Genomic DNA, 106,724 nt, shown 5'->3' with positions numbered 1-106,724 from the left:
AGATTTTGAAGATTTGTTGGATCAGGTGTGGTATATTAAGGAAGCTCTTTTAACTACACATTTAATATAAAACTCAATTAGGGCTAGATGATACATAAATAAATAATAATCATTTTAACCTTCGTCTTCCCACGTCGGTAAAATTACGTGGAGTCCCATGTGGGGTCCATTTGTACCCCATAGAAAAAATGCGTACCTATATTTAATTTTTATTATAAGAAAATGAAATAGCATCTTCTTCTTCTTCTTAAGGTGCCTATCCGTTCCGGATGTTGGCGACCAGCATGGCTATCCTAACTTTGCTTGCTGCTATTCTGAATAGTCCGGTTGTCGATGTATTAAACCACTTTCTCAGGTTTTGAAGCCAAGATATTCTTCTTCTCCCTGGTCCTCTCTTTCCAAATACCTTGCCTTGAAGAATGAGTTGCAACAAGCCATATCTCTGTTCATTCCTCATAACATGGCCAAGATATTCTAGTTTGCGCTCTTTGATTATGTTAATAATCTCGCATTCCTTGCCTATTCTACGTAGAACCTCAATATTAGTCACACGATCCACCCACGAAATTCTCAAAATGCGCCTGTAACACCACATCTCAAATGCCTCGAGTTTTCTCAAAGAAGCCTCGGAAAGTGTCCAGGCCTCTACTCCGTATAATTACGTAGAAAATACATAGCATCTGATGATAGAGATTTTGGTAGCAAGAGGTAAATCGTGGCTTCTGAAAAGAGACTTCATCATTATCATCAGCATCTTAATTAACACATTTTTATTACACCAAAAAAACTTCGGACCTAAAACTAGTCTGAAGTTTCTTGGCATAGGGTGCAAATTACTTTCTTGACATGGTGTTTTGCACATACAAAATTTTTACACTGCTCACAAAATTGCCTTGATTTACGATCTTCATTTCGACTACATAAGTAGCAACAACGTCCACTTGAAGATCTTTCACAGGCTGCTTCCATTTGCATCTTCACCGGCGCCAACTCAGGAACGACATCTTGCATGTATTGCTTCAACGTCTTACTTAATCGTACTCCCTCATTATATCGTCTGATAATATTTTCTTTTACTAAAGCTTCTCCTAGATTTAGTAAAAAATTACGTCTATCGTCTTTTTCTCTAGCTAGATGAATCCGGGTACTTGATAGACCATAAGATGTAAGCATTCAGGCCAGAAATATCCAATATTTGGCCAAACACTGCAATTGGCCATCGGTTGCATATCCTACGAGCAGAGTATTGCTTTACCATCTTATCTGTGGTATCTACTGCACCTTTTGTATGATTATAGTGCAGTATAATATCTGGCTTGTTATTTAATGTTTCATCGGCAACAGCATCATCATGATGTTCAGTGGATAATAAAATATCCGATTTGCCTTCGTTGGTAACATAAGAAACCATAGTATGGTCTTGCGTAAAAGCAAACATGCTAGAATGAACAGGCTTGAACGATTTGGGTAGCAACTCGTTGGGAATACATGCTTTATTTTTCCGCAGACTACCACATAGGCTTAGTCCTTTTTTTATAGTTTTTCGGCCAGTGGTAAGCTTGTAAAAAGATTATCTGTAGTTATGCCATACCCAGAGCCAAGTGGTTCAATAAGGTCAAGGACAACTCTTTCACCTTGATTTTTTCGCGTGCTGCGTTATTCTTTTTTCCAAGATAAACATGTAAATTCATACTGTAAGCATTTTCACTGCCTGCCGTCGCTCAAATTTTTAAGCCATATTAATCAGGCTTGCTTTTCACCTAAAAACAAAAAAAATGTATTATTAAATGCTTTTCTTTAGTTCAATTGTTTGGGTCCAATTTTTAGACGTTAATTTGACTGCCTTTTCTTCAATGCAAATGAATGAAAATTTGCAGACATATGCATTCGCGGGAACAATACACGAATAGTCAATAAATTTTTTTTATGTTTATTAGATAATTGTTTAAATAAAAAAAAACGATTTTAATGGAAAATGCATAAATTCTCTTGTTTTTTACAATGAAAAATTTGAAACTTTTACAGATTATAGCTAATTATATGAGCTATACATAATTTCACTTTTTACGTTAATTGTTTACGTTATGCCCCATAAATAAACAATAAAGTTTCAAATTTTTTACCGATTACGACTACTTTTATGTTTATGCATCAAACAGTATAAATCAAATAAAAAGGGGACATAGGTTTTTAAGATACAGTGTTTGAACTGCATTTGAGATAGTTGACCAATATAAAAGTTCCAGACATTAAAACCAGAAATCATAGCAACATTAACATTGGCATGTAGAAAATATCTTTGAACTAGAACCTCCTACTTCTATCTCTCTTTTTAGGGGTTTACTAAAATAGCGAGCCCAGCCGAATGAGCCGAAAGTAGATAATCGGACTTAAGGGTCCGCACCGCGCCAAGGAATAGAACCGAACCGAACCCACTACCTACATGCACAGACAAGGCGATTGCAGATACGCGGTACGAATCGGTTATTATTTTTATAAGTTTTTGGATATGTTTTTAAAACATGTAATTTTTAACCTAAAATATTTATTTTAATATTTATAGTCCTAAGTATTTCATTATACATAATATTATGTATATTGTTCTAAAGCTATTTTTTTGTGGCGTTTGTGTAATTTATTATTCTAAATGGGAAATAAGCCACAATTTAACTTAAAAAATGATTTTGTTAACGTTTCGACCTCCACTTCGGACGTCGTTGTCAAAATACAAAGTATTAATAAATTAAACAAAAAAAATGTTGTTGCTTAGTAAAAAAAATTCTTCTAATAATATAATTTATTCTAACTCATTCATATCGGCAATTATAAGATTTTTTTTACTGAACAACAACATTTTTGTTTAATTTATTAATATTTTGTATTTGACAACGACGTTCAAAATAAAAGTTAATAAAATATTTTTTTAAGTTAAATTGTGGCTTATTTCGCTTTTAGAATAATAAATTACATAACGCCACAAAGAAATAGCTTCAGACAATATTTTAGGTGAAAAAATATGTTCTAAATAGGTACGTATCCATAAACTTACAAAAATAATAATCTATTCGTATCGCGTATGCAATGCATAAAAAGCTAGAAGGATCTGCAAATTCTGCAATCGCCTTCTGCATATAGTCAGGTCGGTTCGGTTCTATTCCTTGGCGCGATCGCGATGCGGACCCTTAAATAGGAACCGGTCCTATAATAATCCTAACCGATCCATAACCGATCGTAATTTTTATCTGTGATTGTGATTTAACAGAGCAACAAAATAGTGGTATTTTAAACTCCTAATTAAAAATGTTAAAAAAAATAAAACAGGTGTTGTTATTTTGTCTTAGTCATGGTTATAAAATTAGGTCTGTTAGAATGAGAAACAATTTTATTCAAAAAGTAGTTTTTGTAATGAAAATAATATTGCATTAATAAATAATTTGATGTTTTTTTCATTGTCTTAATTGTTATTAGAAAATCTAAGAAGAGCATAGGCGCCAAATTTCCGGCCAATGCTTTCTCAATGCATTCATTTTTTTCGAATTTTAAGAAAATAATAAGTATTTTTGAAAAATATAAACGCGGAATGAAAGATTACATTATTATCGAGGGCCGAAAGTCCATTAGAATAAAAAAAAGTGTCATTTGAATGAGATATTTGAAATTAAAAATCACACTCAATTTTCTCTTCTTTTTACCGCTGTAACTTATTAAAATACACATTATAGAAGTTTTCAGGGACTTTCGGGACTCGGTAATTATGTAATTTTTTATTCTGCGTTTAAATTTTTCAAAAATACTTACTAGTTTTTTTAGGATTCGAAAGAAATAAATGCATTTAAAAAGCATTGGCCTGAAATTTTGCGCCTACCCTTTTAAAAACTAAATACAAAGTAAACTTTAAATACCAGTATTTGCTACAAATACTTATTAGTTACTATTTGTTACTTTTAAATTAAAATTTCAGAATAGCAGCCTTTTAACCTTTTTATAATTAACTCGAGTTCTTCAATCAGAAATAATTAGACCAGCTTTGGAAATAACCGTTCGCAAGGCACTGATGTTCCAATGACACTAAGACGTTCTTGAGCTACTTGTGCATGATAAGGAAACATATATTTATTTTCTCTCCACCATTTTAACGAATTTTCATTTCGCGGCAACCGATCGCATTCCCTAAATCTTTGAATTTCTATTATTGTCCTGCTTGTCGTAGTGCCTCGTGGCTGATCCTGCGATCCCATAATATCATCCGGATCTGCAGATTTTTCTCATGTTCTAAAAAATTTGCGTCGTAAATACTTATAATATTTTGTTCCATTCCAAGTTTTTGTGCAATAAGAGCGATTCTATTTTCTGTGCTATTTCCGCATTTGTTGGATCCTTAAAAGGAATTAGTCGAAACCTTATTTTGCCAAGAAAAGTTGAAATCGACAGTTTATCGACAGTTTAATAAAATTTCACTCATACATTGTTGAACTAGTGTTTACGTACCTACATATTTGTTATGCTTAAAATAGCCTTAACAATTTCTTCTAGCTGAATAAATTTTTCCAACATATAAAATGTCGAATTACAACGTGTGGAAATATCTTGCAGTAATTTGAGAGGATTCCCGTTTCCTGGATTTTTGAAAATCTAAAAGTTTAGCAGTTGCTTGTAGAACTCTTTTTAAAGTGGCTAATGGTATTTTTTATCTTGGTTAAATTTTTATTGATTTTCTTATATCACTTTTGATAACAACATCTGAGGTAGAAGTCGAAACGTCAATAAAATCATTTTTTTTTAAGTTAAATTGTGGCTGATTTCCTCATCCTTTAAGCCATCGTTCACAATAAAGTTTATTTATTGTGTGTACAAAGCATCCAAAATGTTTCATTTTCACATCATTTTGTGTACCATCTTTAACATTTTGTGCATTATAGAAAAAAATAATGTTTTGTTTTCTACGTTCTCTAAGTTTTATAAGACAGCTTTATCTTACAAATATTGCATGATGCATAATTATCATCCACTTATATAAAAACGTTCCATAAACTACTAAATTTTTTTATTTTTGTTTGGCACTAATGGCATGGTATGCGTTCTAATAGCAAACCCAATTTTATAATAGTGACCTAAACAAAATAATAACACGTGTAGAATTTTACGATGGTCCATAGTGGTAACACTTTTTATTAGGAGTTTAACATACGAATATTTCGTTGCTCTGTTAAATCACAATTGAATCGGTCATTGCGAAAACAATCTAAGACCATATTTTGGGTAAAATGACGACGCTTTTCAACGCCATTAAATTTACATTTAAATATATAAACATTTAAACTTTTTTTGCCTTTCAGAAAGATTCATTTATAACCCATAATACTTATATATAAAATATAGTATTATCTCGGAATATCCAACTATTAATGAAAATATTTTTACGTTTCCTTAAAAGTTTACACATTGTAAGATGTATTGTTTTCACAATGACTGATTCAGTTACAGACAAAAATCACAATGAATAAAATATCACGTAATTTAGCCCACCTCTAGACTCGTTCGGCTGATTTAAAACAGACTGAAATGGTAAATGTAGGCGGGCTTTTGCATTTACGTAGCTTAGTTCAGAATCCAGCAGTCGACTGAGGTATTGTACTTGTATAATATAATAATTATTTGAAAATATTTTGTTGGCCAACCGCCTAGAGCCGAAATACATGTATTGGCTATGGTCCCTTTAAAGATCGCTGGACCTGATATGTTTTATACATATTATATTTTAATAAACATGACGATATAATTTAATGTTTGAAAAGTGTAAGACTAAAAAGTAAAAAATAAAAAAAATATGAAAATATTTTTTAAGAAATACTTTTCTTTAGTTACGAGCGACTAAAATTAAAAATATTATAAAAAAATCAATTAAAAAGCAAAAAATAAAAAAAATTCAAACTTGAAGATTTATTCGAAAAAAAAAACTGTTAGACAGATTAAATATACAAAAATCTCACACATTCGTTAAAAAGTCGAAAAAATCTAACACATTCGTTAAAGAAAAACGTGGGGCGAGAGTTTGAATTTTTTTTTTATTTTTTGCTTTTTGGTTGATTTTTTTATATCCTAAATTTTAGTCACCCGTAAATAAAGAAAAGCAAGGCCGGCGATAACGGGACTGCAAGGGATGCACTGCAGACGGGCGCCCCTGTTTGGGGGCGCCAAAATGAGCTTTTTTTCTGCTAGTGCTATACAAAATACTAATTTAAAAGAAACCAAAGGGCGCCTATGCTAGTTTTGCAGGCGGGCGCCTCATACCCTAGCGCCGGTTCTGAAGAAAAGCGTTTCTTAAAAGTTTTTTTTTCATATTTTTTTATTTTGTGTTAATCTGCTTAAAGATTATTAAAATTCTAAATTCGTTACCTATTGTTAAAATTAGATAACGATAACGAGTTCAGAAGTTTTTAATGTGGTCTTAGTTCAGGTATAATTTACGAGTAGGTAAACTTCTAACCTAACCTAACCTTTGTTGCCTTACTTAGCAAACCCGATTAATTACTTTTCGTTTAATGTTTTCAGGTGCTGTTTAACTTTGATGTCGCATTTTGAAGCTACTCTATCTACGTGAGCATGTTTTCTTAGATGAATGGTGTATATTCATTTTTGTCATTAAATTGCGCTCTGTAAAGGAAATAGATTCACTCTCCTTCTGAAAGTAAAATCTTAATTTGCAACATGTTTTTATAATTTTTAATAATGTTTCTGTGAACTATTATATACATAAGATATTTTCGTCCTTGATACCTTGCTATTATTGTATCTACCACTCTAGATACATATTTTACACATTCACATATCTACCTCAAGTCTTTATTTATTTAGTACATACATGAGTTCTTTACAAGTACAATAGGTACTATAAACATATCCTATTTAATCACACCTACTTAACTTTATTTATATACTCGTAACACATTTACTGACAAACTAAACATCAACATCCAGATTACACAGTAGTACTTGATTGCATCTGGTGCATTGTTGGCTTTTCGCATGTCTATATAAAAACAATGAATCAGAACGTTCGCCAAGTCTTGTGCGTATATGGTTTAATTTAAAGGCAGACACATATTTGTCTGACTGACCCGATGCAACGCGACGCAATGCAGCCCGATGCGATGGATATCTGGCATACAGTTTTACATCTAAGTGGTTATATTTACCGCACGCTGTACTATGGCATCCTACCCGATGCAGCCCGACGTAATTATAACCATTTACATGTAAAACTTTATGCCAGATATCTATCGCATCAGGCTGAATTACGTCGCGTTGCATCGGGTCAGTCAGACAAATATGTGTCTGGGTCAAAACGGCAAACAGGTGTATGTTCTCAAAAAAACATTTGATAGTGTGTAAAAAAATTTTTATTATTAGCTAAGTACTTTCAACACATAACGTGCCATCATTAGAGCTTCGTCCTATTATAAAACCTTCATAGAAGAGCAATTGCTAAACGACACAATAAAAAACATGGATACTGGGCAAAAGCCACAGATATCGGGTATAACAACCCCTTAAAATGAATAAATCACATCTAAATTCTTTTTTAAATTAAAAAGAAAAAAATGGTTTGACCACCAAAATGGGCTCAAAATGGTTTGACTCACCCATGTTGTCTTTTTAATTAAAAAAAAAATAAATAAAAAAGAACCTAGATGTGATTTATTTATTTTAAGGGGTTGTTGTACCCGATATCTGTGGCTTTTGCCCAGTATCCATGTTTTTTATTGTGTCGTTTAGCAATTGCTCTTCTATGAAGGTTTTATAATAGGACGAAGCTCTGATGATGGCACGTTATGTGTTGAAAGTACTTAGCTGATAATAAAATTTTTTTTACACACTATCAAAAGTTTTTTGAGAACATACACCTGTTTGCCGTTTTGACCTATTTAGAAGTGTGTACAACAAGTCTTGCAGTCTTTTCCAATTTCCAATTAAATATGTGTCTGCCTTTAATCTCGAGAACCTTTCATCCTGGTGTAGGATTGAAGATTTGATGGAAGTGACACTATTCTCATGTTCGCATCCACGTTGCTGTTCATCTTGTTCATCTTGACCTATACCGTTAAAGTCTCTGAAAGGTATATTCACTTCTTCAATTAACTATAGCGTGTCATATAAAATGTCAATGACGTCATAACTTCGACAATTATAAGAGAAAAATACATTAGGATAATACGTCCAGTTCAGAATTACAATGATTCATTATTTGTTTTAATAAGTTTGAATATTTCTCAGCGGAGGAACCGCGGACGTTCGGATACAATTAGCATCTCTTTGTAAAGACAATGACGCCGACTTTGCAAAGTAACAAGACACTTACTCAACACATGACACTGGGTACCTGACTGCAAATTTCACCGTACCTACCATGCCAATGGCCATTAGTTGTCGAGGCATTAGCTAAATAAAAAAAGTTTGACTATTTAATACGTTATAGTCTAATTTACTTCATATTACTTTTATATTATTATGAATAGGTATATACATAACATCATTATCTTTTGTATTTTTCAATTATTTGCCGCTTATATTGGGAGCTGACATCCGCTTTTAAAAATAGCTGCTGACATCCGAGTACCGAAACCGAGTACCTTAGCTAGTCTCTACCTCTCTAATCAACCCTAAATATCCATCCTTGGATATAGGTCTCCTCTTTCTTCCTCTGAGCCTCTCTATCTTGGACATTTTGCATCCATTTTGACCGTGTTTTTTTTCAGGGCATCTTTTTCGTTTGTGGTTTCACGGTATCCAATGTATAATCATCTTAGTCCATCTTTCATCCTTCTGATTTAGGGTATGTCCTGCGAACTTCCTGCGATTACTGATTTCTAATTTCGATCTCAATTGACTAGTTCGAACTTCTAGTTCCACTTTCCCTATCCCATTGCGCAATACCCAATACACGCCTATGCCGCTTATTTATCGATTGATTATATTATTATCGATATCGATAGTATCGATATGGATAATATTAATATCAATTCGAGTGGAATATCGCAAACTAAAATGCAATTTAATTTATAGGGGAGTGCATTTAGATTTTCACTTCGGAAAAAATCAAACAAGATAAAACTTTTTGTAATTTCATTAAGAAATGTTTAATAAACAACAGATCAAAAAGTTCTACTCGAGAAGTGGGTGCTTCATTTTTTATTAAACAAATGAACAGCGAAGTTAGATGTTTTTTTAAATAACTACAAAAATATAATTTTAGAAAAAAACTGACTTGACCATTGAAAAATTCAGAAAATTTTACAAAAAAAACCTTATATAAAGATTTTTCTAAAATTAAATCTCTAGCTTCTGTAATTTTTTATTTATAACGCTAAAGTTACCCTTCTCACACACATTGGCGCACTGTAAACTAGCGTTGGAAGAATTGCACGGTTGAGTTTTTTTAATGTAATTCTTTAACTAAGGGATCAAAAGAAATTTTACAAATTGGACATGAAAGAAGATGAAATAAGCTATCTTATGGTTGTAATATAAAGAAATAAAATCTATGGACATAAGTACGGTATGGGCGGAAAGTAGGCCTTACATGAATTTTGTTTAAAAATGATTTAAAAATGTGTAACTAATACAATTTTACTTATAAAACTCTCAAATTTGCACAACTTACCTCTAAATCATCTTACTAAACGATGTTTTATTCAAAAAAAATCTCAAAAATTTAATTCAAATAATACGATGTCTCAAAAAATGTAATTTTTGAAAACTTCGTAGTTTTACAGAATTCCCACCAATTTAAGACGGTATTACTCAAGTTTGAATAAATCTAATAAAATTTTTTTGCTATTTTTTTTAAGCTTGGGATGTAATCTTTAAAAATTACTTAATTATTTTAGTTTAAAAATGAAATAAACAATTTCTTTTTGAGAAAAGTAAGAAAGATAACAAAAATGTAATACAAAAACCGAAAATTACCAGCTGAAAAAATGTATATACAGAGTGATCAAAACTTTTTTCTGTAAAACTTACCTAAAATACATTTAATAATAAGCTTCAACAATAATAAATGTTCAACAAAAAATTTTTTTTTTAGCTCTTATGCAGTATGTCTGCGTAAATTGGAACCTATTGATAACTTTTTTAATATCAGTTTTACGAAAAAAAGTTATTCTTTATAAAATACTCTGCATCGTATATAACATAAGATGCAACCATCAAATATCAAATTTTGATAATTTTGTACGAGATATGTAAAAAAATATGAATTTCACTCAGGAGTAAAGTACCTTTATATTTCACAATATCGAAAATTTTTATAAAGAAAAGTTGTTTGGAATTAAAAACTATGTTAAAATATGTAATCATATCCTTCTAATCGAAAATTTGTTTTTTTTTTAAATATTCTTTCTAATACATTTTAATTTTTAATATTATTGTGAAAATTATTTGTTTATCTTTTTTTTAAGAATGAAATTTCATATTTGTTTGATTGGATTCTACTTGTTTTTCATTTAAACATCCGCCATTTTGGATCCGCCATTTTGAAATTTAAATTTTTAATCTTTAATTCAGATTCAACAACCTGTTAAAAATAAAGACAATAAATGTTTTAGAAAAATGTTCTTTTTTATGTTCTTTTTAGAAAATCCGCATTTTGGATCCGCCATTTTATAGTTTATAATGTTAACATTTAAGTTAGGTTTATCAAAGCTCTCAAAAATAAATATATGTAGAAATAAATACATTTTGTAAATAAATTATGATTTTACAACTATTTTTTAAGTTATCCGCCATTTTGGATCTGCCATTTTATAATTTAAATTATCAAAATTTGATTCAGGTTCAGCAACCTCTCAAAAATATCCACATATATGTAAACAAACAAGTTTTATAAAAAAAATTCGGATCTTACAGCTACTTTTTAACTATTTTTAGGAAAAAATCAGCCATTTTGAATCCGCCATTTTGAATTTGCAAATTGTAATGTCAGATTCGGGTTCAGCATAATCAAAACTAAAATAAAAACATTGTTTATCAAAGTAAAATGATGAATTCAACGATATTTTTAAAATTATTTATACAAAACAATAATTGTTATTGTTTAAACAATTAATAAACAATTAGCGGCGAAATTTGTGAGTAGAACTTTTTACTTTAACATATTTATAAACTAACAAAAAAAGTTTTAGAAAAATATAACCTTGTTTGATTTTTTCCGAAACATTGTATCTTTTCGTTCTAATTGCACTCCCCTATTATCTAAAGTTGTAACCTATTGGGTATTGGATATTAATTAAAAAAATCGAAAACCTGTTTTTGCAATAACCGGTTTTTTAACCGGTTATAACAGTTAGGTTAAACCGTAATTAAACAAACTGGAATAACCGAAAAACAGTGTTTTGTCAACAACCGCCATCCCTAGCATCTGCACTGAGAATAGAACTAAATACAGGGTGTTTCATTAATAATTGTCCATATAGTAAATGGAGAAACCTTAGGACAAAATACGAAGATTTAACCCAAAACACTTAAATAAAACGTGGTTCTTACTGAGTTACAGGGTGTTTTATCTAAAAATTTAAAAACTATTTTTGCTCAATATTTTAAAACTATTCCACGTATCCTTTTCATACTTGGCAAAAAGTGCGAATACTATACACCCTACTAAATTATGATAAACAAACGTTTCTAGCTACTACCAGAGGCGTACGACAGGGGATAGTGGCTGGTTGACCCTTCCCAAATTCTACGCCACTGACGAAATTGATATTTTAGTGTAATTTTTTGATTTTTCAATACGTTTTATGTAAATAATATACTCTTCATTCGTAACGATAAAGTCATTAGTTTTCGAGATATTTGAAGTTAAATATAAAACGGCACAGTTATTTTGATTAATTTATGATATGATTCATATGATTGAAATTTAAAAATGATTTGTACCCAGTACTTTAAAACTATTTGGCGTATCTTTATCATACTTGGTAGAAAGTGTAGTTACTGTACACCCTACTAAATTAAAATAAATAAACGTTTCTAGCTACTACCAGAGGCGTACGACAGGGGATAGTGGCTGGTTGACCCTTCCCAAATTCTACGCCACTGACGAAATTGATATTTTAGTGTAATTTTTTGATTTTTCAATACGTTTTATGTAAATAATATACTCTTCATTCGTAACGATAAAATGATTAATTTTCGAGATATTTGAAACTAAAAATGAAGCGGCCCAATACATTAATCAAAATAACCGTGTCGTTTCATTTTTAACTTCAAATATCTCGAAAACTAATGACTTTATAGTTAAGAATGGAGAGTATATTATTTTCATGGAAAGTATTGGAGAATCCAAAAATTGAACTAGAATAGCAATTCCGTCAGTGGCGTAGAATTCGGAAAGGGTCAACCATTCACTTTCCCCCGTCGTACGCCTCTGGTAATAGACAGAAACGTTTGTTTAACATATTTTAGTAGTTAGCACAGTACCTATACTTCCTGCCAAATACGAAAAGGATACGTCGAATAGTTTTAAAATGCTGAGCAAAAATAATTTTTAAATTTTTAGATAAAACACCCTGTAACTCAGTAAGGGATCACATTTTATTTAAGTGTTTTAGGTTAAATCTTTGTATTTTGTGCTAAGGTTTCTCCAGTTACTATATGGACAATTATTAATGAAACACCCTGTATAAATGCTCAAAAGATCAAATATATGTGTTGTCCTAGGTCTTAGGTTTAGCAATCAAACAACCAGAATAATAATAATTGACGATTTAGAACTGGAAGATGTAGACACCTTCGTATATCTAGGCTCGCTGTTGACTAAAGATAATCAGCTAATAAATTAAAAAAGAACAATGCTTGGTAATAAGTGTTACTATAGTAGACATATGACATCAAAATAACCGGAAAAATTAAAGTGACCGTCTATAAAACACTAATAACACCAGTGTTAACATATGGAGCAGAAACGAGCTCACTTACACATAATAACCAAGAATTGCTTAAACGTTTCAAGCTAAAAATCCTAAGAAAATTACATGGGGGAATAAAAGATCAAGGCTTATGACACAGGCAATAGAACATTAACTTGAATAGAAGTTTTGTGGTCACGCGTATGACATTAGGCAGGAGGTCATGTATGTCATTGTATTGTTTTTACTATATGATGCCACATGACACCTCGCACGCCACAATTGGACTAATAACGGCTGATATATAGTATACCGGCCCTTTGTACACACTGCTATGTGTGTTTTTCTTGTTTATTATTGCATTGTATTTGCTACATGCTGTCACATGACACCTCACACGTCAAAATCGGACCACTAGCACCTGAGATTCAGCATAACGTCCCTTTGTACTCGTCACCATGTTTGTTTTTTTTTTCCATAATATAGTCCGTCTAGAAAGTATCCGGAGAAAAGAAAGCAGAAATATAATTTTACGGTATTTATTTCTATCACTTGAAATATAAAATTTCAACATATAATTCATCTCATTTACTTATACAACCTCCATTTAAACCTAAACACTTAACTAAACGTCCAGGTACACCCGAAACTAGGTCAAGGCCATAATTTTCGGTAATGGTGATCCAGGCCTGTAAAACTTACCGAATCAAACCTTTATCTTGTGGCGCTGCTCGTTCCACTTCAATCTTCATCAGTCCCTGGACTGGGGCTAAGATCTGGAGATGCTGCTGGCCACGGAATTGTTGCCAGTTCGTGTTCTTGCATCCAAGCTTGAGTATAAGTAGAAGTATGGCATCTTGCATTATCTTGCTGAAAACGCCACCCCTCTGGATATAAAACATGAGCCGTTTCAAGAAGAAAACCATTTAGGATGTCACAATATTTCGCACTATCAACACTACCATTAACTATACAGAGAGGTGTAGCACCACGCTGAGATATTGCTCCCCAAACCATTATTTTAGTGGAAAATTTGTAAATTTGCACGGTAACATTTTCTCTTGATAGGACTTTTAGATGATTTGCACCAAGGTGGAAACAACTTTCATCAGATATAAAGACATTATTAAAATTATCTTCTCGAAAAAGTTGACAAAAATCTATTCTTCGTTGACTTTACAGAGGTGTCATTGAAGGGATTTTTTTTTGGATTCCTTGATATGTAGCCTTGCTTTTTTAGTGACATGCGGACAATTTCTAGGCACACTTTTATTCTTCGTTGAGTTCCAAATCTGTTCGCTAATTTTCGAAACCCTACGCGGATTTTGTTGTCCTAAAGCCACTAAAGCATTTAAATTATTGTTTCCGCGAATCTTACACGGTCTACCCGAAACTGGTCTATGTCTCATATCTATGCCATTTTTTATCCTCTTTATTGTCTCATACACTGCACTTTTTCCGAGTTCAGTCAATTGCACTAATTTTTTAACTTTTCGGACACCCTTTCTGTACAAATATTCCACCACTTTTCTTTTTTCTACTTGCGACATTATTTCACAAATCTTAAGTCTGTTTACAAACAACAATATTTGACAGATGGTGTTATCATGCTATTTTGTCCATATCCTACTATCGGCATAACCTAGTTGATGCATTACTTTTGTCTTAAAATGTTACAAAAAGGAAATCTATTAAAATTAGGAAAAATATAAAATTCCGGATACTTTCTAGACGGACTATATAATAATCGTGATACCATCTCCTTTCCTTAGATACCTCATACGTCATGATTTGTCTAGCGCCTAGCCATTCCCGAGTTGTACGACTTTTCGACCCATTTGTTATTTTGAACATTGGGATTTGGTGGAGGCGCGCATGTTAATTCTTATGGGAAAATCGTCTAAATTGCAGTTTTTGGGTCGGAGTGAGATTGCTTACCCTTCTTCGTGAAGTTTTAGAGAACGTGACGATGTAAAATTCATTAAGGTACGTTTAGTGCACGTTTTAGATGGATAGTTCATGTAATCAGATCAGACAAGATAGATTAGAGAGAAAATTGTAACAGTCAGAATGGTTCTTTACCGAAGAGGGCCGATAGGACAACGAACTAGAGGAAGGCCGAGACTTAGGTATCAAGATGACCAAGAAGATTATTTAACATCTATTGGAGTTAGAGCATGGACAGGAGTTGCCAGAGACAGGGGCGAATGGAGGATTGTTCTGAAGAAGGCTTTGAATCATAAAGTGTTATAATGCCACTAATGCTAGTTTGATATAAAGAACCCACGAACAAGTACCAGAGAAATCAAAAAAGAATAAAAAAAGAAAGTATAAATATTTGATTGACAGGAAAATTGTTTACGAAACAGTAATACTGTAAATTGTAATTTTTGTACGTGACTCTCATTCAGTACGTTTTGAGTAGGTACTTTTAATACGTAACCCAAATACATAATTCTTTTTTTCCAAGTGTAGCTATCTTTATTTATTTTGGTTTTTAAGATTTTTTAATTGTATTACAAATCTTCTGATTTATTTAATTTGATGGTGACTGATTAGGGGACTATTAATGACACTTGTAATTAATTAAATGAGAATTTTAGGATTAAGAGATATGTAATTTAAAATTTTTCTCACGTGAATTGTAATATGAATTTCTAATTGTTCTAATTCGATACATTTAATTTTGACCAGGTGTATACCAGACAAATACTTACGATTCTTCTATCGTCATTTGCCAATGTAAATAAACAAGTGGACCATATTTATTCCCTTCGAAGATTTCAAGACGTAATTCGAAATGTAAAACCTTAGGCAAATTTTTACGATATACAAAGTGAAAAAATGATACAGACTATTTATCGCCTTCTTGGCCATTGTTTTATCCACTATAATTAGTCAATTATTCTAAAAAAATACCATTCGGATAAAAACAAACTCTTTTTGTTTATTTACCCATGGTAGAATTAACATCGTTGATGATCTTGACTTTATACAGGTTTGTACTGTTTATTCATGGCACAAATTTCACCCAGACTGCGACGGATTATTCTTGGTATATTTTCTTATTAGCAATTTTTAAAAATCTCGAAAACCGTACATTTACAATCTACTCTTTAAAATAATTAAAAAAAAAGGGATGTGTGTGTACTTTGTATGCACGTAAGAAGTTATACTTCTATTATATGATTTCAACGAAATAAATAAATATACTTTAAACAGTTTATTTTTATTTTATTTAAATATTCAACTAATTTTAATGCTTACCACTTTTCAAAAATAAAAAAAATATGAATGGTCCGGATTTGAACCCAAGACCTCTCGATCTCTAACCCAATGCTATACCAATAACGCTACGAGATCTATGTTTAGATAGTCTCGGACATAATGACAATTCACGGTAACAAACAGACGAAGTGAAGTATAATAAATATAAAATGTTTTAATAATACTTATCTTACTCCCGAGGAAGACAAATCCAAAGACACAAAAATTATAATAAATATATTTACTACAAACACTAATATATTCTTTTCACCCCTATTTTTTGCACTGATATATTTATACATAACTTGAAAGATTTAGCAACTAACGCCATACTGTCTGTGTGCGCATGCGCGCAGAATAATAAAAATTCACTCCCAATCGCGCCTAAATAAGAATAACTTCAAAAATGTATTGTATTATTCCAAAATAATAATATGAAAATAAAATAGGAAGTGGTTGAATGCTCGAATATATGAATTTTACGAAATAAACGGCATATATCGATCACTGAGTTTTATTTAATCTTGCCCAAGTATACTTTCGCTCCTAGAGCACCTTCAGGGACATTTCGTCAAAAAAGAGAACATTTTTCTGTTTTTCCTTCGTGTAGTGTACGTTAGTATTTGTTATACAGTAGAACCCCGCAAATCCGAACCCCGCTAATCCGAACGTTCGGCAAATGCGAACAAACGGGAAGTGAAAAAAAATTAAAAATTCAATACAAAAATTTAAAAAATGTTTACTATACAGACTAAAAACATAACCATACGTCGATTCTCTTGTAGTTAATTTGAGTCCATAAATATTGTCCACACTCGTGCGAAAACGTTTGCAACCCTAAGGAGGATTCGTAAAGAAGTCGGTCACTTTTTTCTGACGCATGAAATAGCGAATTGACGCAGCGATGTTAAACCATTACGCATAAACATAATCGACCGGTAATGCAGCAGAGTTCTGCTCCACGTAACGTAGAGCCACACCCAGAGCTTTAGTGGCATCTGCGTATGACACTCGATATGGCAGGGAAACTTCTTCCTCGCTTTCTTTATCTTCAATGGGGTTGTCTTGAGGTTGAACCAAGCCTACAATGTTTTCATCCATAAATTCTTGGTGCCCATTATCCTTAGCTTCAATCCATTCTGTAATTGCACTTTATTCTTCGTTTTCTCAACCTATTGTACGACTACTAGGAGGTCATCTTGTATTGGAGTGTGGAAAAATGGAACTTTTTCAAATTGTAAATCTAGCCAGCGCGTTAGCGACTAAACACAAATAATAACACTGGCTCTGCATCCGTGATATCAATCTGAGATGGGTAGAAGAGGAACAGAGTGAGACCAGTGACTTAAAAATCAACGACAACGAAAGCTTTGAATTATTAGTTAGTGCAAAAAATCGAAAAAATCGCGATTTTTGCACTAAATTGTTAATAATTAAAAAAACGGAAGCGAACTCTAGGCAGGAAACAGGTAGGTTTTCTTCCTATAGGTCTACAATAACTAAAAAAAGTATTCAGCTACCTGGATCTTTGAGTGTCCCGAGAAAATCCTTATTACCTTGGACTATGTATATTTTAGTTTACCAAGATTTCAAAAATTTTGTTTAATTTTCTCAGAATATGATAAAGAAATTTCCGTTGAAGTGTTGAGTTTCTTGATTTCTTTCTTTTTTAAACACCGGTTTATAGCGTCCTGTGTAGGGATGGGAAAAACCTACTGGTTATAACCTAAAACCGGTTTTTTTACTCCGCAATAATCGGTTTTTCCGGTTGTTTTTTTTTGTCCCCGTTTTAACCGGTTTTTTATTTTTAAACTAATAACCGGTGAAAAACCGGATAAGTTTCTTCAGGAAAAGCATTGAATTCAGAGAAAAAATGGGGCAGTTGTTTTATATATAGGGTGTCCCAAAAGTAGCGGAACGGTCGAATATTTCGCAAAATAAACATCGGATCGAAAAACTGAAAAATACGTATTCAATGATTTTCAAAAATCTATCCAATGACACCAAACACCAACCCCACTACTCCCCCTGGAGGTTAGGTGGGGGGTAATTTTAAAATCTCAAATGGAAACCCCCAGTTTTTTTGGCATATTTCGATTTGTTACGTAAAAGTAAGCAACTTTTATTCAAGACATTTTTTCGAACTGTGGATAGATGGCGCTATAATAGGGAAAAACAATTTATCCTGATACCATAGGTAAATTATAGAAATGGTCTAATATCTCGAGAAATACACTTCCGAATGAGAAACCAAAAAACAGGTTTTTAGTATTTTTCGAAAACTTATCGAAAAACACCAAACATGACCCTCCAACCCATTCCCTGGAAATGGGGTTGAGGGTAACTTTAAAATCTTAAATAGCAACCCCCACTTTTTATTGCAGATTCGAATTAGTCATGAAAAATTAAGCAAAATTTATTCGAAATATTTTTAAAATTGCTGATAGATGGCGCTAATAAAATGTATTTTTCCAATTAAAGCGCCATCTATCAACAATTCTAAAAAATGTTTCGAATAAATGTTGCTTAATTTTTTATGACGAATTCGAATCTGCAATAAAAAGTGGGGGTTGCTATTTAAGATTTTAAAGTTACCCCCACCCCGTCTCCAGGGGGTGGGTTGGAGGGTCATGTTTGGTGTTTATCGATAGGTTTTCGAAAAATATTAAAAACTTGTTTTTTGGTTTCTCATTTGGAAGTGTATTTCTCGAGATATTAGACCGTTTCTATAATTTACCTATGGTATCAGGATAAATCGTTTTTCCCAATTTTAGCGCCATCTATCCACAGTTCGAAAAAATGTCTTGAATAAAAGGTGCTTACTTTTACGTAACGAAGCCAAATCTGCAAAAAAACTGGGGGTTTCCATTTGAGATTTTAAAGTTACCCCCCCCCCCCCCTCCACCTCCAGGTGGTGTAGTGGGGGTTGGTGTTTGGCGTCGTTAGATAGATTTTTGAAAATTATTGAATACGTATTTTTCAGTTTTTCGATCCGATGTTTAGTTCCCGAAATATTTGACCGTTCCGCTACTTTTGGACACCTTGTATTATGAGGTAAATAATATATCACATTATATAGGTCCTTATATATTTACAGAGAAACGTCTATAAGCTGTATAAAAGCATCTATAAGCTAGATAGCTAGTTATATTATTCTTCAAACCTAGTATTGACTAGACACTACTAGACGATACACAAGGATTTGACGAGTATAGATCGACTGTCTTTTCATCAGTGTGCCAATATTGTAGATTACTGTAAATATCGAGCACAAAACCCATGATATTTTCAAGATAAAAATAAACATAAGGTCCAGTCTACGTCTACCAAAACCTAGTACAATGAGTGATGAACTGCAGCTACCTCGGCACCATAATGGATGAAGAATGGACCAACAACCAGGATATAAGAGCGCTACCAGAAAAGCTAGATCCACCTTCAACCGGATGAGGGCCTCCTTCCAGAGCCACAACCTAGCTCTTGGTATAGGAGGCACTATTAACGAAGATATGTGCAGAAAATTGAAAGCATTTGAGATGTTGCTATATCGGAAAATACTTAAGATCTCGTGGACTAATGAGTCGTAAATGAGGAGGTCCTCAGAAGATTGAAGAATAACCGAGACCACCATCAAATCTCGAAACCTACAATATTTCGAACACATTATTAGAAATGAATATGCCCTGCTACAAGTCATCCTGAACCGTTTATATATACATAGATTGATTATCTTGGTATCGATATATTCCTTCAATAGAATCGATATTGATAATATTGATATCGATTCTAACGGAGTATCGCAAACTAAATTGCATATAAAGTAGTATTGTAAACTAATATTGGGTATTGACTGTTAATTAAAAAAACCGAACACCGGTTTTTGGAAAAACCGGTTTTTTGACCGGTTATAACCGCCAGTTTAAACCGTAAATAAAAAACCGGTATAACCTAAAACCAGTGTTTTGTCAACAACCGCCATCCCTAGTCCTGTGCCTTCCAATTCCTATTTCTCAGCCGCATCGATTTTTCCAATCTCCTGGTCGTATGGGATTTTGGATTCCTCGTATCCAACAAAGTTGTTTTTCCTGGATAACTTCCCTGGAATTTCCTGAAATTTAGAGAAACTAAAGACGTGAAGTATCCTAGTACTAAATGGGACTCTTGCTTTAAATCGGTAGGACACACCGTTTTCAAGAAAAATCGATTTGAAAATTTTTTGTTTTTTGAATTTCCAAAAAATATTTCAAAAAAACCCATTTGTAAAAACAAAAACTGGTACGTTTATTTATATTCCAGATATGAATCGATTTCATTAATTGCGAATTTCTAGTACCGGTTATACGCGTCCGTTTTGCGTAGGTCAAAGGTTATTTTATCGCATAACTATTTTGTCTTCAATTTTTAAGAATTTTTGACTTTAGATTATTAAATTATGAGGTATTTTAGTACTAAAAGTTACTCTTGCTTTAAGTTGGTAAAATACACCGTTTTTTTGAAAAAAATTTTCAATTTTTTTTCAAATCGGTTTTTCTAGAAAACAGTGTGTCCTACTGACTTAAATCAAGAGTACCTACCTTTTCAAATAGAATACCTCACAATTTAATAATCTAGTATTAAAAATGCTCAAAAGTTAAAGACAAAAAAGTTATGCGATAAAATAATCGTTGCCCTACCCAAAACGGACGCCTATGACCGGTACTAGAAATTTGCAATAGATGGAATCGATTTATCTCTGGAAGATAAATATGTGTACCAATTTTCGTTTATCTAAATAGAAGCATTCTGGAGATATTTAAGAAGAATTAGTTACCAGACGCCATCTTCAAATAGCTCTAGTTCCCTTAAGAAGCATTTTCGGACTAAATGAATTGGGTTAAAATGTCGTAAAATTGTATGAGCAATCTCCTGTCTTCGTTTGTCGGTAGAGTTTCTCGACACCCTGTATAAACACAATGATAGTAGACAACTGTAAATTCAAATTCAAATAATTTAAACTTTTAGAATTTGATCTTCGATTATTCCTTCTTCCTATATAAAAAGAACTTTAGACGGACATCCCTGCGAACGTTACTGGCTTCGGGCTTTCCCACAACAAATGACTAAGGTTTCAATGACTTAAAAAACTCTTACGAAAACAATTTTTTTTAAATATTTATGTAGAATGTATAAAAAATAAAAAATATAAATATTGTCACATTATTATTTACTATATGTAATTTTATCTACTCTATCTCATATTATTATGTATAAGTTTTTAGTTTGTGAAAACTGTCATTATAGATAGCAGTGCGTGAAGGATTTAAAGCGTGCGTGAAGTAACAATGTATTTTAAATGGGATTTACTTTTTCGCACTGTTTTTTGGCACACTTATTTTATAATCAAATATCCTTAACTTTCGCGTTGTCATGGTGATGACATGTGAGCAATAAATTACAACACAAGTTTTGACAGTTTTGTGGTTTGAAAGAAGTTAGAATTTTTAAATATCAAAGTACTAAAAATTGTAGAATAGAAATGAATTTCAGTGACGAAGAGTTACAGTTTTTTATTTGTTTATCGTAGATAAAATATTATATGAAACTGTACGTGAAGTAATTTTTGCGAACTTACGCGATGCATAGCACTCGCTCCCCTGTCGCTCGTGCTCTAAACATCGCGTGCGTTCGCAAAAAGCATACTTCACGAACTGTTTCATAAATAACTATTAATACTAGTGTAATTATATTAAATTATTACTTTTATTAAACACTTTCAACTTTACTGTATATTAACTCTAAACTTTTTTTAATACTTCCATCTAGAAGGCACTGTATTTCACTAACACTCTTTCCTGTTGTTTCAGGTACAAACTTGAAAACGTAGGCAGCAGCCATCACACAGCAAATGCCAAAGACTCCAAAAGATGCAGATTGTCCCATCATCTTAGTCACCGCTCCAAAATAGTTGGTTAAGAAAAATCCAAGTATCCAACAAAATGATGCTGTAGCCGAAGATGCTATGGATTTTACGTTTCCTGGAAAGATCTCTCCCATGACTGCCCAAGGTAAGGGTCCAAAACCCAAACAGTATGTTATAATAAATACTACGATGCTCAAAATTGGTAGCCAACCTAAATTGGATAGATCAGCGTCTTGAACATTTTTCAAATAAAAAAAGAAAGCTAGGATACTATGTGCTATAGCCATTCCTAATCCTGAGATCATGAGTAGAAGTCGTTTTCCGCATCTATCTACAAGAAGAGGGGTGACAGCACTTGCGAGTACCTGAACGATACCCACTATAATGGTACACACTTCAGGTGCTATGGGAACTCCAGCGTCAGCGAAGATACTTTGTGCGTAGAAAAGTACAACTGTAATTCCAGATAATTGTTGTGCTCCAATTAAAGTTAAAGATATGGTCAAACCCTTTCTAAGTCCTTGTGATTTGAAGATTAGTTGAAAAGTGCCTTTACTTTTCAAATCGTCTTCTAGTTGTGAGTTAATTGCTTCAGCTTCTTTTTTGGCAAATGATAGTTCCCGACCTCTAAATTTCATAAGAGCCTGTACAGCATCAGACATTCTTCTCTTTTGCAGTAGAAAGTAGGGGCTATCTGGTATAAACACTGAGAATAAAATGATAAACATGGTTGGAGGAATTATAAGTATAGCGTTGAATATTTTAATGGACAGAAATGGTCCAAGTGCATAGGAAAATAATAATCCTACTACACAAAAAAGTTGCATCAAAGAACCTAATACTCCTCTAGATCCATCATCAGATATTTCTCCAATGTACATAGGAAGTACTGTAAAGATAATACCGACTCCCAAACCACATAAAAATCTCGAAATGTAAAAGAAATATACGGAATTAGCAACAACGTTTAGAATAAATGCTAGAAGAAAAGGTACGTTTCCAACCAGAATAGTCCACTTTCTACCAATTGAATCAGCTAGAATGCCTGCACCAATTGGTCCAACTGCAGCCGCTAATGGTAAAAATGCACCAATCCATCCTTCTTCCGAAGCTGTTATGATACTATCCAGTGGCGTTGTGGTTACATTTTTCAGTTGTGGAATTTCTGGCGAAGTCCATCCAAAGGCGATTCCACAAATAAATGATGCTATATTTGCTGGAAATAAAAAGAAATAATTATAATCCAATAATTCACATATTAAATATAAATTTTAATCTTTTAAAATGACTATAATATCGACGGCTGAAAGGCAAAAATGACCAAGCGACATTTGGCTAACTTTACACTGCATAGAACGGTTTAAAGGTTGAAATTTTGAAAAAAATTCATAAAACATGATTTAGTGGTTTTATTCTCATAATTCCAACGAACTTTAAATGCAGTTTAGATACGTTATAAATAAACCGGGAGATATTAACAGAAGTTCAACCACGATTTTCTAAGTCCTGCCCTTTGCAATACTGGAAGGTTAGAGAAGGTACTTACAATTTGTGGAAAAATCCACGGGTTTCCTGTGACATTTTCCTGTGAAAATTAGTTTTTCCATGAAAAAAAAAATTGGGAGTTGCGATGAATTTTTAAGTCCTGCCATATCCATAGAATAACAGGATACTATCTATTTTATGAAGAAAATTTTTTGGGCAGGACGGTTGCAAAAGGACTAAGGGAGTATACAGATATACAAACATGTAATGAAAATAATGAAATTTTCATAATTTTCTAAGTCCTGCCAACTTAATAAATTAATCATATTTATTTGAAAATGACCAAAAAAATGTTGGCATGACGTCACCTAATGTTTAACTGCACTTGTTTCTTGGAAAATTGTGTATAAAATTTTCACTCTGGTTCCGTGATTTTCTAAGTCATAAAATAAATTTTGTTATAAAATAAATAATTTCAGTAGACATTATTCAAAATGGCAGGATGTTTAGTTACACCTTTTTTACTATATATAGTTAAAAAATTTGTAAGAAAATTCGTGGAAAATTACACGATTTTCTAAGTCATGCCATTTCGCACATATCTCAAGAAGGTTAATATAAATCTATTTTCAAAGAGGCAGGATGGTTGTATAGTTATTTCGTATAAAAAATTAAATAGTGTATCTGTAAAATTATTTCAGGGTGTTATACAAACATATTCATATCACCACAATTTTCTGAGTCATACCATGTCGAGTATGCTTAAAAAACACTAATCTAAAACCGTTTACAACTTGGCAGGATAACCGCAAAGATGAATAATATAAAAAATTAATTTGTATATCATTGTGATTTTATCAATTGTGAATTTCTAGTACTGGTCATAGGCATCCGTCTTTGGGTAGATCAACGGATATTTTATCTCATAACTTATTGGTCTTTAAATTTTTAGACATTTTTGAGAGTAGAATATTAAATTATGAGGTATTCTAGTACTAAAAGTTACTCTTGCTTTAAGTCGGCAAATACACCGTTTTTTTTAATTTTTTTAAATTTTTTTCAAATTCAACAAACGAAAAATTTTAAAATGGATTTTTCCAGAAAACCTTGCATCCTACTGACTTAAAGCAGGAGTACCTTTTAGTACTAGAATACCTCACAATTTAATAATCTAGTGTCAAAAATACCTAAAAGGGAAAGACAAAAAAGATTCCTATGACCGGTACTAGAGATTCGCAATTGATGGAATCTATTTATCTCTGGAAGAAAAAAAGGCGGACCAGTTTTGTCTTTCGAATTGGAAGCGTTCTGGAGATATAAAAAACTAATTACAACGCGCCATCTGTAAAGAGCTTTAGCTCCCTTAGGCAGGCCGCACGTCAAAGAAACATGAAACGTAAATCACGTTTCATGGAAATAAAACACTACTAAACAAATAGACGTGTCGGGCCATTTTATCCCGCCTTCTTACTTGTTCGAACACAAAATACACACGCGTGTAACAGGCGCTAAGTTGCCGCACTCAACTGGTTTTCCTGATATTGTAGGATTGTAGATATTGTCCTGATATTGTTTCCTATATTTGATAGCAAAATGTACTAACACTAACAACACCAGAATAAATCGATTTTTAAATACAGCATCTATCTACTTGCAACTTTTTGCATTGTGTTCAGGATAACATCAGGAAAATATGTATATAAAAATGGGTGGAAATTGAATTTTAGTGCATAACATGCATCCAAAAGTGCATAAATCTGTCAAAATAAGTGTATTAAGGGCAACATTTTGTTATTTGGGAGGTTTATGGAGTTACGAATACGCAAGCAGAACCGACCTCCGAATCACCTATTGCCCAGAGTTGCTGCTAAGGCACGTCATCTGGAGTTTCGTGGGATATCGGCAATAAATTAAAGAAAACAGATTATTCGAGGGTTTTTGGGATGGCCGAACACGAATATGACATTACAACCGACCCTCGGAGCACCTGGTGCCCAGGGTGACTGATCTCGAATTTAGAGAGTTTTTGGAGGTCGATTCTGATGGCATATTCATGTTCAGCAACCACAAAACTCCTCCTCGAGTAATCTACTTGCATCACTTTAATGTCTGAAAGCCTCGAAATTTAAGAATATGGCGTGTATATTAGTCACCCCGAGCACTAGGCAAAGATCTGTTCTAATGTGACATTCTTGTTCAGAAACCCCAAAAACCACCTAGTAATCTGTCTGTATCAATTTACTGCCGAAATTAATATATAAATATGGTAGAGAAAATGCTTAACAATTAAAAAGGTACCAAAAAATATCATTTTATTATAATACTAAAATACAGGGTGTCCCATTTAAGAAAACTCAGAAAATACTCATTCCGAGTTTCAACCAACCCCGTATTGGGACCGTGCAAGTTCGGAAAAGCGACACCTGGTTTCTTCGCTCTGCACTTTTATTCGTACTTTTAATTATATTGGCCAATCATATGGTCCTGGTTGCTGGATAATTGTCAAGGCCGTAGTCCAAAAAAATAATAAGAAGAAAAAATAAGATTCAGGTTATGTTATTAAAACGTAAACAATTGTATGTAGTAAATAAAATAAGTTATTAAAATGCAGTAATGCAAGCAAAATACAATTAATTATATTTACCTTTATATAATAATTGCGTATCATATCAATATTGTGGAGCAATATATAATTTTTCTTCTTCATTGACAGTAGATATGAAATATACGTCAATTTGACAATTTCAATTGACAATGAATTATTTAAGAAAGTTACAATATTTCTCCGCTATTCTCGCACGATCGTTTCTCGTATCGCCTCCAAGTACTTGCACACCGCGAATACTAAAATTAAACATTTTGGTATACTATTAATAACTGACAATAGTAGACTATATTAAAAATCGTTTAAACATAAATTAATAGAAGTTTGGATATCAAATCACTAACAATATGTATAGGGTGTGAATGTTCCTACAAAATTAACAAAAAAACGTAATTATATTTTAAACTACCTCGTATAATATTTCAAAACACTATATTTTATTAAAGAGAACATCGAGTAGAATCCAAAAATGTAAAAATATACAGGGTATTCCATTAAAAAAAAACATAAATTTGTGTCACACTGTGAAAACCGGTAGCCCTGTATATTAGAAAATTCTGTTAAATCATAGTCCTATCTGTGGCCCATGTTTTACCTAAATAACTTTTTTCGTATATCTTACGACAAACGAGTAATTGGACTTTGTCACAATAATGCCCCACCCTGTATACAAAATAACCATAAAACCATCCTGCCTCTTTGTAAATAGACTTATATTAAGATTCTTGAAACATGTGCAAAATGGCATGACTCAGAAAATCGTTGACTTTTTCACGAATTTTCTTACAAATCTAGGACTCCTGTCGTCTTACAAGAACCGTTTAACCTTCCTGCCTGAGTACCGAAAAGGTATTGATTGTATTTGGGTATTATAACTTTTTAAAGGCAGGACTAAGAAAATCACGGAATCAGGGTGAAAATTTTCCGCAGAATTTTCCAAGGGACAAGTATACTTAAACATTAGGAGACGTCATGCCAATATTTTTTTTGATCATTTTGAAATAAATATGTTTAGTTTATTTAGTTGGCAGGACCTAGAAAATCATGAAAATTTTATTATTTTCCTTACATGTTTGTATACATATATACTCCGTTACCCCGTTTGCAACCCTCCTGCCCCAAAAATTGGCTTCATAAAATCGATAGTATCCTGTCTATCTACGGATATGGCAGGACTTAGAAATTCATCGCAAAACCCTATTTTTATTTTTTGGGAAAATCTAATTTTTACAGGAAAATGTCACAGGAAATTTGTGGATGTTTCCACAGATTGTAAGTACATCGTCTACCCTTTCAGTATTGCAAAAGGCAGGACTTAGAAAATCGTGGCTGAACTTCTGTATAATATCTCCCAGTCTAAAACTACCAATTGTAGATTATGTATTTTTTAAAAGTTTATGAAATAGTGTTGGTTAGTAATATTTTCTGCTAAGTCGCTACCAGGAAAAAGTTACCTACCGACAATATTATTTTACCTTCAACTGGGAAAAATACTGAAGGTGATTGATTTTTATTATCGGAACTGGTAAAAGTGTCTAAACCTGATACATTTTTGACTATATTTTAAGAAATATAACATATGCTAAAATCATTCATGTTTTGTAACAGGTAAAATGGTTGAACTAGAAAACTAAAAAATATGATATACTTAAGTACAGTAATTATCATATTAATTACAGGCTTTATTTTAAATCGTGTCATCTTTATCTATCTCCGTCCCACCTTGACTTTACAGTATAAGGAACATAGGCAATTCATTTCTTATGAAAGTTTTAAGCGCGGTGATGCCGATTTTATCAAAAAGACTTTGTAATCGAACATTAGAGAGATTAAATTAAAAGTGTTTTAGAAAGGCAATCTACAATTTTAGGATTCATATGCGTTTAAGTTTATTTGATATACTATAGTTATTACGCATATGAATCCTAAAATTGTAGATTGCCTTTGTAAAACAGTTTTAATTTAATCTCTCCAATGTTTGATTACAAATTATTTTTGATTAAATTGGCATCACTGCGCTAAAAACTCTCATAAGACTGAATTGCCTATGTTCCCTATACTGTAAAGTCAAGGTGGAACGGAGTATAGACGATATGCATGATTAGTGAAATGTATAAATTTCTTATTTGAAATATGTACCTATTGATTTCTTGGCATACTGCTACACTTGCAAATGTTAAGATATATCTAAGTACCTACCAGTGACAGTAGTAGAACTATAGCTACTTACCAAAAGTAAAATTTTTGGCAGATTACGCTTACCAAAGCTAGGTTTAGGATGTTATGTATGCGTTTTCTACTATCCATTATATCAATAAAACAATACGATTAAGTTGATCCAATAATGAGTTATAATAATAAGTAATACCCAATACTAAAAAATATAGATTTCAACAATTCCACAATTCGGAGCACATTGACCGATATTCTGTTAACTATAAATCAAACTATGATTTGGAGCCCTTCCAAACGGCGGAACAGGGTACGAGCAATAATAACTGATAAGCCTCCTTTTAAAATTTCTTTTGTAAAGAAATAGGGTAGGTACCTATTAGGCTATTGATTATATTCAAAATAAGATAGCTAAAAGGAACTACAACGTTAACGGGGTTTTATTATTTCATACGGTCAATGGACATCTATATATATGAAAAAACCGCGGAGTGCTACCATTTAAAGGGGTGCGTTTTTGAGAAATGGGTGAATTAGTCCCTGGGCACAGGTTACATTAGGGTGAGTTCTATGCACTTTTGGTACAAACATATCTACATAAAAATTGTTCCTGGTTAAATTTACTATTTAAATATCACTTTTTAAAGTTAATAATACTTTTTTTTACAAAAATATATTCAAAAGAAAAAGCACAAAGAAACCCAAAAGAATTAAATTTTGTTTTTTGTCCCATAACTTTTGTCCACGAGGATATAGGTATAGATATTGCTTTATAGAAAAAAAAACCTACATATTTCTTCTTTAAAATGTTGTTTAGAAGAAGTAATTGGGATTTATAGTTTTCGAGATATGATTTTTCAAAGTTCGCCACTCACAGCAATTTTGGGCAATTTTCCTTGTTATTTCGCAAATATTGTTCTGTAGCTTTTTTCTACGTAACTTTAGGTATATGCAATGGTACACGTAATAGGAATAGAAATCAATTACCTTTAAAATGGTCTACTGTGTAACGTACGACTTTTTATAAAGAGATTATGGTTTTTCAAGGTTTTATACTTTTAACGATTTTTTATAATATAATATAAAAATAAAAAAATATTATTATATAATATATTATATATTATATATTATATAATATTATATTATATAATATATACTATACAGTGGAACCCCGATAAGTCGGCCCCCGATAACCCGGAACTCCGGCTAACCCGGACTGATTTTTATCAGACAAACATTTCAACAATAAAAATGTATTGCTGTTACAAAATCTCGTGAACCTAATTCATTCATTCGGTGACGTCAATATACGAACGAAACGATTGAATCCGACATTACTGAAAATATCAGGGTGCAGATGGGACCCTGTCGCGCAATTCGCAGCAAATAAAATAGTCTATGTTTTTTGCTTCATTTTATTTCGGTTATACATACTCATTTTCAAGGTTCACGAGGTTTTGTACCAACTCTATGTAATATAATATTTGAGAGATAATGGAACCGGATTGAACTACATTTACCATAATAAAAATGACTCATGGCACACCACATTCATTGTGGTGTTATCGAAAACAGGCACCTGTATTATCATTTATTTATTTGAAACTTTCTTAGCATTGTTTAGAAAAGACGATTAAAATTCTTTTTTTAACAATGGTCTTAGTTATCATTGTTATTAAATAACATAACATCAGAGACGGTATTGTTTGTAGTAAAGTCGTATTGTTCGCTTCGGTTTTGTAATCGTTCGTAAATTTATTCAGATTTTGTGTTTGCGTGTCTTTTGTCTATAAGGGCAACAAAACGTAAAAATGTTGTAGTGACAATGGAAAAGAAACTAGAAGCATTAAGTAGAATTGATAAAGGTGAATCTTGCAGCATTAAATTATGGTGTCGGTACATCTACAGTATCGGATTGGAAGAAAAATAGAACTAAAATCGAAGAATTTTTTTTTCAAAATGATAACAAAAGACAGTTTGGACAATCGGTGCAAAGCTAATAAAGCTAAGAATGAGACATTTGACGACGCTTTGTATGTGTGGTTTTGTGTGGAATGCGAACGTGGTTTACCAGTGTCTGTGTGACAATTATAACGGAGTTTATCTGTAAGCATACCATATTTTATTAATTTTTACCATTTTCTCCGGCTAACCCGGATTTTCGATAACCCGGATCGGCCGCGGTCCCAATTAATCCGAGTTAACGGGGTTCCACTGTATATAATATAATATTATATTATATATTATATATTAAGTATATAATACCTAATATAAAAAAATATTTTTTTTTACATTTTTTACGATTATTTTTGAAATGTCCCATTATAACTTCTTTTTTCTTGTACATGAATATACTATATATTGCTCAATAAAGAGCAATATCTATATTTAAATATTTAATGGAAACCGAGTGATTCTTTGATATTTTTTTACCTGTATTATTTAAAATTATTTCTTTTACAAAAATTACATAAACATTAGTCTTAGAAAACATCACTTTAGTTAAAATTATTTAAACGTTGACATTTAAAATTTTTTCAAAATCAAAGTCATCTCTTCCTTAGCATTAGCTGCAATATCTTCCTCTGACACCTCAGTTATCTTAGAGTTCCCACAATTAGTACCCATGCACATGCACCCTTTGCAGAATATTGAACAACTAATTCCTATCTTCCTACAACCGCAATTTTTTGTACATCCTTTGGTACATTTACATGCTATTTTTTCAAGCAAAGCTTGTGGTGCAGGAACTTTGAGAGTAAATATTGGAATTAATCCATATTTTGAAGTTTGCCCGTCCGAGTCAAGTGGATCCAAAGAATTACCTATAAAAAATAAGATTCAATCATAACACACAATCACATAAAAAAGTTATAATGAGGAATTTAAAAATTAATCCTAAAATCAAAAATCGTTGCAAGTACTTATTACATTTTGAAAAAGCATATCTTATTCAAAAATAATCCTAGAATTTTTTATAATACACCATTTTAAAGTAAACAGAATAAGCTTTATTTTTTTTGTTATATAATATATACCTAAATGTAGAGAAACAAGTTATAATGGGAAATTTAAAAAATAATCGTAAAAAATATAAAAACTCGTTAAAAGTATAAAGTCTTGAAAAAGATAACCTCTTTAAAAGAAGTCGTACAACATTATACAGTAGAACAATTTAAAGGTAATTGATTTTTATTCCTCTTACATGTACCATTGCATATGCCTAAAGTTACGTAGAAAAAAGTTACAGAACAATATTTGCGAAATAACAAGGAAAATTGCCCAAAATTGCTGTGAGTGGCGAACTTTGAAAAATCATATTTCGAAAACTGTAAATCCTAATGACCACTACTAAACATTATTTTAAATACAAAATATGTAAGTTTTTTTTTCTGTGAAGCAATGTCTATACCTATATCCCCGTGGACAAAAGTTATGGGACAAAAAACAAAATTTCTTTCTTTTGGGTTTCTTTGTGCTTTTTCTTTTGAATATATTTTTGTAAAAAAAGTATCTTTGACTTTAAAAAGTTATATTTAGATAGGAAATTTAACCAGGAACAATTTTTATGTAGACGTGTTTGTACCAAAAGTGCATAGAACTCACCCTAATGTAACCTGTGCCCAGGGACTAATTCACCCATTTCTCAAAAACGCACCCCTTTAAATGGTAGCACTCCGCGGTTTTTTCATATATAGAGATTCACTGACCATATGAAATAATAAAACCCCGTTAACGTTGTAGTTCCTTTCTATAGTACATAATCAATAGCCTATATGTATATTATTATCTAAGCAACAAAAACATTAAAAAAAGGCAAGTAAATTATTACCAAGCGACAAATTCCACCTATTTTAGGTAAAAAGAAAGAACTATTTATCTTGTTTAAGAAAGTTACTCGTACATCTAGATATAATTAACTAAACAAAAAATGGTATTTAATTACTGTGCGAAAAAAAGTAATAAATGATAAAAATAACTATTTTGGATAGGGTAAAATTTCTTAAGCATTTTAAAAATTCTAGATAGTGTTTGTAAAAAATCAATACATTTTCAAACATTTAAAATACAATTTAACAAAAACTTACTAACCGTAAAGGATTAAAATGGAATAGGTACCAAATGAAAGTTGTTCTTAAATTTACAAGATTCTAGTCGCGGTCGACGAAAATTATTGTTAAAAATGTCAATTATTTTAAATTACCAAGCGACAAAAAATTCATTGTAGCCACATGAGGATACAACCAATCGACGCAGAAAAAATTTCTGATTTCAGTAATATAACTCAATACTTAGCGCCCAAATTGGCGTTTGGTAACTTTTGCCTTTGAACCGCGCCGATATGTATATGTTACGGTCAATGATGTAAATTGGACATTGACGTTAATGGCCGGGCATTGTTGTGAATGTCCATTTTATTTGGTTATTAACGACAATGCTCGGCCATTAACGACAATAACCTTAAATATTGGCCAATGTTGTAAAAACTTAACGTAAAATTAGATTTTTCATCAATAACCGGTCAATAACGACAGTGGCCAGAAGCAAATGGCCAATGTTGATAAATCGATGCCTCAGAAGCCAATCGGTGTGTCAATAAGTGTTTAAAATGAGATACTAAGATGTTTCTGAAAGTAGTTGCAGAAATATAAGAAGTAGTTATTAAAAACAAATAAAACGTCTTTATTTATCATAATATGGGTAACATATTCATAAATACAAACAAGGAAATAATAATATTTTTATATACTTCTTCTTCTTCTTCATGTACCATGTCCTTTCAGAACGTTGGTTACCATCATAGCTATCTTAATTTTATTCACTCCCACCCTAAATAGCATGCTTGTATCAACACCATACCAATCTCGCAAGTTCTTCAACCATGGGGTTCTTCTTCGTCCTGGACTGCGTTTGCCTGCTATTTTTCCTTGCATGATATTTTGTAGCAACCCATTTTTATATACAGTATGGTGCAAATGAAAGGAATAAATTAGTTATTTCGTAAACCGGCGACTTTAAGGAAAAATCCCGAAACAGGTCGATTTTTATTTTTAAATTATGATATTTTGGCATATATGGCATACTAGTGACGTCATCCATCTGGGTTTGACGACGTAATCTATGATTTTTTTAAATGACAATAGGGGTCGTGTGCTACCTCATTTGAAAGGTTATTCAATTCCCTATTTAGTAACATAAACACTTACATAATTAATTATAAAGGGTGTCCAAAAACATTTTTTTAAATTAAATTATTTAACAAAAAAAACAAGAATGTATGTAATTCATTTAATTCAAAATACATTTTACTGCTCTCATGAATCAGAAAAAAATGTTTATTTCACAAATAAACAATGATTTTTCGCTTAAATTTATGTTTAAACTTCCAAGAGGCAGGTGGCTGGCGGGAGCTAGCTTGATAATTGAATTTCATTCTATAGTGCTTTGTTGATTTTTTAGCATCCGGTGTTCTCAAAATATTTTTCGCTTCTTTAATTTCACTTATTCGGCTATTGTATTCCTCACAGTTTAAAAATGATTTATTGTCATCACGTTTTGACTTGACTATTAAGTTTATATAATTATTTAAACAAGTGCACACATGGTTGATATCCATGATAATACTTATTAAATAAATTTACGAGTAATTTCAGCACGAAAACAATACACAATATACACACATGAAGTCAACAATAGTAAACCTACACGACATAACCTATCTTTTAGTCAAAATTTCAACATTGACCGATTAACAACGGGCATTGTCGACATTGGCCGGGAAATGATAGAAATATTATCAAGAATTTAAAATTATCATTAATGTCCAGTTTCTATGGACAACAACGTTAATGTTCGGCCATTGTCGACAATGACCAATTCAACCGACCATTGTCGATATTGGCCGGCCAATAACGTTATTGGCCGGATTTACGTCATTGTCCGTAACATATACATAAACTAAAATGATTAACTATTTAGATGGGAAATAAGCCACAATTAAATTGAAAAAATTATTTTATTAACGTTTCGAAGCCCAAATCGGGTTTCGTTGTCGAAATACAAAATACTACTAAATTAAACAAAAATGTTGTTGCCAAGTAAAAAAACTCTTCTAATTATTTATTTAACCTGACTCATTTATATTGGCAATTCAGACGTACATATATTATACATTTTAAAGTAGAAGACTTTAAAATGATATCGCCAATATTTATGAGTTGGATTCCTGGGACAACTTTACTAAAAAATAGTTCATTCGATTACATGAAATCAATCCCAGCTCAAGAATATCCGTCACAAAAAAATTATAGCATGTGATCTGTCTTTAAAAAGACAACCAAATGTAACGATGACAGTTAAATTCTCGCGTTAGAGATTCCATAGTAAATCACGAGGGAAAACCAGGAAAAAACCTCGTGATACTATCCCGACATCGTAGGTAAGTATTTGGTCTTACATTTAATTTACTTTCAAAAAATAATACCAAATTCTGACTTTATTATGTTTAAATTAACTATAAATAATATTAATAATATATAGGTATACAATAAGTAATACTAAAATATAAAATTTGTACTAACTCGATATGTTATATATATTAGTAAGTCAATAACATATCGAGTTAGTACAAATTTTATATTTTAGAATTACCTATTGTATACCTATGTATTATTAATATTATTAAACATATTAAAGTCAGAATTTGGTATTATTTTTGAAAGTAAATTGTATCTTCCAAACATATCTTGAAAAAGCACAAAAAATCATCAAGCCTAATATTCTTTATCCATCTGAGATTCTAGCCTAATTTCCTCTATCCAGATTTTTTGTGTCCATTTTAGTTTATGTTGTTCTGAAGCTATTTCCTTGTGGCATTTTTTATGATTAACTATTTAGATGGGAAATAAGCCACAATTAAATTAAAAAAATAATTTTATTAATGTTTTGAAGCCCAAATCGGATTTCGTTGTCAAAATACAAAATACTACTAAATTAAACAAAAATATTGTTGCTAAGTAAAAAAATTCTTCTAATAATTTATTTAATCTGACTCATTTATATTTTAAAGTAGAAGACTTTAAAATGATATCGCCAATTTTTATGAGTTGCGTCCCTGGGACGACTTTACTAAAAGATAGTTCATTCGATTACATGAAATCAATCCCAACTCAAGAATATCCGTCACAAAAAAATGATAGCATGGGATCTGTCTTTAAAAAGACAACCAAATGCAACGATGACAGTAAAATTCTCGCATTAGAGATTCCATAGTAAATCACGAGGGAAAACCAGGAAAAAACCTCGTGATACTATCCCGACATCGTAAGTATTTGGTCTTACATTTAATTTACTTTTAAAAAATAATACCAAATTCTGACTTTAATATGTTTAAATTACCTATAAATAATATTAATAATACATAGGTATACAATAAGTATTACTAAAATATAAAATTTATACTAACTCGATATGTTATTGACTTACTAATGATTTCATGTAATCGAATGAACTATCTTTTAGTAAAGTCGTCCCAGGAATCTAACTCATAAATATTGGCGATATCATTTTAAAGTCTTCTACTTTAAAATGTATAATATATGTACGTCTGAATTGCCAATATAAATGAGTCAGATTAAATAAATTATTAGAACAATTTTTTTACTTAGCAACAATATTTTTGTTTAATTTAGTTAGTAAGTTAGTAAGTAGTATTTTGTATTTTGACAACGAAACCCGATTTGGGCTTCGAAACGTTAATAAAATTATTTTTTCAATTTAATTGTGGCTTATTTCCCATCTAAATAGTTAATCATAAAAATGCCACAAGGAAATAGCTTCAGAACAACATAAACTAAAATGGACACAAAAAAACTGGATAGAGGAAATTAGGCTAGAATCTTAGATGGATAGAGAATATTTTCAAGATATGTTTGGAAGATACAATTAATCAAGAATTGACTAATTATGAACCAACACATCAAGTTATTTAGGCAGTAGGTAAAATTGGGAACTTTTAAGCCCTATAGGCACGTAACATAAGTATGAAATTTACGCATTATAGTCCAAGTAATGAAGCTTAAAATATGGCAAAACCTCACAATTTTTACAGAATGGATCGATTTGCTTGAAAATTTGAGAATAAGTAGTGGATAGTCCAAGGATCAAAATCTAGATAATGCAAAAAGGCGCTTTTACCATTGGGGTGGTTACCACCCCATCTCGAGGGTGGAAATTTTTTATTATATTTTGACGGCAAAAGTAGTTCATTCTAAGCAAAAAACGTTCTATATATTTTGTTTTATAAAATTAATAGTTTTCGATTTATTCGCCATCGAAAGTGTTAGTTTATTATCGAAAAAATCAATGTTTTTAATAAGTTTTCTGCTAATAACTGCAAAAGTTTTCGTTTTATTAAAACAACTATACTTAACAAAAATGTACCTTTTAAAAAAATTAACAAAACCGTTTTTTTTTAACTTTGTGTAAGACTAATAGTAATCGAGCTACACTTTATTATATCTAGATTTTCTTCGTCAAATGCTAAATATTGTAGTTTCAAAGTCAAAAGACGAGAAAACTATGCATTTTCGAGGATAATTTGTTCAAACTAATTTAAAGTATTTAAAAACATCTATCTCCAGAAATAAAAAAGTCTCTAGCTCAAAAATTAAGTGACTTATAATGAAAAGAATGTCAGTCCCTATTTTTTTCAGCGCAAAAGTGATTGGAAGCAACCTCCTAATCACCCCCCTAATTTGTAAATAATGTAAAAACCTATAAAATTCTTTTTTACCAAACTTTCTAAGATAAAAAATAAAAAAGTTACGGTTAAAAAATCAATATATTTTTTTGAAAAAAAAAAAGGAGAAATCCAATTGGAAGTATAATAATGTAAGTTAGCGATGTTGTTAGTCATTGGCCTTATTCATTCTTCTTTATTTATGTAATATATTCTAGAAGTTTGACTGATTTAGAATGATTAGTTTTTGAAACGAATAACAATTTTTGTAGTTTGGTAAAAAATGCCATTTTCTTCAGATTAGAAATATTAGCATCAGAGATACGAAATAGCTATTTGTATAACAAGGGAGGAAAGTGCTACTTTTCCTCCCGAGAATGAAGTTTACTGCCCGACGCGTAGCGGAGGGCAGTAATCATTCAAGGGAGGAAAAGGCACTTTACTCCCATGTTATACATATGGTTTTTCCACCTTCCTCAAATAACAAGTCATTTTTTCATTTTTACTTAATTTATTTATGTAACTAACCAACAAAACTTATTAGAACTAAAACTAACAAGTACGTACAATATAACTGTCAACTGTCAAATATAAGTCAAATTAATAATGTAAACATTGTTAAATCAAAATAACAATTTACTGTTTTTTACCATTCTGCAAAATACAGAGTGTTTTATAAATAAACGTTAAAATGTATAGAAACTTACGTAATAGAAAATAGATATTGTACAGGGCGTCAATAAGTTACATTTCATGAATGAAATACCATGACGTCACTTTTACTTTTCCTCCCTAGGGAGGAAAAATATTTTCCTCCCTAGGGAGGAAAAGTACAACTTTGCTCCCTACAATCAGGTCCGGAAAAGTATACTTTCGGTAGAGGTAGGTGGAAAAAATGTTTCAATATGAAATTGTAGGTTATTCAATTCTAAAGAACTTGGTTTGAAAAGTGTTTTTCCACCTACCTCTACCGAAAGTATACTTTTCCGGACCTGATTGTAGGAAGCAAAGTTGTACTTTTCCTCCCTAGCGAGGAAAATACTTTTCCTTCCTATGGAGGAAAAATAAAAGTGACGTCATGGTATTTCATTCATGAAATATAACTTATTGACGCCCTGTACAATATCTATTTTCTATTACGTAAGTATCTATACATTTTAAAATTTGTTTATAAAACACCCTGTATTTTGCAGAACGGTAAAAAACAGTAAATTGTTATTTTGATTAACAATGTTTACATTAATAATTTGACTTATATTTGGCAGTTGACAGTTATATTGTACCTACTTGTTAGATTTAGTTTTAATAAATTGTGTTGGTTAGTTACATAAATAAATTAAGTAAGAATGAAAAAATTACTTTTTATTAATTTGAGGAAGGTGGAAAAATCATATGTATAACATGGGAGTAAAGTGCCTTTTCCTCCCTTAAATGATTACTGCTCTCCGCTACGCGTCGGGCAGTAAACTTCATTCTCGGGAGGAAAAGTAGCACTTTCCTCCTTTGTTATACAAATAGCTATTTCTACGGCAAAAATTGAGTGAATCGTAAATGAGTATTATCGAAAAACATTGATTTATTCGATATAAAACTAACACTTTGGATAACGAATAAATCGAAAACTATTAATTTTATCAAAAAAATGTATAGAACATTTTTTGCTTAAAATTAATATTTTTATCATTTTTGCGGTCAAAATATAATAAAAAATTTCCACCTTCGAGATGGGGTGGCCCCTATGGTAAAAGCGCCTTTTGGCATCATATAAATTTTGATTCTTGGACTATCCACTACTTATTCTCCAATTTTCAAGCAAATCGATCCATTCTGTAAAAATTGCGAGGTGAAAAGCTTCGGTTCCTGGACTATTACGTTTTGAGAAATTATTTACCATGAAATTATCATGGGATTTTGATGTGTGATTTAATATCTAACTATGAATTAATATTCAATAAAAAATATTCAAAATGTCGAACAAAATGAAGAAATTTACAGAATATAAATATTTATCCCTGTGATGGATGATCTTTCACATAAAGAAGAGTTATTAAAAATAAAAAAGGCGATAGATAACACGAAAATTTAAATTATAAATGTCGGATATTATTACTTCTATTATCAAAAGAAAAGAAAATAGAAAAAGCATATATACACAACATAAACACAGGAAAAAATTAGAGGTAATAAGAAATATTATAGATAACTTAAAAATAGTATATTGTACAACAAGAGAGAAAAAAGACATATTTCTCACGAGTGCAGAAGTTTGTTGGCACGAGCCGAGGCACGCGGCGAGTGCCGCAAATCAAGCGAGGGAGAAATATGTCGTTTTCTCACGTGTTGTACACTGTACTTTTTCTATGGATGCGTTTTTGTCAAGAGTTCAAGCTTCAAAATTAAATAATTTAGGTGCTTTTATGTAGATTATATACCAAAATTGAAATAAAATACATATTATACACATATGTAGGTATTTAATATTCTTAATGATTATTTATAATTATTTATACACTTTTATTTATTTAAAATTATAGTTACCAGTTATATTTGAACAGTTTTGAATTTTTGAAAGGTAATTCCTGGTAAGTTTTGATTTGACACATTTTATTTGACAAACATATTTGTGTTTGTATTGTGCATGTTACCATGGAAACCGCGATTCTACGTATGGAACCCGTGAGAAAAAATATTTCTCACTGCAATGGCCGACTTTTCTCACAGCCTGAGAAATTGTTCGTTTTGAATGTATGTAAGTAGTGAGAGAAGTTGCACATTGTATAGCATCCATAGAAAAAATAAATATTTTAATATAATCATGTATATCGCAAAAAACATAACTATTATTTGCATTAGGTATATAGGGTACACTTTTAAGAGATCTAATTATTAAAAATTGTATAATATATCTTGTATAATATGTATAATATTTACCTGCTGAAGCAGCAGCATATAAGAAAAAACTGCTTGGGATTGAAATCACCATCTTTACTTGTAGATGTTACTTAGGTTAATACTTTTTTTTATTTTACTCAGCCTCACTTATATAATATTTTATATCTAACAGCTCTGTCAACTTAAAGAATTTTTTGACGTGAGCGAAACGTGTTGTGTACTTTACATATTATGTAACCCAAAATTTATTTTACTGCCAGTGTAGTTAAAAGATTTATCTCTATTTATTTTGGTTTTTTAACGTTTTTAATGGACTCATACACGTGTTAGACCTGGATCCCGCGTAGCAAAAAAAAAGTTGATTAATAACAAGCTGAAAATTTATTAATAGCTTAACGGTGTCTTGTCGGACAAACTTTGATGTACGGGAACACTGTAACAGGGGAAGTTTTAATTGTGGAACAGTCTAAAAATTTGGAAAACGTCCCATGTATTTTGTCGAAATAGGTCCAGATGCGGTCGTTGTATATGCGGTCAAGGTAATTTTCATTGCAAAAGCGGTCAATCCAAAATATTTTGGCAGGTAACGTTTTACTTGCGATCAGACATTTTACTTAAAAGCTAGAAATGTAAGAAGGTCGTAAATTAGTAACCACCCGAGTTATTAGCAGGCCCGGTCGACTCTATTGAAATATTTTAATCCGCTTATCTATATTTCGAACAATAGGTCATGAAAACAGTAATGACTAAACCACAATAATCCCCTCATTACGGATTTTTGGAAAGTTTGTATTTGCCTAATTATAAAGGTTGGGGGGAGAGTTACCAAAATCTAAATATAAACACAAATGCATATTATTTGTATATTGTTAGTTTGAGAGATTGTTTAGTGCAGGACGTAATCACTTTTAATAATGGAAAATTTTGAAGTGATTGAAACCACCAAGGGAAAACCTTCTGCTCTTCACGCTGGATATCAGTATCGAAAATATAGGAAGAATAAGGAAGATGTTGTAACTTGGGTATGTGTAAAAGAACGTCACCACAACTGTAAAGGGAGGATGAAGACAAAACTGAAGGAATTACTCGAAGTCAACCAACACACTGGTGTCCCCGATGTAGCTCTCTTAGAAGTAAAAAAGGCTACGTACATTTCAAAAAAGAGAGCTCGAGAAGAAGACACCCAACCCCAGACATTTACAGGGAAGAATTCGAAAATCTATTTACAAAAGGACTCGATTTTGTAAGTGAAATTCCTTTGTATGCCTCAGGTAGGTCTACACTTTGTCGTTCAAGACATTTACAAACTGGTGTCGGACCAGAACCAGCGTCGTCTATTGAAATAGATATCCCACTGGAAATGTTGACATTAGAAGATGGTCAGAGTTTTTTGTGTTTTGACGACACTAAAGAAGGAGAAAGAATTTTATGTTTTTCGACTTCGAAAGCAAAGAAAACGTTAGCAACAAAAACAGATTTTTTTGTCGACGGTACATTTAAGAGCTCCTCCAAACAGTTTACACAAATATATACCATGCATGTTGTTATGGGCAGCACTGACGACGAAACAAGAATTGTTCCTGTGTTGTATGCGCTTCTACCAAACAAAAAAATGAAAACGTATAGAAGGCTGTTTACAATACTGACAAAAAAAAACTAGGCGGATGGAAACCAACAACAGTGACGCTTGATTTTAAAGATACTGTTATTTAAGCTCTCAAAACTGTTTTCTCAGATGTTAGACTGCATGGATGCAACTACCATTTTAATCAGTCGCTTTGGAGGAACATTCAGTCGATCGGACTGACAACACAATACATTAACGACGATAACGTTAGACTTCATTTAAGAATGTGTTCTGCATTGGCATACTTACCTTTGGAGAAAATAGAAGACGGGTGGCTAATTATTCAATCTGATTCTTCGGAAGATGAAAATTTGACAAAATTTTATGATTACTTCGTTAACGAATGGCTAGAAAATCCAGTGATTAGCATGAATATGTTGAACTGCCATGGCCTCCGACACCGAACAAATAATGCCGTGGAAGGATGGCACAAAGGGTTAAACAGAATGTTAAAGAAACCTCATCCAAACATATACATTCTCATAAAAAATTTAAGAAAAGAAGCAGACTATTTCGATTTCATATTAAATAGAATGGACCTAAACCTAGAAAATAAGAAACGAAACAAAATGTATATTCAACTGGATAATAGGATAAAGAGTGCAACAGAACTATTGCAGCGCTCTTGTGATATAAAAACATTTTTGGTGTCAGTGGCAAATATTCAAAAATTTCACTAAAAAAAAACATTAAAATAAAAAAAATTACAAAAAAAACAAAGATAAAAAAACAAAAAAAAAGATAAAAAAAAAACAAAAAAAAATTAAACATGCCTATGATTCATCATAGCCAATCCTAAGCCTGGATAAAATGTGAAGGATTTTATTAAATGTTTGTACTTAACTAATACACATTAAATATAAAAAGACATGAAAGCATCTTAGGGAAGGAACTCTCATTTTTCAATTTATAATACTTTTTAACATTTGACACAAACAGTAAGGTAGCCAATTTATATAGAAATAATCAACAATTCGCTAATATTCTATTTATGTGACAATAAGGTTTATTAAATCAACTATCTTCATTTTTTTTATTAGTGCAAATAATCTCACTAAACTCTCAAAAGAAGAAAGTTTTTTTTATATCAAAATACTTTTTGCCGTAATAAAATTATAAGCATTTTCTCCTCTTATCAACGTCTATGGTAAATATTATTTAAATCTTACAAAAATTTGGTTATAGAATTATTCATGTGATAGTGGTAGAAAAAGGTAAAAATATTATTTGTTTATTAGGCAATGACCGCACATGCAACGATAAAATCAACATATTTTTGTATGACCGCAAATGCAACGATAATAGCCGTGATCGCAAATGCTACGACCGCATCTGCAACAACACCATTTTGTCGGACAGAACTTCCAATTGATTTGTTACCCTTTCATTAAACTCTCATGCAAAAATCAGGCTGCCATTACTAACCAACATGATTCCTGTCATTTGATATGTTCTTTGTGTTCCACTCATTAAAAATGCCCAGTTGGTGATACACACCCGTCTGATTTTTGCATGAGAGTTTAATGAAATGGTAACAAATCAATTGGAAGTTCTGTCCGACAAAATACATGGAACGTTTTCGTAGTCTGACGTTGCAAATTTTTAGCCTGTTCCACAATTAAAACTTTCCCTGTTCCAGTGTTCCCGTGCATCAATGTTTGTCCGACTAGACACCGTTAAGCTATTAACAAATTTTCAGCTTGCTATTAATCAACTTTTTTTGGTACGCGGGATCCAGGTCTATGTGGAAGATTTATTAAGTTCACAAAGTCTAATTAGGGAGCTTTTTTTAATAACAAATGTAAGCAATTACTAAATTCAACATTTATGTATTGTAAGATTTTAACAATTTTTGCACCATTTTTTCGGAATATGATAAGAAAATTTTCATTGAAGTGTTGATTTGATTGATTTCTTACTTTTTGGGTAATTATAATATATCTTTACAGAAGTTTGCATTTTCTCTCTGCGTTTTCTTACCGGACTCTTTTCAGCCATTCTGTTGATTCAAAATTTTGAGTCCGCTTTTCTGACACATTAATTCCATCATCATTTTTTATTCATCATGGCTTACGCACTCCTGGCGGAGTGTTTGCCGCCCAGAGCCGGATTTAAAGCAGTGGGGCCCCTGGACAGAATTAGTGTGGGGCCCTACCTCCTACCATTGTTGTTAAAACTACGGTATACCGTCAACTACAGAGTTTTCCCATTTAGAATTTAAAAAATGTTGATCTACCTTTATAAATATATTTTTAAATAATAAAAAATAAAAGAACTGTATCTTGTGACAGTAGAATATTAAAAATAAACGTACTATACCCTATTCCACGAATATACGCCTGTGTTGGATTATTTCGACAACGAATATTTTATTGTGCAAAATATGAAGAACGAAAATAAATTGCAAATTACATTACTGTTTAATGGAATAATTATTTGAGCCATTAACTTTCGTACTTCTTATGTTGCACACTGAAATATTCTTTGTCGCGATAATCCAAAACAGGCGTATGTTGGTGGAATGAACCATAATAATAATGTATATGGTCAAAGTCCGAGTACCTACTTTTCGAGATTTTTTAATTAAAAATGTTTATTTGCTTTAAGACACAGTGTTCAATGATCATTAAAGAGATATGATTCAAACGCTCTTAGCCCATAATAGACCGAAGTCGATTTTTAATTAAATTAAGTTTTAACAATGATCTCTCCCCAATGTAATTAGTTAGCATCAGAACTAAATACATATTAGTATGGTATAACTAGACCCAAACCCAGACATCCAAAGTGAAAGTTATCCTCCAACACCAAATTGTTCTATATGGTCCACATAATGTTCAGAAAAAAGTCACACCATTTTGAGCATCGGGTTTGGGGGGAGAGGGGAGAGAAATTGGTAAATTCGTAGTTTTTACGTTTTACGTCAATATTTCTAAAACTATGCATTTTAGCATGAACAACCTTCTATACAAAAATGTTCTACATTAAATTTGAAATAAAAATGCCCTATGCATAATCTTTCTAAAATGAACGGTACCAAAGTTACGGAGATAGTATATTATAATTGGTCCAAAAAAAGGCCTAACCCAGACATCCAAAGTAAAAGTTTTCCTCCAACACAAAATTGTTCTATATGGTCCACATATTGTTCAGTAAAAAGTTACACCAATTTGAGCGTCCGGTATGGTGGGGGGGGGGGGGGAAGGGAGATGGGGGAGAAGTCGGTAAAGTAGTAGTTTTACGTTTTTCGTCAATATTTCTAAAACTATGCTTTAGCGTAAATAATGTTCAATACTCAAATTTTCTACATAAAATTTAAAATAAAAAAGGTCCAATACATAATTGTTATACAATCAACGGTTCCAGAGTTACGGAGGGTGAAAAGAGGAGGTTCTCGATACTTTTTATATTATTTGGGCAATTTATAATATTATTAGGGATGAAAGAAATTTTTTTGTAAATAAAGTTTTCTATTTCAGTGGCCGATGGTATGTTAGTGATAAGCCTTTGAAGAAACGTCAACCTCACCACCCAAAATCATCATCAATTGTCCAAATAATATAAAAAGTATCGAAAACCTCCACTTTTCACCCTCCGTAACTCTGGAACCGTTGATTTTATAACAATTATGTATAGGACCTTTTTTGTTTTAAATTTTATGTAGAACATTTTTGTATAGATCATTGTTTACGCTAAAGCATAGTTTTAGAACTATTGACGAAAAACGTAAAAAAACTACTAATTTACCGACTTCTCTCCCATCTACCCCCCAAACCGGACGCTCAAAATGATGTAACTTTTAACTGAACAATATGTGGACCATATAGAACAATTTGGTGTTGGAGGAAAACTTTTACTTTGGATATCTGGGTTATGCGTTTTTTTGGACCCATTACACTATACTACCTCCGTAACTTTGGAACCGTTGATTTTAGAAGGATTATGCATAGGACCTTTTTTATTTCAAATTTATTGTAGAACATTTTTGTATAGAAGGTGCTTCATGCTAAACCGCATAGTTTTAGAAATATTGACGAAAGACTTAAAAAACTACGAATTTACCGATTTCTCCCCCTCTCTCCTCCAAACCCGACGCTCAAAATGGTGTGACTTTTTTCTGAACATTATGTGGACCATATATGGTTCTTTTCATGAGGATTTTTCAGTGCGTCACAAATGATAGAAAAAAGGTAAGTCCGTGATAATATACATTTATAACATTTATTCTAACATGAGATTTTAGTTAAATCTGACAGTTGTCTTTATTTGCAATTGGGCATAAAAACAAATCAACTGTCTTTATTGCATTTATAAAATGGTATTTTCTTTGATTTGTATAGTCTTATAAATTGTACAGATTATATTCGTAGATATATTATATAATTAGTAAATAATTTTTTTCTATTATAGCGCCATCTATCGACAACTAGAATAATCACTGAACTAGAATAATTACCAAAGTAATCACCGACGTGCCTTTTTTCCCTCATATACAATTTAATGCGTTAGAAAGAAATCGAAAATCTGTGACGCACTGAAAAATGCTCATGAGAAAAAGCATAGAACAGTTTGGTGTTGGAGTGTAACTTTCACTTTGGATGTCTGGGTTATGCCACTATTTGGATCAATTTTATCATACTAATATTAACGAAGTGTCACCTCAACGTTTGGAAACGCATCTTTCACATTTTTTTCTTTTGGCAGTCGGTACCGTTGAAGTTTTTTGCTGTGATGAGCCGATTTCCTCTTTAAATGAATTAAAAAATTCTATTTAAAAATTGTACCAGTTCGACACCTAGGTTTTCATCTCAATATCATTGCTATAAAAGTCGGTAAGCTTCAGTGAGTCAGTTTCAACTTCATTTTGAGTTAAACTTTCCAAATTATGTAAAAACCCAAAATTGGAATGAATGGATTCATATGCAGAAAGCCTCTGACTTAAAGTGATCTATAATCTACTGATCTATAATAGTACAATTTTGAGTCCTAAATTTCTCTGATGTTGTCATTTCAGTCTCTGGAGATGTTTTATAATTCAGTGGAGTCAGTCGAATATTCCTTAAAATAATATAAATTGATGAAGTGATCTAAGTGCCTCCACTCCTGAATTAAGGTAAATATTTGGATCTTGAAGAATACGACTTTTGCTGATTGTCCTCTCTGAAATTTCAAACTATTGCAAATATTGCTGTTTCCAGTAAACAAGTTTTAAATATTTGCGCATTGTCTTCTGAAATTTTGGATAATGTTCCTTTAATCCGATTATAACCTTTAAGAAATCAAGGAATGCTATGGCAGCAGGACAACACTCAGCTGCACCTTTTGCAACTAAATTTAGAGAGTAGGTGGGCGGCACACGGAATCCACAACGCCTAGATATTATGTTCTCTAATCTTAGCCTGAACACCATTGTATTTTTCGCTCATAACTGACGCGTTGTCGTAGGACTCTCCCCAGCAGTTTTTAAAATCACCATCATCTTTTTGCAAGTATGTCATTAGAGAATTAAATATATATATATATATATATATATTATATATATATATATATATATATATATATATATATATATATATATATATATATATATATATATATATATATATATATTCGGAAAGGTTTCCGCGGTTAATACAATGAAACTTAAAGCTAAAATCAATATCAACAAAAGAATTAATATTAAAATTAAACTCACCAGGCTTCCGGGTTGAACCGCGTCGTTGGTTTCTAGGCCGAGCTTTCGACGTCCTCTCTGACGTCATCTTCAGGGCTTCCGGGGTCTCAGTCTCCTGAGGCTCCAGACACTACACTCACTACTCACTACTTCACTACTCACTGCAATACTGTTGTTGCTGACGCTGGGGCGGTCATTTATACCGTGGACTGATGTGACTGACGTGGCTGTCGATGACGTGGCGGAGTGGGAATTAGCGCGAAGACTATTTGGAGTGGCGCGAAGATTTTTGACGGCTGGAATTGTATTTGTAGATGGAGCGGACGATGTTTTCTTTAGGAGGGGTCTCCAAGTCGAAGGTACACGGATGCCGTCATCTCTTTTATTGAGACAACTTGGCCGTTTTTCGATTTCTATGGCTTCTCGGATAATCCTTTGTTTATAGAAGCGGATGGGGGCTATGGTTCTGGAGTTTTCAAAGTCAATTTTGTGACCTGTATGAAGATGGTGTTGGCCTAGGGCTGAAACTGAATCGGAATTGCGAACAGATATGGAATGTTCATAAATCCTATTTTGGATTCTACGATTGGTTTGTCCTATGTAAGATCGGGGGCAGTCTGCACAAGGAATTTCATAAACTCCGTGTTGTTCATTTGGAATGTTGTCTTTGACGGATCGGACAAGAGATGAAAGTTTTTGTTGGGGGGTAAATACTGTTTTTATTCCTCGTGGTTTAAGAATTCTGTCGATTTTGTCAGTAACACCTTTGATATAGGGAAGAAAAGCTTTCGTATGATCAGGATCTAACTCTTTGGGTTGTGATTGAGCGGGAGATTGAAGTTTATGGATGCTCCTATCGATGTGATTTTCGCGGTAACCGTTTTGGATGAGGGCTTGTTTTAAAGAAGAGAGTTCAGTAGATCTACTTGAATCATCGGAAAGACGGATTGATCTGGAGACAAGAGTATTAATGACTGAATTAATTTGAGAAGGTGGGTGATGAGAGTTGCCATGCAAGTAGCGGTTGGTATGGGTGGGTTTTCGATAAACAGAGTGATGAAAACCTTGTGATTGGTTCTTCTTAATAAGAACGTCGAGAAACGGTAAGGATGAGTTAGTCTCCATCTCCATCGTGAACTGGATACTGGGATGTATACCATTCAGATGGGTCTGAAAAGACGCTAAAGCATCCCTGCCGTGGGGCCAAATGACGAATGTATCGTCAACATATCGTAGCCAACATGTGGGTTTGAGCGTAGATGTGGATAGTGCTCGGGTCTCAAAATCTTCCATAAAGATATTAGCAATTACTGGAGAGAGTGGTGAGCCCATTGGGGCACCATTTATTTGTCTGTAGAATTGATTTTGGAAGATGAAATAAGTGTTGGACATGCAATGTTTACATTGCATGTCCAACACTTATTTCATCTTCCAAAATCAATTCTACAGACAAATAAATGGTGCCCCAATGGGCTCACCACTCTCTCCAGTAATTGCTAATATCTTTATGGAAGATTTTGAGACCCGAGCACTATCCACATCTACGCTCAAACCCACATGTTGGCTACGATATGTTGACGATACATTCGTCATTTGGCCCCACGGCAGGGATGCTTTAGCGTCTTTTCAGACCCATCTGAATGGTATACATCCCAGTATCCAGTTCACGATGGAGATGGAGACTAACTCATCCTTACCGTTTCTCGACGTTCTTATTAAGAAGAACCAATCACAAGGTTTTCATCACTCTGTTTATCGAAAACCCACCCATACCAACCGCTACTTGCATGGCAACTCTCATCACCCACCTTCTCAAATTAATTCAGTCATTAATACTCTTGTCTCCAGATCAATCCGTCTTTCCGATGATGCAAGTAGATCTACTGAACTCTCTTCTTTAAAACAAGCCCTCATCCAAAACAGTTACCGCGAAAATCACATCGATAGGAGCATCCATAAACTTCAATCTCCCGCTCAATCACAACCCAAAGAGTTAGATCCTGATCATACGAAAGCTTTTCTTCCCTATATCAAAGGTGTTACTGACAAAATCGACAGAATTCTTAAACCACGAGGAATAAAAACAGTATTTACCCCCCAACAAAAACTTTCATCTCTTGTCCGATCCGTCAAAGACAACATTCCAAATGAACAACACGGAGTTTATGAAATTCCTTGTGCAGACTGCCCCCGATCTTACATAGGACAAACCAATCGTAGAATCCAAAATAGGATTTATGAACATTCCATATCTGTTCGCAATTCCGATTCAGTTTCAGCCCTAGGCCAACACCATCTTCATACAGGTCACAAAATTGACTTTGAAAACTCCAGAACCATAGCCCCCATCCGCTTCTATAAACAAAGGATTATCCGAGAAGCCATAGAAATCGAAAAACGGCCAAGTTGTCTCAATAAAAGAGATGACGGCATCCGTTTACCTTCGACTTGGAGACCCCTCCTAAAGAAAACATCGTCCGCTCCATCTACAAATACAATTCCAGCCGTCAAAAATCTTCGCGCCACTCCAAATAGTCTTCGCGCTAATTCCCACTCCGCCACGTCATCGACAGCCACGTCAGTCACATCAGTCCACGGTATAAATGACCGCCCCAGCGTCAGCAACAACAGTATTGCAGTGAGTAGTGAAGTAGTGAGTAGTGAGTGTAGTGTCTGGAGCCTCAGGAGACTGAGACCCCGGAAGCCCTGAAGATGACGTCAGAGAGGACGTCGAAAGCTCGGCCTAGAAACAAACGACGCGGTTCAACCCGGAAGCCTGGTGAGTTTAATTTTAATATTAATTCTTTTGTTGATATTGATTTTAGCTTTAAGTTTCATATATATATATATATATATATATATATATATATATATATATATATATATATATATATATATATATATATATATATATATATATATATATATATATATATATGTAAAATATTATACGGGAAATAAATATTCTACCTTCGTCTGTGCTGCCATCTTGGGAACGTTTTCGCTGTCTACAGCTCATCAGCCAAGCTCTCAGAACAGACGAAGATGTAGAATATTTCCTCCGTATACCCGAGGCCGTAAGACAGCCATGCAGTCCTTATGGGACTAGCGCAATCTGAGTTAGTTAGAAGCAACCTACCTTGCTCGTTTCGGTACGAAACCGATCTGTGCTTCTACTTTGAGGCCACGAGATGTCACCTGGTATTTATTGAAAAATACCTACGGCGTCAAACAAGCAGGAAATAATCGCAACTTTCTACTTTTTAAAAGTATGAAAATAATATGTAAAATATTATACGGGAAATAAATATTCTACCTTCGTCTGTGCTGCCATCTTGGGAACGTTTTCGCTGTCTACAGCTCATCAGCCAAGCTCTCAGAACAGACGAAGATGTAGAATATTTCCTTCGTATACTCGAGGCCGTAAGACAGCCATGCAGTCCTTATGGGACTAGCGCAATCTGAGTTAGTTAGAAGCAACCTACCTTGCTCGTTTCGGTACGAAACCGATCTGTGCCTCTACTTTGAGGCCACGAGATGTCACCTGGTATTTATTGAAAAATATCTACGGCGTCAAACAAGCAGGAAATAATCGCAACTTTCTACTTTTTAAAAGTATGAAAATAATATGTAAAATATTATACGGGAAATAAATATTCTACCTTCGTCTGTGCTGCCATCTTGGGAACGTTTTCGCTGTCTACAGCTCATCAGCCAAGCTCTCAGAACAGACGAAGATGTAGAATATTTCCTCCAAGTAGAAAGTTGCGATTATTTCCTGCTTGTTTGACGCCGTAGGTATTTTTCAATAAATACCAGGTGACATCTCGTGGCCTCAAAGTAGAGGCACAGATCGGGTTCGTACCGAAAAGAGCAAGGTAGGTTGCTTCTAACTAACTCAGATTGCGCTAGTCCCATAAGGACTGCATGGCTGTCTTACGGCCTCGGGTATACGGAGGAAATATTCTACATCTTCGTCTGTTCTGAGAGCTTGGCTGATGAGCTGTAGACAGCTAAAACGTTCCCAAGATGGCAGCACAGACGAAGGTAGAATATTTATTTCCCGTATAATATTTTACATATTATTTTCATACTTTTAAAAAGTAGAAAGTTGCGATTATTTCCTGCTTGTTTGACGCCGTAGGTATTTTTCAATAAATACCAGGTGACATCTCGTGGCCTCAAAGTAGAGGCACAGATCGGTTTCGTACCGAAACGAGCAAGGTAGGTTGCTTCTAACTAACTCAGATTGCGCTAGTCCCATAAGGACTGCATGGCTGTCTTACGGCCTCGGGTATACGGAGGAAATATTCTACATCTTCGTCTGTTCTGAGAGCTTGGCTGATGAGCTGTAGACAGCGAAAACGTTCCCAAGATGGCAGCACAGACGAAGGTAGAATATTTATTTCCCGTATAATATTTTACATATTATTTTCATACTTTTAAAAAGTAGAAAGTTGCGATTATTTCCTGCTTGTTTGACGCCGTAGGTATTTTTCAATAAATACCAGGTGACATCTCGTGGCCTCAAAGTAGAGGCACAGATCGGTTTCGTACCGAAACGAGCAAGGTAGGTTGCTTCTAACTAACTCAGATTGCGCTAGTCCCATAAGGACTGCATGGCTGTCTTACGGCCTCGGGTATACGGAGGAAATATTCTACATCTTCGTCTGTTCTGAGAGCTTGGCTGATGAGCTGTAGACAGCGAAAACGTTCCCAAGTTGGCAGCACAGACGAAGGTAGAATATTTATTTCCCGTATAATATTTTACATATTATTTTCATACTTTTAAAAAGTAGAAAGTTGCGATTATTTCCTGCTTGTTTGACGCCGTAGGTATTTTTCAATAAATACCAGGTGACATCTCGTGGCCTCAAAGTAGAGGCACAGATCGGTTTTGTACCGAAACGAGCAAGGTAGGTTGCTTCTAACTAACTCATATATATAAATATATATATATATATATATATATATATATATATATATATATATATATATATATATATATATATATATATATATATATATATATATCTTCTGCTTTATGATCGTGATTTGACAAAAATATGAGAAAACTTTCAACAGGAGTGAAACCTTCCATGTAACGAAATATCACAGTTAATTGATTGACAAAAATAATTCTATGTGAATAATGTGCTGATTTTTTTACGTTTGGAGCTTTGTGGGGGACCCCATAATGTGGGGCCCCGGGCAGCTGCCCAGCCTGCCCCCTTTAAATCCGGCCCTGTTGCCGCCTCTTTGGGCTCTCTGATTCATTTGTTGCGGTGAATCAGTCCGCTGTTGTCTTTTTATTATTATAGCAGCGTGTTGTGTGACTTGGCCCTGTCTACAATGTTCCTCCATTCTTTCCGGTCCTTACTTCCCTCCTTCCAATTGTAGATTCTTAGCTTCTTTATGCCTCCTAAGACGTGATCTCTTCATCTTTTTTTGTGTCTTTCCTTTGGTCTGTTTGTTGTTGGTTTCCAGCCGGTTATTCGCTTTAGCGTAGAATCTGGGTTAGCTCTTTCTGTGTGTCCCAGCCACCTGAGCTTTGCGCCTTAGCGAACTTGATTATGTTCACCCTGGATAGCTTCTTTAATTTCTTCATTGGTTAACCTTCTAAATTCGCCCGGTCCGCACACCTATCCTCACCGGTCCCATTATTCGTCGAATTATCTTTCTCTCTAAGATTTCTAACTTCATTTCATCTTTTTGTGTTAAGCACATCGTCTCTGCACCATAGGTGATAATGATAACTGTCCTCATTATTGGCTTACTAATGTGTTATTCTTTTATTAATTTTGGTAGTTCCAGTAGGTTTTATTACCTAGTAGGATGCGTTAATTTATTTCATCCGTTCTATCATTTCTGCCATTCACCTTGGTACATGCACCAAGCTTTACTTCTTTCTTGATATTCGCACTCTCTCTTGAATACTTGAGGTATTTCGTTTTGCTCTGGTTCATTACTAGCCCTTTCTTCTTTGCTTCTTTATCTAGTATTAATATTATCTTCTGCATGGTTTTTCAGTCTCTAGTAACCAGTGCAATATCGTCTGCGTACGCTATCAGTTGGACTGAAGATTCGATAATAATTTCCATAATTTTGGCTGTTCTTACTCCACCCTCTCTGCTGATGTTAAATAATAGTGTTGATAAGAAATCTCCCTGTCTGACGCCTACCACCATTTGTACTTTATCTGAGGGGACTTTCCTTGTTAGGATTCGTGCGTTGGATCCCTCCATCATCATTTTCGTGCGCCCAGGGCCTATTTTACCACTAGGCCCGCGAGGCACCTGCCTCGGGCCCGCATTTTAAAGGGGCCCAGGAAGAAGGCCAAAAATTTTTTTTTATTGCAATAATAAAATAAATTTTTAAAATTGTTCATTTACGAACAGGAAATGATAAGTGATAACTCCACTGTTGATTTTCAAGCGAATTCAACTGTCACAAGTGACAAGTACATCTGTGCCATCTCCTATAAAAAACGGTAATGTCAATAACTCTTTTCCTAGCGGTATACAGGAATGGCCAAAACATTTAAATCTGGAACTTTAACAATATTTTATAAATAATCGACCGAATCAATATAATATTGATAAAATTAGTGAATGTGTTACACAACTGGATAATAATAAAAGCACATGTTTAAAAAGTGCGATTTTTTATAAAATAAAAGCTAATGGGGAAAAATGCTTCGCGAGTGATTAGTGTACAATCTTAAATGTAGCCGTATTTATTGTTACGTTTGTAAACTGATTTCCAAGAAAATTATTGTTCTTCTAACTTTCGATGGGTATACCTAATGACTGGAAAATATCATAGACCAGGGCGCATCTGTAAAAATATTAGTACATTTGGACGTTGAGAGGTGACTCAAATTTTTTTGCAGAAATTGCTTGAAAATATATATATAATAATAATATTTGAGTTATCCTACCTCGCAGAAAGGTCTGGAACATTATTTAAATAATCAAAATGTCAAAAAATGAAGGAAAAGTCGACTTTTTTCTTCGTTTTTCGATTATAACTTTAAAAGTATTCATTTCCGAGAAAAGTTGTTCTAACATAAAAGTTGCGTAATTAAATTTCCTACAATATAGAATTGGTCAAAAATTTAAAAAATAGTCACCCTTGTTGCAAAATAGAAATATTTGCGAAAAAACCATACAAAAACAAGTATTCGCATTTTACGTTTTTCAACCATTTATGCTACACTTAGGACCTTCATATTTCACCCAGAAAAACTGTATGATACAGTAAAACAATACTGTAAATTTCATTAAGATCGGTTCAACAGATTTTGCAAAATAAATTTTGCAATCCAGCTTTTGCAAAAAAATTCATTTTTTCAAAACAGGACTGAAAATAAAGCAGATAGCAAGTTGAATTTTTTTTTGAAATTTGAAAACCAATACAAAAATTGAATTTTTCCTTCATATTTTGACATTTTGATTATTTAAACAATGTTCCGGACCATTTTAAGTGGGAGGATAACTCAAATATTATTATTTGAGTTAATTTCAAGCAATTTCTGCAAAAAAATTTGAGTCACCTCTCAACTTCCATCTTAAAACAGATGCGTCCTGGACTATCAATTAACAGTTAGTTGTTATTCAATATGAGTGATTCCCGGAACATATTTCATCAATTGGTACGTTAGTCAAGAGAAATAGTACAGCAGGGTAAATTGTAACATTAACAGAAAAAAGTTATTTAGAAGAAAAGGAACATTAGAGAAACGTTCTTCGACGAATAATAGCAACCATTAAATGTTTGTCCAAGAATAAGAAATATTTCCTTTTATGGTTCAACTACCAAATTATTTACAAAAGGAAATGACATGTACATATACAGTCAGGCACGGCCCTAGGGATTTTGCCGCCCTGGGCGAGATCGGCGACCGCCTCCCTCCCCCCTTGGTATACCCAAAAACTCAAAATTTAACCATGGCTCTTAATTTGCTGAAATCTATCACTTAATGACTTAATGCATTAACGGTTGTGTCTATAATTTTTAAATAGAAGTCAACTTTATATCGTGTCTCTGGATCTAGGTCCATACTTTCATCTTCAGCCTCGTGGCCAAATTGTCTTTTCACTTTCTAGTAATAGCCTAATAGTAATAGCCTCTTTCTGGCTATTACTGTGCCTCCTTTTCGGGTTCTCAATTTCTAACTTTGATGAGCTCTTTTGCGTCTGTCAAATAGCCCTGGAATTTTAAATCACTTTTGAGAGACTTTCTGAGAGGATTTCCGATTTTTCTAATAAACTGATAGCTTGATACGCTCTCACATCAATACTCTGCATACGCGACTACGTTGATGTGAAGTAAAATGTCATGCCATATTACCACAGAGCAAAGAAAAGTAAAATCACGGATTTGATTTGCCAAACAGCTTGCGTCATGAGCAACCATTTTATCGTTGTTTTATTCACAGTGATTTCTACAAGAGCATCGTAAATTTCTTCAATTTGGTATCTAATGGGAGTAATTACATCAATTATTCAACTTTCCCATCTAGTTTCGGACAAAGGTTTCAATATTAGGCTAGAAATATGATTTATCAGCATAGTCCAACGATGAATAGATGCTAAGAAAAAGTTGTAAATTTTTGTCACTAAGGAAAACAAAGAAACTTTAAACTGTGAGGCTTTAGCAGCACCGTTCACGACTAAGTTAAGTGAATGGCTAGAACATGGGACAAAAAATGCTCTAGGATTCATTTTAAAAATTCTGTTTTAAATTCCCAAGTTCTTCTCTTCCATGTTTGCCCCATTATCATACCCTTGTCCTCTCATATCTTCCAAAGGTATTCCCAGTTCATTCTGGGACTCTGTAACTCCCAAGCCGGTGGTTTCCACTACAGGCACAAATCCAAGAAAATGTTCTTTAATTTTAACACTCTGTGAACAAGAACCTAAGTCGACAAAATGTATAACAATAGTCATCTGTTCCACCCCAGCAATATCAGATATACAATCTAAAATTATGCTATGATACTTTGCTGATTTCAAAAAGTTTAAAATTTTATTTTTGATTTGGTCATGGAGGAGCTGAATAATTTCGTTTTGAATACGTGTTCCTAAGTAGTGATGCTGCTTGTTACTCCCATTAGTTATACTCCTAATGTGTTCTCGTAAAACAGAATCAAAATTTTTAAAGAGCTCAAAAAGCTTAAAAAAATTACCATTGTTTTGATAAAAATATCTATCAAAATCGCCCCTCAATGGAAGACACTGTTGTGCTAAGAACTGTATTATTGATATAAGTCGTTCTTTACATTTTTCCAGTGACCAGTTTGTGAATTTAGAACTTTTTGTGTTTCTTCATCTATGATTTTGTCCGATTCTTGTCTAATTGCTAGTTCTACCCACTGTCGCTGTGACTGTAGATGAGCTGGAGACAGCGTGGCTGGACAAAGCTTCAGCTATATGTTTCTAATTATTATATCCATTTTCAGTAAAGTTATTTTTAAGTGAATTTAGTTTAGTTCTGATGCTACTATTCTTATGCGATGAAGAAGAAGGCGGTGTTGTCGGTTTTCCGTCGAATGAACCTTGCAATTGTTATTGTTTCACTTACTTAATTCTCGTTTTTACAGTTGCATTTTTGCCGCTCTTGTTCATAATATTGATTTTTTTATAATATTAAAAACATAAGTTATTATTTCTTCAAGTTCAAAAATTGGCTGTTCTCTAAAATTTGCCGCCCCTGAATTTTCCGCCCTGGGCGGCCGCCCAGTTCGCCCACGCCTGGGGCCGGGCCTGTATACAGTGTGTCGCATTTAAGATGACGGCAGCCCTATATTTTGGCTATCAAAATAAATACAGATTTGAAGTTTTGCACAGTCATACTGGTTGAATGTTCACATTTTTTAAGATACTTAGGTGAAATTTAAATTTTATTAGCAACCTACTGCGAATCCAGAAACAGGGTAAATTTTCTATATTTTGCTTCGCGTTAGAGATATCGGGAAAAGTTATTTGAAAAAGTGGTTCCAAATATTATTCTAACCCCATATACAGGGTGTAACAAAAATACAGGTCATAAATTTAATCACATATTCTGGGACCAAAAATAGTTCGATTCAACCTAACTTACCTTAGTACAAATGTGCACATAAAAAAAGTTACAGCCCTTTGAAGTTACAAAATGAAAATCGATTTTTTCCAATATATCGAAAACCATTGGAGATTTTTTATTGAAGATGCACATGTGGCATTCTTATGGTAGTAGTATGTTAAGAAAAAATTATAGTGAAATTTAGACACCCTATAAAAAATTTATGGGGGTTTTGTTCCTTTAAACCCTCCCAAACTTCTGTGTAAGTTCCAATTTAATTTTGTTATGAAGCTATTTTCTTGTGGCATTTTTATGATTAACTATTTAGATGGGAAATAAGCCACAATTAAATTGAAAAAATAATTTTTTAAAAATGTTTTAACGCAATGTTTTAAAAATTTTGTTGCCGCTTAGTACTTTTTCGAAAAGTCAGTTTTTATAGAGATATTTTGCATATTTGTCAAATCCACCACATATTTGTATATGGCTAAGTACGATTATGGAGACTTGATAATAATAGGAAAATTTATTTATGATTTACATTTTTAGGTATATTTTGAACCATATTAAAAAAGAAGCCATATGTCGATAAAAGGTGCCTTATCGAAAAAATACAAAGAAGCAAAAAAGTTTTAAAAACACTGCGTTTAACTAATGGTATCGCAGTAACAGTTTAATTGGAACGTACACAACCATTTGGGGGGGTTTAAAGGAACAAAACCCCCATAAAATCTTTATGTAAACATATTAGAAAAGAAGCCGCAACTCGATAAAAACTGCCTTGTCGAAAAAATACTAAGAGCCAAAAAAGTTTTAAAAATATTTAATATAACTAATGGTATCACAATAATAATTTAATTGGAACGTACACAAAAGTTTGGGGGGGTTTAACGGATCAAAACCCCAAAAAATTTTTATGGGCGCACAAATTTCACTATAATTCTTCTTTAAGATGTTCCTGCCATAAAAATACCACATGTCCATTTTCAATAAAAAATCTCTAATAGTTTTCGATATATTCGAAAAAATCGATTTTTATTTTGTAACTTTAAAGGGCTGTAACTTTTTTTATGTGCACATTTGTACTAAGGTAAGTTAGGTTCATTCGAACTATTTTTGGTCCCAGAATAGGTGATTTAATTTATGACCTGTATTTTTGTTACACCCTGTATATAGGTACCAAACTTCATCAATAAGCTAAAATTTTTTATGGGTGCACAAATTTCACTATAATTCTTCTTTAAGATGTTCCTGCCATAAAAATACCACATGTCCATTTTCAATAAAAAATCTCTAATAGTTTTCGATATATTCGAAAAAATCGATTTTTATTTTGTAACTTCAAAGGGCTGTAACTTTTTTATGTGCACATTTGTACTAAGGTAAGTTAGGTTCATTCGAACTATTTTTGGTCCCAGAATAGGTGATTTAATTTATGACCTGTATTTTTGTTACACCCTGTATATAGGTACAAATTTCATCAATAGGCTAAAATTTTTTAAAATTTCCAAATAAATCAATACTAGTTTCAGTCACGTTTACTTTGAAAAGCATAATTACCAAAAATTTCGTATATTTACCTGCTGAAGAAGCAGCATATAAGAAAAAACTGCTTGGGATTGAAGTCACCATCTTTACTTGTAGGTTTGGTGTGACTGACTTACGATAATATTTTTTTTATATCTCTGACTATTATATTATATTACGTATCCTTGTAGGGACTGTGGACATAATGGTAGGGGAGCTTAAGCGCTGATTTTTGCAGTTACTCGAGCGCGTCAGACTATTACATGGGGAGAAACCTTGTACCCTGAAATTACCATATATTGGCTCTTAATGCAGGGGAGTTCGTTAAGGGGGGACCGAAAAAAAAATCTATCCTTAGAAAAACTCGAAATCGTCAGATTAAGATAAGGTAAGTTAAGAACATGCAAAACAGTGTATATTTCAAAAATCTGGCGATTTGAGCGGGGCGTAAGGAAATGGCTGAGTCCCAAAGTTTCACAAGAAAAAAGCGAATATTTTGCGAAATAAATGACACATCGAAAAACTAAAAAATACGTGCTCAACCTTTTTCAAAAATCTATCGAATGATACTAAACACGACTTCCCACGGAGAGGGGTGGGGGGTAAATTTAAAATTTTAAATACGAATTTCGCGATATTTCACGAAATAAATATCAGATCGAAAAACTTAAAAATACACTTATTCAATATTTTTGAAAAATCTATCGAATGGCACCAAACACGACCCCACACGGAGGTGAGGTGAGGGGTTACTTTAAAATCTTAAACGGGAGATCCCATTTTTTTATTGCAGATTTGGATTCCTTACGTAAAAATAAATAACTTTTATTCGAGATATTTTTTCGAATTATGGACAGATAGCGCTATAATCTAAAAAAAAACGATTGTTGGAAATGGCAAATTAAATTAAAAATGGAAAGTCCCCACTAAAATGGAAAAATTTACTTAACTTTTTTTGGTTTTAGGACCTACTCTTCACAACCCAAAATAGGTTCCCATAACGCTCGAGTGACTGCACATTTAGCATACTTTGCTCCCCTACCATAATTTTTTACGTCAGCAGTACGTTTTGTGTACCTTAAATTAATATGTAATTCAACATGTCTCTTATTCAACGTGTAGCTAAAAAATTTATCTCTGTTTATTTTGGTTTGTTAACTTTTTTAATGGTATTACATGTGTCTAAAAATTTGTTGAATCAGACGCTGGGCTGTCTGATTAGGGGGCTTTCTTTAATCACAAATGTAATCGACTATCTTTTTAATTAAATATTTATGTTTATTTTAATTTATCGAGATTTTTAAACATTTTTTGTTAATTTCTTCAGAATATGTCAAGGAAATTTCGATTTAAGCCTATTTCTTCTTATTTAGAAGATGTGGAATCGCTACAACTAGGATACAGACTCGGTCAGTAGTCAGTATAGTGTGCTATGCGGATGATGCAGCCCTGATTGCAGATAATGAGGATGACCTACAAAGACAAATTTATCGATTCTATCAATCATGTCGACAACTCAACATGAATATATCCACGCAGAAAACAAAATGCATTACCATTAACCAGTTCAAAAATCTAGGTGTAGATTTATCAGACACTAAGAGAAATAGCAGGGAAGACAAGAAGGGATATAATACGAAACAACATCATCAGGGAGCAATGTAGCGTACAAGATGTAGTAAGATGGGATAGCGAAAGACGAAGAAAATGGTTCAGTTATGTAAAAAGAATGGAAGAGCACAGACTACCAAGAATTGCGCTAGACGGATAACTAGCTGGCAAAGGTCCACCGAGGATACCACCAAAAATATGGAGAGATAGCTGGCAGTCTACCTCTTAAGAAATACTTCAACGTCGGAATTAACAGATCGACAGATCTATAATAATTATAACAAGAAGAAGCTGGAAGAAGCAACATCTGACCTTAAAAATTGGTTTGTCATTTTCTTATGTAACCGTTCGCACTTAATATAAATTCGTAATGATGTGAATTAATTAACATAAGAAAATTTTGCTTTTATATTTTTAAAAATTGTTACAATAGGATCATAAATAAAAAAATATTTTACTCACAATCGGTTAGTAATTTATGGATTTCTAACCTTTGAAGTAATCAGGAAGCGACTTATTACTTACTTTACTTTCCCAGCTAGCCGGGAAAGTACTTTCCCGGCTAGCATCTGTCACTTTTTTACCTGCAAATGTCAATGTCATTTTTGATTAAAAGATGGTTTAGAAGGAATAGAATCCACTCAACACTTATTTAATTAAGAAACAACAACAACAATAACAAAAAGAAAACTATTTGGAATTATAAATATTAATAGTTACATTGGAATTATGATTACTATTAACGGTTAAAGTAAGACCGTGTTACCTAGCAACGATCTCACAGGTTACTTAAAATAATTCATCTTATCACATAATGAAAATGGATACAGATATTTGAAACGAAATTATTATTGGTAGATTGTGATTATTAGAAATCCATAAACTACTAACCGATTGTGAGTAAAATAGTATACAAACCTCGCGGGAACTCATTCTAGCCTCGCGTCTGTAGTTTACCTCGGTGCTTCGCACCTCGGTAAACTACCTTGCCGCTCGGCTGAAATAGAGTACTTTCCCGCTAGGTATGTAATATACTATAATGAAAACTGGTTAATATTTCAACACCGGTTGCATAAGTAATGAGGGAAATGGTTTTGTAATTGCTATATGTGGTTTGTGATCTTTTTTATGGATAGGGATAGAGGTTGATTCGCACCATTCATCAGGAAATTTACCTGTAATCAATATCATGAATTATATCCAGTATTATATGTATCTCTAAGAGACTAGAAGACATGTTGAAAGATGAGAGAGTGTTATCAAATCAACAATATGGATTTCGAATAGTCAGATCGACAGTCGATGCCGCTACCAGGGACGCGGCTAAGGCAAGCAAGAAAAGATGGTTGGTTCTTGTTCTGTTGGACATGAAAAAATGCTTTTAACTCAGCTAACTGGGGCCTCATAGTAGATCGAATCATTGAATTTGGGCCTCCAGAGTATGTGTCCAACACAATAAAGGACCATCTATCTGAAAGATCCGTATGCATATCAAAGAAGGAAATGAAAGAAATGACTGCTGGAGTACCCCAGAAGTCAGTCCTAGGACCCTTACTATAGAACATACTATATAACGGGGTAGGTACTAGAAATACACAGGAAGAGAGGAGTGAGAGCGATAGCATACGCAGACGATCTAGCCTTACTGGTCGAAGACGATACGAAATTGGGGAATATCAGAAAAAGTAAATGAAGCTATACGAACGACCGCAGTGTGGATAAAAAAAGAACGACCTAAGACTAGCAGTAGAGAAGACAAAAGCAATAATCTTGAGGGGACCAAGAAAGAGAAACGAGATAATTTTTAAATATAAAGGCTCCGAAATAAGACCCCAAAGGACATTTAGGTACCTGGGAATAACGTTAGATGCCAGACTCTTTTTCAGACATAATGTGCAAGAAGCATGTCGGAAGGCGGAAAAGAGGACCTTAACACTAAACAAATTAATGCCTAACATCGGGGGGCCCGGATCCCAAAATAGAACCGTAGTGGTTCAATCCATATTATCTATAATACTATACGAGGCCCCAGTGTGTCACGACGTCTTTCGGATGAAAAAAATACAAATATATGCTTCTCAGGACCCAAAGAAAACCCCCGATCAGAGTGTGCATTGCATACAGAACTGTATCAACCATTGCCTTACAGGTGGTGGCTGGTTCTGTACCGGTGCATATCCTGGCCAGGAAGAGAGTCCGAATGTACCGGAGAAGCAACGGTGCGATAGGTTCAGGGCCATAGGAAAGAGCTACAAGTCTAGAGATGTGGCAGAGGGAATGGACAGATAAAGTCGGAAAGGCGGACTGGACGAGATCCTTGATCACGGACTCAGAGAGGTGGTACGGGTGTCGGCATCGACGCGTCAACTATTACTTCACACAGTTTTTCACGGGGAATGGATCGTTCAGGAAATATACCCATCGTATAGGGAAAATAGGGAAAACCGAGAAGGATCTATGTCCTGATTGTGGGGTGGTGGATGGCGCGCAGCATGTCGTGTTCGTATGCCCTGCATATCACGCGGGGCGTACCGAGCTGTGGCTGGGACTGGGATCAACTCTAGGCGAGCCTGGCGAGCTAATCGATAAAGCTATAGACATCAAGCGAGACTTCGACCTGACCATTGCTTTTGTCACAAAGACAATAAAGCATAAAGGAGAAAAAGAGAGGCGACTGCAGGCGGGATGACTATTTATTTTATAACGGTGTCATAGAAGGCAGCCAGCGGAGGAAGGACACTTTACATCTAAACTTCGCTGTTTGCCTATTTTTTCGTTTTTTCTCGTTTCTTCTTTTTCCTATTTTATCTGGTTTTACTTATGTATTTATTAATTTTATGGTGCTTCATTTATTTATTTTAATTATTTATTAATTTAATCAATATTATTTCTACAATTTTTTTATGGTTTATTTTTTAACAAATTTTATTCATTTATTTATTTATTTATTTGGTGCACATCGTAACAGATAGCCAGTATGGGGAAGACTCTCTACATCTGGTTAATGCCGACTGTCTTGGGTACTGTTTTTGTTCTGTCTATTTTCTGTTTCTTTTGTTATTTCTTTGTTTGTTCTGTCCTGGGGCAGCTAATGAAGGAGGGCATTTTACATCCAACCTCGGTGACTGCCTCCCTTTTTAACCTGGAGTAAATGGGTATGAGTGCGAGTGTGAATTGATGAATGTGCGAATGATTGCTGTTACTCGTAATTGCCAACTGGTTCTGTTTTGCTAGTTCTATTGTAAATGCACAATGGTCGACCCACCCGCACATGGGTTGCGCGTGGACGGTCGCATCACCGACCGGTCTGGCGCTTGGCTTGTGCGGGGAAGGGGGAGCGGGAGGCCATCCAATCCATGGAATGCACGCGAAGAGTGCCAGAGGGGAGTTAGGAGGAAGGTCGACGGGCCAGACATGCTCGCTAAGAGCGATTCCAGACTCGTCGGCTGGAGAAAGAGGGGGTGGGTTTAGTCGGTAGGCGACCCGTCAAGATGAAGTAGGACGGACTGAGTCCGACACGCCTGGGACACCTTCCCAGACGGTCCCGCGAAGATTTCCACCTCTTAAAAAAATGTATTACATCTATGCCAATCTCGCACATTATTTTTAGAGTCTCAGATAGCATGCCATCTATCCCTGGATTTTTTTGTTTCTTAGTTGGTTGAGAGTTCGATGTTGGAGTAGAACTAATTCATGCAGTAAAATCTATGTACTGGAAGAGTTGGAACATTGTGCGAGTATTAAACTGTGAATCAAACAAATTTGCTACTACACAAGGAGTAAGGCAAGGTGGAGTTTTGAGCCCACTGCTATTCATTATATATATGAATGAAGTAATAGAAAAATGCAGTAGAGGGTCCCGAAAATTAGATTTAGGTTACCATCGATTAAAAAGTATAACTCTAAGTGAATGTGTATTTGCAGATGACATTGCATTGATAGCAAGTTCAAAGAAATCTTTACAAGACAATCTAAATTTATGGACAAGAGAACTTGCAGATAAAGGAATGAAAATAAATTTAGCAAAGACCAAAACTCTACTTATATCCAAGACACCGAGAGAAATCCATATAAACTTGGACGGAAATTTAGTAGAACAAGTGGAGGATTTTGAATATTTAGGAACTAAAAAAGATGGAAAAGGAAAAATGGAAAAAGAGCTAAACAACAGAATTGCTAAAACATCACGACTATATCACTCCCTGAATTTAGGTTTCATTAGCAAAAGAAAAATTAGTAAGAAGACAAAAGTGTCTGTATATAAGACAATATACCTCCCTATTTTGCTATATGGAAGTGAAACATGGACGCTAACTGAACGGGAGAATAGCAAGATACAATCTTCCGAAATGAAGTATTTACGAAGAGTAGGAGTTACGCTAATGGACAAGGTAAAAAATGAAAAGATAAGAAACAACCTAGATGTTGAGAGTGCCAACAAAGCAATAGAAAGATCACAACTAAGATGGTTTGGTCATTTAAATAGGTTAGATCCACATGGACAAGTCAAGGTAGTTTGGGAAGCAAAGGGAATTGGTACAAGGAGAAGAGGAAGACCGAGTCAACAATGGAACGATGCTGTGGGAAAATCACTACAAAGCAGAAACCTCACATGGGAGAAAGCCAAGAGAAGGACATCCAACAGAAAACTTTGGAGAGGGATGATTAGGAAGTAAAAACAGATTTCTCGACACCTCACGGTAGAAGAGAACCGGATTATATAGGTACCTATAGAAATATAGTTGGTTGAAAGTATTATTTACTTCTGCTAAGGTCAGATATTTAACTTAAAATACCTGCGTATGTTACCATTAATATTAAAAGGGTATTGTTAACCGTAATGCTAAGTAATTTCATAGCGCGTTTTCTTTGATTATAAGCTAGCATGTTCTAACTATACTAAATATACGGGGAGAAATAGGAATGCATAAGCTACTCTAGTCACTAAGAAACCATCAAATAAGTCAAGAAAAGGAAAGAAGGAATGTATGCAACAACTAGTAAAGGTCTAAAACTGTTTTCTTGCGTCATGTTAAATTTAGTATTGTGTTATGGGATTGAGCCACAATTGTTGATGTAATGAAAGTTACATTTCTTAAATGAAACTATTGTTTCACGTTTCGATTTCCATTTCGGAAATCGTCCTCAGAAGATTAAAATCAAAATTAGGTCTGAAAAGTTCTGCGAAAATCTTCACAACCTCATCTTTTTAGGTTAGGTTAGTTAGGTTAGCTAATTTTCCGAGGACGATTTCCGGAGTGAAAATCGAAAGCTCAAACAATAGTTCATTTAAGAAATGTAATTTTCATTAGTTACACCAACAATTGTGGCTCAATACCATAAACACAATACTAAACTAATAAAGTAAGTTAAATAAAACAAATCGAGATTCACAGAAATTTTTTATTAAAATATATAAAAGATATAAATATATAATATACACATAAATTATAATTGTTTTAAAGCTTATTTTAAGATTGTATAATAATTTACAAATATGTATTTTCTCTATAAGAGATAACAAGATGACGAATTACGGGTAATCAAAAATATTTAGGAAGAGTCTCCATTTTTACTACCCCCAAGGATAATTTGAATCTCTTGACAACTTTTTCCTGAGGTCTCAGGAATACATTTAAAAACATATATAGCTGCTGTAACGCAACATATACTAAAGAATCCGAATGTTCCGGAAGTACCTACAAGTATGACCAAAGCGCTGAAGTATTTCGTAACAATGAATCCCAATATCCAGCAAAACGAGGCTGATGCTGAAGAAGCGACAGATTTGACGTTACCTGGGAAAATTTCTCCAAGAACTGCCCAAGGTAGAGGTCCAAACCCTAAACAGTAGGTAATAATATATACGATTACTCCTACAATGGGCAGCCATGCCAGGTTGGAAATATCCTTTTGACAGTCATCTTTCATGTAGAAAAAGTAAGCAAGGACGCTGTGAGATAGAGCCATTCCTAAACCAGAAAGCATTAAAAGAAAACGTTTTCCGCATCTATCGACAAGCAGTGGAGTAGCAGCACTCGCCACTATCTGGACAATTCCAACAATAATAGTGCAGATTTCAGGTGCAAAGGAAACTCCTGCATCCGTAAATATATTTTGTGTATAGAAGAGGACAATGTTAATTCCTGATAGTTGTTGAGCCGCTAGTAAACTAAAAGCAATAATTAAAGCTTTCCTCAGTCCTAACGAGTTTAAAATTGTTTTTAAACCACCTTTATTTTCTAAGTCGTCTTCTACTTGCAACTTTACTGTTTCTGCTTCTATCTCTGCAATTTTTCTTTCCATTCCTCTAAATTTTGAAAGAGCTGTAATCGCTTCTTCCATTTTTCCACTTTGGATAAGATAATACGGACTTTCTGGTATGAAAAAGAAGAAGAGAACCATAAATATAACGGGAATACATACAAGAATGATATTAAACATTTTTATAGAGATAAAGGGTCCCAAAGCGTATGAGAAAAGCAGTCCAAGAACAGCAAAAAGTTGCAAGAAGGAACCCAAAGTCCCCCTAGATTCATTATCTGATATTTCTCCTATGTACATGGGCATTGCTGTGAATATAATACCTGTACCAAATCCACACATAAATCTTGACAAATAGAATAAGAAAACGGAGTGCGCTAAAACATTTAACGCAAAGGCTGCCAGAAAAGGTACCGCCCCTATGAGGATAGTCTTCTTTCTTCCAATTAAATTAGCAAGAATGCCTCCTCCAATTGGACCGATTGCAGCTGCTAGTGGCAGAAAGGAACCAATCCATCCTTCTTCAGAAACTGATAGTTCGTGGTCTAATGGACTGGCAGTTATATTTTTCAGTAATGGAATTTCTGGTGATGTCCAACCCAAAGCAGTACCGCAAATGAATGTGGCGATATTGGCTGAAAAAAAAAAAACAAAAATAAAATTACTATTTTATTATAGTTATTAAGGTACCAAGGGTATTATAAAGGATAATAACGCTTGAGGTCAATGGGCCGAGGGCTTGGTCAATGAGAGTAAATGGGTCAATGGCCCGCGGTTAATGGGACCGAGGGTCTTCGGCCCGAGGTATATACGTTGACCGAAAGCGTTATTATTATAATACCCGTGGTGCCTTCAATGTTTAATGTCCCACTAAATTATTCTTTATATGCAAAAAATTTGAACGAATTTTGAATTAATTAGTTTTCAAATAAGTACATTTACCAGAAATATTCGTAACGTAATTGTGGTAACCATAGTTTTACTTAGAGTTTCATTTGTCAACTTGACAGTATTTAACTCGTTATTTAAATTCAATAGGTCCTAGGGCGTTATTTTTCAATATTACGCCCTTGGGCGTTATGTCGTACTTAATAGACTTCGAAATAATGTCATTATTTGTCAAATAATAGACCAGTCGGATATTAACTATATTTTACAAAAAACCAATCATTAAGCCTAATATTGCAAATAGATTAATAATTATTGCTATGTGGAACTCTAAATTCAAGATATCCCGAAGGAACAATATATCGTCGGCCTAATATGAAAAATGCATAAGTCCAAAATATTCAGTTTTAGACTTTTGATGGCAGCTGTTAGCATTATACAAAAGCTATGTACGGCTCTGCTGTCTTCTAATATATTTTACTAGATTTTGCTAAAATGGTGAAAATGAAATCTGCGTAAGTCCATTAATGTTGATAACCATATGAAATCTGCACAAGTCCCACAAGTCCGTTCTTGTTAGTGGCCAAACGTATCGGTGATTTTCTGATGATTACGCAAAAAATTATTTTCATTGTAAACGCTTGAGTACCTACAGGGTTAAAATGACACAACATAAATACATAAACACAATCACACATGATAATTAAACAAATTTATTAGTAAAATTAACTTGTGCAATTTTCACATTATATTTAGTTGTGTACAAGTGGAGTTATGCACAGTTAGTTTTTTGTCTCTCCCCTGTAAAATGAGGTATTATGGACTTACGTACTTTTCACTAGGGGTCGACAAGACAAGATTTCTTGACAACAACTTCTTGTCTTGTCTTGAGAAAAAATCAAGAAATTTAAAAAAATCTTGTCTTGACGTTTTCTTGGCATCTTATATCTTGTCTTGACTCAAGAAATTTCAAGATCTTGAAATTTCTTGATTACCCGGTCCGGTGATTCCCCGGCGACCTTTTTATTGCGTCGCGTGCCAACACGGCCTCTACTGCCACTGGGAGTCCTCGATCTGCATTTTTGACGAACCCAATAAAATTGATTTACAAATGTAAAGACTGAAATAGTTTTGTACACACTTATGAATACAAATAAATAGAGAGAAATGTACTTTTGAAGTGTGTAAATTAAATAATTCGTAGCTGAGCGTTTTCGGCTTATAAAGCCATCTTCAGAGCTATGGTCAAAAGGTTCAAAATACCACTACGAAGAGAGATGGATCCCATGTATGATATAAAAATACTTCTATTTTTTTATGCAGTTTTTTAATTGATGGAAAAAATTGGAAAAAATCCTTGTCTGATTGTTGAAAAATGCTCAACCTAGCTATTGTTTTGAGGTCGGAAAAGTTAAAATCATCTATTACAAGCACAACGGACTTTCACAAGAAAAGTTACATTACATAAAACGAATATTTGATCATGGTAAGGTCAAGAAACCTTACCATCTGAAGTCTACGGTGTCAGCAATTCTGCATGCTTTAACACAACCAGGAAATCGGCTAGACGTTGACTCAATAGGAAGTGTTATCTGCATCAATTATTCATGTCTTATCCATTCCGATTTAAAAATGTGCTAAATTTGTTATTTTAAATAAAATCTAGTTTTATTATTAATCAAGTTTCAAGATTTCTTGTTTTCTTGACAAGAAATCTTGGTATTGATATAAATTTCCTTGTCTTGTCTTGAAATCTAAAATTACTTCTTGTCTTGATCTTGTCTTGAAATCAAGACAAGGTGAAGACAAGACCTTGAAATTTTCAAGAAGTTGGCGATCCCTACTTTTCACATTAGGTCGACGACAGTTAGAGTTATTTAAGTTAAAGGACACAAGTTAGGAGAACACAAAAAAGTTTGGAAAATATCAAAATACAGTGAAACCTCGATTATCCGTCTCTCCATTAACCGTCACCTCTGTTAACCGTCAGGGTCCGTACATCATCAATTATTGAGCATTGCGATGAGCCAAACGAAATTCGTTGAAATGTACAGTGATGCTACCATTGCATTTGCACAAACAACGATTTGTGTAAAGAAGCCAGAGAAGGTGCATAGCACATGCAACAATTCATAGAGTGGAATTCTCGACAAGAAGAAGACTATAAAATAGATTGTATGATCTTACGCGGATTAAGAAATTCTTCGTTGCAAAATTTGCAAAAGATTTGAAATAACAGTAAAACAAACAAGATTTCAGAATATTCTAAACTAAATTAATTGGATTGGACGAACACAAATCCCTCTTATATTATTAAACAAACGATACAAATACAATTTGAGAGTTGTACTATGATTTTTTTAACGTTCTGTTAACCGTCTTTTCGATTATCCGTCATACCCTTGGTCCGGTGCCCTGACGGATAATCGAGATTCCACTGTATTTGAAATTTACTTATTGAAGAAGAAAAAATAAAATCTGTTATTTATATTTACCTGCAGAAGCAGCTGTGTACAAGAACACACGATTCGGAGCATTAACCATTTTAAGAACCTTCTGTGTAATGTTACACTAAATTGTTCTAGGACAATGACACAATTTTTAACTTTTTTGCAGCTTTATATATTCCATCATATTTATCTTGACTTAGAAAAAACGTCATTTATTCAATACACGTTGAATAAACGTTATAAAAGATTATATAAAAATCCTTATACTAATAAATCTGAGACGGATGTAGGTACAAGATTAATTTTTGTGAACTTAAAGAAATTTAGGAATTTTGGCGAATTAAAAGCTTTTAAACGTTTACTTAGGTGTTTGTTTTTATAGACAATTAGAATTAGCAGCCTGTTTAAGATGACATCTCAGAAGTCACCTCAGTCTAGAACGCCGCCTGACTGACCTTAATGCTAAAACATTAAGTAGCGTGAAATAAAAAAAGCCTAGACGGTGGGCGACATTTGTGTGACCCCACGAATGGGAACCATGTGTGTAGCCAGTCTAGACACGTTAAATTAAATAAACAAAAAATATATTCAAACAGTGTAGTTTCCTAAACAGGTGCAAAATTTATGTAGGTCATAGGCATGATGTTCTTGATGCTACTTTTTGGCATGCCCCGGTAAGCTACGGTCTTCAGATATTACAGGGGTGGGTTTTTTAAAATTACATTTATTATTAAAAGATATTTTTGGGCGCCATTAATAAATAAAAAAAAAATAAAAATACTGCAATGTGCTTATCCAAAATTAAAGAAAGTTACTTGCAATCTCGTTCCATCTGATGTAGGTTGGTACTTACCAATGCGGTCGTAAATTGTCTGTAATCCTCTCCAAAAATAAGGATAAGACATGTAGTGTGCAAAGAAAATACTGATAAAAGTTATAATATAATAGTCGTTAATTTATAAAAAATAAGAAGGTAAAAATGAATTGAAATAAATCAGTAAAATTAAGTCCTTCGTGAGTATCATTGTTCAAAAGAAAGAATAAACAGTTTATTATGAGTACCTGGTGACCTGGGACTGCATTGATGATCAGAGCTAACGTGGATCTGGTATAGCCCAGCTGGAACTATTGTTGCCCAACACTTTTCACTTAACACTTTACATTTGTTTGAACTAGAGTACTATGTCACAAAATTTTATGGTATCAGAATAAATTTCCAAAATTTTTGTTTTATTTTTACACAAAGGTAACTGCTAATTATTGATTGTTATTGGAACGAAGTAAACACTGTTCATTTGAACATTATAAAGTTGGAGAAACTTGCTCCGCGAACTTGTATTAATTTCTTCTTAAGAACAACACAGCTAAACTGTTCCTTCTAAAACACGGAACAAGACACAAAACATACTATCGTCGTATTCACTGTAACCAACATTGCAACAACACTGTAACAAATTTTGTTTTCTCACTAAGAAAACAGATAAAATAGATTGGAGTTCACTCCATCTGGTAACTCAACTTGTCTTACAGACAATAAACCAAAACTGTCTCGCGGACTAGACCAAATCGGTCCGCGACTCTACACTATCGTAGCTAGATTTTGACTCCTCGTTTTTGTCCTAATTCAAGACCAGATTCCTCTCAAACAGAGAAATTACACTCCCATTCTGCAATCCCCAGATAGTTATCCAATTAAAAGAAACCAAAAATTTCTTCTAATAATAAAATAGCCAGGGTATGTTCCTAAGAACATCTCACTAAAAGTTGTAAACCAATAAGAAAATACTAAATATCCGCAAGCAGATTTTTCGGTTATCACCAAAATGTTAGCAAAACAAATTCTTTATTCGTCACACAGTGTCGGACCTGATATATTAATACGACGATAAATTGGGACCGCTACAATGCAGGATTCATTCTTCGTAGTCCTAGCGATATTTCCCAGGGTACTTAAACGCTCTCTCGTCGCGCGTCGCCGAGACTATGTCGAATGCCTACCTGCTAAACGAGACCCTCCTCTGTCCAGAGTTGCCAGATTGGGGTATTTCCCCCCATTTTTGGGGTAATTTGAAAGCGCCTGGGGGAATTTTTTTAGCTGTAATGGCTGGGGGATTTTTTGGGGGTAAAAAAAATTGTGGGGGATTTTAGGGGGTCATGGTCAATTAAATTTGTGAATGTACATAGAACATTAGAATAGAACTGCATATTATTGTACTCTCATATAATCGAAGATTATGGAACCTATGAATTATTTTAGCGCCCTCTGTTGATAAATAGTATAATTTTGGTTTAGTGTTCTCTATACATTTGACTACTAAAATTCAAAAATCATGGATTACATCTACCTCTACGTTTTACATGCATCGCTAATAAGATATAATATGAAATGATGGTGTAAAATGTACATATAAATGAAAATAGAAATTTTCTTTTTTAGAAATAAGCACCCTGCTCGCTCATCATGTGTAAATCATAGAACAGTTAAAGTCTGTTCGCTAAACTCATACAGAACTGGTTAGCGATTTTAGTAGGTCACTTTTTTGTTTTTGCCAGTTGTGTCGGAGTTTAGCGAACCGACTTATTAGCCATGCCATGCATGTAAAACACTTACTATTTAAATTATTTCCGAGGGTTCATATTTAAATATATTAACTGAAAAATTTATGTTTTTTGTAATTAGCCATTCAATTCCTGTTTTTGAGCTTTATAATGTAATGTATCAAGCTGCTATGGTGTGAAGCATTGTCCATATAATATAATTATAGAGCTTAACTTCGTACTTTAATAACTACTCTTCAAACCAGTGTAGAAAGTTATCTTTATTCAGTAGCTGAATATGGTAATCAGATAGTTTGATATCAATATAATGTTAACAATATTATTGTTATTAATCAAATTATAAAAATATATTAAAATCAAAACAATAACAACAAACAATCCCTTCCCTGAGGCCTGAAATGACATTGACAATTGACATCATATTGACATTTGAATCTTGAATTCTACGAACTGCGCATGCGCATCAATCAGAAACCAGTCGTGGCGGCAAAAATTTAAATTTGGGGTATTTGAGCTTCATTTTGGGGGAATTTCAGTTTGAAAGTGGGGTTTTAGAAAATCGCATCTGGCAACTCTGCCTCTGTCATTAAGTGCTACGAAAGCGGAATGGCCGCTGTAAAGTCGACATCGCTTCCGATCACTACCTTCATTCTCTCACAGTGTAACGGTCACGTTACGAAATTAGATCTTTAATTATTTTTATAATTATTTCCCCTCGGTCTCTCATTTGATTTCTTTCAACTTCTCTAATTTTCTCGTAAATAAATATTTACGTGACGTCACACTTCAGAGTATGCAACATACTCTACACCTCGGGTAATAATTTGATTCGTGTGCTGAGAATTTGACGTTTTGCTCTGTGAAGTGGCGAGACGAGAGACTTCACTTGTGGTTGGGGATTTGGTTAGTATGGATGGCGTGTGAGGATCAAATTTGGAGGTTAGACCTCGTGTTAGTAAAAATGTGTGACTTTTGAATTATGGATCACCAAACCTATCTAGGAGTGTTTGGGAATAAAGAAGGTATTAATCCAATGGGGTTTACAGCATAACATCATCGTATCACACGCCATCCATGTGAAATCTTAAATAACACCTCGAAACACCAAGAGGCCAATCTCCAACCATAAGTCACTAGGAGTAGTTACTTGGGGAACAAGCCTTTTGGGGGCATTCCAGCTCCTTTTCGTATTAGCACTTGGACCTACAGGATGCATGATTTTTGCACTATCCTAGTGCTCATTTCCGGGGATGCGCCAGCAACCTATTTAGGAGTCGTTCGGGTTTGTTTGGGAACTACCAGTGGGTGACATTAGTAACTATTGTGTGTTTATCTCCTATGTTTTATTTTAATGCACTGTTTATTAATTTTGTTTCAGATTTAGTTTATATAACATATTTGTATATTATGGTATTAAGTTCCCAAACTCATGTATCATTTTGCGGTACTGTACGTTGAGCTCTGCGTATTTGCCCAAAAGGTATTACTTCTATTTTATTGTTTATTTAGGTCGATTTCATGTCATTATGTAAATTTAGGTTGTATTATTTGCTTGTTTCCCAAATATGTTATTTATTCGCTTTATTTCATTTGTTTAGTTAATTCGTCGCTACTTTATTTTATTGCATTTGCTCGGGTAATTAAGTCATCGTTTCGGTATTTATCTTAGCTTCATTTTTATAACTTTTATTAATGCATTTGCTTAATTCATCATGGTATTTTCTCTTCGCCAGGCTTGTGCCTATTTATTTATATTACTTTTAATATTCATCGGTTTTCAATTCAGTTGTACGTAGCAAGCGTACTATAACCATTTGGTAGAAGACTCATGTGAGTTGTACCCTATATGTTAGTAAGAGGTACTTATACCTTTAAGTTTTGTAACAGGTAACATTATTGTTATTATCTTAGACAAATATAGCTTTTATATAACATATGTCATTTTAGAGTCACAATATACTTAATTTGTCTAACTCAGAGATTATTAAAAATATGGTAGTTAATTTTAATAAATATTTATTTATTTTGTATATCATTTATTTTTATTCACTTTATATTTACATTTACTTACAGATTTAATTTATTAATATTCGACAGCAGTGTAAGATACCTGGGAGAATGATCGAAGATCATTTTCATGGCGCCCATGATTTGTTAGTCTTATTTATTTTGTTCGTCTTTAGAAATTATTCATCTTCATTCATTTTTAGTACATTATCCTTATTTTATTAGTTCACCTTTTAGTCATCATTAATATCTACTTAGAACTACTGTTCTTTGACAGGCATGCAAATGAGCCGTATCCATCCTTGAGTGTCAAGTTGTTCTCTTGCATCTCTTGCTAGCCAACTCTATTCAGTTTGCCTCTGTCTCTTCATACATCTACTAATAGTAATATCCCTTTTAATTCCCCTTTCTTCAGTACTACTGCACTTTAGTAGTATTTTTCCTATTGCGGCTTCTCAACATATAAGCCACTTCACCCTTTTTCTTTAAACTCCATCTCTTTGCAGTTTTTGTCCCACTAGTTACTTCCTTTTTCCTTACTTCTGTTGGAGTATACCCTTCTTTTTACTTTCACTCCAACAGAAGTTTTCTTATTTTTGTTACAACAGACTGTCAGCAAGGAGGCCCTTCCCTTTTCCTCATTTTCCCCTTTTTTTAGGAGATCCTTTCCCACAGTCCGCCTCACACAATCTAATTTACTACATCACCTCTTATCAAAACTGATTCCTTATACCTATCCTCTACCTTATACTTGCAATATATTTCACTCTTACTTTTGTGATACATCTGTTTTTCCTCATCTTCTTTCTTCTTGATCACTGCACCGATATAGTTTTGTTTACTAGTCCAACCAAATATATTTTCAATCATTCTCTCACTTTGGCAAAATTCACACCTGTCTCTCTTTTACTCTTTCCATTCTGATCTTTTCTACTACCCACCTGTTGCACTCTAGCATCATACGTATAACAGTGTCTTGGTGTCTGCAGTATACGCATTAATTAGTGTCAGCCTTTCCGAACCTAGAGAGGTAGGCTCTGAATCACCCGTGTCCTGTGAGTAGGTACCTCTGTTAGAAAATAATCCAGTCGCCTTTGACCACAGTCCACCTGGTTGCTACCGTCGACTCGCTTTGCAGCAGGTTCGCACCAGCGATTGGGAACAGCTGTTCCAAATCCTTTTTGTAAATTATTCGGCGATTCAAAAACATATTCCGGTGTGCATCAATTTATTATTTGACAGACAAAAAATAAATTGAAAATAAAAGTTGAGAATACTTTAAATGCGTTTTTCTCAAAACTGCTTTTTTCAAAGGCGGTAGACATTGTAACCAAAACCTACTTGACAGATCCACCTGGAATTTTGTATATATTTTATATAAACATTTCGTGCGGTAACTCTGTCTAGATATTTTTGGTTTCATGCTTATTTTTTATTTAACAATAATAAATATACTAAAAAGGAGGTAGTTCCCTAGGTTGGCTGTATACCATATAGTTAAAAAACTCTAACATGAAGTAAACACCACTTCATGTAATAGGTATATTTAATAAAAATTAAAAAAAACCAATGGATTGAACAAAATATATCCAATTCAGAACGTTTTCGGACCTATCAGTCCATCATCAGTGAATCTAAAATAGAATAAGTAATCCCACTATTAAAATTGAAAAGATGGTTGAAATTTTGAAAGTTAAAAAAATGTGATTATGATTACTTACTCAAATACTTGCTAAATAGCCCCAAAACTAAACAATGGTTGTAATTATAATTCAATCTACATTATTTTGATGTAATATTGAAAAGGCTAAACGACGATGTTAATAGATATAACCACCGGGAACATGGTGAAACTCTAATCGAGAAACTTAATCAACCATCTTAGGCCAACGTTGACTACCAAGTGTCAAAAGTTTGTAAGGAACTGTTTGGAGTGACACTGACAGTAAAGGAAGAAGGTAGTCGATTTTCAAAGGTTTTAACAAAAGGTCATGATCCAAAACAATGATATAGTCATGCCCCGCTAACTCTAATAAAAAACATGTAATCGTATTTATTTTCCTTCCGTTTAGTCAGAGGCGCTGATATCGGCATTGTGATTGGTGGAACATGACTTTTGACAAATCGTGCGCTATCTGTGAATCTGTAATCTGTGTTCGTGTTCGTTCGTTCGTTGTCGTTCACTTATTTTATATGGTCGGTTATGTGATGTGTTTGGTGTTTTGTGTTTAGTTTGTGTTTGTGTCACCATAAAAAGCTGATATTCAGTCGTGTTTTTTGATATTTTTGTTATTTCATATTCGAGTACCTTTTTAAAGGTAAGTTTTTCTGATTGTAGGTACTGTTTATCCAACAGTTTTAAAATACACATTTTATTTCGCGTTTTGTTGTTGGGTCTAATGGCCGATCAGCTGTTGTGTGCAGCCGATAAATTCAACAAGTAAACATGTATTTAATCGAAATTAAATACTAATATTTCTATGTAAAATGTCACATTATTGTATAAATAAATAATTAAGAAACAAAAGTTGTTTGTGTTTTACCTTTATTGGCCACTTTAATAAAATAATATTAAATATTGGAAGTACCGTATGGAGGCTATGGTGTACCTAGCGTGGAGGCTAGATAACGCTACCCTTCCTATCCAATCAACAGAAAGAACGTTTAAAATTTCACACCTATCATGTCGAAGCTACAGACCACTTATGTGGAGGCCAGATTTGTAGTATCCTTCCAATTTCCCAGGTGCTGAAATACGTGACATATTTTTTGAAGGGTAAGATCGCATTCTACCAAATCAGACAACACTTTTTTCTATGGATATAGTAAAGATTTTAATATCTGAAAATGTCTATTATTTAAATCTATTGTTTTTTTTAAAGAAAAGAAAATTGTGTTTTACAAAATTTTAAAATATAAAATTATTTTAATTTAACTGTTGACTACAAATTGACTATAAAATCAAACTAATCAAATTAATTAAAAAGGAAGAATGAGCTGATTAGTAATAATAATAAACAAAAAGATAAAAACAGATGATGGTGAGAGAGAAGAAAGAATAAATTTTGAATTGAAATACTATTATACAGAGAAATTTCCATATTGGCAAAATTTTATATGAGTATTGTATTGGTGGTTGTATATGTAGAAGGGAAATTTTTATTTAAATGTGAATGAAAATTGTTAAAATAATAGATTGGAAGATGAAGTAGTTTTCAATCCTAATAGCAATATTAATAACATTTAAAAATATTAAAATATTACTAACAGATTTTTAAATTGAAAACTTATTGGTCCATTTCCTTGGTAACACCTCCATGGCTTCTAAAATTTGCAAGCCAGATGGATGCTGAAGCAAAAAAGACAAGAGGGAATTCAAAAAACTTACAATTCACGACCCCGTCTGTTCAGCTGGTAAATTCCAACAGAAAATGGACCTAGTTACCCAAAGAAGTAACGACCAATATAAAAATAAAATAAAAATTCCATTTTTTATTCAGTTGCATGCGAAGGCAAATCAATCTTATTTTTCACTTAGAATACGGAGCGCAGTCCAGCACTCTGAATCGACGATTTTCGACTCTTGTTGGAGTCTCATCGGAGAGAACGTAGGCCTGCTACTCCATACTCAGTGACCAACACCGAGAGTTTATCCCCCACACCGCAACTGACGTGAATGGACTAGGTGACTAGCGTCATCTGGCAATTGAAAGATGAAGTAGTAATATTGCTATTAGGATTGAAAAATCCTATGGAGTGCTAAAAGTTGCATTTTTAACACGTTTGTAGAAAATAGTTATTTATGATATAAGTGTTAAAAGTACAATTGTTTTAAGGCACGCATGTGAAGTTTTGTAGAATGAGCGAAGCAAACTCTGCAATTTACATGAGATTCACACACTACAATATTTTTTCTACAAACGGTAAAACTGCAGTGCAAGAAATTCATTTTTCAAATTTCGCAAACTGTATTATTAATATTAATGTTAATAAATGAAATATAAATGTTTTGACGTTTGCTTTAAAAATTTGACATTTCACTTTTAACTGCAGTGCCTTAAATGAAGGCACCACAGGTATTATAATAATAACGCTTTCGGTCAACGTATATACCTCGGGCCCAAGGCCCTCGGTCTATACACTGTAATAATATAATGTAACACGTGGTAGTATTCTTAGGTTAACTTTGTGTGTGTGTGTGTGCTATCGGATTTCTTGACTGTGGACTTAATCCATTAGCCGAACCAAATTTGTTTACTAACTAAAATCTTATGAGATATCTGTTATACTCTCATTATATTTTTGAATATGAATGACCTATTTGATAATAATGATTTACAAATATAAGTACTTATTATTTTAATGATAGCTTCTTTAATTTTTTTTATTTTATATATATATACACACATATTTTTTTTTATTATTATTTTTTTTTCTTTTTTTTTATTTTAATTTTTTTTATTTATTTATTTATATTTTTTTTTATTTTTTTATTTATTTATTATGTGTTTTTTTTTCTTTTTTTTCCTAACCTAAGGATTATTAACTGGGATACATAAGTGCTCAGGGGTCTTTCAGAGCAAAATCAAACAAGACCAGACCACGGAAAGGAGGGTCAACAAATGGGGTAAACAAAGGTAACTTATATATATAATTTCACAATTTTAGTTTTATATTATTAATGTGTTTAATTAGGATCTCGTAGATACTTTTATCTTTTGTAGCAATCAGTGTTTGTAAACTAAAAGGTTTTCTTATGTGTTGTTTAGTATGAATTTGATTTATAAAATGTTCTACTTCTTTTTCTTTTAGTTTGCAATCTAATATCATATGTTCTGCGGATCCTAATTCTCCACATTCACAACAGTTTGTGTCAGACAATCCTATTTTATATTTATGTTCTGGAACTAAGGAGTGACCAAACCTAAGTCTACATATATATGATATGAGGACCTTGTTGCCTTGATAATCACTAAACCAGCCTTTAGATGGAATATCTGTTTGAATACTTTTATAATACAGTCCCTTTTTGGAGTTGGTATACCATTCTTTCCAGTTATTCATTTTGTTGTTATTAATATAAGCATATGCGTCATTTAGTGTTAGCTTATATTCACAGTTAGTTTCTAGTTCTGTAGCACTCTTTGCTAGTTTGTCTACAATTTCATTGTGTTTTAAATTGCAATGAGCTTTTATCCAGCAGAAAGATATTTCTTTGCCTTTGGCTTTGAGTTCAATAAAGTTTCTTATTATTTCTATAACGATATGATTGTTATGTCCTGTCCACTTTTCCAATTTACTTAGAACACTTTTGCTATCTGACAGTATTACGAATCTATTGTTGTTATTGTTGATCGTGGCTATGTATTGCATTGCTTTCAATATTGCTATTAGTTCGCCTGTAAATACCGTGGTATCTTCATCCAGTCCTATTCCTTCTTTGTACTGTGTTTTAGGGTCCCATATGGCAGCAGCAACTTTAGAGTTAATCTTTGAGGCATCTGTATAAATTTGGTAATACTGTGGGCATAGTGTTTCTATATCTGCATTAAACATAGAGTTCCTTAAATTCGCTGGAAAGTTCGAATAATCTTTCATGTAAATTGGCTGTATATTAGGAGTGCTATTTAGATATATTTGAAATGTGGGTGATATTTTTGATGTGTATAATTTATTTTTAAATTGGCGCAAGTTGTTATATATTTCAGCAAGTAGTAAAGAAGGTTTTTTCTTCCAGTATTCACTCGTTAGGTCATGTATAAAAAGTTTTTGACACTTATCCCCTATTAAACTCTCTTTAGCAATACTTTTAAGTATAAACTTTTCGCATAGAGTTTTTCTTCTTAGGTATAGTGGTGGTTCATTACACTCTATACTTAAATTTGACAATGGGGTGCTTATGAGAGCTCCGATAGATAATCGAAGGCATTTATTTGATAACACGTCTACTTTTTTAAGATGAGTTTTGGCTGCCTGATTATAAAATATGCATCCATAATCTAAAATAGATCTTATGTATGATCTGTACATTATTAATGAAATATTCGCATCTGCTCCCCAAGTTATGTGATTTACTGCTCGTAATGCATTATAACCTTTTTCAGCTCTTGTCACAATGTATTCAATATGGTCTTTCCAGCTCAGTTTTCTATCTAATATCATCCCCAAATACTTAATTTTAGGTTGAACTTTGAACTGGATGTTTTGTATTTTTACTAGTTCGGGAAGTTTTTGCTTTCTGGAGAATATGCAAATTTGTGTTTTATTTAAAGATATTGTTAAATTTAAGTGATACAAGTCTTCAAGTAAACAACTGTATACTTCATTTATTATTTTGCAGCCCTTTTCTATCTCGTTTTGGTCTACGTAAATACATATGTCATCTGCAAACTGTAATATTTTACCTTGGGTACTATTTGATATGCTTTTACCTATATCCGAAGTATAAATAGCATATAATATTGGGCTTAGAATACTTCCTTGAGGTATCCCAATGTTTGATATTCTGGGACCTAATAGTTTATTCTCAATTTGGATATACAAGATTCTATTACTGTAAAGTTTATAAATTCTCCAGCATAGTATATCTGGGATTCCCATTTTCTTCATTTGGTGATACAGGCTTACCAGATTAACATTGTCATATGCATTTTCGACGTCTATAAATGTAGCTACAACTGACTTATTAGTAGAAAATGAGTTGTAAACATCTAGTACCAAGTGTGATAAGTTTTCCATTGTTGAACATGATTTTCGGAATCCAAATTGTGTTGAAGAGAGTCGAGAATTTTTCTCCAGCCAAAATTCTAATCTTTGTTTAATCCTTCTCTCCAATGTTTTCAAGATACATGACGATAGCGAAATGCCTCTGTATGAATCAGGACAATTTGCGGGTTTGTATTGCTTGAGAATTGGGACTATAATATATTCTTTCCATGAGTTTGGAACTTCCATGCTTGTCCATATGCGGTTTATTATATTTAGTAGTTGTATTTTTCTTTGGATAGGCAAATTATATAGCATACTATAGTGAATACTGTCCTTTCCTGGAGCTGAGTTGTTATTGTTTTTTAAACAATTTTTAAGCTCTTCCAAATTAAATAATTCTGTTAGAAATTTACTGTCTTCAGTGATTGTACTGTTCGTTGTACATGTAATTTCTTCCTCTAGGACCCAAGGTCTGGCAATTTTGTTAAAGAATAGTTCGATCCATTCATTTTCAACTATTGGATTTTTAGGTGGATTATAGGCGTTTTTTAATTTTCTAATCTCACTCCATATTTTACCTATCGGTGTATTTTTGTTCAAACTATTACATACATTTTTCCATGAGGCTCTTTTACTATTTAAAATAATTCTTTTTTTATATGCTTCTGCTTGCTGATATTTTAAGTAATTTTCGTGATTAGATATTCTTTTAAATTGTAAAAAGGCCTCCTTTTGTAGTCTAATAGCCTCCCTACATTCATTATTCCACCATGGTTTATTAAATTTTGCATTGGTCACTTTTCTCTTCTCTGGAATGCTAATTTTACTAGCATCATTTATAGAATCATAAAACATTTGATATTCTTGTTCTGTATTTTGTCCTATATTGTCTTTTTGTTTATTGCTTAACAAGTAAGAGAAAACTGTCCAATCCGCTTTTTTAATATCCCATTTAATTCTATTTCTAATTATATCATTATTATCAAAACAGGTATTTACATTACTATCATGTGCAAATTCGATAACTACTGGATAGTGGTCTGAACCCAGACTCATATTTTCTGTGTGCCAAGAGCATTTATAATAGATATCTCTTGAGCAAATTGTTAGATCTATAGCTGACTTATTTTTATTCATTGACCTCCGAATTAATGTTTCCGAACCGTCATTTAAGAAATTAAGTCCACATTCTTCCATAGCTTCAAAAAGATTTATCCCTTCGCGATCAGTTTCATCACATCCCCATATTTTATTATGGCAATTGAAGTCTCCCCCCACTAAAAATGGTTTGTTTAAACTATTAAAGAACCTGACCCACTCATTTTTCGATATACCTAGTTTAGGTTTTGCATATAGAGAATATAGGTTTAAAATATTTTGATTTAAAATGACTTGTACTGCAACACACATTACATTATTTATTTTATAAAAATCTAAGTTATTCTGAAAATTTATGTTTTTATTTAATAATATTGCGACCCCTCCAAAACCTTGCGGTCTATCTTCGCGAAATATATTATATCGAGAAAAATTTATGTTTGTGTTTGGTTTCAACCAAGTTTCACTCAATAATATAGCCAAAAATTTATTTTCAAATATATATTTTTCGAAATGTCCCTTATTGTGTATTATCGATCGTGAATTCCACTGTAAGATTTTTTTACTTGTTAGATCCATTTAAAATTTTTTCTAGACTATCTTTAAATTCTTCCATAATTTGTTTATTTTCTGTCGGCAAAAGTTTTTTACCTAATATATTTTTAAATATTGTTAATATATTTTCACTAAGGTTTTTGTTTGTTGTTTGGTTATTTTGTGTTACCTGTTTGTGATACATTGGAATATTCTTAGGAATTGGTAGAGGCGGGTACGCAGAGGTGCTAGGATTGTTTAAAATATTTTCATGTTCTTCCGAATATGGGTAAACCGATTTATTTTGAGTGGCTTCGCTCCATTTTCTTTTTGTTGTTATTGTATATCTATTTCCTGCATTTGATGTTTTTAAGGCTGAGGTATAACTATTACTGTATTTTAATTTTGCTTCTTCAAATGCCATATTTTCGTTTACCATAAGATATTTGATAGCCTTTTGTTTCTCAAACTCAGGACATTTTGCTCGGTCCAGTGCTGAGTGTTTTCCAAAACAGAATAAACAAGTAGGCTCTGTTAACTCACATGCTTCAGATTCATGCTCCTGTCCACATTGTCCGCATCTTTTTTTCCCTCTACATTGACCCGTGACGTGGCCATACCTTAAACAATTTAGGCATTGTATTACTCTCGGTATATAGGTTTCGACTTGATATATCATTCTCTCAATGATAACTTCTTTTGGTATCATTTGTCCTCTAAAAGTCACCACTATCGTACCCGTCTCTATCAGCTCGTTGTTTGATTTTCTTTTCATTCTTTTTACACTTAATACCTTAAAATTACCATATTTACAAACAATAATGTCCTTTAATTCGTTTTCTGAGATACCTTTATCGACCCCTTTAATTACTCCACTTTTTTGTACCATAAAATTAGGAATGTATATGTCATAATCTTTTTCTAATAAATTTTTACTATCAATTAAAATATTTGCGCTTTTATATGAATTACATTCAATTCTAACTTTATTTCTACCAATAACGCTGATGTGAACTATATTATCTCTTACCGTAGGTTCTGCAGAAAGCACAAGACGCGCGGTGGCGATTCGATGTAGACGGCCAATGTGCCCGTTTCGGTTTTGTAAATAGACAAAATACGGTCCTTGGTCTCCTTGTGTATATTTATTTTTAATAGGTTTAATTAACAACTGGTTTTCATTAGAATTATTGTTATCGCTTACCTGATAAACTGGAAAAAAGTTATTTGATTGTGTTTTTGCTACCTTTTGTACCTGTGAACTTGCATTTTGACTTATTTGTGTTTGTTTTTCCTCCTGATCCAGTTCCATATTATTAATATTTATCGTCCCTCCCCGATCGGGTGGATGTCCTTTGCCAATGGTATTGACTTCCATTTTATTAATTACCGACTCACCAAAACTAATTTTCACCGATCACACACGCAAAAACGAACTGTTCGCTTCGAATGCTAAATCGATACTGTAGGTTAACTTTGGAGGAGAGGTTATAATGAAACAACTTGTATCTATCGTGTCTAGATTCAGAATGGTTTTATTTCCGCTTCACTGTACTTGTCACTGTCACGTCACTCTTACAATATTACCAACTTAAGTGCGTTCCGAATACTACCTATTTACATACATCACATCCCCCTCTTTTTATAATGACAAAATAAACATAACTTTCTTTAACAAATCTTTAAATAAACATTTATAAATTTCCACAATTGTTTCATTCATCCTTTAACCCCTTTATTTTATAATAAAAATACTCATAAATCTAGTCTATCAGGTTTTTTAACAATTCGACCTGAAGAGGTTTGTGGAGGTAAGTTTATTGGAGAGTGATGATCAGAATGGTTATCAGACACTTTCAAAATTTTGTGACTCATTAGTTTCAGATTCGTTATCTGAATGTTCATCGTCAGAAGTTGCAGGAATGCGAACTAAAAATTGTCTATTTCTTGCAATTTCTGACCTAGAATCTCTTAATTTAATCGAGTAGGTTTTATCTCTTAATTTATGTGTGATACGACCTTCTCTCAATTTGTTTCTATCTTTAATATAAACTTTTTCATTATTTTTAAGCGGTTTTAAATTTATTGTCCCTCTATCATAATAAGCTTTTTGACTGTTTTGTCTTTGAAAATCGCTGATTACTATTTTAGCATTACATAATTTTGGTTTTAGAATTTTGTCACTGGTGGGAATCTGAGTTCTAAGTATGTACTCGTGACAATAAAAGTTGAGATTGTGATGGTAAATTTGAATCAATTGGTGTATTTCTAAGTTGTAGCAATGTTAAATATGTATCTTTACCATCTCTAAGAGATTTTCTTAACGCTTTTTTGTAGGTTTGAATATATCTTTCACTTAGACCATTAGATCTATGATTTTCTGGGCTTGACTTTATGCTTTTAAATTCCCATTCTTGACAAAATTTAACAAATTCGTTGGCTGTATATTGTGGTCCACCATCAGAGTAAAATATTTTTGGTATTCCATGACGAGCAAATATCGATTTTAAATGTGTAATTATAGTTGAACTGGTTGTATCGTTCAACAGACAAATTTCTGGATATTTACTGTAATAATCTACCACCATTAAATAACTTTTTTGACCTATGTAAAATATATCAGAGCCAACTTCCTTCCAGGGGAGTTCTGGGATATTATGTAGAGTCAAAGGTTCTCTCTTTGCATTTTCAAATTGTGGGCAAATTGGGCAAACTTTAACTTCATTCTCAATGTCAACTGTCATGGAAGGCCAATATAATGATTGTCTAGCTAAGATTTTACATTTATTTATTCCTTGATGGCCATAGTGAATTCTTTTTAACATTTCTTTCCTCATTACATGAGGAATTATAATTTGACTATTCCTCATCAACAAACTATCAAAGAAGGTTATTTCATCTTTAATCGTAAAAAATCCTTTTAAATCTTTATGTACATTATTTAATTCTTTTGGCCAACCTTTTTTTATGAAAGTTTTTAGATCAATTAAAGTTTTGTCTTTGCTAGTCTCTTCTTTGATTTTTTGCAGTTGATTGTTTGAAACGTTAATGTTTAATCTTACTAAGCAAATTTGTGATTCTAGTTCAATATCTAAATCATTCTTTATTACAGGCAATTCCGAACAACATCTCGATAGCGTATCAGCTATATATAATTCTTTACCTTTTTTATACATCAGATTATAATCATACCTCTGCAATTTAAATATCATTCTTTGAAGTCGTGGTGGCGCATTCATTAAGGGTTTCTTTACTATGGATATCAATGGTTTGTGATCAGTTTCTATATCAAACTTGGAAGCATATATATAATTATGAAATTTCTCACATGCCACCAGAACTCCAAGAAGTTCTTTTTCAATTTGTGCATAATTTTGTTGTGTTAAAGTTAAAACCTTTGATATGTAAGCTACTGGTTGACCTTTTTGTAAGAGTACAGCTCCTATTGAGTCTTTTGAACAGTCAACCGATATTAAACACTTTTCATTTATAACAAAATGTCTTAATACTGGGCTTTTTGAAATTATTTCCTTAATTGTACTAAAACATTCATCATGTTTATGTGACCAATGCCATTCTACATTTTCTTTAATTAATTCCCTAAGAGGTGCGGTTAAGTCTGACAATTTTTTTATGTATTTAGACAAATACGTTATCATTCCTAATAATCTCTGTATGTCTTTTTTATTTTCTGGCTTTTTCATATCATGAATGGCTTTTATTTTATCGCTATCAACACTTTGACCATCTTTATTGTAATTAAATCCTAAAAATTTTACATTTTTTACACCAAAACTACATTTTTCATAATTAAATTTGACATTATTTATCCTAGCTCTTTCTAAAACTTGATATAAACATTTATCATGTTGTTTTAATGAGCCATAAACAATGAAATCATCAATATATGTTTCTACACCCTCCATATTAAATATTTTACTGAATCTTTTGTGAAACACCTCACTTGCTGAACTTATGCCATAAGGCAGTCTTAAAAATTTATACCTACCATAGCAAGTGTTAAAAGTACATAATTTACTACTTTCATCATCAAGCTTTATGCTCCAAAATGCTTTTGAGGCATCAAGCTTGCTGAAATAAACGTTACCTTTTAAATTTGCAGCTATTTCATCAATCGTAGGGAGTTGAAAGTGCTCTCTTTTGATAGCTTTATTCAAGTCTCTAGGATCTATACAAACTCTTATGGAATTACCTTTTGGTTTTCTTACCAAGACTATCGAGTTGACCCAATCTGTAGGTTCATCAACCTTCTCAATTATTTCATTTTTCTCCATTTCAGCTAATTCAAGTTTTAGTTTCTCCTTTAACTGTAGTGGAATCTTTCTTGGAGGATGTATAACTGGTTGTGCAGTTTCATTTAGCACGATTTTGTATGGCTCATCCAAGCAGCCTATACCTGAAAAAACTTCTTTAAATATTTTTTTCACATCAGAGTAATCATTTTTAAATGTAACTTCTCTAGAATTCAAATCATTTTCAATTTTTTCTATAGTATTGATTCTTTTTAAAATATTTAAAGCTTTATATGTAGGAAGACCTAATACCGTTGGTGAATTAATTTCTACCACATAAAACATTATGTTGTACATGTTATCTTTATATTTGCATTCTAAACTACATTTTCCAATGACCCTAAGTGTTTCATTCGAAAATGTTGTTAACCTGCAGTTTGTTTTCTGTAGTTCAACATTAACTTCTAGAGAATTTAACTTATTTATTGATATTACGTTTGCCATTGCCCCTGTATCTAATCTACAGCTTAATTTACGCTTGTTAACTTCAAAATTTATCATGAAATCATCATCAAAACTGCTATTTTTAGTATTTACCAAGCCTATAAACAAATCATCTGATTCTGAATCATCTACATCTACATACTTAATTTGTTTTTGAAAACATTTTTTTGCATAATGCCCTATTTTATTACATAAATTACACTTAGCTTTATATGCTTTACATGGTTGGCCTCTGTGCTCCATTCCGCACCTACTGCACCCTGAACTGCTTCCAGATTTACCATTGAACTGGCCGTCTTGGGACTTCGAATGAGTTGGATTCACTCTTATGTCTTCCCACTGTTCTCTATTTTCATATTTCTTATTGAAGTTTCTTTTCTTTATGTAGTGCACCTCCTCTGAATTCATTTTTTCAGACTGGATTTTCGAACTTTCTATACTTTTACACAGATTTATTGCTTTTTCCAAGCTCATCTCATCTTCTTCTAATAGTCTCTGTCTCATCGTTTCATCTGCTACCCCACAAGTTATGCAAGTCTTAATCAGACTGTCCTCCAAATTCTCTAGCTCACAATTTTTTGCCTTGTTTATAATATCTGTTATAAATTTGTCTACTGACTCACCTTCTTCTTGTTTTCTGGTGAACAGGCAATACCTTGCATTTGACACGTTACCTTTTGGCTTGAAATGTGCTTCAAATTTTTTTATTAACAGTTCTAACTTGTCTTTTTCTTCTGTTGAGAACTTGAACGTGTTATATATTTTGAACCCTTCGTCCCCTATTAACTGTAATAGCTGTGCACACTGGGTTATTTCAGGTTTCTTTGTTAATTCTGTAGCTTGTAAATAGTTTTTGAATCTTTGTATGAAGAATTTCCAATTTTCATACAAGTTACCTGACATTTGCATCGAGTTTATAGCTACCTTGAATTCCATTGCACTTATATCTTTTTTTTAACGTATTCGATTTGGTTCGGCACCGTGTAATAATATAATGTAACACGTGGTAGGGTTCTTATGGTAGGGGAGCCCAAGCGGGGATTTTTGCAGTTACTCGAGCGCGTCAGATTAGCATACGGGGAGAAACTTGGTACCCAGAAGATGTACCTCTACCATATATTGGCTCTTAATACAGGGGAGTTCGTTAAGGGGGGCCCGAAAAAAGAAATGAATCCTTAAACAACTCGAAATTGTCAGATTAAGATAAGGTAAGTTAAGTACATGCAAAAGAGTGTATATTTCAAAAATCTGACGATTTGAGCCGGGCGTAAGGAAATGGGCGAGTCCCAAAGTTTCACAAGAAAAAAGCGAATATTTCGCGAAATGAATGACAGATCGAAAAACTAAAAAATATTTGCTCAATATTTTTTAAAAATCTATCGAATGATACCAAACACGACTTCCCACGAAGAGGGGTGGGGGGCAAATTTAATATTTTAAATACGAATTCCGCGATATCTCGCGAAATAAACATCAGATAGAAAAACTGTAAAATACACTTATTCAATATTTTTGAAAAATCTATAGAATGGCACCAATCTCGACCCCCCACGGAGGTGAGGTGGGGGGTTACCTTAAAATCTTATATAGGAGCCCCCATTTTTTATTGCAGATTTGGATTCCTTACGTAAAAATAAGTAACTTTTGTTCGAAACATTTTTTCGAATTATGGATAGATGGCGTTAGAATCGGAAAAAACGATTATTGGAAATGGAAAATTAAATAAAAAAATGACAAGCGCCCACTAAAATGGAAAACTTTACTTAACTTTTTTTGGTTTTAGGATCTGCTCTACACAACCCAATAGGTCCCAATAACGCTCGAGTGACTGCACATTTAGCATACTTTGCTCCCCTACCATTAGGTTAACTTTGGAGGAGAGGTTATAATGAAACAACTTGTATCTATCGTGTCTAGATTCAGAATGGTTTTATTTCCGCTTCACTGTACTTGTCACTGTCACGTCACTCTTACAATATTACCAACTTTAGTGCGTTCCGAATACTACCTATTTACATACATCATATACACCATTGACCTCAAGCGTTATTATCCTTATAATACCCTTGGTATCTTAATAACTATAAAGCACCCAGTGCTTTAAAGTGACATTTTTAAGGCCCCTATGGAGTGCTAAAGAGTGCATTTTTAACACGTTTGTATAAAAATATATTTTTAGATATAATCAGTGATAGAGATCTTTTAACCGCGTAATTCGCGCAGCAGCACAGTAGACGTCAAAACATCGCTTAAACCAAATAAAGAACCAATGTTTATTTGCAGTCTACTTAAAAACAGTGTTAAAAAGCTTTATGGCAGCCTTAGAAGCAATGAAAATGTCAAAATACTTTTCTAAATTTACAAATACAATTTCAAATTAGTGTAAACATTGCCACTGGTAAATATCTTATCAAAACTTAAAATATAACAAACATTAAGTCTGTAGATAATCACCGTAGTGAATAGTAAATAGACAATAGGAAACTGTAAATAAATATTTTATAAAGAACTAATTTTCCTATAAAACTATTCAATCTTTCGATATAAAATGGACTTTAAAAAAGACACCCTGCAAATAGTAATAGCCTTGAGCTTTCTGATAATAAATAGATTGTAAAGTTTCAGTCACTTAACAAACTTTGAGAAAACAAAATTTTATTAAAAATATTTATATAAAATGTATAAAAAATAAAATATTTACAATTTGTAATCTAAAACTTAAAATCAGTAATATGCTGTACAATTTTATTAAATATAAGCTTATTCTTATCATTCTGCATTATGCTTATCATTCTTATTAAATTATTACTTTTATTAAACACTTTCAACTTTAGTGTATATTAAATCTAAACTTTTTTTAATACTTCCATCTAAAATGCACTGTATTTCACTAACATTCTTTCCTGTTGTTTCAGGTACAGACTTGAAAACGTAGGCAGCAGCCATCACACAGCACATGCCAAAGAATCCAAAAGATGCAGATTGTCCCATCACCTTAGTCACCGCTCCAAAATAGTTAGTTAAGAAGAATCCCAGTATCCAACAGAATGATGCTGTCGCCGAGGATGCTATGGATTTGACGTTTCCTGGAAAGATCTCGCCCATGACTGCCCAAGGTAAGGGTCCAAAACCCAAACAGTATGTTATAATAAATACTACGATGCTTAAAATTGGCAGCCAACCTAAGCTAGATACATCCGCATCTTGAACATTTTTCAAATAAAAAAAGAAAGCTAGGATACTATGTGCTACAGCCATTCCTAATCCTGAGACCATGAGTAGAAGTCGTTTTCCGCATTTGTCTACAAGAAGGGGTGTAACAGCGCTTGCGAGTACCTGAACGATACCCACTATAATGGTACAAACTTCAGGTGCTATGGGAACTCCAGAATCAGCAAAGATACTTTGTGCGTAGAACAGTACAACTGTAATTCCAGATAATTGTTGTGCTCCAATTAAAGTCAAAGATATGGTCAAAGCCTTTCTAAGTGCGAGTGATTGGAAGATTAGTTTAAAAGTGCCTTTACTCTTCAAATCTTCTTCTAGTTGTGTGTTGATTACTTCAACTTCTTTTTGGGCAAATGATAGTTCTCGTCCTCTAAATTTCATAAGAGCCTGTACAGCATCGGACATTCTTTTCTTTTGCAGTAGAAAGTAGGGACTATCTGGTATAAATACTGAGAATAGAATCATAAACATGGTTGGAGGCATTATAAGTATGGCGTTGAATATTTTAATTGACAGAAACGGTCCAAGTGTATAGGAAAATAATAATCCTATTACACAAAAAAGTTGCATTAAAGAACCTAATACTCCTCTAGATCCATCATCAGATATTTCTCCAATGTACATAGGAAGTACTGTGAAGATAATACCTACTCCCAAACCACATAAAAATCTCGAAACGTAAAAGAAATATACGGAATTAGCAACAACGTTTAGAATAAATGCTAGAAGAAAAGGTACGTTTCCAATCAGAATAGTCCACTTTCTACCAATTGAATCAGCTAAAATGCCTGCACCAATTGGTCCAACTGCAGCCGCTAATGGTAAAAATGCACCAATCCATCCTTCTTCCGAGGCAGTTATGATACTATCCAGTGGCGTTGTCGTTGCATTTTTCAGTTGTGGAATTTCTGGAGAAGTCCATCCAAAGGCGATTCCACAAATAAATGACGCTATATTTGCTGCAAATAAAAGGAAATAATTATAATCTAAAAATAAATTTAATAAAAATAAATTAATCTACTAAAACTCTTATTTATAAACTACGTGAAAAATGGAATAGTTTATAAAGTTTTACTATGTATATATAAATGTCTAACTTGATAAGGTAACGTCTGGAGTTAGGAAGTTTGAAAGATTCAGAAATAAAGATATAATGAGAGAGCTGGAACAAGAACCGATAACGAGGAAGATCGAAAACAAACAATTGAGCTAGTTTGGCCACATACAACGAATGGAGCAGGAGACTAACAAAGAAGGTACTTGATGCCAGAATGGGAAACACAAGAAAAAAGGGAAAGCTGAGGAAGACATGGATGGACCCGATCCAGGATATAGGTGAACGGAGACAAATGCGTATAAGAGATATGAAGAATCTGGCCACCAATAGAAGCGCATGGAAGAAATGGATAATAGGCGGAACCCGACATCCGACGCCCTGAAAGTCACTAAGGATTATGAGAAAGAAGAAAATAAGGTAAGGTAAGTAAGGTATAGTAGAATAACTTATTTTTCATAGTAGTCCAGAGAAATAAGATTTTTCTCGTGACATATCCCCCTCCAGGCCGAAACCAAATTTTTTGAGTAGTATGGACATCTATATTATTAACCTATATGTTTCCTGCAGCCGATTTTGATGATATACATAGTTATAAACAAATGAAAATCAAAAAACGCTAAATTTTCGCTTTTTTAATCTATTACCAAAAAGTTAAGCACTTTAAACAAATTTGAGTGTTAAAAACTCATAAATCGTATAAAAAAATTCAATATGGCGTTCGCTGAATATGTCCATCCTTATTGGTTGCTTAGAAAATTGCAAAATAAATCATAAATTTTGAGTTTTTAAAGATATTCATAACTTATGTAAAAATTAACTTAAAACCTTCTTATTAAACGGAATGCTGATACTTCTTGTACTTAAATTATATTTTAAATTTCAAAGCAATTGGTCAAATAGTTTAAAAGTTATTTAATTTGTTTATCCCAAATTCATTTTTTTTGCAACACTACAAGTCAGAAAATTATGAGGCTACAATCATACTTCGGACAGTTTATGAAAGAAGAACATTTATACTATTACCATTATTAAAAATAAATGACAAAAAATAATTTTAAACAGTGTAAAATTATTTTGAAAAAACATGTCGACTTTTTGCTTACTTATAAACAATTAGAATAACTTTTTAACCGTTACCTGTAGAAAAATTATTTTTTCATATTTAGAAAGACTGAATTTTTATACACATTTAGAAAGAAAAACAACTGTCCTAGGACAATTAGGGACAAAGTTAGTCCCCCCATTTATTTAATTCACATGTTTTTGCAAAATAATTTTGCAATATTTATAATTATTTTTTGTAATTTTTTTTAATTAAATTAGTACTGTAAATTTCCTTCTTCCATAAACTATCCAAAGTATTACTGTAGCTTCATCATTTTCTGACTTACAGTGTTGCAAAAAAATAAATTTGGGATAAACAAATTAAATAACTTTTAAACTATTTGACCAATTTCTTCGAAATTTAGGGTATGAATTAAGCACCATAAGTCTCAGCATTCCGTTTAATAAGAAGGTTCTAAGTTAATTTTTACATAAGTTATAAATATTTATAAAAACTCAAAATTTATGATTTATTTCGCAATTTTCTAAGCAATCAATAAGGATAGACATATTAAACAAACGCCATATTGAAGTTTTTTATACCGTTTATGAGTTTCTTGCTCTCAAATTTGTTTAAATTGCCTATTTTCTTAGTAATAGACGAAAAAAGCGAAAATTTACCGTTTTTTGATCTTCATTTGTTTATAACTATGTATATCATCAAAATCGGCTGCAGGAAATATATAGGTTATTATTATAGATGTCCATATTACTCAAAAAAATTGGTTTCGGCCTGGAGGGGGTTGTGTCACCAACAGGCTATTTTTTTTTCCTTATTTCTCTGAACTATAGGAATATTCCCGAAAGGAAAGATAGAAAACGTGATAAAAGAAGAACTAAAATCCACTTTCTACTGGATCTATTCTAACAGCCGTGCAAAGAGTCAAAATGATCAGCATATTGGATATTATTACAAATGGCAGATATTCTTATTTCTACGATGGATTATTGATAAAAGGTGTTAGAGAATATGACAAAAAATATCAAAGTATACAAGACATAAATGCAGAAAAAATATCTAAAAGGTAGACTAAATAATAATAACTATAGATAACTCAATAAGGTAATAATAGTTTCACTCGCGGATAAGTACTTTGAAAATTGTAATTACAAAAAATTCAAATAAGTATATTTACCTGCTGAAGCAGCAGCATATAAGAAAAAACTGCTTGGGATTGAAATGACCATCTTTACTTGTAGGTTTAGTGTGACTGATTCAACTTTGATAGTTTTTTTTATTTCTTATAATATATAGGTACGTGTAACAGGCCTGTGGAGATAATTTTTTTACGTCAGCAGTACGTTTTGTGTACCTTAAATATGTAACTCAACATTTCTTGTATTCCACGTGTAGCTAAAATACACGTGTAGTCCACTAAAAGTTTATCTCTGTTTATTTTGGTTTGTTAACTTTTTTTAATGGTATTACGTGTGTCTGAAAATTTATTGAATTAGACGCTGCGCCGTCTAATTGGGGGGCTTTTTTTAATCACAAATGTAATCGACTGCTAAATTAAATATTTATATATTTTAATTTAACCAGATTAAAAAAAAATGTTAAATGCTTCGGTATAAAATATGAAAAGGAAATTTCCGTTGAAGCATATTTCTTACTTTTTGATTTTATCTCTATTTATTTATGTATCTAAGTATTTATTTCTCATTCGATAGCTCCTTATGTTTCACTTTGTTTAACTCGGTGCCGCCCAAAATCCCGACAGCCAAAATCCCGACGGCCAAAATCCCGACACGCCAGAATCCCGACAGGCCAGAATCCTGACAGGCCAGAATCCCGACAAATAAAAATCCTGTCAGATTTTCAAAACTATAATACATAGTATCCATCTAAGCTTTCAGTTGACACCTCATTTGTCATTCTACCTGGTGTAATGACGGAGAAGTTATATTCGCGGTCGGACGGACAGACAGCGTAGGTCAAATTTCTTACCTTTAGTACCATCCTTGGATTATAAGCTTTCATTTGACACCTCAAATGTCATTCTACCTGGTATAATTATGGAGGAGTTGTGTTTCAAAGTAAAAGTTGTAAAAGAAAAGTTGTAAATTCAAAGTTTTCACATTTTTTCAAAATTAGTGAAAACAATAATGGAAAAATTCTTCGCGAACTAATCAGTTTTAATTTATTTCTAGGTATGTAGGTGATACTAGTATAATTAGCTAAATATAAATATAAAAAAAATTTTCATGTTTAAAATAATACTGTAACGTAACAAAAATAGATGAAAACTATGTATTATAGCTTTGAAAATCTGACAGGATTTTTAATTTGTCGGGATTCTGACCTGTCGGGATTTTGGCGTGTCGGGATTCTGGCCTGCCGGGATTCTGGCGTGTCGGGATTCTGGCGTGTCGGGATTTTGGCTGTCGGTATTTTGGCTGTCGGGATTTTGGGGTAGACCCGTTTAAATATTTTATTTCGCAAACGTTTGTATTCCATAACCTAATCCAGGAACTAGTACCATACATATTTTAAAAATTAGCGCGTATTTTGTACTGTTGCAATGCTTAATGATTTCCAATTTTTTGCTGTATTCCTTCACTCAACCGTTCTCTCCAACTCTTTCGCAACTGATACAAACATTACTATTCTCTGAAAGACTCATCTTTTTCTTCAAGTGCCATCTCCGCGACGGTGGTCGGCAATCATCATAGCTATTCGGGCTTTGGAGACGGCTGCTCTGAAAAGTTCGTTTTATGTACATCCGTACCATTCTCTCAGGTTGCGCAGCCACGATATTCTGCGTCTCCCTATGCTTCTTTTTCCTTTAATCTTTCCCTGCATAATCAATTGAAGCAAGCTGTATATCTCTCCACGTGTAATATGTCCGAGATATTCCAATTTTCTGGTTTTGATTGTATTTGAAAGACTCATCAGAAATGTAAATATCAAAAATATTTCTAGGAAATTATTTCCTAAAATATTTAAGGATTGCATTACTTTAGACAAACAAAAGAACTGCGTATTTTACCATTAATACATATACGTCGACTGTTATTCTAATAAATACCATGGTGTGTACGTTATTAAGGAAAAGAAAATTTACCTTTTCTTAGAAGCAATATTTATTAACAATCAGAATAAAAAGCTTAAATAAAATATGGCTCCTTACTGAGTTACAGGGTGTTTTATTTAAAAATTTAAAAAGTATTTTTCGTATCCTCTTCATACCAGTGGCGGATCCAAGGGGGGGGGGCGATTGGGGCGATCGGCCCCCCCTTTCAAACCAAGTGATTTTTTTTTCAAACGGTTAACTAGACATTTTTTATAATTACAATAATATTGATTAAGATATAATATATTATATGAATTTTAAATAAATTTTATTAGAACAGGACTAAAAACATTCACGTTAGTCTGAAGTCGGAGTGGAGGATGGGCTGCAATGTTTACCTCAAACTTCGGCCCAAACAGAGGCTGTACAAGTATCACCTCAGGGAAATTGACCAAAGGGCCACATACCCTGTGGCGCCGAGGTAAAAAGAAGGAAGAAGGCCAGAGGGGAGACTGAAAAAAGGTACCTACGCGAGCCACCTATCCCTCTCCAACCCCTTCCAAAACAAAGGTTAAGGTGTCCGCATCAGATGCTGTTAATAGCTCCACCTACAAAAGAAGTCAGGAACCGACAACCCCTGGTGTAAGCGCCTTCACACAAGCACTTCCACGGAAGGCACGCCGCAGAAGCACAAGAAGGTACGCAGCGGTGGAAACGCCACTGTCACTTTCAAAGCTTCGTGGAAGCCTCCGTGACACACCTTAGGGTCGCTATCATAGACAAGGTAAACCCGTACGGCATGAACAAACAAAAATAATTACTAAGAATAACCCAAGAAAGAAAAATACAATACTGGAGCCATGTGTTGAGAGGAGAAAAGTATGAACTACTTCAAATCATATTGGAAGATAAAGTACAGGGCAAAAGATCAGTAGGAAGACACCAGAACTCGTGACTAAAGGACCTGAGAAGAAGGTTTGACCGCCCATCCGCAGACATTTTTCGTCCAGCACTATCCAAAGCTACAGTCGCCATTTGAATCGCCAACCTTCGGGCACACTAAGAAGAAGTACGGCAAGGTCACTGCCGACCGGGAAAACCTAATCAAACGCAGCCTGATGGAGGAACTGGACAGACCAACCTTGTCTACCTCCAACAGTCAAGCAAAAGCACCCACATTTAAATCGTAGACCTATTCTGGTGAGATCATCAGAGTAGTCTGTGATAACGACCGGGCGCTTGCGTGGGAAAACATTATAGATGGCCTCAAACCGTGGGAGGCAGCATCACTAGATGTTGTTAGTCAGGATAAGCACCCGAAGCTTGCCTCTTTATGGATCTCGGAGGATGTTACTACCACAACCGATGACCCAGAAAGAGTGCTAGGGAGGCTAACGGCGCAAAATCCAGACATGTCAGTTGCGAGATGGTGCATCTTCCACCACGAGGTAAAAACTGATCCAAATGAACACCTGCTCGTCTTCGGAATCGGAAATCGAAGATTTTCCGCAGGCTTCCAGATCCACTGAAAAGATCCACATCGGCATATTAACGAACGAAAATGGAAGTAAACAACCTTTGCGAAAGTGCTGAGATTCTGATGAAAACACACATCCCCGGTTCTAGTGCCTCAAAAGCACCGAGTTAAATGGAAGAAATAATCATACCCACACCTAATGACTGGCATTTTGCCAGAACATTAATTAGTAAGGAAAAGGTAAGATGAGCCATATCGTGCTTCATCCCTTTTAAGTCACCAGGGCCTGACGGCATATATCCAGCCCTACTACGGTGGGGACTGGATATTCTTTTGGCACACCTTATGGGAATGATCAGAGCTTCCTTGGCTCTAAGCTATATTCCTAGAAAGTGGGGAGAGGTACGTGTGGTCTTCATACCAAAACCAGGTAGGATGGATTACACCCTTCCAAAGGCTTTCCGACCAATTAGCCTACCATTTTTTCTCTTGAAAACGATGGAAAGGATATGCGAGAGGTACATATGGGATGAAGTTCTGGTTCATAACCCACTTCACTGAAATCGACATGCATATACTTCGGGAAAATCTACCGGATTCTGTACTGCATCAAATAGTGGGAAGAATTGAAAGATCGCTGGATAATAAAGAATCCACCTTAGGTATATTCATAGACATTGAGGGAGCGTTTGATAAAACAATATTCCCAACCATCACCCAACAGCTCAATATCAGGAATGTCACCCTGGCCGTGATCGAATGGATATTTAGTATGCTCTCCAATAGAGCAATAAGCATAAATGTAGAAAACGTTTCGGTTAGATATAGGCATGCTTACGAGGGGATGTCCACAGGGGGGGAGGTGTTATCACCACTCCTCTGGAACATAGTTTTGGATACCCTGGTTAATCAACTCAGCAATAACGGTTGAGATAGTCCTCTTCACCAGAAAAAGAAGGATCACGAGCTTAATACCCCCAAGGATTCTAAAATGCAGTCTAAACTTTTTCGAAGAGGTGAAATACCTTGGTATTACCCTTGACAGGAAGTTAACATGGAACTTTCTTAGAGCTAAAAGAGCATATAATATTGTCTAAGAAAAATGTCGGCGAACCGTCGGACGCACTTAGGGCCTTTCGCCCTGGGTGATCGTCTGGATCTACACTACTGTCATTTGGCGAATACTAACTTAAGGAGCTATTGCTTGGGTACCAAAAGTTCTACAGGCAACAGCGATCAACAAACTAAACCATATTCAGCGGATGGCTTGCGTAAATATAACAGCTGCCATGAAAACAAGAAGAACTGCTGCAATAGAGTTGCTCATTGGCATCACCCCTTTAAACATATATATCAAAGAGGTGGCACTGATGCCATAATGTGATTGCGTTCAGTGGGTGTAAACCTAGATGTAGGAAAGGGACAATTGAGATGTCGTTTCTGGAGGGGTCAGCTGGAGGCACTACCCCTGCTACATGCAGGCCATGGAGGCGACTCAATTAAACCTACCTTTGTCTTCGACAAACCCTACAAAATGGAAACAAGATAACATAGGGATTCAAACGTGGCAAATGCATATTGCATCTACACCAATTTCTCCAAAATGGAAGAAGGCTCAGGATGCGGGATATACTCCAGATCACTGAACCTTAGTTTAAAATGGGGTATGGGCAAAAATTCCAGCATAGTTCAAACGACCTGGTGATCTTTTTGGCTGGTCAACTGCAACAATCGCGGAAATTGCCAAATGTCACTCCCATACGCAAACCGTGAAAAGATGGAAAGAAGGGCCAAGATGTAGACTTGCCAAGGTAACACTAAGGAACCTTGGGAAGTCAGCATCAGAAAAGTACTTGAGAATGACCAGAAAAAACCTACGCTTGACAGTTGGTCTTGTAATTGCCCATTATCAACTAAGCAAACACCTCTGTCTAGAGTTATCGTCAATACGAGAGTATGCGTTCCGCGAGTCTTGGCCTACACCTGCGGACATAGGGGAGATGGCCCCTGGTGATTTGTCCACCTTCCTAGAAATGGAAGGATGGACAATGAGCTAAGGACGACAACCCCCTGGGAGGATGTACAATGGCTCATTTGTGGCCTAAGTGCTGTGGGACTTGACTCGCCCTCCCTACTCTACAGATACAAGATAGTACGGGACTTTCTGGTGGGCCGGTAGGCTAAAACAGGCCGGTATATTTTAGGTACAAAATTATCTAGAAATTTAGCCGATCGGCCCCCCCTCTTAACAATGCTGGATCCGCCGCTGCTTCATACTTGGCAGGAAGTTTAGGAATTATACACATACGCCTTATAAACTTATGATAAATAAACGTTTCTGGCTACTACCAGTGGCGTACGACAGGGGACAGCGAATGGTTAATCCTTCCCAAATTCTATCCCACTGGCGGAATTGCCATTTTAGTGCAATTTTTAGATTCTCCAATACTCTTTATGTAAATAATGTACTCTATACTTACAACGATTAAGTCATTAGTTTTCGAGATATTTCAAGTTAAACATGTAACGGCACAGATATTTTGACTAATGTATTGTGCCGCTTAATTTTAAACTTCAAATATCTCGAAAACTAATGATTTTATCATTAAGACTGAAGAGTATATTATTCATTCTTAACAATAAATTTATTAGTTTCCGAAATATTTGAAATTAAAACTGCCGTTACATGTTTAACTTGAAATATCTCGAAAACTAATGACCTTATCGTTATAAGTATAGAGTACATTATTTACATAGAGAGTATTGGAACATCGAAAAATTGCGGTAAAATGGCAATTCCGCCAGTGGCGTAGAATTTGGAAAGGGTCAACCATTCGCTGTCTACTGTCGTACGCCACTGGTAGTAGCCAGAAACGTTTATTTATCATAATTTCATAGGGTGTATAATACCTACACTTTCTGCTAAGCATGAAAAGGATACGTCGAAAAGTTTTAAAATAGTGAGCAAGATTTTTTTAAAATTTTTAAATAAAACTACAGGGTGTTTTTAAATATTTAAATTTTTAAATAAAACTCAGTAAGGAGCCATATTTTATTTAAGTGATTTTCGTTAAATCTTAATATTTTGATGTCTTGTATCACCCATTAGCGAATGTCAAATTAATTATGGAACACCCTGTATAAGTTATTTTAATAACAAACTAACACAACTTCTATAAACTACAGTGCGTCCATAAAGTAACGCATAAATTCATTATTTCGTAAACCAGCGACTTTGAGGAAAAATCCCGAAACAGGTTGATTTTTATTTTTAAATTGTGATTTTTTGGCATATATATCATACTAGTGTCGTCATCAATCTGGGAGTGATGACGTAATTGATTACTTTTTTTAATAAGAATAGGGGTCATGTGATAGCTCATTTGAAAGGGTGTTCAATTTTCTATTCAAAAATATAAACATTAACATAATTACTTATACAGGGTGCTCTAATTTTTTTTAAATTAAATTATTTGAGACAAAAAGAAGAATATACCTATGTAATTTATTTAATTCAAAATAAGTTTTACTACTGCCAGAAAACTGGAAAAAATGTTTATTTGAAAAATAAATATTGATTTTCGCTTAAACGAATATGTTCAAACTGCCATGAGGTAGGTGGGTGGCAGCTTTAACATTGAATTTAAGTAAAAAAGAATATTTATTTGTCAAATAAACATTTTTTCCAGTTTTCTGACAATAGCAAAACGTATTTTGAATTAAATAAATTACATATATGTAATTCTTTTTGTCTCAAATAATTTAATTACAATTTTTTTAACACTGTCCTCTTAACCACTATCCTCATTTTAAAAATCATCGATTACGTCATCACTAGTATGATATATATGCCAAAAAATTCTAATTTAAAAATAAAAATCGACTTGTTTCAGGATTTTTTCTCAAAGTCGCCGGTTTATGAAATAATGAATTTGTGCGTTACTGTATGGACGCACTGTATAATGTTGTACACTAATGTGGCGATATGAGGTACATCACCCAGCGGTTTCACCTCAGTTTTAGCGAAGATCTATGGGCCATAATCTTCGCAATATTTTTGATATCAAAGTAATAAAGTATGATCAAAATTAGCCATCCACCACACCGTGACCAGGATCTCGAGATATAAGCGTTTTTTGGGGTGTGCGGCTTGTATATGAAGTAACGTAACTTTTTTCCTATTGTATATATTTACTTAAAATTTTCCAAAAAACTTCTTCATAATTCTTATTTTATTGTTGTTGGTTGAAATTATAAACTAAAAAGTTTGTTACTCAACTGTTTTAAGTAAACATGAAACTAACGGAATATGATAAAAATTAACAACTCCTTTTATAATGTGTTTAAACATTTTGGACAAATTTCTTTGTTATCTACATATTTCAACGATAACACAGTAAAATTTTCAAAAGGAAATATTTACAGCGACCAAAGATACAGCGAGGTAAATTAGAAAAATCATCAAAATTGATTTTTGGCATTTTTGTATAAAATTTGATTTTTGAACATGTTTCACCAACTTTAGATAAAAATAAACTTCATATTCAGATTCAGCGACCTCAAAAACATAAGAAATGGCCAAAATTAGTCATTTATCTTAAATTTGATTTTCGTGGTCGGCATAACGAAATTGTATTGTTTTTATTGTATTCCTATGAGAATTAGAGAATCAGGTCAAGTTTGGAGCGCTGTGAAACCTGGATAATAAATAAAATTAAACAAAAATGAATAACCATTTTCAATTTCGTTGCAAAACGAAAATACAGCCGAACCATATTCCAGTCCAATCAGAGAGTGCTGCAAGCACCTCTACCGGTTTCGAAACTTATTAGTCTCTCATCAGGAGGCATATATGCTGCTCTCCCTGATCCAACCAAAACAAACCCCAGCGTGCATTCCCGAATTGCAACGAACGAAATGGCATAGATGCCCTAGCGGCAACTGCTAGCAAAAGACTAAATTTTCACTCTAATGGCATATAACATATCCCACCAGAATGAAAACAATGGGAACCTTCTCTGGTTACACCTCCGAGGCTTCTACAATTTGCAAGCCATACGGATGCTGAGACTAAGGAAGATGAGGGTGGACAAAAATGAACCAAAGTTGTGCAGCCAAAGAACTTGGGAAAGTTCAGAGGCTAGCACTACTTTGTGTTACCGGGGTAATGAAAAGTACCCCGACGGCAGCCATGGAGGTACTCATGGGACTCCCTCCCCAGCACCTTCTGGTGATGGCCGAGGCGAGGCTAGGGGCCTACAGGCTGCAGTTAAATGGTGTCTGGAGGCAAAGGTCATACGGGCACACCAGGATTGTGGGGCACATTCGTGACCCCATCCTGGATATGGTGAGTGACTGGAGTCCGGTCACTCACAAATTTGATCCTCCCTTTAAGCTGGGGTTAAAACCCCCGGTGGAGGGGGATAAAAGACCGCAGAGTGAGCTAACATGGTTCACGGACGGTTCAGTGATGGGCGGGCGCTCTGGAGCTGGAGTGTATGGTGTAGGACCCGAGGTGTGCATATCTATGCCTCTTGGGCGGTACACCACTATATTCCAGGCGGAGGTGGCTGCTATCACGACTTGCGTCGTAGAGAATATTCGAATGGGCCTTGAGAATAGGACCATACGTATTCTCTCGGACAGTCAGGCAGCACTTAAGGCCATTGCCAGCTGGAGAATTAACTCTAAGCTTGTGCTGGAATGCCGACAACACCTGGAAACCCTGGCCTACCGAAACCGAGTGGAACTCGGGTGGGTGCCGGGACATACGGGGGTTGAAGGAAACGAAAGAGCCGACTCACTTGCGAGAGAGGGCTCGGCTGTCCCCCTTACTGGGCCTGAGCCTGGCCTAGGGGTGACCAAATCGGCTGTCAAAGGAGCTGTTGCTAAATGGATCCTTGCGCAGCACACCCGACACTGGAACGATATTTCGGGACAGCGGCACAGCAAGTTAATGATGGGGCGGCCAAACCCCTCGCTAACCGACGAGGCCCTACGACTCGGAAGGAAAAAACTTAGGGCGGTAACTGGCTTACTAACCGGACACTGCACCCTAAGAAAACACCTGCACAACATGGGGATCTTTCACGGAGACCCTGTTTGCAGGAGATGTGGGGAGGCAGATGAAACTGCCTCACATGTCATATTTGACTGTCCAGCCCAAACCCGATGGCGACTGCAATACGGGGTCGAAAACTCGAACCTAAGTGTCAGAAGTCAGGTAAAGAACCTAATAAAGGGTCTTGTCCTGCTAGCTGGGAGAATGGACCTCTTATAGGTAACAGACGACTTAACTTCAAGTTAAGTAATCCCGAACCCATTGGGGACAAAAACCCAATGATGGTTAACCCGAGACTGAACGGTGTGCAATAAGCCTACTCAGGCTGCAGTACGGGCCCCATGGCCACCCGGTTCGATCTAACAATCAACAAACAAACAAACAATCAAAAAGGAAGATGAGGGAATTCTACAATTTACAATTCACGTCACATCTGCTCAGCGCGGTAAAGTTCCAACGAGACTGGTTCCCTTCATACTCCACACAGAGTAAATGTAAATCAAAAATGAATAACCATTTTCAATTTCGTTGCAAAACGAAAATACAGCCGAACCATATTCCAGTCCAATCAGAGAGTGCTGCAAGCACCTCTACCGGTTTCGAAACTTATTAGTCTCTCATCAGGAGGCACATATGCTGCTCTCCCTGATCCAACCAAAACAAACCCCAGCGTGCAGTCCCGAATTGCAACGAACGAAATGGCATAGATGCCCTAGCGGCAACTGCTAGCAAAAGACTAAGTTTTCACTCTAATGGCATATAACATATCCCACCAGAATGAAAACAATGGGAACCTTCTCTGGTTACACCTCCGTGGCTTCTACAATTTGCAAGCCATACGGATGCTGAGACTAAGGAAGATGAGGGAATTCTACAATTTACAATTCACGTCACATCTGCTCAGCGCGGTAAAGTTCCAACGAGACTGGTTCCCTTCATACTCCACACAGAGTAAATGTAAATCAAAAATGAATAACCATTTTCAATTTCGTTGCAAAACGAAAATACAGCCGAACCATATTCCAGTCCAATCAGAGAGTGCTGCAAGCACCTCTACCGGTTTCGAAACTTATTAGTCTCTCATCAGGAGGCACATATGCTGCTCTCCCTGATCTAACCAAAACAAACCCCAGCGTGCAGTCCCGAATTGCAACGAACGAAATGGCATAGATGCCCTAGCGGCAACTGCTAGCAAAAGACTAAGTTTTCACTCTAATGGCATATAACATATCCCACCAGAATGAAAACAATGGGAAACAATATGGTTCGGCTGTATTTTCGTTTTGCAACGAAATTGAAAATGGTTATTCATTTTTGATTTACATTTACTCTGTGTGGAGTATGAAGGGAACCAGTCTCGTTGGAACTTTACCGCGCTGAGCAGATGTGACGTGAATTGTAAATTGTAGAATTCCCTCATCTTCCTTAGTCTCAGCATCCGTATGGCTTGCAAATTGTAGAAGCCTCGGAGGTGTAACCAGAGAAGGTTCCCATTGTTTTCATTCTGGTGGGATATGTTATATGCCATTAGAGTGAAAACTTAGTCTTTTGCTAGCAGTTGCCGCTAGGGCATCTATGCCATTTCGTTCGTTGCAATTCGGGACTGCACGCTGGGGTTTGTTTTGGTTGGATCAGGGAGAGCAGCATATGTGCCTCCTGATGAGAGACTAATAAGTTTCGAAACCGGTAGAGGTGCTTGCAGCACTCTCTGATTGGACTGGAATATGGTTCGGCTGTATTTTCGTTTTGCAACGAAATTGAAAATGGTTATTCATTTTTGATTTACATTTACTCTGTGTGGAGTATGAAGGGAACCAGTCTCGTTGGAACTTTACCGCGCTGAGCAGATGTGACGTGAATTGTAAATTGTAGAATTCCCTCATCTTCCTTAGTCTCAGCATCCGTATGGCTTGCAAATTGTAGAAGCCTCGGAGGTGTAACCAGAGAAGGTTCCCATTGTTTTCATTCTGGTGGGATATGTTATATGCCATTAGAATGAAAACTTAGTCTTTTTAAAATTAAACAACTTTATAGTGAAAAATGTTCATTGAAAAATCCTCTACAAAATAGCTATTATGTTATTTTATTGTGAAATGAACGGAAAAAAAGTTATAACCTCCAAAAGGAAACTTTTTACAAAATTGTCTCTTATTTTTGTTTATAACTTTTTTGTTGGTCACTTGACGATAAAAAATAATAGAAGTAAAATTGTAGAAAATTTAATTTGCTACATTTTATATGTAATTAAATTTTCTGTATGATTGCTAGTTTAGGAGATACAGCGCGAAAGCCCTGTGCACCCTTTTTTCCAATATGGCGGCCGGGGGACAAGGGTGGCGACCCCAAAAACTTGAACTTAAGCTTCTACTGAACCCCCCTACACACTAAAAAAATAAAATTGACTCCTTTAAGAAATGCAAGGTAAATGTAACATTTCAATGGACTAAGTGTAGAATTGAAAATATTATTATTTACAAAAAATGATTATTTAAAATTGAAACGAAGCAAATTATTTATATCACACAATTTCTAAACCACAAAAATTAAAGTATTTATTATTATTCTTGATTGAATCTATCGATATGATAAGTAGTGTTGAGATACTGAAAGGGTTCTATCAGGAAAGTATCCTAGCATTACAAATCAAATAATAAAACTCAAGCTATAATTTAACCCTCGTAGGGCGGTGCTTAGATTCTTACGTAAACAACGGTGGGGGTGCATGTGCACCCCAACTGTATAAACCCTTTTTTTGTATGTGAACGTCGGGGAAATTGATTTGAAAGATAATTAGGACTTATTTATTATAGTATGAAACAAAATTTTACAAAAAAGTACTCATTTCTTCTTAAAAACATTATTATCTTTGCAAGACAAATGCATTTTTCACAGAGTGACAATACGAAGTTTTTTCACATAATACAGTTATGCCAGGACTTTCGGTCTTTTTTCTCTGACATAAGTAACACTAACCTTGCCCCTTAGCTCTGTTAGCTCCATGTGGAACATCAGAAGCGTCCAATTCAGGATATGAAATTTTCATCATTTG

General features: G+C 33.8%; 2 protein-coding genes across 5 annotated transcripts; both read right to left on the bottom strand.

The window, feature by feature from the left end:
* Window positions 1-21,703: 21,703 nt before the first annotated feature.
* On the bottom strand, window positions 21,704-94,375 carry LOC126884614 (facilitated trehalose transporter Tret1-2 homolog). 4 transcript variants are annotated; one of them, XM_050650673.1, is made up of 3 exons: window positions 94,260-94,375; window positions 90,650-91,921; window positions 21,704-22,015 (listed from the first exon to the last, which is right to left on the bottom strand). In XM_050650673.1, the coding sequence occupies exons 1-3, from the start codon at window positions 94,309-94,311 to the stop codon at window positions 21,915-21,917; spliced, it is 1,425 nt and encodes a 474-aa protein (XP_050506630.1). In that variant the 5' UTR covers window positions 94,312-94,375; the 3' UTR covers window positions 21,704-21,914. The 4 variants fall into 4 exon arrangements, with proteins under 4 accessions (XP_050506630.1, XP_050506629.1, XP_050506631.1 ...); XM_050650672.1 differs by lacking the exon at window positions 90,650-91,921 and having other exon boundaries at window positions 21,704-23,287; window positions 94,260-94,364; XM_050650674.1 differs by lacking the exons at window positions 90,650-91,921; window positions 94,260-94,375 and adding an exon at window positions 58,912-58,995 and having other exon boundaries at window positions 21,704-23,287.
* Window positions 65,859-70,236, bottom strand: LOC114345682 (facilitated trehalose transporter Tret1-like). The gene is made up of 2 exons (XM_028296475.2): window positions 70,117-70,236; window positions 65,859-67,368 (listed from the first exon to the last, which is right to left on the bottom strand). The coding sequence occupies exons 1-2, from the start codon at window positions 70,163-70,165 to the stop codon at window positions 66,023-66,025; spliced, it is 1,395 nt and encodes a 464-aa protein (XP_028152276.2). The 5' UTR covers window positions 70,166-70,236; the 3' UTR covers window positions 65,859-66,022.
* Window positions 94,376-106,724: the final 12,349 nt, after the last annotated feature.

The sequence above is a fragment of the Diabrotica virgifera genome, chromosome 5, assembly GCF_917563875.1.
Source record: "Diabrotica virgifera virgifera chromosome 5, PGI_DIABVI_V3a".
Lineage (NCBI taxonomy): Eukaryota > Metazoa > Arthropoda > Insecta > Coleoptera > Chrysomelidae > Diabrotica > Diabrotica virgifera.
Note: the sequence above shows the minus strand (reverse complement) of the source record. Positions and strands in the feature narration are given on the sequence as shown.

What these genes read in the sequence shown, in the direction of transcription:
- LOC114345682 (XM_028296475.2), bottom strand. Translation starts at nt 70,165, where the DNA reads ATGGTTAATGCTCCGAATCGTGTGTTCTTGTACACAGCTGCTTCTGCA. An exon ending in GTACACAGCTGCTTCTGCAG is followed by an intron (nt 67,369 to 70,116) that starts GTAAATATAAAT and finishes TTTTTTTTTCAG; the next exon opens with CCAATATCGCCACATTCATT.
- LOC126884614 (XM_050650673.1), bottom strand. Translation starts at nt 94,311, where the DNA reads ATGGTCATTTCAATCCCAAGCAGTTTTTTCTTATATGCTGCTGCTTCA. An exon ending in ATATGCTGCTGCTTCAGCAG is followed by an intron (nt 91,922 to 94,259) that starts GTAAATATACTT and finishes TTTTATTTGCAG; the next exon opens with CAAATATAGCGTCATTTATT. An exon ending in CTACGTTTTCAAGTCTGTAC is followed by an intron (nt 22,016 to 90,649) that starts CTGAAACAACAG and finishes TCAAGTTTGTAC; the next exon opens with CTGAAACAACAGGAAAGAGT.